This window comes from Ambystoma mexicanum, chromosome 12 (assembly GCF_040938575.1).
Source record: "Ambystoma mexicanum isolate Mex_15411 chromosome 12, UKY_AmexF1_1, whole genome shotgun sequence".
Classification (NCBI taxonomy): domain Eukaryota; kingdom Metazoa; phylum Chordata; class Amphibia; order Caudata; family Ambystomatidae; genus Ambystoma; species Ambystoma mexicanum.
In genome coordinates, this window is record NC_090936.1 from 917342109 (window position 1) to 917486287 (window position 144179).

The window sequence follows — 144179 nt, forward strand, 5'->3', positions numbered from 1 at the left end:
GTACAGGAGTGCCCCACCCGACCTGCTGAGGCAGCGGAACCGTGCCTTCAAAAGGCCAAAGGTCTGCTAGATCACCACACGGGTACGGGTATGTGCACAATTGTAGTCCTCTTCATGGCTGTTCTGCTGGTTCCGGACAAGGGTAAGTAGCCACCTCTTCAAGGGATAGCCAGCATCACCTGCATGGGTGCAACATTGGCTAAGTGTAAGTGCTTTCATTAAATGGAACCTGTACCTATCACACACAAGCCTGCAGTGATTTATTGCTCACATCCACACATCCCTGCATGAATGGAGATATTCAAAGTAACCACAATGTGTGAAGTCACATGATCCACAGGTGTGCGTAGCATAATCTAGTTGATGCAGTGGTGTCCTATTCCTTGCTAGTGTTCATGCACTGTGGTTGCCTACGGCAGTTGTTGCCATGATCTAGGTGATGTGTAGTTAATCGTATGCTTTCATCCGGTCACCGTTGGAACCAGACTCTTAATGATATGCCATTCCATGCTTGATGTCCTCATGCTAAATGATCAAGGATAGGCGTCCCCAGATTCCGTGAACTCAGGGGAGTAACAGAACAAGCAACAAGGAAGAAGAAATGGGGTCACGGGAACCGTCCCACTAGAAGGACGAAGCAGGGTAGATTGCTCTCAATCTAGGAGCTCAATGAGGGGATAGGCTAGGTCAAGGATAATATAAAAACAATCAATCTTTATTGTTCACATATCAAATTACATATAGATAGTGCTGAATCCATGGTAAAACAGCATAAAAACAACCAAACAATGTTAGATGTCTACAATTAAAGTGCATAGTTATCTACTGATCATCCTGCAATGCGCGATAAACATAAAGTGCATAGTGCAACTGCAATTTAGAAACATAATGCACAAAGAAGAAATCCAATTTTCAAAAAATAATATCACACAATTCCAACCAAAAAATATATAGAAAAAAGGGAAAAAGGGAAAAGGGGAAAAACAAAATACACTGAGTGTGAAAACAGGAAGTAATATCCCCTGTGATCTTCTAATATTGTCCCCAATTCCAAATAGTATTTAAAATGATCTGACAAGTTGAAAATGCAATGGCTGTAAACAGATTTGCACTACTTGTCACCATTCCGACCTAAACAGTCAACGACCAGTACATGGTGCAGCTACCATCAATCTCGTGTGCTGCACTGGTATCTAAGGGTAGGTAGTTTCGACGACCTGTAAAACTTGTCTAAGGCGTCTATCTCTTCAACTGAAAAGAGAGAGAAGGCTTGACAGTCGTCTTCCTCAGGACAGGGCAGAAATGGTTATAATTTATCAGGAACGCAAAACAATTTTAAACAGACAATAGATGGACATCTTGATGTTGTTCCATGTGTCCTTTCATAGCCTGGTTCTTCCTCTATATATATAGGTGGTTAATGCGTTCCAGCTTAATCCGATTCAAAACTAATTCTATTTATGGGCACCTGTTGAGCTCTAATATCCATAATACCTATTGACGTGTTGAGACAGATGCTTTTGCCCTTATTGACGGACTAGATTTTTTCAATTGTTTATCTACGGTTCCCTTTTCTCTCCTTTTTCTTTATTGCTGTGTTTTGCAGCGCCACACGCTGCGCAGGCGGGACTCACACCGAGTCCATCAACATGTCAATCTGGACGCTATCAAGACATTACTGACCCAAAATAGAGGGGTTTTCTCGTGTCTTCATTTCTTCCTTCGTGATTTCACCCAGGAAGAGTGATCTTCTTCAATTTTGAAGGTACGGATCTTTTGTTTGTTGAATGTTGAGCTGTGAAGGTGAGCTGTTCTGTAGGTTAGTCATTATGCCACTGGGATTGTAGTGAAATACCTGAATAATTCAGGCCCTCCTCTCCCCATTACCCGCCTTGTCAGATTCATTTAATTGTAGATCCACGGCCAGGGTTCAGGGATGTTATGTTTTTTACGTCCCCTGACTTAATTAGGTTTCCACATGATGACTTTTGATTGAGCTTTATGTGAAAGGTTTTTGAATTATTGTCAAGAACTATATTACAATTGCTTGCATGTAGTTACTGTGGGGTTGCTAGGCTGGGTCAAGGATTTTTATCTATGTGTTTTTAATTCTATTGTGCGTTTTTTTCTTTCTTTTTTCCTTTTTCTTTTATTTTTCTGATTTAGTTTTGAATTGGATTAAGGTGGAACGCATTAACCATCTATATATATAGAGGAAGAACCAGGCTATGAAAGGACACATGGAACAACATCAAGATGTCCATCTATTGTCTATTTAAAACTGTTTTGAGTTCCTGATAAATTATAACCATGTCTGCTCTGTCCTGAGGAAGACGACTGTCAAGCCTTCTCTCTCTTTTCAGTTGAAGAGATAGACGCTTTAGACAAGTTTTACAGGTCGTCGAAACTACCTACCCTTAGATACCAGTGCAGCACACGAGATTGATGGTAGCTGCACCAGGTACTGGTCGTTGACTGTTTAGGTCGGAATGGTGACAAGTAGTGCAAATCTGTTTACAACCATTGCATTTTCAACTTGTCAGATCATTTTAAATACTATTTGGAATTGGGGACAATATTAGAAGATCACAGGGGATAACTTCCTGTTTTCACACTCAGTGTATTTTGTTTTTCCCCTTTTCCCTTTTTCCCTTTTTTCTATTTATTTTTTGGTTGGAATTGTGTGATATTATTTTTTGAAAATTTGTTTTCTTCTTTGTGCATTATGTTTCTAAATTGCAATTGCACTATGCACTTTATGTTTATCCCGCATTGCAGGATGATCAGTAGATAACTATGCCCTTTAATTGTAGACATCTAACATTGTTTGGTTGTTTTTATGCTGTTTTACCATGGATTCAGCACTATGTATATGTAATTTGATATGTGAACAATAAAGATTGATTGATTTTATACTATCCTTGACCTGGCCTATCCCCTCATTGAGCTCCTAGATTGAGAGCAATCTACCCTGCTTGATCCTTCTAGTGGGACGGTTCCCGTGACCCCATTTCTTCTTCCTTGTTGCTTGATGTCCTCATGCTGGCATGCTGCTCTTCTGTGGTGGTGTGCCAGTGACATTCTGTATATTGGCTTCGTGTGATTCCTTTGTACGCACTCATGGACGCATGTCCGGTGTGATGCTGTTCAGCGGTCATTTGCATTGGGCATACTGACAGCATTGTGTTGCAAAGGGTACGGTCTGATGAGGTGCATTGTACATGTCGATGGATATGGTATGGTTGCAGTACTGGCTTGTTGTCATTGTCGTGCAGCTTACGTCTTGCATATCGGTTTCAGGTGTCAGGTTCAGTCTGGGCTGCTTTGGGGCACAGTGTATTACAGTATGGGCATTGTTCAGTCTCTCAACTACTACCACCCAGGTGAAGTATGCCTCTCTCCCCCATAATCTCACCCAGGTGAAGTATGCATCTCCCCCTCCCTCAATCTCACCCAGGTGAAGTATGCCTCTCCCCCCATCACACTGCCATGTACTTGCCATGCAACTCACCAAGTAGCCAGGAACATTGTCCGGCATGTCGCTCCATGTAGCGTGGTATCGTGGAGTTCCACAGGACCATTGAATCATGGGTTAATCCAGGAAATCGGGCACAACAATGTGTGATGATCATGTTTGAGTCACATACCATTTGCACGTTGATGGAGTGGTATAGCTTACGGTTGCGGTACACTACCTCCATGGCATGTGGGACCCCCAATTCCACATGGGTGCAGTCGAGGGCACCGATGCAATTTGGGATGCCTGCCAGTGCATGGAAGCCAATTTTGGTGTTGGAGATCTCCTGGGCAGTCCTTGTTGGGGATATGTGGTCACTTGTGTGCTTCAGAAGGGCATCGAACATTTGGTTCAGGGTGCATGAGAATAATGGTTGTGATATGCCATGCATCTGCCCTACCGTGTGCTGGTAGGTGCCTGTGGCCAGGAAGTGGAGCACAGACACCACCTTCAGTAGAGGGGGGATGGCGGTACGGATGTCTGAGTCTGGCGATGTCGTTGTGTATCATGTCCACAATGGTGGTGATGGTGTCCCGGTCTAGACAGTATAGGGTGTGGATCTGCTCAGGGGTTAGGTTGAATGGAGTGGCTCTGATGCGAGGGATTGGGGGCTCCCTATGTGGTACAACTGCCTGCACTGGTGGGACATGCTGTGCCTGTCTCACCCTCCTTCTCCTCCTGCGTCTCCTCTGTGCTGCATGTTGTTGTTGTTGTTGTTGCTGGTGTAGCAATGTAAGCAGGTCCTCCAGCCCCAGTATTGCTACTAGTATTGGAATCATTTTGGTGTGGGAAGGGGTGCGGGAAGGGGTGTGGTGTGCTCCTTTTGTGCTGGCCCAGTCTACATTGCCTCCACCTGTGCTGATTGTGTGCACCTGTGGCAGTTGAGAACACTGCACATGGCAGTTTACGGGTGGTTCGCGATGCCGGTATTGCCGGCATGCTGGTATCCACTTTTAGTGCCTTCTTCATGCCGGTACTTGCATGTCTGTCTGACTTGTGATGTCCTCCTGTTTACGGCATGCTGGTATTGCTGCCATGAAGGGTCGCGTGTCCGCGCCCATGCCGCTATTAGAGGCACCGTTATTTACGGTGCCGCTAATAGACGGTTGGCAGGTCGGAATAGCCCCAAGCGGTAAGCGATGCCGTTAATCCTTTACTGCCATCGTTTTTACCTTACCTCCAACCTCGTAATGAAGCCCTTTGTGTTTATTTGGACATTGTGCTTTCTGTTCCAATCGATATTGGCTACACAATTTTGGAATGATAACATTTAGATTGTATGTCAAGACAGCATGTTTTAACAATGGAAAAACTTATGATTGTGTTGGGGATTTGCATTTGTGTTGAATGTTGACACATCACTGTTGGTTTTCTGTAAAAACTGCAGATATCTTATGTTTATGAACGACTTGAGGCTGTTACGTTTTGTTCATTAACTGATTCATTTTGAAGTCTTCATTTAAAGTCTGTTACTAATTATTTAACAGCCCTTTGGCTGTCTAAGCTTGGATTGTGTTGAATGTATTGCTCTAAATCTACATACCAAATATAAAATTCTTTGACAGGGCGTAGGCCCGTTGAGAGTGCAAGAAGGTTTCCCTGTTAGCAAGAACAGGCATTTGTGTTTTGTAATTCTCGTTGCTGGTCTCTGGTGGCCTAGAGACCTTCTCCTTCCTGCACCTAAAACATTATTTATACATCATACCAATAAGGACCATTACTGATTAAGGGTTATTTAAAGAAGGCTGCTAGTACTCTAGCATTGACCAGGTAGTGCCCCTCTTCCCTCTCTTTCTTAGTCATTGGTCTGGTTGCCAGTGATGGGGATGAGGATTTGCGTATCGTCAGCAAAGTTGGTGTAGGTGATGTCAAGTGCATCAAGGATGTCAAAGAGAGGCTTAGTATGCATGTTTTACAGAATGGGAGACACAAGTGGGTTTTTTGGTGTTGATTTTGTTCAGAGTAGTATAATTTTCTTAGCAAGTGCATCTTGAATGACAGTTCACTATTCTTTATCAGCTCTGGGGTGTGAATTGGGGGTAACAGGGTTCTCTGGTTCTCGTAAAATGGAGGAGAGTTCTTTGGAGTCGGAACTGGCATTAGAGATTCTAGTGTTGCAGGAGTTAGCCTTGTGGGAGAACACAGCTGTCTTGTAAGTATTGGCAGCAGTGGCAAGATGGTTTTGGTTGGATTAGGAGGGTTTTTTGGTATAGGTGTTCTAGCAATCTCCTGGTTCTGCGGAGGGAAACTAGTTCATCCGAAAACCAGGGTTAGTGTGCTTGTGGGGATTTTGGACATGAGAGGAGCATGTTGGTCAAGCATAAGTAGGAGAGACTAGTGAAGATGATGATGAGACCAGGAAACAGGGGAAATAGAGGCGATTTCCACAGTCGTGTTGTTAGTCAGGATACATTTGAGGATGTGTCCCTTGCAGTGGTTGGGGGAGTGACTCTTTGGGTGAAGTTCATTCCAGACATAGATTGGCAGAGCAAGGCGGCTTTAGTATCGAATGGATCATTAAATCCCAGATTGATATTGTGGCAATAAGACCCAAGGCGGCGGGCCAATACCACCCCAGGTAATGCCCCCGGGGCCATAGTCACAGGCCCGAGTGTAGCGAGGGCTTTAACAAAGCCCCAGGGGCATTACCCATGGGCAGTACCTCTACCATTAGACTGGGGTACTAATGGCATTTTTTTCTGTTCCGAATCGCGGTTCGAAACATTAAAAAAAAAAAAAAAAAAATGGTGGTCGGGAAAGGGAAAACGTAGTCGGTTTTCCCTTTCCATGGCGGCCATGGGGAGCAGACGCGCTGGGAACAGAAGTGTTTCCAGCGCATTCGCTCCCAAGACAAGAAGAAAAAAGAAGGTAAGTGGGGTTCGGAGGGCAGAAGGGAGGGGAAGGAAAAAAAAAAGAAAAAGAAACGTAATGCGGTCTTCCGGCGGGGGGACGATGAAAGCCTCCAGCCATGTGGAGGCTCGCTCTGAGTGTCCACACGGCTGAAGGCATCCATCGTCCCCTGCCGGAGACCAAAGGATAGAGGGTGTAAGTGGTTTCAACCCAGCACTTCAACTAAGTCAATGCCTAGCGTGAGATGCCCAGCTGGAACCCTTAATTTATATATTTTTATGTCAAATGTTCTTTTATTTCTGGATGATGTACCCTTATATAATGCCCCTCTCTTGAATCCCCCCCCCCGGTCTCACTAAACCAAGAAGTAGGTTGTTTTGCAAAGTTAAAAGATTTATTTGATGAATTAAACAATATATATATATCACACTTTTATAAATATGAGCAATATCTAGATATCAAACTCGTTAATATTTATACACGCGTCAGCAATGGGTGATATCACAACAATCAACAATATCTTTAATCAATAGGAGTATGGGTGAGAAGAATAATGTAGCAGAGAATAACTTTGTGTGGGTTCAATGACATGCAATGATATGAAATTAATGCAGCACAGAAATAAAACTTGATATGAATTCAATCAAAGACAATGTAATCACTCTTTCCCCCTGTTACTACTCAATCCCCCCTAATATGCAATATGAAGAGTTGGAATGAGGGCACACAGGTTTCAGGAATGTACAACCAACAAATGCAAGTTCAATCCCCAATTCTCCCAGCAAGCTTAGAGAACAGGAATGATTTAAACAGGTCAAATGCTTTTGAAAGTGATTTGAAATGAATGGGAAAAATGCTGAAATGGCTTTAATACGCTAAAAGGGATTCAAAACTAGAGGGAGTTGCTTTGGATAGGTTCAGGTAGACACTAGCAACGATGTTTGAATGACTGGCATATAGGAAATTGAATTCAGAGATTAGATGCAAGAAATAGCAATTTTATATGGAATGAAATTGAGCTAAATGCAGAATTGCAGCAAACTTTTCAGCCTGCAAGAAATGCGATTACAGACAAGGTTTGTTTGGAAGCTGAGGATGCTAGCTTCAATTTGACATTTAAACTTTGTTCCTAGCATGTACGGTTCAAAAGTTACAGAGGTTTTAGTAAAGTTCGATTTTTCAGAAAAAGAGTCAAGATTTACAAATGAAAGATGCGCGTTTGGAGATTAGAAACAATGATTTCTTAACACTAGGGGGTCTATGGAGCCACAAGCTACACAATAGCACAGCAACCGATCCAGGGGCGCCCCCGGATGGTTTCTATCTGCCGAGACGCTTGCCTTTCTCCAGCAAATATATATTAGCGCAAAGATGATTATCACTACAATTATCACAGAATTATGTGGATGAGAGAAGGAGACAGGATAGACAAAAGAGATTCTACAATCTGGGTTGGATAGGATTACTTAAAACTAAGATTGGCTATGGACAGTTCTATGCTAAATACTCACAACTATGGTTTTGGAATGGAATAGGCCCGTCAGGATCTGGTGAAGGGTTTTGGACTGGAATCTGCTAGCCACCGGACAGGATTCAGGCGCTTGGTTCTACTCTCAGCAAGGCACTCTGGTCTGCACGGCCTCCTGGACTGGATCTGACGGGTTGGTTCTGGGTACAGCTCTGCTCTACTGGTTTGGATCTCTGGGTTCTAGCAAGGGTTCTTTGCAAGAAGCAGCCAAACCAGCACAGCCACGCTGTTGGATTTGTGATGCCCCTTGGAAGTTTGGGGTTCAAATCAGGTTGTAAGATTTTAAAGGCCAGCTGAGAAGGGTTCAGCTTTTTGGATTGGGCCTTTTGCTTCAGGGTTCTGGAGTCTGGATAGTTCTGGAGTCTGGATAGTTCTGGATCTGGATTCTCCTTCAGAGCGCTTTGGCAGTAGATCAGTGATGGGTGAATGTGTGTGTATCACTGTGCCCTCAACAGTCCCTATTTATGTATTTCTCAAGGGGGTGGGTAGGCTGATTATACTATGCCCAACCCTCTAAGAATCCGATAGGTCAGAGAATCTCCTCTCCCCTGATTTGAGAAGCAACAGTGTGTCATGATGTGTCATCATGTGTCATGTTTATGGTCCAGGGAGAAAATCCTCCCATTTGTTCCTGTACAGTATATCTTATTTTTCACAAAAAGCATATTTATAATATCACTAATTTACTAATACTACATATTTACATCCCAAATTAAATAAGGCACGCATCCGTCAAAGTCCCATCTTCTGGAGAACTTTGGTTCACAAATGACAGTTTTTCGCGTTTTTGGTCGGTTACCCAGTGTCAGTTCTGTACCCATTTGTTCACATGCATGCACATACCATCTGGGCATATTCCTGTAAAGTTTAATATTTTTGACATTATCACAACTGCTACAAAGTCCACATTTTGATAATTCTGTCTCTGAATATCGCACAAGTTCCAGAGTAGTTTCTACTTGTGAGCAACATTTTCATTTGAATAACCTCTAAATTCCATATTTTTACCAGTTTGGCACAATTTTCTATAAGTCTTTTTCAAAAAGATATTGTCTGTGCTTTCTGAATAAACAAAACTGCTTGTCTCCGCCTCCAAGGTCTTGGCTGGGCTAGAGAGCAGTCCCAGACCTCTCTGACTTTGGCATCTAGTTTCAGCCTACACCCGAATTAGCATTTCCTTTGAGTCAAAGGGAGTCTTTTGTCTCCTAGCAGAGCAACAGGCCAAAGTGCTCTTCCCTTTTCCTTTCGCACCTCCCTGCCAGTTCCTTAGCAGAGAGCAGGGGAAAAGATTCCTTTGTTTGGGAGAAGGTGTGGAATGTCTTTGAAGCCCAGTGTAGCTGGCTTTAACTTTTAACACAATGTTTAAAATAGTCTTATCCTAAAATACAAATTACATTTTTAACAAATATATCCACCAATCTCTTAATTCAAGCCTCTTTAAATATAGTATTGAATTGTATCCACCTCTATTGCTTCTGTTAGCAAGTCTTTCCTTTTCATACTATGATTTCAATGTAACAGTTTAAATTGACAGGTTAAGTAATCGCCAGCTTCTGACACAGGCGAGTAGTGGTACTGCGCCCATTTTTGACATATTTTTCCAAGCAAGCATCTTTAAATGTGGATTTTCTTCTGATCAAATATGTTTCTGCTGACATTGTGCTTCGTTGAATTTTTTATATACAATGATTTTTAACACCCAACAGGGATGTAGGATCTTTTGTGAACAAAGATTTTTTGTACTTTTCACAGCCAAGGAAAAACTGATTTTTAAACAGGTCTGTGTTTCTCTTGCAATGCAGGACTGTTTTTTCAAATAGTTTCATTTCCCTCTGTGGGCAGCCAAATGATGGGTTTTGGCAGTGGTCTCCTGTGTTACCCTGGACATAGGCAAAAGTGGATTGGCGGCCTATTTTTCGGGTTTTCCTGCGCACTTCTGGGTGATTTTAGTGCGCATAATGCTTTCCAGCAGCCATTCTGAGGTTTCTGATGCAAGCAGTGCACAGTAATGTTGCAGGGTATGGACTAGTGGGTTAAAACATCCCACAAGCCCCCCCTCTTGCGATTTGACATTGATCATCCATCAATGGGAAATCGCAAGACTGGGATGTCAAACTCATCTCATTTGGTTCCAAAAATGGCAAAGTTCATCATCCTTTCCTCCATGATGGGTGGATCGACCGGTTCTCCTCGCCCAGTCCTGATGTGGGTATTGCACGATACTCTGGGGCCCTTGGATCTTTGCTCCCTGTCCCTGGGTAGTCCTCCTTGGTTTGATTCTCCATGGTTTCCAATCCTAGGTTGACAAAGCAAAAACATATTTGTAGACATTTCCCCACCACTGTTAATGTAGTGGGGCGAACACATACATTTTGATAAATCAGAACACTTTTTTTATTGTAAATTATGGACTATATATGGAATATTTTATAGTGGGGATTCTAAGGAGCTGGAGTGACACCCTCTGGGGTTCCAGAAGACTCCTGCAGTTGCTGCAGAGTGTGCCTAGGATGGCAGCACTTTAGTCGGTTAATGTGGACCCACTTATCTTCCCCCTCTGCCAAACTGCCTTTGGGGATACAGATTTTGTAGGCGACTGGTGAGATTTTGTCTACAATTTCAAAAGGACCCCTTCAGGTAGGCAAACATTTGCGCTGTTTGGCCTGGTTCCTTTGGAAATTGTATTAGTAGACCCGGTCTCCTACATTCTATTCTTTTCTGGCAGTCTTTAAGTCATATTGGGTCTTCATGCTGTCTGCAAATCTCTCTAGATTTCGCTGAGCATAGGCAAAAGCATGTTGAAGGTGTTTTCTTAGATTTTCAACATACTCATGAGTTGTGTAGGCATTGATCAATGTCTGCTCTTGGGTTCTGTAGAGCAGATGCTGGGGAAGCACCATCCTGCGTCCAGTCATCAGCTCAAACGGTGACATTTTAGTTGCAGATGAAGGGGTAGATCTGATGGCCATTAGGACAAGAGGTAATCGAATATCCCAACTTGGCCCAGAATCTGCCACACACTTTTTTAATATGCTCACAATTGTTTTGTTGTATCTCTCTACTACACCAGTAGAGGACGCCGGTAAGCAATGTGTAGCTTCCTTTATACCCCAAGTATCTCCCACATCTTTGTCATTACTTCGGTGGTGAAATGGCTACCTCGGTCTGACTCGATCCTTTGGGGTAGTCCAAAATGCGAAAAGATGTGGTTGATCATCAGGGCAGCTGCTGTTTCTGCCTTGCAATTTGGGGCCGGGAGACATTCCACCCATTTAGTAAACAAGCATGTCACGGTCAACATGTACTTATTTCCCCTAGAGGAGCGAATCACGGGCCCGATGAAATCAACTTGTAAATCTGACCATTGGCAGTGTCATCCCCCTCTTTTGGAGAGGCGCACGGTGTGTGAGGGATGTTGGCTGGAATTGTGCACACACAAGACACCCCTTGAAGTATTGGTCGAGGTCCTGCCCCATGTGTGGCCATTATGCAACCTCTCTTAAAATTTCAAGTGTTGTTTGAAACCCCCTATGACCGGCTGTGGCCGCATCATGGGTGTGACTTAACATCAGGCTTCGGAATGAGGTAGGGACCACCCACTGATCATGGGCAGCTAGGGATCGCCTGACCAACAAACCGTCTTGGATTTGGAACATTTTTGGACATTTCATCAACACTCTGAGGTCCTCTTTCCCAATGTAATCGGTATCCGTCAGGGGAAAGTTCTCAGGGTCCTCAATGTGTTGATAAAACTTACCAATTATTGGATCCCCTTTTTGAGCCGTAATCAAATCAGCATCGGGGGTCTCCTTACTCCATTGTGCAGTTGAGAGTTCATTGTGAGCATTTGTCTGGGACCTAGTGATAGCAGTGACCTGGATTTCCCCCCAACAGGGGCTCGATCTACAGTAGATCCCCTTAGATGGCTCCGATTTTGGCAGCTGATCAGCTAAGTCATTTCCAGTTTTATCTGGTCCATCTACTTTAGAATGACCCTTGATCTTTTTCCAGTAGATGGTCATCCCAATCGAGGTGACCAGATCATCAATGTTTTGAATTAATTTCCCATGTTTCAATGGTTTATTATTAGCACATAACATGCCTCTGGTTTTCCAGTTGACCAGGTGCTCCACGAACCCGTTCCGTACATAATCCGAATCTGTGATTATGACTAGTTTGCAGATTTGATGTTGAACAGCAGTGAGGATGGCTTGATGTACAGCCATCAACTCTGCCACTTGACTACTTCGAGGACCAATCTTGTACCCAGGGGAGAGTTCTGGGGTCTCATTCACCCATGCATTCCATACGCCGGCCACAAATTCTTTTTCCCCGTTGTTGTCAACATGGTAGGAGCATCCATCCACATAGACAGTGGGCATTCCCTCACACTTATCATCTTCAAAGACTTTGTGTGGGGAATTGAGGTATGCCTCCATGTTGTCCTTGATTTTTAGACTCTCGTCCTTGAGGCAGTTTTCTCTGGCACAATCTTGCAAGTCAGCCAGACTTTGCGCGAGGGGACTCTTCTTGTTTTGGCCATATCTGACCTCCACAGGAAAGCCTTGCATTGACAGAATCCAGGAAGTAATTCGGGAATTTCCGGGCAAGATTCTGTCACTTTGGAATTATTGCAGAGGCTGGTGTGGAGTCTCCACTATGATGTGTTCCCACTGGATAAACAGGGGTAATTCTTCAATGCCCACACCGTTGCCAGGAGTGCCTTCTCACAATCGTTGAATTTTTCCTCCACAGAGGATAAAGTTTTACTTGCATAGGAGATTACTTTATTGACCTTGTCATGCTTTTGGTATAATACTGCAGTCAAACATGTATTAGAGAACCCTGTCTCCAAGAAGAACTCCTTGTTTCTGACAGGGTAAGCCAGGCAAGGTGCTTGTGAGAAGCTCCTTTTTGAGTTGTCTTACTGCCTCGGCTTGTTCTGGACCCCATTCCCACTTGAACCCCCTTCAAAAGATGAATCAGGGGTCATGTGATCTCTGCGTAATCCTCAATGAACTTCCTACTGTAATTAGTCAGTCCCAGGAGGCTCCTTAGTACCTGCAGAGTTGTGGGGTCTTTCAATTTCTGGAGTGCTTCCACTTTCTTTTCCTGGGGACAGAGACCCTGAGGAGTAATCTCATGCCCCAAGAAATTGACACAGGTTCTACACCACTGTGCCTTTTGAAAGGAAAGTTTTGCCCCGGCTGCCCTCAACTGCGTCAGAACATAACGGATCTCCGCTATGTGTTCCTCCACAGTTGAGCTTTTTATGAGAACATCATCTACATAGGCAAGGTTACCCCTCTCACCCAGGTCGGGCATGACCTTATGTAGAAAAATGTTGAATTCATTGCTGGAGTTGATGTATCTGAAGGGCGTCCGGGTCCATGTGTACTGCTGCCCCCCAAAGGTAAAGGCCAGCTTGTATTGGTCCTCCCTACTGATAGGTACAGTCCAGTTTCCATTGGTCAGTTCTATTGCAGTGAATACCTGTGACCCCTGGATCTGGGCCAGCCCTTGGTCAATGTAGGGAAGAGGTCATCGGGAAGTATGGACCCATTTGTTGAGCTCCCTAAGGTCGGCGCAGAGTCTCCACTGGCCGTTTGGCTTCAATATCCCCAGCACCGGATTATTGAAGGTGCTGTGGACTGGACAGATTATCCCACGGGACTCAAGGTTCTTAATTATTTCAGTAAGGGACTACATTGATGCGAGAGGCAAGCAATATTACTTCACAAACACTGGAGTCATGCCAGGGTCCGTGGGAATTGTTGTTGTGTGGATGTCGGTGCGACCAGTCATGAGTCCTCCGCAAAGAGATCTTGAAAATCCAAGAAAACTTGTTTCAATGTTTTCCTTTGCTCCAGAGTCTCACAGGCATCAGCTAGGTTGACTCTCTCTTCAACCATCTGCATGAAGCCTGGAAAGACTTCTGGTGTTGCTTTCTCAGTGGCCTCCTCCAGCTGGGTGGAGAAGTCCCTGGTCAGAGTGCTGATTTGGACTGGTGGCTTCAGGTGGGAAAGGCAGTCCTCGTGGACTTGGAAAATCACCTCATCCCTCCTGAAGTCACAGGTCACATCTTTCTTACCATAAGGGCAGGAAGTGTACACCAGGAAGTTCCCCCCATGCCGGGTAAAGGTCCTGTCTGGTGTTGTGTTGTCATCACTATCACTGTCAAAACAGTCCTTGGGGATTGGTCCTAAAAGTTCATTACCTAAATCTATGGAAAAATGTCGGTCATCAACCACCATTCCAATAATGGTGGCTGCGGCTAGAGTGATACTCTTTAAGTTGCTGTTATCCACCTCTATTGGAATGTTGTCATGTTCTATATTGACTAGAGGTGTTGGGTTTACCCCCAACCCTTGCTGTTGGAGAGAAGCATTTAAATGAATATAGGCATCAGGGTTTTTTTTTTTTTTTAATCAAACAAATGATTTTTACAAAACTTTTTCTTTTGTCGATGTGTCAAGTTGTCTTCTATGTTTTAAAATTTAAAAGTTTTTGTTCGAATTCACTAGAATCTTCAGCCAACTAGTGTCCCTTTGAGTTTGCCGTCTTATGCTGAGTTGGTTTCTAGTTTACTCAGAGCATACTGAAGTATTTTGGTAGTCGCAGTTAGCCAGGTTGATCTATCTCCACTAATCATCCTTGACCACCAGCATAGTTCAGATTCAAGCGTAAGTTCAGACGCAAAATGTTGCATGTAGCTAGACCTAACTTTCCCAGTTTCTGTGCAGTTGAGGAGAAGGTGCCTTACTGTTTCCTTTTCTCTTGGCTTTTTACAAAGTCTACAGTCGCTGGTAACTGATAAGCCTCTGATAAATTTGATCTCGTTTGTTGGAAGCAGATTTAACCTAGCTCTTAGAAGGCAGTTTCTTGCTTGCCTGTTCGGGAATTGTTTTACGTAACCCTGGAGGTCATTCAATTTTTTTATATTTGGAGGCAGATGAAGCGTTCATTTATTTTCTGAGGCTTTGTCCAATGTCTGAATCCAGTCAAGATCTTTCAGTTTTCTTAGAATCCTCGATGGGTTTGACCGCAATTCCTCTTTGTCACTCTCGATTGATTTAAGTAGTGTCAGCATCCTTTCTTTCCAAAACTGTAGCGATTTATTGGTGCCCAAGTCCAGTTCCATCTTTATTAGTTTAAACAAGGTGGGACTCGTTGGTATCATGCATTTTCTGTACAGTTTTAGAGAGCTACAGTTTACTGACCCTTACATGGACAGCAAGCTCAGCTCCCTGCGGATTGAGGCAACAGGCGTAGAGGAGGGCAATCCCAGGACGGTTCTCCAGTAGTAGGCTTCGAGTTTGTGCCAGATAATGGTAGGAAGTTGTAACATAGCCTCCGCTCCGTATGTTACAGAAGGCACTACTTTAGATTTATAAAAGTTCAAAGCTGGAATCATCGAGAATCGTCCAAATTTTCTATCGATTGCTTTGCCTTTTGTAGCTAGTTTCCTCATTTTTGAATGAAGCGCTTCCTGCATGGCTACTTCTTTTTTTGTACTGTCCAATATCACGCCTAGATATTTGAAGCTCTGAACTTTTTCAATCGGAGACGAGCGGTAGTACCATTTGTTGTTATCTGATTTCTTCATTGTTCTTTCAAAAACAAGGATTTTTGTCTTTTCCTTGTTTACTTCCAGGTTATTTGCTGTCACATAGGAGTCGAGGTTATCCAACTGGCGTTGCAAGCCCACTTGAGTCTGATCTATCAGGATTAAATCATCCGCATATAGGAGTCTACTTATTTTTTGAGCCCCCAATTTTGGTGGAAAAGATCTTACCGAAGATTCTGTTAGCTGATACTCTCCAATATATGCCAGAAAAATTGAAGGCGCCAGGGAGCATCCTTGTTTAACTCCTCTGTTTGTCGCGATAGCTGTAGAGAGGGATCCTTTACAATTTAATCGAATTCTGACCGTGGGGTTTGTATGGAGGGCTTTAATGGGGTCCAAGATTTCTTTTGGACATGCCCATGCTTCAAGTTTTTTCCATAGAAGTAATCTATCGACTCTGTCAAAAGCTTGAGTAAAATCGATAAACACCAGATATAGCCCAGGACCTCCTTCCATCGTTCTACTTTTGAGAAGGCTCAACGACAAGATGTTGACTGTGGCTCCCGTGTTCTTCTTGAATCCAGATTGAAAGTGGTCATTACACAGAGCCTCGTTGGCCCAAGTTTGAAATCGTTTCAGAAGTAGAGAACCGTAAACCTTTCCAATTGGGTCTAATAAGGCTATTGGCCGATAGTTTACGGGATTGTTTGGGTCTCCTTTTTTGTAGATGGGCACTATGATAGCCGACGTCCACGAAGCAGGTATCGTTCTGGAATCCGAGCATCTTGCGAAGACTTCACTGAGAAATGTTGTCCAAGCAGCCGGGTGAGCTTTCAGGTCAATGTTGGTAATGCTCTCCGGCCCTGGGGCTCTCAAATTTTTTAACGACGTTATTAGTTTGAGAATTTTATCTTTGTCATCCAATCTATCCCACATGTGAACACTTTCCATAGAGTTAGTTGGTTGTCAATCAAGAGGAGATTTGAAGGTTTTTTCTATATGTTTTCTCCATGCACTTTCTCCTATTGTATTTTGGATACTTCTGGAAGACGTCGATGATGTAGCATTTAACAGGGACCAGAATTCTTTTGAGTTCTTTGAACAGATAGATTTGATAATTGCCTCAGCGTCTTGTTGATGCATGTTCAGTCGGTGAGTTCGCAGCCATGAACGGTAAGCGATTTTTGCATCACGCTTTAGCATCAGGGTTTTTCAATTTCTGTCCTCTTTTAACTCTCACTTTCAGGGAGAATTGTCAGGTCCTTTCTGGGATGGTGTCTTCCTCTCCAATCTGAATTTCAACTGCATAAGGCAGCAGTTGAGCTGACCTAAATGCTTTCTCTGGGTCATCAAAGCACATGGGATTATCCGCTAATCGGGAAAAAGCTTTGAAGTTTATTAGGTCCAAACTAATGGCAAAGCGATTGAGAATATCACAGCCTAAGTAAAAGGCGGCAGTGACGTCTTGCACGACCCAACAATTATGGACTATGCTCTTGTTGCCTATGGAGATTTTGAGCATACACCTGCTTGGCAGGAGATGTTTGGAATTGGGCGTTTCCAGATCATTTCCCATTTGTCTATCAGTTTGAATGTGGCAATGGCTGGATCTTTTGGGAGTTGGCGGAACATGGCTTTGCTGATGAAGCTCTTACCGTTGTTCACACACACTCGGGCGAGAACAGAGTCTTTCCCTTCATTTAACTGAACAGGGATGAACAACTGCTCTCCAATTTGCTGAATATCAGCCAGGCTCTGAGCTGATTTCTCATCTTTCTGGACTATAGGAGTGGGAATGTCTGATTGTGTATTGGTAAAGAATTTCAAAGTGTTTCCTTCCAGTGTGGAATGCCACCTTAAACTGCAAGGAAGGTTGATTTTCAGAAATAGAGAGGACCCTGCATCACTAGTTTGTTTTCCTACTGCTATTACTGTCAAGTCTGGGATTTGGTTGTTCTGGAAATGAAATTCTACTTGGTCAGATTTTGGTTCAGCCATGTGGCAGGTGCTGTTTGAACTAACATGGTTGACACTCTGTTTTAATTTTATCGGTCGGCTAGTCTGGGTCCAGAGGACCTTGTTTACACAGTCTATTAGGAGTGACAACCTTCGCAGGAGGTCATTCCCTGGTAAACAAGGTGTGCCCTCTGGAGTTACAACTATGACCGGGTACTTCACCTTGTGCAGCCCAATTTTAATGTCCTTATCCGCAGTCCCCTCAATGGGAAATTCCTTCCCATCAAAGTTCGGAAGTTGTCCAGGAAGAAGGGTGAGAGGAATTTGGTAATTCTCCCCCCTTCCTGAATTCAGTTTATCAAAGGCCTTTTTGGACAGAAGGGTAGCTTGGGATCCAGTGTCCACCAGTGCCAAAATTGTACCCTGCCCCTGTATTTGTACCGGGCCATAGAATCTTCCCTCCTTCTCCGCAAGGGGGAACAGATAATGTACATTTTTGGACAACTGGTGGGTTAGTTTTCTCATTTTGGACACTGATAGAGAAGAGATTTGGGAAGAATTCTGTTCGGAGTCTAGGGAATCTGAAAAGAAAAGGTGGCAACTGGGGCTGGGAGAAGTTTTGGGTTCCCCTGGTTCTGGTGCTGGGCTGCCCCCCCATTTTTGGAGGCAGTCACAAGAATCGGCGGCACTAGCTCAGTCCCCACATCTACCCAGTCTGGATTTGAATCCTTTGAGACCCATTTTTCTTTCCAATTGGGTCTAATAAGGAGAAGATTCTTTTCCCAGGATCCTCTGAGGATCCCTCTCCTTCAATTTGGAAGATGTGTACCTCCTCCACAAAATCGGTCTGTTCGGGTTCTTTGTTTCTCCTACCCCCCACCCCCTCTGCTCCTTGGGTGGCAGACTTTCAGGGGCAGGAGATCTTGGTTCCGGTTCCTGGGTGTCCAGGGGCTTTTTACAATTGGGGAAGGAAGCTTCCTCCAAGGCCTTACACCCCCCTTCCCCTTGTGCCTCCTCCCTGGGAACCGGTGGCTTGTCGGGTTCTGCCCCCGTCATTGCTCTGGAGCACTAGGTCCAGAGTTTGGGGCATTCTGTGCCGGCATGCTCATCTGAGGGTTTTGTTGAGCCCTCAGCATGCGACCCAGATCCTGTGCCATGTTTTGGACCTGGCGCTCTAGTTGTGACACCCGCTCAGGCTGATAAGGGGTTATCATTTCTCCCCTGGGCTGATCCCGAGAAGGGTAGCTATCCCTTCTCTGAAAATACCCCGGGTTCGGAAAATGGGGTTACCCTTCCACCCTTGGCCTACCCTCTCCCGGATTAGGTTGTCTGGGCTCAGGAAAGTGGGGAAAGAAGCATGGAATGTTCTGGGGTTGAACTTTTTGTGGGTATCTGGGGAAAAAGTCCTTTCCAGGATTTGGGGAATTTCTGCCCTCCTGGGGGAAGTGAGGAGGGAAGTACCCTGGGTTAGGTGCTGCTTGGTTGGGTCCCCCCCCCTTGGGCTGGACAATTCCACACATAACCCAGGATGGGTCTGTTCCCCTTGTAGCGGGGACTAATATAGTCAGGGGAGTGAGGGATCCCAATTGTGGGACTACCTCCTTGACTCCCTGTCTGTGATTGGCCCGAGGGCCTTCTGGGCTTGGGATTGTTCGGATTTTGTGCAGATGGGTTTTTAGGCCCCCCCTTCTCCAAATCTAAAATGGGGGCAACCTTCACCTCTGCCACCTTAGCAGCAGCAGGGGTGTTGGTAGTATTATTCTTGTTTTCTATGGGCTTTTGCACCTCATAGATCTGTATGGCCTGTTCAATGACCCAGTCTAGTGATCTTTTCTCATGAAAATCTCTCACTAGCTGGGTCATGATGTACTTTGGTAGAGCGTGGAAAAAAGTATTGACAAATTATTTTCTGTCCGTGCGCACCCTTCTGGTAATCTGCGCAAAAGGCACGTTTTAATTCCTGCACAAATTCTTGTGGTGGCTGATCCTCCCCACATTGCAAGTTGTAGGCTACCTTGCGAGCCTCCTGCGGATTTCTATGCACAGAAAAATGCTTCAAGATGACCGTCCTATAGGTGGACTAACCCACTGGAATGATTTTGGTCCTCCAGCCCTGCAAAGTAGCTGGAGTATTCTGGTGAGAAGGTCCATTTCACATACTGAATGCAGCTACTGCTGTCTTTCAAATGTAAAGATTCCATCACCTGCTCAAAGAGCTCTAAGTGCTCCCAAACAGAATATTTGGCATTCTTATGATAAGGCGTGATGAAGCTCCTTATTGCCTTGATTTGTTTTAAGGGGTCCTTAAGCAAGGCCCTTTTTGCCTTATTTGCCTTCTTGGTTCAGGTAACCCTGGTCCAGTCCTCCTCTGACTCAAAGGCACTGCTCCCAGAGGTGCCCGTCTGGTGTTCTAGGTTCTCCCCGATTCTGCGAGCCTGGGAATGGCTGGCAGAATGTGGGGACCTAGTGTCCTGTGTCCAGGGGCGCTCAGAGGAGTCTTCTGATTCCTCCTTGCTCCCAGGATTTGATCGGTACCCCCCCAACTGTTCTAGCTGGGCAGAGGTTTTCAGGATGCCCTTAGTGGGCCTACTCTTCTGGAGTTCCCCACTAAATCTTACAGTACTTGGGAACCCATACCCAGATGCCCGCCCGTCCATTCCTGGGAGGTGCTGGTCTATGAGCCCCATACTTCTGATTTGGTTAAAATCTGCCATCCCCGTGGCCCTGGGCTCATGTGCGCCAGTGGACATGGGGGTGGCAGACTGGGAGAGATGGTACTAGGATTCCTGAGGTCATGCTCAGGGGTTTCCCTTTCCCAGCGAACCTCATCTCTATCAGCCCCTGCTCCCTGTCTCCATGCAAGAACCTGAGATTTCTGTTCCTCAATCAAGGCCTTACTAGCCTCTATCAGTCTCTCTTGCATGGCTACCTGCCTGTGGAGCCTGTCATTGTTCTCACAAAGAGCCTCATTTTCTCTCTGTGCTTCCCGGGTTGTTTTGAGTACTGGGCCAGTCTTTGCTGCAGGAGGGTTACCTCCTGAGTCCTGTCTATACTGGCCTGGTCCTTTCTTGCCAGAGCCACTTCCATCCTCCTGGTGTGCTCTAACAATCTTTCATGCTCTTTGTGAAGGTCACCAAGTCCCTGAAGGGCCAGGTGATTTTCTTCTACTTTCTCTTTTAAGTGAGAGACTTCCTGGCCTAAGGTGTCCCTTTCCCGAGCAAGAGCCTGCCTCTGTGCCACCAGGTCTTCCCTCTGTCTTTGAAACGCACCAGCTTTCTGGCACTCTTCATCAAACTCAGCCTGGGTACCCAGGTCTTTCAAAATTAATGTATTGCTTTCCTCTTTCTCTCTATCTAGTTGGCTTTGCAGGGTGACTTCCTGCTCTGCGCATGCCCTGTTAAAGTGTATTTGTTGCTCCAGCTTTTCCTGTCTCTGCAGTAAGGAGTCCAAACTTTCTTGGTACTCCTTCTGCAAGGCCAGAATTCTGGTATCCTGTTCTGCCTTTTCCTGCTGCAGGATACCAGTGTCCTCTTTTATTTTGACTACATACTGCCTGCTTTCATTTTCTGACTCCTAGCTCCTCTGCAGCCTCTGCTCAGAAGAGTCCAGATCAATTTGGGTCCTTTCTAATGCCTGCAACTGCTTACTTGCCAGATCTTGGCCTTCAGCATATTTCTCCTGTATGGCTCCAATAGATAAATATAGATATGCTGCTATGTTGGCAATCTTGTTTTGTTCTTCCTTGGCCTTAGGGGCCATATATAGTTCGCTCAGGGCCACATGTAAGGGACCCTGGTCTTTCCATGTATCTAACCCTGTTAAAGTGATCTGTTGTGTGATTGCCTGCAACCACACATTCTGATCCTGCTCTGTCCATTCACCTCTCACAAATAACTTATGCAAAAGGTGTTCTCTAGCCATATTGATGTCTACCAATGTTGCCATTCTGGAAATATTAATTTCCTTCCTGACTGACAGAAGTTTTATTTTATTTTTGCAAAACAGACCGTTTCCTAAGAGCGTTCCCTTTTGAGTGGTGCTTTTACAGTGTAACACAGCGTGGTAGCCCAAACAGGATTTATGTATCCTATTAGTTAGCACACTGTGTTAAACTGTCATAAGTGGTATATCTAATCCAGAAATCCCGCGACGAGCCCCCAATCTGTAAGTGGTTTCAACCCAGCACTCCAACTAAGTCAATGCCTAGCGTGAGATACCCAGCTGGAACACTTAATTTATATATTTTTATGTCAAAAGTTATTTTATTTCTGGATGATGTACCCTTATATAATGCTCCTCTCTTTGAATTCCCTCCCCCCGGTCTCCCTGAACCAAGAAGTAGGTTGTTTTGCTAAATTAAAAGATTTATTTGATGAATTAAACAATATATATATATCACACTTTTATAAATATGAACAATATCTAGATATCACACTCACTAATATTTATACACTGATCAGCACTGGGTGATATCACAACAATCAACAATCTCTTTAATCAATAGGAGTATGGGTGAGAAGAATAATGTAGCAGAGAATAACTTTGTGTGGGTTCAATGAAATGCAATGATATGAAATTAATGCAGTACAGAAATAAAACTTGATATGAATTCAATCAAAGACAATGTAATCACTCTTTCCCCCTGTTACTACTCAATCCCCCCCTAATATGCAATATCAAGAGATGGAATGGGGGCACACAGGTTTCAGGAATGTACAACCAACAAATGCAAGTTCAATCCCCAATTCCCCCAGCAAGCTTAGAGAACAGGAATGATTTAAACAGGTCAAATGTTTTTGAATGTGATTTGAAATGAATGGGAAAAATGCTGAAATTACTTTAATTCACTAAGAGGGATTCAAAACTAATGGGAGTCGCTTTGGATAGGTTCAGGTAGACACTAGCAATGATGTTTGAATGATTGGCAGATAGGAAATTGAATTCAGAGATTGGATGCAAGAAATAGAAATTTTATATGGAATGAAATTGAGCCAAATGCAGAATCGCTGCAAACTTTTCAGCACGCGGGAAATGCGTTTAGAGAGAAAGTATAAGGAGTTAATTGGAGTTTGAAAGCTGTGGATGTTGGCTGCAATTTGACATTTAAATTTCGGTCCTAGCATGTACGGTTCAAGAGTTACAGAGGTTTTAGTAAAGGTCGATTTTTCAGAAAAAGAGTCAAGATTTACAAATGAAAGATGCACTTTTGGAGATTAGAAACAATGATTTCTTAACAGTAGGGAGTCTATGGAGCCACAAGCTACAAGACTGCACAGCCACTAATCCAGGGGTGCCCCCGGATGGTTTCTATCTGCCGAGACACTTGCCTTCTCCAGCAAATATATATTAGCGAGAAGATGATTATCACTACAATCATCACAGGATTATGTGGATGAGAGAAGGAGTCAGGATAGACAAAAGAGATTCTACAATGCAGTTCTGGATATGTTGGAATGGGTTGGATAGGATTACTTAAAACTAAGATTGGCTATTGACAGTTCTATGCTAAATACTCACAACTATGGCTTTGGAATGGAATAGGCCCGTCAGGATCTGGTCAAGGGTTTTGGACTGGAATCTGCTCGCCACCGGACAGGATTCAGGCACTCGGTTCTGCTCTAAGCAAGGCACTCTGGTCTGCACGGCCTCCTGGACTGGATCTGACAGGTTGCTTCTTTGTACAGCTCTGCTCTACTGGTTTGGATCTCTGGGATCTAGCAAGGGTTCTTGGCAAGAAGCAGCCAAAACAGCACAGCCAGGCTGTTGGATTTGTGATGCCCCTTGGAAGTTTGGGGTTCAAATCAGGTTGCAAGATTTTAAAGGCCAGCTGAGAAGGGTTCAGCTTTTTGGATTGGGCCTTTTGCTTCAGGGTTCTGGAGTCTGGATAGTTCTGGATCTGGATTCTCCTTCATAGCGCTTCACCAGTAGATCAGTGATGGGTGAATGTGTGTGTGTCTCTGTACCCTCAACAGTCCCTATTTATGTATTTCTCAAGTGGGTGGGTAGGCTGATTATACTATGCCCAACCCTCTAAGAAGCCAATAAGTCAGAGAATAGGTCCTCTGCCCTGATTTGATATGGGAATGGGGAAGGCGGTAATTACGGTACCGCAAATTGCGGTACCGTAATTACCTCCACGGTCCCTTTGTGGGTCCCGTCCTTAACGGCTGGTAAAACCAGCGGTTAAGGTATGGACCCGCGAAGGGACCTCGTAGTAAGGCAGTAAGGGATTACCGGTACCGGTACCCTTACCGGTACCGGTAATCCCTTACCGCCATCCGTGTAATGAGGCCCATTGTCTGTGCTTTCTGAATAAACAAAACTGCTTGTCTCCACTTCCAAGGTCTTGGCTGGGCTTTAACTTTTAACACAATGTTTAAAATAGTCTTATCCTAAAATATAAGGAAAAAAGTGGGAGTCAGACATGTGATGTCATCAGTGATGTCATCAATGACATTTGTGATGTCATCTTTGATGTCCTGAGTGTTCGGCTTAGCAGTGCACGGTGGTGGCGCGAGTTATGGTTGCTTAGCTTACCATAACTGGTGAATTTTAAGGGTTTTTCGGTTTTACTTGGAACCATAACGTCCCTTTAACAAAGTTTTTTCTCTGAATTTGAAAGGTTTTTAGCAGCGCAACTTAACCATAACGCCCCATTAACAAAGTTTTTTCACTGAATCCCATATGTTTTTAGCAGCGCAACTTAACCATAACGTCCCTTTAACAAGGTTTTTTCACTGAGTTTCTTAGGTTTTTAGTAGTGCAACTTAACCATAACGTCCCTTTAACAAAGTTTTTTCCACTGAATTTCATAGGTTTTTAGTAGCGCAACTTAACAATAATGACTTTGACTTTATATACATGTCATATGGAACTGACTGAATCTCTTCTACTGTACTTGATGTCGGCGAACTCATTTAATGTTCGTGGACAAAGAACAGTACCACTACCTAAAAACTCTGGGGGGGTATGTTTGATTGTTATATCATAACACAGGAACATTTAACAAATTCAAAAAGGAGCACACAAACACATTATATGTACTAATACATGAGAAATGTAACCCATGTATACAACACACTAACCATTCATTTAAATGCACTATGTTCTAAAATGGAATATACCACAAGAAGATAAATTGGCTTCCAACATAATTACCTCACAAACACGACAGAACTGAGAACAAGAGCAGACCCACTGAGTACATAGGACATATCTTACCTGAAATAGTAAGTGTACTTAATTTTATTCATATATTTATAAACTTTCTGTATTAGATAAAAAAATATAGTATCTTTTTTTTTTTCTCATAGAAATGTTTAGTACTCTGGAATGGCTAGAGGAACATTTCGCACATGAAGAAATGTCACAAGATAGTGTCCTGAAATGTTTGTACGTAAACGAAAATGGAGGTGTCCTGAAGAACACTATACCTGTTTGTAGTGTTCGCTAGCAAGATGAAACTATTCAAAGAACACACGCGGTGTCCTGAAATGTTCGTCAAAAAAAATAATTAAAGTGTCCTAAAGAACACTATATCTGCCCGTAGTGTTCGCTATCAAGTTTAAACTGTTCTAAGAACACAATTGGTGTCCTGAAATGTTCCTACGTAAACGAAAATGGAGGTGTCCTGAAGAACACTATACCTGTTCGTAGTGTTCACTAGCAAGTTCAAACTGTTCTAAGAACACACGCGGTGTCTTGAATTGTTCGTAATTAAACGAAAATGGAGGTGTCTTAAAGAACACTATACCTGTCCGTACTGTTCGCTAGCAAGTTGAAACTATTCTAAGAACACAATTGGTGTCCTGAAATGTTCGTACATAAACAAAATTGGACGTGTCCTGAAGAACACTATATCTGTCTTTACTGTTCGCTAGCAAGTTTAAACTGTTCTAAGAACACACGCAGTGTCCTGAAATGTTCGTTTCACGTGTGATGCATTTTTAATTACTTCAGGACCCGAACAGTGTCCGCAGAACATCAACGCGCATGCGCTAACCAATCTCCATGCATTTGGTGTCCTGCGGAAATGCGCTTCCTTCGCGGACTTGTTCGCAAACGGATCATATGACCGCGCCCACGCTGATCGCGTGTTCTGAATGCGGACACTGTTCATGTCCCCGAACAATTTAAAAGTACATTTTAAATTGATCCATAATATTTTTCAATAAAATCTCACCATGGCACAAGTCCCACATAGTAATCCTCAGTTTCTACAAACCTTTTGAAACTTTTCAAACTTTTTTTTGTGTTCGATCTGTCCGCGGACAGCGCGCATGTACGCGGACCGCGCACAGCGCGCATGTCCGCGGACCGCGCACAATCACCCCTATAAAAGACCACGCCCTAGAGCTTATTCTCATTGTGTTTCTGGCTATCCTTCAGAACACAGCGATTTTTGCTGCCACCTCAGATTACACCATCATCGAGATGGCATCCATGGCTGAACTACTGCCACCTGGTGCTGCACCTGCTTCAGCAACACCCCCACCCCCTCCACCAACACCACCTCCCCAAGGGCCTGAAGAGGGGAACAGGAGTGAGGATGCAGAGGAGGAAGAAGAGGATGATGAGAATGAGGTAGAGGAAATCCCTACTACCCGCACTAGGCGTGAGTCTTGGGTGTGGCGGTTATTTACCATTCATGGGAATGGTCCTAAGGCTCGTGTGAACCGTGTTACCTGCAATTAGTGCAAAATGATACTCAGCCGCGGGAAGCACGGTAAGTACAGCTTTGGGACCACTACTATGAAGCGACACCTGAGGTCATTTCACTCTGGGGCTATTCGCAGGGTTGTACCTTGTGAAAAACGTAGCAGGTTGATTTCCTCTACTTCATCCTCTGTTTCTGATCCTGTCACCATAAGGACCACCTCTGTGGGACAGCGTCTTCCTCAAGCTGCCTCACAGGCCATACAGAATGCTGATGACCCTTACCTTTCGAGGGTCACAGTTGTATGTATGTACTGTGACACAGTACTCTGTAGGGGGGAGCGACTTCGTAGTGCTTTTGAGACTATCATCTCAGAGCACGAGGAGATCTGCTCACTACCCAAATAAAACCCACTCTACATCTTCCTCTCTTAGCTCGTCCTTTCTTATCCCTGTTGATGGTTTCCCCCCCTTTACCTTCCTTTCCTCTCCTCTCCTTGTGTGTCGTGTATAAAAAAAAAAATCTGATTGCCACCATAAGTAAGATGGACTCCATCTCTGCAAAAAATGTTTGTACTACGAAACAGAATATTTTCATTGTGAAAAGAAGACATGCCAAAATCGTTTATAAAGGCACAAACAGCTTTTTTAACATTGTGCCTTGCTTTTTCCATTTGTGGACCAAATGAAGAAGAACGAAGCCACATTTGTCTCTGTGCAATCCGTGAAAATATCACTTGAGAATTAGGAAACATGTCCATAACCTTCCCAAGTCCTTCTTTCATATCAAATTGCAAAAAAATTCCAGTCACATGTCCTAAACTGTTCCCTCCACAATGAATTACAATTATGTCTGGATGTTGCTCTGTCTCCAAAGTAGCACAGAGAGGTAGCAAGTCCAACCACTTTATTCCACATACTCCATGCCAGTGTACTTCCACATGTGGGAATCCAAGATCTACAGCTACTCCACAGCTTTCTGCATGCACCTTCAACCAATATATCCATGAATCTTCCAAAATCCATACAATCTTTTTCCTAAAACACACAGACATAGCTATCTGTTGTTCTCTGAGAAAAAAACAGTATATGAGAAACTCTCTTCTGGCACAACACACCCACTAAACTTTCCTGACCAATCCCTTTCAGTACTCATTCTCATTTGCATGACTTCTGAACCCAAAAATCCCCGGATGTAACTCCCGATGTCTGCGAACTACCGCCATGTCCGCGGACATATCGACAGCCCTTCTACCATTTCCGCTTCACTCTCTCTGCCATTCCCTCATTGGATGTAGCTAAGAAGTCACATGACCATGCACCAATCACATTGAAGACCTCTACATCTAACTGCATCATCATAGATCAGCACTGCAAATGTACTGTGAATCTCTCTGAGTACAAGTGTCATATCATTGGCAAGCACCATCTACCAGAAATACTGTACAAGTCTCCAAGATTTCTACTTGCAGCTCCATGAATATCCATATGCATGAACACAAACTTCAGGTATGCATATTTTCTGTACAGTAGATGAACACATTTTCAAACAGACTTTTATCTTGTGTAATCTGTAAAATTAATTTACTGTATTTTTTTCAATTTCCTAAAATCAACTATCACTTATAAACCTTTATACTATTTATTTTCTTTATGCACACACTCTCAAATCATGTTAAACTAACATTTTCTAAATGAAATATATAGACTACATATATCCAAACAAAATTGCATGTAAGCACAATCTATGTTTAAATCTTTAAAAAAATACTTATACAATTTCATATTTTTTAGTTTTTATTTATTTATTTACTTAATTACTTTAATTTAGACATGATATTGAGGCGCTATTACCTAGAACAGCATAGTTACAGAAATAGTGGTATTCACTGGTATATTATAAATTTCACAAGACATAGTAAAGATATTTTTTTTGCTACAGTTAGTCATTCAATACAATTTGTTCATTAACAACATATCATATGTACTGAACTGATGCAATGTATCTTATGTAAATAAATTAGTTTAATGGTTTTGAAGAAGGCGCTGAGGATTTCAATTAAAAAAATCAATATCTAAATTAAAAACAGCGCTATATACAAACAAAGTTACTAATTTGAATATTTTACAATTGCAGTGAAGACCAGTCTCCTGAAAAGAAGCAGCTGAATTCGAAGAACAAAGAAGAACTAAGAATTTGCCTGTTAATTTAAGAAAAAAAGTAAGTAGAATATCACCATAATATTTGTATTGTTACTCAAACATACTGTAAAGTTAATACAAGCTATTTCTGTGCCTAAAAATAGAGATTGTGTACCATTTTGTCCAAAAATCTCCATGTCTTAAACAGCGATTTACAGCCAGAATGGCCCACAAATTCCTATTTTTGGACACACAAATTACCCAACTGAACCGCCACAATGTTCATATTATAGAACAAACAACTGTTTTAATTGTATACATTAGATTTACTATTTGTACTTTTCCACACCAGTTTACTTTTTTTTGTCATCTGAACCCCAGTTTAGTAACACATAAATTCAAGAATATCTATCCCTACTGTTTGTGGTTCCCAATGCACAATCACACACCATTACATACATCTTTATCATCTTACTCAAACACTCATGCACACAGCACACATACATTGCAAAACACCCCAACCCATACCTTCTTTATTTTTTCAACAGACCCTATAGAATACCTACCAAAAGTCAAGTCCGTAGAAAGCAACACCGAAGTAGAGCAAATGAAAATAAAAGTGTCCAACATAAGCATTCATCTCTAGTAGAATTTGTAAAAAAAAGTTGAAACAAAACAGCTAATACAGTCATTTAGTGAAACACAAGAAGTTTCAAGTACAAAAACTTTACCTCCTCTATCAAAATGTAAAACAAACCACAAAACAATTAACAGAAAATCAGCTATCACTACAGATAAAACTACTTCTTTAAATTTTAATATAGTGCAAAGTAAGCATACCAAGAAAAGTATTTTAGCCAAAATGTACCGTCACAAAGTCCTTCAAAATCTTATAAAAACAGGAGAGAAATCAGGTTCAATGCTTAAAACCTATCGTAGGAAATCTTAGAAGCGTTGATGGACAGTGCAATTCTTCTCAAAAGAAAGTTATTTATTTTACTGTTAAACAAAATGAAACCACTAACAAAACTAATAACTAAATTACAAAAAAGACTTCTCAATAAGCGAAATGTCAACAGAAAGAACTTCTTAAGTATCTGCGGAGGTATGTCCACCAGACCAGAGGACTGAAAGGCGATCCGGAACATATGGGAACCCTCTGGTATCGCCACCGTGGGTGACCTGGTCGAGGACCATGGCATCCACACATTCCCTGAGCTGCATGAGTTGACAGGGGTCCCGCTGGGTCAGTTCCTATAACACGGGGCGGTGTTGGAAAAGCTCAAGAAGCGATGGCCAGATGCAGAATCCCTCTGCGCCGGGCACGAGGTCATCGAAAACTTGCTGAGCATTGCAGAAGGGGGGCACGAAACCTCGAGGCTCTATGAGATCCTAATTAACAACACCACACATAACAAACTCAAATGTAAAGGTAAATGGGAATCTGAACTAAACACGCAGTTTGGAGACATGGAATGGGAAACCATAACACATTACCACAAAAGAATTTCCAGGAATGCCCGATTCCAGCTTATTCAATTCTACATCATCCACAGAGCCTACCTTACCCCAGCTGTCATTTCAAGATTCAGCGGCACCGGTGTGGTGACGTGCCCCAAGTGCCAAGAACCCGCAGCCACACTGACCCACATGTTCTGGGCCTGCCCGGCCATACAGACCTTCTGGTCCCAGATTCAAGCTAGGGTAGCAGAAGAGGACATAACACTGGACGTGCAGTCCCCCAGGGCCTGCATTTTGGGCTCATACCCGAGAGGCAAAAAGAACAAGCCCCTTAACAGACTCAAGGATTTAATGTACATCCTGGCAAAAAGACGTATCGCCATGACCTGGAAGCGCCCCAGAGCCCCTAGCCTCACAACATGGTGGGAAGACCTCCGTAGATGGACTGTGGCCGAAACCGGGGCCTGGGAGCAGGCGCATCAGCAACAAAAAATTGGCGACTCCGAGGACCTTTTACAATGGATAGCCCTCACAGCAGCTCTGTTCTGCCCTAAAGAAGACAGCTCCTCAGGCGAGGACCTGGACAGCCCAGGCTCACCTTAGCGCAAACAGTAGACAACCCAACGTCCCGGTCTGGGTTTGCATTGGGGGGGAGGGAAGGGGGGGAGTTCCTATTGACACATAACTGATTACCATGTTGATGATGCTGGTTGTATTGTGCTTGGAAAAAACAATAAATATATTTTTTTTTTTAAAAAAAGTATCTGCGGAGGTGAATGGAATCACACTACGAGCACAGAACCATATTTTAATGAAGAAGCGTACAAACAAAAGCAAACAAATACAATTGCCATACATAGCAGTGGTCGAGGTTATGAAAAAGTGAATAATACCATAATGGAACAAGAAGTACTCCTTACAAAAATATGCCCTGAAAACTTAGAATTACCCCTCCATTCAACTGAATCAGAACGTCTAGTGTACAAATGGCCATGCACGTCAATGTGTAACATTCCCAAACAATGTTTCATATCATTTCGCCAATTCCTCAATAAATATGTAAAAAGCAAAGACAAAATCAAAATTAAACTACTGCAAAATATGGATACCTGTCCAGTGCGCAAGTACACAGAACTACAAGGACATTCATTGGCCTGCATTACAGGACCTACTTGTAAAACCACTTTCCATGATATCAAAAGGATATCAACACATAATTCAACTATAAGAAATCTAGTCTATAGACTGTACTATGCTAAAAGTCCTGCTTTAGCACTAGCAAATTTAAATAACATCCTTCTACATGGTACAGCAAAAGACCTACTTGAAAAATTGACTATATCCAGAAAAAATATTTTGGAAGTGAAAGCCATTTACAGAATGAAATAGCTTTAAACCAAGTAAGCAACAATTCTACTCATGGCAACCTTTTGCTAAACACAAACAAAAAAGAAATACTAAAATTTAAAAGTATATCGGCTGAAGTACCAAACCATGTATGTGTATGTTGCCGTAGAACTTTTTATAAAAGTAACACAAAAACTGTAGACCTATCATACAAAATAGAAGACAATGAAGATTCTAAATGGTTTGAATTAGCTCTCTACCTTGTAGCAGAAAACAAATACGAAATAACTGAGCCCTTAATACTTTGCAGTTACTGCACTACAAAACTTGACAACAACCAAACTCCTTCACGTGCTATCACAAATAATTTGGAATTATACCCAGTACCAAAACCCCTACAACAACTTAATTTATGTGAGAGCATCATAATTCAAACAGTACACCCATTTCAAGCAATAATACGCCTTCAACCAAAAACAGCAAAATTACCTCCCTCTGAATTGGTAAAAGGCATTTGTGGAAAAGTAGTTTATTTACCATTAGATCCAAAAGAAAATGTGCATACTCTAGGAGTGCAACGTCCAATGCAGCAATCTTTAATTATCTTAGTAAATGGAGTACCTACAAAAGACAAAAAAATATGGCAACAGCTGGTAGATTTACATAAAGTTAGACAAGCCTTCCAATATCTTAAAGAGAATAATGAATATTACAAAGAAATTAATATTGAAGAAAACTTGAAAGATACAACTGAAATAATTCAAGAAACACAGGAAGCTGGTCAATTTGAGCTACTAGATCCTGATACAATATCAAATACTTTAGACCATTATACAATTCATCCTTTGCACTCTAATGACACCATAGAAGATGTACTGGAAACGTACCAAATGCGTCAAACAAAAGGATCGCCAATCAGCATATGGGAAAAAAGTATAGAAGCACCTGCTTTTCCTCTACTCTTTCCTACTGGCAAAGGAGGAAGGTATGATGATAGACCTATTCAAATATCAGCTTCAGAATACCGCTCATTACGGATGTATTCTGAAGATCCCAGATTTAGACAAAATGTGGAATACATATTCCACCTACTCTTTGAAAGGGAACGAGCAACTTTATGTTACGGAGTTGCACACATATTAAAATCAGGATCACACTTTCAAAATATGACAGCTACACAATTATTAGAAAAAGTGCAACAAAAAGATGAGGTTTTACAATGAAATATTACAAATCTGTTAGCAAATATGCGTGGTACTAAAGAGTACTGGTTTCAACGTCATCGAGATGTACGTTGTATGATCAGAAACCTTAGCCCACCCACTTGGTTTGTTACATTAAGTTGTGCAGAATATGCATGGGAAGATTTACATGATTTCCTACGCATATCAAATAAAAACAAAACAAACATAGATATACTAACACCTGGAGAACTTTGCTCTTTGGATCCTGTTAATGTTTCAAGATATTTTCACCATCGCTTCATTGCTATGCTACATTCTATTTGTAATAAAACTGTTCATCCCCTTGGAGAAGTGCAACACTTCTTTTGGAGAAAAGAATACCAAGCCAGAGGAGCACCACATATCCACATGCTTTTATGGATTAAAGATGCTCCTAAATTTGGTCAAGACAGTGATGCCACTGTTTTACAGTTTATTGAAAGATATGTCAATTGTGAAATTCCATCAGAAGCCACAAATAGTGATCTTCATGCACAAATTGTACAATTTCAAAGACACAAATGTGGAAAATATTGTCATCGCAAATACAAAAACAAAGGGAAATACTACACCAAATGCCGATTTGGTTTCCCTAGACCAGTTACAAATACAGGTCAAGTGAACAACCTCATGTCTTCAGTTAGACATAGTGTTAAAGGTAAGTCACCTAAAAATACATATTACATAAAAAGAAAAGAAAAAAAATATATCAATGATTATAATGTAATCATTGCCCACTTGTGGAATGCAAATATAGATGTGCAGTACATTGCAAACAATTCTACTGCAGTTGCACGATATGTCACAGCATACTTAACTAAAGCAGAGAAGACAGAGCTCCAAGACCTCTGGAATGACCTGTCATCAGATAAAACAGTGTCTCAGAAATTATACAGCTTGGGCATAAAAATGCTCACCCATAGAGAATGTGGATCATATGAAGCAGCTGATCGTTTCACTGGTACTGCATTGTATGGTAAATCTGAAAATATAGTGTGGCTAAGTCTTGGTTCAGCTAAATCTAGAAAAATAATTCTAAAATCATATGAAGATATAGAAACAATAGCCAAACGTGATCCCAACAGCCAAGACATTTTAAAAAACAATTTATTGGACACATACTACCCAAACAGAAGTAATACTTTGGAAAACATGTGTCTATACCACATAGCCCAAAACTACATATACACAAATAATATGAAACCTGATGAAAAAAAAGGTAAATATAGAGTGACAAACTGTGAAGGCAGCTTAGTTAAACTCACTAAACCAAATTTAATTAATCATATCAAATTGTCATTAAAGACTCCTCAACATAAAGAAGTATATTACATGTCCCTGCTACAACTCTTCAAACCATGGAGAAAGGAAGAACAAATACTAGATAACTATGACTCATACGAGGATGCTTTCAAAGCAAATGAAAGCACTATAACTGATGTAAACTTTACACAGTACAAAACAATGTTGCACAATGAACAGCAACACGAAGAAGAACTCCAAGCCCAACTAGATGAGGACACTCCCGACAGTAGTCAACCTTCTGTAACAGGAAGCCAAGAACCACTGGGAGAACCACTAATAATAAATGAGGCAGAATTAGCTATGATAGAAGTAGAAAACACCATGTGTCAGTATGAAGATAAAGAAGACTTAACTATACTACAATCAAATCTAAACAATGAGCAACGTACCATTTTTCAAGAAGTAACAAAACAAATAGCACATGGTGGTGTAAAACATGAAAATAAAGAATGTTCCTGGCATAATTATAAACCTATACTACTGTACGTCAGTGGTGAAGCTGGATTCTGGCAAAACATTCCTAATCAAAATCATTAGTAAGTTCCTTCAACAATTGACAAACAACAAACTGTCAGCTGTTGTCACTGCCCCCACAGGCTTAACTGCCTACAACATAGGTGGTGTTACATTACACCGATTACTACTATTACCAGTGGAACACCAGAACAAATTAGACTATTACAAACTTTCTGCAGAAGCTGCAATGGAACTGCGCAGAGTATTGAAACAAATGAAAATGCTACTAATAGATGAAGTGAGCATGGTGTTCAACCTGATGTTAGCTTTAATTCACCTCAGATTACAAGAAGTACTCAAAACAGACTATGAAGAGCTCTTTGCAGGAAAACGCATTATTGTTTTTGGAGATCTGCTTCAATTAACACCAGTAAAAGGTGAGCCTATTTTTAAAACATTAGGACCAAACTCTGCCGTAAAACTGTTGGCAGCATTGGAAATGTCAACCGTGGCAACATTTCCAATACAGAGAATTAACATAAAACATGCGGCAATCTGCAGATATCACTTATGCCAACATTTTAAAAATTATCAGAGTTGGTATACTTTCTAAAGAAGCAGAAGCGATATTGAAAAGCCGGCACATTAATGCACTTCATGGCGATAATGCATGTGCTACAGATGTTATGGAACAATTAGCCCACAAAAATGTCAATTGTATGGCCTTAATGCCAACTCTTGCAAGCTGGTTCAAATTCAATGAAATCATGCTAAGTAAAGAAATGCAACCAATCATGCAAATTAGCGCCACAGACAAACTAGATGTACATGGTATGACACTACCCATGTGTGACCAAGCCACAGCAAGACTAAATAGTTTAGAAAAATCAATCTCAAACACAGCAGGCTTAGAAAAGATATTAAAATTATCCTTAAATTGCAGGGTAATGCTTAAACGTAATCTTGACGTGGACCAAGGACTAGTTAATGGAGCACTGGGTACAGTTGTTGGCTTTCAAACATACCCACGTGACAACAAAATTCAGTTTGTCAATATACTCTTTGAAAAACTTTGAGGTAAAAAGGATAGGACACTCAACAGCTAGATTCCTTCTCTTCAAAGATATGTATGTACGCAGAGAACAATTTTCTCTAACTCTTGCATACACAGTCACGATTCATAAATCACAAGGTCTTACCCTAGACAAAGCAATGTTAGATATTGGTAACACAGTCTTTAAAGAAGGCATGAGCTACGTAGCACTATCACGCTTACGTACACTTGACAGTCTATTTCTAATCAACTTTGATGCAAGTAAAATAAACGCTGATATTCCTTGCATTTTAGAATACAATAGACTTTGCTCACTATACACCCCCCACCTAAACACATATTCTGTTCCACAAAAAGTAAAACGTTATAAAAGAAAAATAAATCAAACAGAAATGCAACAGGATGTCACTGCAAATCCTCCAAAGAGAGTAAAAGAAACGAATACTTCATCAAGTACCACAAGCAAAAAGAATCAATTAGGGAAAGTAAACCAGGTACTTCTTTAAAGAAGGAAGACATACTCCAAAAAAAGCAGTTAGATACAGAACTACCTGGACCATTTAAATTCTCAAATATAGTTGGTGTAAGTTGCTACGCAAATGTAGCAATGAATATTCTAATTCAATAACCACCAATTGTTGACAACATTTACTTACACAGTACAGACCCATTGTGTTTGCAAATGTTAATACTTCACAGAAATAGAGCAAACAATCCTGACAACACGTATAGTGTTTATGGAATAAGACAACAATTGGACTACTGTGCTGGAATGGTGAAATTCACTATAAACTCACAGGAAGATCCACAAGAATTTCTAATGTACTTACTTCAAGTACTGGAAAACAAAAACATACCTATAAATGAAATATTTCAGATTTCGTACATGTGGAAACATGCATGCACTCTCTGCAACATTGTGACACAAGAAGAAATCCCCAATGAACGCTTCATATATATATCAATACCAAATTGTGAATCCATTCCATTTCAGTGACTTGTACAAAATGCAAACCATGGTAGATTATGCTCTACCTGCAATTCAGATAATCGTTCCACGTTAGTAATACAAACACATAGTAAATACATAATACTAATGCTTCTACGTTACAATGCAGATGGTACCAAAAACAACTGCAAGCTCACTGGATTCACACATGGTCAAATATCACTTGGTAAGAAAACCTTCACAACAATAGGTATAATATACCACGCAGGAGCCACAACCAATTCAGGGCACTACACTGCATATGTAAAAAAGAAATGTGGATGGTTTGAATGTAATGATAGTACCATTACTCTAAAGCAGAGATTACCAGCAAATCTTACAAACGCTTACTTGATGTTCTTAAAACCAAAATTTGATAACTAAACTGTATTTAACCCCTAAGTAAACTTGTGTTAAAACAATATAAACTGTTAGAATACTCCAAAAGCTATCTAACTTCTCAAAGATTCTACAACAATTAATCAGATAAATGAATACCACTAAATTAGACCAAAAAATACACAGTTAGAATATGCCAATTGGTATCTAACTGTCCCAAAATTTAACAATATCCAAATAGATAAATCAATACCACTAAAATATATCAAAAAAATAGACAGTTAGAATACGCCAATTGGTATCTAACTGCTCCAAATTTTATAATATACAAACAAATACATAATATGTTACTGCTCCAAAAAAATGCAACAAGCCAAAGCATAAAGCATTAGCCAGAAACAACAAGTGAACACTGAAAACAAACAAACAAATAAACTGTAGCATAACAGAAAAAGTTTTTTTTTTAATCCAACATGGATTTTTTTTTCTCCCACAGACCCAATGATTTTAGCAACAAATACAAAAACTGAGCAAATTGCACAGTACTCTGATTTGTAATCTACTAAATATGAGGGTCCAAAAAAAAAGTATATTGATTATACAATGTAATAAGTCATTACAAAATACTAATACTAACATGCTATTTTCTTTTATCACATAAATTAAAAAGAAATATATGTACTCCGGTTACTAGACCAAACAGTAAGTATACAATAATAAGGAGAACCATAGCAGCATATCACATCCATAGTATCTAATACCTTTGTTCCTTATACATTTGTTTTTCACCCAAAGTTATAAGCAAATATGAATGTGATATGCTGCGGTGGTTGTTGCTAGGGCATAGAGTCTTGGGTGCATGTCAAAATACATTTCGGAAAGATTTCCTTCTTCAGGGCCAGTCTGCACAGTTATAATTCAAAAGCAAAATATAACAACAGTAATATTGCCAGTACATGTGAATTGAAATGAAAAATAAATATAAATACAACATACCCATCGAGGGATAGCCCCATGGAGCACACGGAATATGAAGAAAAGAGAGATAAACAAGTAGGAATGAGTGAAAAGGAATATTAAAGCAGCAAACATGGACGTGTGAGAAAATAAGAAAATAATGGGCCTCATTACAACCCAGGCGGTAATTTCCCTACTTTACCACCATGGTGTAAACTCCGTTTAATTAATCAGATAAATGATTAATCAGATAAATGAATAAACCATGGTGGATGGCGGATTTACTGGCCCCATTCCAAGGTAAGTGGGGCGGTAAATCCCCATTCCCCATTTACCCTTCCCCATTCCCATTTTTGCCCCATAGGGCATAATGGGAGTGGGGAAGGCGCTAATTACGGCACCGTAAATTACGGTGCCATAATTAGCACCAAGGCGGGTTAGCGTCTTGCATTTTAGCGCCTGCTAAAAGCAGGCGTTAAAATGGTAATCAGGTGTTAATGGTTAACGGTGCCGACGGCGCCGTTAAACCCTTAACGCCTGGGTTGTAATGAGGCCCAATGTTACCTTAAAGGTGTTGCATGTATAAAAACAAAGGTTGCTCAGCCCACATGGAGCGGGGCGCAATGTGGTAGCGTGCATACAGCCGCTCAGATAAATGGGAGATCGCGTTAGCTACTGAAAAATATAAGGATAAGGTTAAGTGAAGTTCATAGTCTCTGAGGAAGTAGAAAACAATTAGATCCGACGCGAATGCGTCGCTTACCTCCGTTACACGGAGAAAGAGCATCTGCGTACAGAAGCCGGTTCCTGAAAGCGGGATGCCGAGTAAAGCGATCACCTAGGAAACCGCTCTTTGTTGGGACACGTGACCACCGCGGCGCCATAGCGCAGCCGGTGTACACGAAGCTGCAGAGCAGGGTAAAGCCTGCATAAATGCAAAAAATGAATCATTTGCGGGAATCTGCAAATCATCGGCTAACAAAAATTTAATTAGCCCAGATTTTTTTTTAAAAAGGGAAAAAATTGTATAGATATAGAAAAAATACTTGAGTGAGTGCAAGTGACAGGTGCTGTGGAGCACCAAGGTATCAACAAAGCCAAAGCTGGAAAAAAACAGAAAGAAGATAAGTTGAAAGGAAAAAAGGTAAGTAAATAAAAGTATAGAGAGCTAGCTCAAGCACATGGATGGCATTACGAAAGAGAACAATATAAACTAGTGGCATTACTCAAGTGGAGTCGATGATAACATATGGAATGTCAAGTACAAATGGACACATGTAATCAAAAAGGCAATTTGTGTTACATAACCACGCTGAGGGTGGTGTCGCCCCAAGGAACGACACCTTGGGTCCCAGACCAGGATCCGGGATGTCCAGCGAGGTTACTATCAAAGTCACATGGGAACAAGGTGGAAAAGGATAAAGGGTAAAGTCAGCATATCAGTACATACGTAATAGGAGAGAAACAGTGTAAACCAACAATACACCAGGCGTACATTGGCAGGACATGTGTTTAAATATAGCAGTGATAATTGATTTCCTCATTCAAACCATTGGGGACCAGACTGCAGAGTTTGGCAATCCAAAATGTTTCTCTGTGATTTAGGCGTAGACTCATATCTTCATGTGGATTGTTTCTTGTTAGCACTTCCAATACCAAAAACTTAATTTGGGACAGGTTTTGGTTGTTCATGGCCCAATGGCGGGCCACGGCTGAGTTTGGATTGGAGTTCTGAATGCAGGAACGGTGTTCATTCCACCTAATCTTGGCAGCTCTAGTGGATTGGCCCACGTAGTATTTTCCACAGGGACATCTTATGCCATAAATGATGTTTGTGCTGTCGCAGGTGCCAAATGTCTTGAGAATAATTTTTTTGCCTGTCCGTGGGTGGAAAACAACGTTACCTTTGACTACAGAATTGCAATTAATACAATGTAGACATGGGAATGTGCCAGTGTGTTGTGTGGACAATTTAGTGCAGGGCAGTCTTGTCTGTACTAGTTCAAGTTTAAGATTCCTGCTCCTTTGAAAGGCAAACACTGGTGGCTCATTGAAAAGGTCTTGTACCCTTATGTTGTTCTTAAAAATGTTCCAATGTTTCTTGATTGTTTTTTAGATTTTGCTTTGGGTGGAGAATTTTGACACATACACAGGTGATTTCAATTCTCTGACTGGTTTCTTAGAAGCGGAAAGTAAAGTGTCACGGTCAAGACTATTGATTCTGCTAGCAGCGAGGTCCAATTCTCCTTGATGGTAGCCTCGTTGGAGGAATTTCTCTTTCATCAGGAGTTGTGTGTTGCGGCAATCTTCCTCTCACTAAAAAATAAGAGTGACAGCTTTGTCTTCTTTTTGGATAAACTTCAATTTGAAAAAATCAACAGATGAATTTCTGCATCTATTTATTTTTGAGCACTGAATAACCTTTGGATACAAGAAAGTTTCTGAACTTGATAATTTGATGCCTGTCTGGGCCTTGTTTGAGAGCGGCTGTGTGGCCTAGTATTTTTACTCGGTCTCCTGCTGTTGTTGTGTATTATAGTCAGGGTGTCTCCAGATTTGTCGCAGCCAGCTCCTTTTGAACTTAAATAAGTACAATTGTATTTATGGACTTTGAATTGAAGAATATAATATAAAATACCCCTTTTTGTGTATTTGCGAACATTTCAGGACACCGCAAGTGTTCTTAGAACACATTCAAATTGACAGAAAACAATACGGACAGCGTCCTCAGGACACCCCCTACGAACATTCCCCAGACACTGCGAGTGTTCTTAGAAACGTCTTCAGAACACCCCCATTTTGTTTATTTGCGAACATTTCAGGACACCGCGAGTGTTCTTAGAACACATTTAACGTGACAGAGAACAATACGGACAGCGTCCTCAGAACACCCCCATTTTGTTTATTTGCGAACATTTCAGGACACCACGAGTGTTCTTAGAACACATTCAACGTGACAGAGAACAATACGGACAGCGTCCTCAGAACACCCCCATTGTGTTTATTTGTGAACATTTCAGCATACCGCAAGTGTTCTTAGAACACATTCAACTTGACAGAGAACAATACGGACAGCGTCCTCAGGGCACCCCCGTTTTGTTTATTTGCGAACATTTCAGGACACCGCGAGTGTTCTTAGAACAGTTTCAGCTTGCTTGCGACCAAAACTGACACATATTGAGTCCTCAGAACACCCCCCATTCAGTTTATTTAGAACATTTCAGAACACCCGTGATGTCCGCTGACAAATCGAACACAAAAAGAACGTATAACACATAAAAAAACACAACTTTCATCCTATCTCATACACTCCCACCCTTCCCAAACACTCCTACACACCAACACACTGTACTAAATACACATTTTGAAAAAGTTTCACCGCACTGTCTGCGGGCGCTACCAAAAATCTGACGCGCTTCACGCTCCACGCCGTCCAATCAGCGAACACGTTGCATGTCCGCGGACATCACGCAAGCCGATTGTTCACTGTCCGAGGAGCGAACAGGGAAGTGTGTCCGCGGACCGAACACAGATATCACACATTTTTTTTTACCTACTTTTTGGTCATTTTAAAAAAAACTATTGGACGAATTTTCACCAAATTTGCAAAAGCACGCTTTCGGGACCAAGGTTTGGGCTGTAGACGCGAGCAAAAAATGTTTCCTATTCAGTCTATGGGAAAAAAAAAGTTTTGGGACCCCCCCTATAACTTTGCCCACCCTGGACGAATCCTCACCAAACTTTGCAAAAAAATACAGAGTGACCCAAATACTTTTTGAGGATTCGTCCAGGGAGAGCGAAGTTATAAGCCGCCCAAAAAGTGCTCTTCCTATGGAAACACCAACTTAACCATAACTACATGGCCACTACCGTGGCCATGTAATAAGATTTTGATAGAGGGGGTATCCCACTCTCTGTCAAATAAAAAAAAGACTACTTGACTTATTCTCACCAAAATATCAAAAGTCACATATGCAATGCCTCTGCTGAAATAACTATGAAGCAAATCCATCCAGTGGTTTAGGCAGTGTGGATATCCAATGCATGTGCATTTTCATTATGAGAAGACCAGTGCAAAAAGTGAAACACACCCTTTTTTTCACTCTTTATAACTTTTCAGCCATTTACAAATTTGCAACAAATCTTCAGGTTTTGGGGGCCTGTGCTAAAAAACCCACGTTTGGAAAATGTCATACTGATACATCAGTTGAGGCAAAAGTTATTAGCAATAGATTTTTTACAAAGTTAATAGATCCTAGGTTTAAACTGAACTGAGAAAAGGAGGAAACCCAAAACTGGATCCAGAGAAAGGCAAGTGGAATTGAAGAGTAAGAACATTGCTCCAATATATCTTTATTGTAAATTAGAAACACCAACACCTGGTGATGTGGAACAATATATATGTATATAATGGGAGCCATGGGGGGCTTCGGGAGAGCAGCCATTATGTGCTTTCTTCTCTGTTTTTGTCGTGCCCCGTTCATGCTGCATGATCTGCAGCGCATTACGTGCAGAACCAAGCTGCAATGCAATGCGGCATGAAGGCGAAGCCCCAGCATGCAGCGAATCTTTACAACATGGAGGATGATAACAGTGTACAGTCCTGTGGTGGGGTAGAGGAAAAGGAGGCAAGTAGGGCAAGGATAGTAAGATGAGAAAAGGAAGTAACCCAAAGTAGACAAAAAGAATGGATGGGACGGAAGCAGACAAGCAACAGAACTGGGAGCTAACAACAGGGGAGAGGGAGGGCGGGCAACCAGGCGAGAAAACATTCGGGAGTAGAACACCGAGGAGGAGGATCTTGAGCTCCTTCCTGAACTGTAGAAGGGAAAGTGTGAGTCTGATGCTGAATGTACAGAGGTTCCAAAGTCATGGGGCATAGATAGAGAAGGCCTGTCTTCTGGTTCTTTCCATCCTTACCCCGGGTTGAGCTTCAGGTAAGCACTGGAACATTTTGAGGCAGGCCTTGAGCCTGTGGATATCATCAAAGGAGGATGAGGTAGAGATGTGTGTTGTCTGCATATTTTTTATTTTTTTTTTATTTTTTATTTCATTTAGTTTGTACAAAACTTTTTGAAAAGAGATTTCCCATGCCCCTCCCACAGTGTGTCGGAGAAGTTCCATGGTGTCAACAAGCCGCGAAGAGAAGCTGCTCTGTGGGGCTACTTAAAACCAGGTAGCAGCCGCTTCTGGACTCTCAGATCCCATTCGTTCGGCAATGTCCCAGGATGCTTTTTTATCCTATTTCGCCTCACAACTTCTCCGACACACCATCGTTTTAGGCTCCACTGTTTATCATCTTTCTTGTCCAGCTTTGAGTAGTATTTCCAGTTTTTGTAGAAAATTTGTTAACCCAAAGGTTTCTTTTTCCCTGGGGTTGTGGAATTTGCGCCATAAGTCCTCTCCACATAAAGTGTCATACTGTAGTACCAAGCTTCCTAAGTGAACAGATCTGAGATCTTTCAGACTTTCACAGTACAGTGTGAGGTGTTTGAGAGTCTCATTTTGTTTCTCGCAAAAGCGACATTTAAGCATTGCTGTTACTTTTCGTGCTCTTGTCGCTTGGCTCACTCTTGTGTTGAATAAGTTTAAACGAAATTTCATGTAGGTCATTCTGTGTCGAGCATTGGGTGTCTTTATCAGGTATTGCAGCATCTGTTTACGGTCTGTGGCTTCAATGGGTGCATCATCAAAGAGCTTATGACGATTTTGCGCGTCCACTGTTAGACACCAGTCCTGGTCCCATAGTTTTTTCTTAACGTGGGTTGGGTTATTTTGCAGTGTAAATTGGTCCGTGCCAAGTTGCGTTAGCTGATTTTTGCAACCAGCTGCCCATCTGCACAGCACGGTTTCAGAGTTGCCTTTGAGCGCTTCCTGTAAGATCTTAAACTGAGGAGTACAGTCGTCTGTGATTATTTTCCGATAGATGGATAGCATGTTCCATAGCACTCGTGCCTGCAGGGAGATAAGGTTTAATGCATATCTGACGCACGCACTCGAGATTCCTTTCTGTATGTGCAGGACTCGTCTCCAGTATTGGTTTTCCAACTGTGCCCACAGGGTTGCAGGGGCTCCTAGGGCGCTTTCTGCGCCATAAATGAGCGTTGGAGTGGCTTTTTGGTTATAGTGAGCTAACACTGGTAGCAAGGAAAATATTCCGAACTTTTTGTTTATGATGACCCCTTGGCATGCTAGTTGTTTGCATTTTTGTATGATGTTCTCCGTCCAGGGTGCATCATTTATGTTGCTGTTGAACCAGACTCCTAAATACTTGGCCTTTTTCACATATCTCAAGTTGTCATTACACAGCCTCCATTTCGGTGCACTTTTGAGTTTCCGTTTATTATTTCTTGTGAGATCTTGGAGGATTATTATTTCCGACTTTGCAGGATTGATTTTCAATTTGTTTTCTTTTACGTAACCTTCTAGTGCAGCAAGCTTCCTAGATAGTCCGATTGGGGTTTGGTCCAGTATTGCAATGTCATCTGCATATAACAACCAGCTTACGGTCATCCCATTGATTTTTGGGGGAAATGATGTGACAGCTTCAAGGCTTTCTCCAATATCAGACAGGAATAGGCCGAACAGTGTGGCTGCCAACGGGCAGCCTTGTTTCACACCTTGATTTGTTTTTATGGGCTGACTCAGTGTTCCACCAGAGTCCAGCCTTACTTTGAATTCTGTGTTAGAGTGCAGTTCTTTTATGGGTTGGAGTAAGTTCTCCGGGCAATGCCATTTTTTCAACTTTGTCCATAGCATCTCTCGATCGATGGTGTCGAAGGCGCTAGACAGATCAATGAATGCAACATATATCTTCCTGTTTTGACGAATGGCTTCCATCTTCAGTAAGTTCAGGATGGTCAAGTTCAGCCCACAGCCGACTCCTTTTACAAATCCTGTTTGACGGGGATCATATCTTTTGGAGTCTTTAATTCATTTGAGTAGTTGGATTTGGAGCTGCGCCGCAAAGATTTTCCCAATAACGTCGAGCAGGGCTATCGGCCTATAGTTCTTAGGGTCTGTTCGGTCGCCCTTTTTAAAGATCGGTACCGCAATGGCACTCCTCCAAGACGTAGGTATCGTTCGCGACTGTAGTATTGATCTGAACAGGGAGTGACAAAATTCTGCCCATAAGTCTGGATATTGTTTCAAATGTTGATTGGTTAGGCCGTCTGGGCCAGGTGCTCCTGAGGTACTCAGTCGGGCGATGTTCTTGTATATGTCTTCTTTCTTTATTACAACTGACCATTCCTGCTCTTGACATGGGGCTGTTATGGTCTTTGTTGAATTGTTGTTAAGGGCCCCTGCGTAGTGGCTTACCCATATGTCTTCTGGGATCATGGATTTTGTAATTGCACCCTGAGGGGTTGAGATGTTATTTAAGTAACTCCAGAAGTCGCTTGTGTTCCTGTTTGCAAGCGCTTTCATCATGTGTTCAGCATCTCTTTGCACCATTATGTGTTTATGACTGATTAGCCAGTTCTTGTAAGTCTGTTTCAGTTGTTTTGCCTTGTCTTGATTACTGAAGACTCCATTATTTTTGAGCAGTCTTAAGGATTTTAGCAGATTTTTTTTCTTTAGATTAAGCTCTGCATCCCATACATGTACCTGCTTGAAGTCTGCTTTAGCATTGCCGGATCTTTTTTCTCTATAGGTCTCTAGTAGAGTTGTGTATTCAGTTTGTTCTTTCTCTGTTTTTTCTCCCAGTGCTTTGCACAGTAAGTTCACTTTGTTCGCATTGAGTCTCAGCCGATTACGACCCGGTCCAACTTCAAGAGGATATTTTGGCAAGACGGTTTCACGTCCACTTTTATGTGACTTCAGGTACAGTTTTAGTATGCAGTGATCGCTGAACTCCATTTCAATAATAGTTAGATGGGATACTTCACATCTCAACGAATCGTCGGCAAACATATAGTCAATTATCGATCTGGAGTGGTTTCTTCGCCAAGTTGGTTGGGCGGGAATGTCTCCTATTGTTTGCCCGTTCAGCATGTGGAGATTCCACGCCTTCATTTCCGACAGCCAGCGCCTAGCGGCTAGTAGGGCATTTATTTCTTTCTTGTCATAGGCAGTATGGTTTTTGTCAATCATACAATTTATGTTGAGATCTCCACATATAATGATGTGCGTTTCTTTATCATTTCTTTTGCTGTTACAAATGAGTTCTGAGATGGTTTCTAGGAATCGATCAAGATCTATAGCTAAGTGTTGCCAATATATGTTTACCAACATAAGTAGATTTACTTTCTTCGTTGGGCTCGCAGGCAATTGAATTTTGCATACCTGTAGGTACGCAGACACATTGGCTGCAGACAGTATGCAAACTCTGCTTTCAATTTTTGCAAAAATTGCCATTCCTGACATGGGGCGTCCTTTGGTTCCTTTAATGGCTGTGTTGAAGGCGATCTCAAAACCGTCTGCGATGGGAGGATGCATTAGCCATGTCTCCTGAAGACACAGTAGATCTATGTCTTTCAGGTCGTTTGGGATTTCTTCAAACAAATGCGTATGCCCGCGTGTGTTCCATGACGCTATGCATAAGTTGCCATACGCATTTGACTTTTGGCGTTAACTGTTTTTTGGATTGTTTATGGTTTTGGCGACCCAAGACCAGTCAAGATCTTCATATCGTGAATTGGGTTTCCTCCCGCTTGTGGAGTTGAGAGGCCCCATCATTGTTGTAATTGATTCGTCCGGTGTCTTTAGGGTAGCATCATCAGGTAGTCTCCTTAAGATGACAGGTTTAATCTCTGTACTACATTCTTCTGCTCGTAATGCAGGATTGCTGCTTGATGTGGTTTTGCCTCCTGATGGCAGTTGTTTATCCGGCAGATGTTCCGACTCTTTGGGAGTCTGAATCTCGTTTATGTCGAACCCCATCGAATTCATTGTGGCACCGGTGTTCAGAAGTGAATCACAAATGATTTTAGACGCTATGTGTAGAATCACACAGTCGTTATTTTTTTCATCTTCAAATTCCACAATTTGAATGTCGTCGGAGGTGACGGTTCGCAGTTGCGAAATGTGATGTAATAATCTCATCATGTTTTTCCTGTTTAGGAGGAGACCATCTTGTTCTCTCACTATTCTTTCCAATCGCAGTATGTATTTCCCCATTTTCTTGTTACTTCGCAATTGATTACCATGAGCTTTCCCACCAGCGACATTGAGTCTTGCGATGGACCGTGTGTTTTCAGTCGCGAATGAGCCCATATCATGGAGGCTCTTTTTGGGTGGTGATGGGTCTTTCAACAATCGTTGGACAAAGAGATTGTTGTTTTTCTGGATTTCAGTTCCGGGTTTACTCCTGGTAGATAGGCAGATTTCAGATATATCAGCATCCATTGAGGCCATTTTAGCCTCCAGGGCTATGAGGTTTTGCTCGTATTTTAGGAAGTCCATGTTATGAGAGGTGCGAGGCATGTCAAGCGGTTCACATTTCTTTAGGGCTATAATTGAGGCTCTTCTTGCTTCTAGCGTGATGCACTCTGAGACTCTATTTTCTGGACAAATTGGACTGCTTCCAACTTGTCTCAGCATGTCCATTGTGACACATCTAGGTTGGTTTATTGATTTCTTCACAGCTATGCAGCAGGATTTTGGGGCTAATTTGCTTATAAGGTGATCAGGCTGATAGTGTTTTGTGGATGGCAATTTCTCTTTACTCGGTATTGAACTGAGGTCAATGTTTATGGCAGCACCTGGTGGTGCACAGTCTTTATTCCGTGCCACCTCGGACACAACGTTCTCGTCTTCTGGATCATCCTTGCATTCCTCGTACGTTGAGAGGTCAAGGAGATCCTCTGAGGAACTCTGAGTTTCAGTGGGTAGGGATCCGACTGGGTCCTTTGTGGTTCCCAAACCTTCAGTTTGTTGTGCTTTGGTTGCTTCCTGGCTGTTCAGTTTGTCAGTTATTGAGGGAGTCTTCGCATTGCCAGAGATGGACTTTACTGGGACGCCGACATTTTGCTTGGCAGGTATTGTTGTACAAAAGCCTTTTATGTTCCTTAGAAAGAAGCGCACACTTGATCTTGTTTGGGTTTTTCTTTTCTTCATGTTTTTCGGTTTTTTACCCATTGTGGGCTCTCTCGCTTTGTTAGTTGCATTGGAGTCTAATGATTTTGAAAAGATGGAAAACGTTTCTTTTGAGATGACAGCCACATTGTTCATTGGTTCACTTCCAGAGCCACTCTCATCCTTCTCATTTGGTGGATTCACTGAACTTTGATTCTGGGCGGCCATACTAAGAACCTCTTGGGAAGCAGGTGTGACAGAACTGGTGCCAGCGCATATGAAGGGCTCAGGTATAGGACGGTTGGCAGGCCCATGATGCTCGTCATGCAGTTGAGATGGGTTCGTTTCCATGTCACCTTCTGGGTTTCGAGAAGCACAGTCTGATGAGGCAATTCTCTCATTCAACTGATCTTCACCGCTTTTACTTTTAGCTTTGTCTTTCAGGGAGGTGACGTTGTTTAGTCATTTTAGATTTTGTTTGCATTTCATGGGTGCATTTTTTTCGCCACCCTCTTCACTCCTTGTCTCTTTCAGGTTACTCTGTCCGACATTCCCTGTGTCTGGAGATGTGTAACAAGTGTCTAGGTTGGGTGCGTTTACAACCTGTATCACCTCCTCAGGCGCTACACAGGAGTCTTTGTTCTCTTTTGGAGCTAGCCACTTACAGGAAGTGTGTGACTTCTGTAGTTTTAGTAATCCAACGGCTTCACGAGCTACTTCTGCGAATAGTCGTTTGTCAGTCGCACTGTTCTTAGTGTGCTCCGTTATTATCCTTACATTTGCTTCAGTTCTTAAATGTTCATCTAACTTCACTTGTTTCATTAAATTTAGTTCTTGTTCCACGTTTATCATTTTCGAATTTAGCATAGCCAGGAGCGTGGATTGGTCCTTGATGTTCTCATTCAGTTGTTCATATAGTTTCACATATGGCAGCATCGATATGGTGTGTGCGGCCATTATCAGAGTGTTTAACTCTCTTGTGATTTCCCTCGATAGGCGCTCCGCCAAATACTGTGTTGAAGCACTAGCCTTTTCTTTAGTGCTTGCCTTTGATTTATCAGCTTTGTGTTTCCTCCTCTGTAGTTTGCATTTCTTTGAACGCGAACCAACTGGGGGGGGAACCAGCTAGGGCTAAAGAAGGGGTACCGTCATGTGTGGCTATGATCTGGAGAGCTGAGTCGCTTACATCCGCATGTCTTTTTTGTGAAACTGACAGCTGATCGCTGTCATCGTCATTCATGGAGTCGGTTCTTTTCCTTTTCATCAGTGGGTTCGTCCACAGGATGCTTTTTTGATTTTTTCCTCGTGTTGTGGTGGGGAGGGAGAAAACGTTCACCTTCACGGGATTAGGTGCACAGCTCTCCTGTTCATTTAGTTTTAAGGACTCATGAATTTCAGACGATGGAGGTTCAGCTGTGTTCTCAAAGCTCTGTTGGCTTCCCAATCTAATGTTAATTTCAATAAGGTCTTTTAGGACCTTATCCACAACGGCGATCGAGCTCCGCCGGTTAGGACTTGTCCCAGGGCTAGAGACTTGGTTCAAAAGGCTAGCCAAGCTGGGCCGGTCCGTTCTGTTTATGGTGCCGGATTCTACTTGCAAGTTCCTTAATAGGTTCGCACTGTCGAGACCGGTTCCACGTTGTGAATACAACAGTGCTTTGGTTCCATTACGGTCATGCGCGATTGTGTCATTTTCGTTGGCATCCGCAGGGCTTGCCGTGGGACTGAGCCAGGCAGCGGGCCAAGCTTGCACTCCCACGGTGTAGTCATCTAAGATCACACGCCCCTCCACTATGTTGTGGCCCCCTGCTAGACCCCTCTTGTTATTTACCACTGCTAGAGCTGCCAGGGCTTGTAAGGTCTTAACACATGGGGGCTCGCCTACGCCTACGCCCTCGCGACTTTGAACTGTGGATGTTTGTTGCACATTTATTTATTTATTTATTTATTCGGAAGGAAGATGGTTACAAAGCAATTTTCATTACAGGAAGCATTTCGTGTCGAACACTTTTCGTATCAGATGTGTGCGAGCTGACGTGGGTGAAGGGAAGGTGGAGTTAGATGAATAGCGTGGTTTTGAGGGATTTGCGAAAGAGATACAGAGATGGTTCTGCTCTGAGCGAGTTGGGGAGGGCATTCTAGAGCTTAGGTGCTATGTGAGGGAAGCCAATGCCGCCGGCTTTGGCTCTTTTTACAGTGGGTACTTGGAGTTGGTTGGCGTGATGACTTCTTCTGGGGCGGATGGAGGAGTTCTTGGTTATAGTTTCAGATAGGTAGGGGGGTGCTGTGTGGTTGATGCATTTGTGTGTGAGGATTTTAAAGTTGATCCTTTCCTTGACTGGGAGCCAGTGGACGCGTCTTCTGGCCTGTGAGATATGGTCAATTTTGGGAATGTGTAGTGCAGCACGGAGGGCATTGTTTTGCACTATTTGGAGCCTGTTTAGGTTTTTTGACGAGGTGCCTGCCAGGAGGGCGTTACAGTAGTCCAATATGGCTCCTATAGTAGCTCTGGCTATGGAGAGGCAGTTGGGCGTGGTGAGGTAGGGTTTTATGGCGTAGATGAGTTTGGTAGTCAGAGCAGAATCTGAGGCAATGGCGCTGGTTTGTCTTGTCATTGAGAGTGTCGCGTCAATGTAGACTCCTAAGGTCTTGACGGCAGAGGAGACAGGAATGCTAATACTGTCGATGGTCATGTGCAAATAATCGGGGCTAAGTTTGGTTAGAGTTTCGTTAGGGGCTAGGATGATGATTTCGGTTTTGTCTCCGTTTAGGCAGAGACCATTGATAGCCATCCATGTTTGAATAGTCGAGTAGATTTTGAGGAGGGCTTCTGAGTCAAGGTCGTAGTCTCCAGAGAGGGGGAGGAGGACCTGCGTGTCATCAGCAAAGTTGGTGTACGCTATGTTGAGGGAGTCCAGTAAGTCAAAGAGGGGTTTGGTGAATAGGTTGTAGAGGGTCGGTGCGGTGCAGGACCCTTGTGGGACTCCACAATTGATAGTGGTGGGGGGGCGCTATCCTGGCCAGAGTATACTTTCATGGCCCTGCCTTCAAGGAAGGATGTGATCCACGTGGTAGCCTTGTGAGAGAAGTGTGCAGCATTGGAGAGGTGCGATGTGAGAATGCTGTGGTCGACCAGATCGAATGCTGCAGAAAGGTCGAGTAGGAGGAGGAGGGCAGGTTTGCCTGTGTCCATTATTTTAGTAATTTGATTTTTTAAATCTAGAAGAGCAGATTCAGTCCCATGGCCTTTGCGGAAACCTGACTGTCTTTTGCCTAGGATGGTGTTGGTTTCCAGGTAGTGTTGGATTTGATTGTGTGCGGCTTTGTCTAGGATTTTAAGGAGAAAGGGGACGGTGGTGATGGGGCGATAGTTGTTAGGGGAGGAAGGATCGAGAGAGGGTTTTTTTAGGAGCGGGCGGACCCAGGCTTCTTTTAGGCATTGTGGTACACTTCCAGATGCGAAAGAGGCATTGATAAAAGCCGTGATGATGGGGGTGAGGTATTCTGCGCACTATTTGATTACGGAGGGTGGGCAGATATCCCCTTTGCATGTGGAGGGTTTGATTTTTTTAAGGAGGTCCTTGACTTCCGTCTCGGAGACTTCTCTGAAGGCAAAAAGGGGTGTTTGTGAAGGAGAGTTGTAGGTGAGAGGTATGGGCGGGCAGGTGGGGGTGTTGAGAGCTTTGCATTGGGAGGCTATTTTGTCTTGGAGTAATTTAACTTTGTTGAGGAGAGCAGCCTGGATGCCTGTACACCATGCTTCATCCTTGATGATTTCGTCTGGGCTGGAGGCTGGTGTGGTGAGTTCTTTGAATATGGAGAAAATTTCTCTTGATTTGGAACTGGCATTATTGCCAGTTCCAAATCGATTGTTGTACAATCGTCTGCCAGCTTCAACATCAGTCTCACCTTCTGAAAAGACGTCTGGTACTGTGTACCTATAGTGATCACACACCGGGATCAGGCCATTAGCTGCATGCCTTTGCAATAGTGAAGGTGCATTCATTACAATTTTTGGGGAATTTGTTGTGCAGCAGTCAAAGAAGGGTTCAGAGCTTATTGATGATATGGAAGGAGTGGAGGCGCTTACCCTTTTGCGGTGTTTGCCGTTGCTTGCCATAGGGGGCGCCCGTGGCTCAGTGGTCCCTCCTCCACCGGCTGCCAGGAAGCGCCTCTGTTGTCTTGTAAGCGGGTGAGCTACGTCGCCTCCTCCTTGAAGGATCGCAACTTCTTCCATGATCAACCCAGAAGGGCCGGGCTCCAGCGTGGTCATAAGGTTTTCCAATTCCGACTGCAGTGAGGGTATGCCCGTGCACCCCGTGCACCCCTGGCAACACTGCCAACACTCTGCTTCACTCCGCGTCGCTCCGCGACTGGAGCAGTGTATTTGAAGCTGAAAAAGGACTTCCTTGAAAAACGAAGCAGATGGGTCCCAAAAGCAGCGTCTCCCACACTGCCAACACTCTGCTTCACTCTGCGTCGCTCCGCGACCGGAGCAGTGTATTTGAAGCTGAAAAAGGACTGCCTTGAAAAACGAAGCAGATGGGTCCCAAAAGCAGCGTCTCCCACACTGCCAACACTCTGCTTCACTCCGCGTCGCTCCGCGACCGGAGCAGTGTATTTGAAGCTGAAAAAGGACTTCCTTGAAAAACGAAGCAGATGTGTCCCAAAAGCAGCGTCTCCCACACTGCCAACACTCTGCTTCACTCCGCGTCGCTCCGCGACCGGAGCAGTGTATTTGAAGCTGAAAAAGGACTTCCTTGAAAAACGAAGCAGATGGGTCCCAAAAGCAGCGTCTCCCACACTGCCAACACTCTGCTTCACTCCGCGTCGCTCCGCGACTGGAGCAGTGTATTTGAAGCTGAAAAAGGACTTCCTTGAAAAACGAAGCAGATGGGTCCCAAAAGCAGCGTCTCCCACACTGCCAACACTCTGCTTCACTCCGTGTCGCTCCACGACCGGAGCAGTGTATTTGAAGCTGAAAAAGGACTTCCTTGAAAAACGAAGCAGATGGGTCCCAAAAGCAGCGTCTCCCACACTGCCAACACTCTGCTTCACTCTGTTGTCTGCATATTTTGGATGTAGATGTTTTGTAGAGCGAGGAGGGTTCTGAGTGGCTCCATGTAAAGCCTTAGGATCAAGGGAAGAGGTTGGATCCTTGCAGAACTCGACAGGTAATGGGTACAGTTGGTGATTTGGAGGAATCTATTTGCACAAACTAGTAGCAATTAGCAAATCAGGATTTGAACCAACTGAGGCCAACCTTGCTGATTGCGATGCAGTGATGTAGATTGATGTTGAGTATCTGGTGTTCTACTGATGGAGGCTGAATAAGGCAGTGATGATGTGGTTGAGGATATTACATTCCTGTGAGTTGGGTCTTTTGTGTGCTTTGTGAGGTTCAGAGTGTCGAGTTGGCAGTGGAGTCCTTCCTTCATTGATTTGATTGCTGGGTTGAAGTCACTGAGGAAGATGTTGGCATGTGTGAGACCTTCTGTTGTCCAACTCATTGAAGTCTTCACAGATGGAGGTGTTGGACTTCGATGGTCTGTAGATGAGATGAAAAGTAGAGCAGGAAGTGTCACAAAAGGTTTTCAAAAGAGAAAATGGTGGCAACGTCCAGTTGGGTGCTTGAGCATGATGTCTTGCAAATGATGGCAAGGCATCTGCCGATCTTGTTTGGATGGCCTCTTTGCAGAATTCTGCAGCTGTTTTCCAAATGAGGACACCTATGATTTGGGTGCTGGTAGATGTCATCAATGTCTCAGTAATGAAGATGGCATCCAAGTTGTTTGTTATGATGAGGTCAGCGATGTCTGCGACATGGTTGATTGCTGAGCGGACATTAGTGAGCACTCGTTTTCGGTATAGTGATGGGTGTTGGAATGTTAATGGAGTCTATGGTGATGTGGGAGTGAGGTTGCTGTGATGCAGTGTCCATGAAGTTGATAGCGAGTGATGTGGTTGATGATGGCTGGTGATGGGAGTCTAGGCTTTTGGGAGAGAGGGGTGAAACACATATTCAAGGGAGCTTACCTGATGTTAGAGAAGCAGAGGTTCAAACAGGAATTGTCCTTTTCTTTGTCTGCCCTTCACTTAGGACTCCTGGGGGACACCCTTGATCTAAGAGTTAATAAAAGAAAGGAAGGGCAGGGCTTAGAAGGGGGGTGGGTCTTAGGTCACATGAACCAGAGCCACTTGCACCTGCTCACTAACTGCAAAGAAAAAGAGGCTGCAAGGTTGCTTAAGTAGGGAAAAAGTAGGCAAACAAGGTAGGGAAAAGAAGGAGGCAAACCAAGAAGGCGCAAAAAGATTAGCAACAGGTGGTTGGGGCATAGGTTATGTGACCCAGAACCACTTGCAGCTGCTCACACACTGAAAAGGAAAAGGGGCTGGCATTACACGCACCCATATACACACACAGTTGCTTTAATGTCGCCACCTTTATTTTCCCCGGCAAGAACTAACTGAAAACAACAACCTTTGCACAACCGCTGCAGTCCGGGATCTATCTTGAAGGAATCAAACAAGTCAGGCCCCAAAAAAGGAAAACATCATTCGATGCCATCATGTATTGTGCTGCAGTCAGCTAATATGGAATAAATGATTATGCAGAACATGTTTTTTATTGTGTATTTTTTCATGCCATTGATGTTTTCATTTAAAGTCTAGTCTGCATCATCATATTGTATGGCTAACTTACATATTTATTTGTTTACACAGTCTCCATTCATGTATGTTTGCTTGGATAGTCCCCTTTTAAAATGAATCATATTGTTTCAGGGTTGTTTTCACTAGGCCTTGTGCTTTAGATCTCAGGGATCAACTTGGTTCGTAAGAAGTTATATGTTCCTTTAAGTATGGGGTGGAGCGGAACCATATAGGCAAAGATGGACTATTGAGACTGATTTAAAGGTTATGCAATCCGCCACAGCTAGCCAGTGGATTGATTTCCTATCTTCAGTGATGTGGTCCCTCCTTGGTTTCCTTGTGATTACTCTCACTGCATCATTTTGTATGACTTGGCATTGGGCTATGCTGCCTTTGTTAGCTCCAAGTAGTAAGGCGTTACCATAGTCTAGCCTTGAGATAATGGTGGCTCTGGCGATGGTGGTGCATTTCCTTTCATAAGGACAGGTCTTTTGTGCCTTAAAAGTCTTTGATAGTACCTGCAGGTTTTTTTCAGGTATGGTACATGGTAGTCGGCCCTGAGGGATGACTCTAGGTGCACCCCTAACGTTTTCACATGATTGGAGACTGGTGCGTCCAAGTTTTTTATGTTAAATGAAGCATAATCTGAGCTGAGCTTAGCCCTAGATTGTGGAGAGCCGAATATCATGAGCTCTGTTTTACTATCGTTCAAACAGAGCCAGTTCGATTTCATCCAGGCCTCAATTACATTATAGATAATTGAGATCTTAGTGCTGTCTGAGCTGTGGTACCCGAAGTTAGGGAGAATTCTCCAGAATGGCTAATTTCCCTTACCTACTGGGTCCCTCAGCAGCATTGTTGGATTTCTAGGATTTATTTTTTCACTTGGTAAGAGTGTGAGTTTTTTTCTCCCACTCTTACATGTGTTTTGCTGTGTGTTTTTAAAATGTTTGTGTTCATAGGCTGTGGAGCCTCACCTACTCCACAGGCATCATCTTTTTACTGTGTGTTACACAGCACCTTCAGTGCTGTGACACAGGGTTGTCTTTTAGACATCCAAAAGCTGATAGCCAAAATGCCTAGAGCACTCCTATTTCTAGGGAAGTCTTACAATTTTAAGGTAATTGATGAGGTGCAGGGGAGAAAAAACAAACCCTGACACTGGGTTGTATCTAACAATGTAAAAGCAACAGATGTCCACACACTTGTGGAACACTCCCGTCCCCTGCACACCACTTCGAGAAAAACACATTTCTCACTATTATTTCATCAAAGTGTTTCTTTATAAGAAAAAATATATTAAACTGTGTATATGCATACAATTGGTAATCAATTTAGACCAAACTATTATAGGTTCATCATAGTTTAATTAATACATTGTAATTCCATCAATCTTAAAGCTTCAGGTAGACATTAGCACAATCTAAAACACCACTGTTTCACAAATCCATATGCAACCTGATGTAACATCCTTCCAAGTTATACATATTATTCATGGTGTCCTTTAATGCTTAGCACTTGACGCGTTTCGGGGCATAGTCTTCCCCTTCTTCAGAAGTTGTCTACCAGATCCCTTTAGTAGTGTATCTGTAATATACAATAAATGGGAATTTTTAAATTAACATTACATTAAGTCATATTGTTCATCTAGTCCTGTCATGACCTGTTAATTCATATACTATAATCACCTGGATTTGTTAATAAGTAATATTGTTCCTTAATAGTGTAATACCAAGTAGCTGCATAACTAAAGTATCACCACATGTTAGTTAATTCTTACCCTGTGGTCGCTGAGTGGTGAGGTCCCCCTCTATTTCTTTGTCCTCATGGGATTCAAGCCCCATCTAAATGTAAATATAGAGGGAGTCTGTTATTCACCTATCTGTGATTCTAAAGGTATCTGCATAATGCAAGGAGGTTTGTCACAAATCCGAATATCTGGCCTCAATATATTTGGAGGATTAAAGCTGACCTGCCTGGAAATCAGTCAGTTTGTATAGTTTTTCACGGAATCGCGGAAAACATCAAAAACAAAATGGCCATCTATTATGAGAACGGCGTGATGATGTCATCATGCAACAGCGTGATGACGTCGCATGGTTTATGTTTTTGTTTTTAGAGCGCAATACGTTCGTAAAGATGTTAATAATAGAACGTGAGGATGTATTCAAAGCAGTGGTGCTCATAACCAATCTGCTATATCACATTAGAGTGGTTAGTGTAATGTTGGTAATGAGCAAGGTGGAAATGACTTCTAGGCGGTAATAATATATCAAAATTCAAAGTGAAAAGGAGATAGGGGTGAATTCGGATAACATCACTAAGCTTAAGCTTATAAATTGACCAGTTCCTGACAGAAGTCTAAATAAAATCTGGAACAAACTGGAGTCCAGTCAGAATATTTAGATAGATCTAGATTAGGTGGAGTGAATATATTATTTTATAGTGAACACTTCAATGTAGATGTCAAGTGAGAATAAGGTAGGATCATATGGCTAAAATAATTAACACAATCCAGGGATTCTGAGTATCATAGTCATGCTCCCAATCTACTGGATACCATGGTTATTCGTAGTTTGTGGTGAGATAGCACCTAAACATAATGTCAATAGCACAGTGTACAACATATAATTCATCACATACCATCATAGACAATACTGTCTGTCACATATATATCAGAGTGGGTTGGTTTATGTTTCATAGGAATGAGCTGAGGTTGTATTCTTCATTCATCCCATTGGGAGATAAGCTGTTCTGTTTGTCTACCCCATAGATTTCTCGTTGATTCATTTGTCTAGCATGATGTCCACCTCTAAGTGATTTTCTCACCACCTCCAAAATAATTACTTTAAGTTGTGCTACACTGTGTTTATTTTGGGCAAAATGTCGTGCCACTGGTGATCTTATATTGTTGATGCATATATTGCTCTTATGTTCGTTCCACCGTTCCTTGGCTTTTCTGTTAGTCTGCCCTACGTAAAAGATGCCGCAAGGGCAGCTTAGTCCGTATATAACAGACTTTGTATCGCATGTTGTATAGTCATTTAATTTGATCTTATATCCATTGTTTGGGTGTCTCACATAGTTCCCTCTCCTGACATTGTTGCAATTGCAACAATTGAGGCACGGAAATGTGCCGATTATTTTTCTTTTTCAATGTCTGTTGTTAGTCTCTTTGTGGTCTTTCTGCTTTAACAAGATGGTCCTTGAAGTTGCGTCCCCTCTTGTATGCGATGATCAGCGGTTTGGGGAACAATCTGTTTAATTGTGTGTCCATTTTGATGATGCGCCAATTCTTCTTAATGATCCTGCTGATGTGATGACTTTGTGCTGAATATAACAGTGCGTAGAGAAAGGGGATGTCTTTCTGCTTATTTTTGTTTGTAAAGAGATCCCTCCTATTAAGTTTATCGGCTTTTTCTTTAGCTTTCTCAATGATTTCATCAGGATATCCTCTCTTCTTGTATTTGTCTGTCATCAATTGGTTCTCTTCTTGTAGTTTCTCTGTACATGATGTTATCCTTTTTAACTGTAGAAATTGACTGTATGGCAAGTTGTTCCGTAAATGTTCAGGGTGATGGCTTAAGAAGTGTAGAGAATTATTAACATCTGTGGGTTTATGGTAAATATTAGTAATAATTGAACCTAATGGTCCAATCTGTAGTTCCACGTCCAAAAAGTGTAACTTTGGTGATCCCACTTCCATCGTGAAGTTGATCCGATTGTGTATGCCGTAAATATATTCCAGGAAGGTCTCGAGATCAGATCTTGTCTTCCATGTCACAAGATTATTCTGCCACTTGGTTTCATTTAGGATTTTGTTGCTCTCTAGATAAAACATAAAGTGGATGGTGTATGCAGGGGCCATGGATGACCCCATGGAGGTACCTGAGGCCTGTAAATAAAATTGTGTTTAATCCTGAAATAGTTATTAACCAAAATGATTTTGCTTTATTCCAGGATGAATGTTTTATTAGCTTCACAATTGTTTCTCAGGAGAGTCCATTCAAGTGCTTCCAATCCATCTTGATGAGGAATCGATGTATATAAACTCTGTACATCAAATGAGACGAGTATGTTGTCTGTCTTGATATTGTTTAGTGAATTGAGATGATTCAGGAAATCTGTAGTGTCTTTAAGGTAGGTGTGCGTGCTCTGTACAATTGGTTGCAAGGCTTTATCCACATATGTAGCTATAGGATTGAATACACTATTGGTGCCAGCAACTATGGGTCTCAAGGGGGTGTAATGCAGTCCTTGTGAATTTTTGGAAGCCCATAGAATAAAGGTGGATCTGGATATTCATTTGTTAGAAAGCGTCTCGTTTTTTCAGAAATCCAGTTATTTTCCAAGGCTGTGTCCAATATGTTCTTAAGCATTTCTGTGATTGCTTTGGTTGGATCATGATCGATTTTGATATACATGTTTGTATCCTCGAGTAATTCATTGATCTTCATATCATAATATGTTGTATCCATTATGACAATTGCTCCACCTTTGTCTGCAGGTTTCAAGGTAAGACTCCGATCATCTGCTAGGTCCTTCATAATCTCGCTCTGTCTTCTTCTGATGTTGTAGTGCTGGGTTTTGGTGAAGTTAACCCTTTTTAAATCTATAATCATTTGTTCCTCAAATATCTTAATGGTTAGATTGTTAACATGTGGGTCAAACTGACTCTTGGGTTTAATTTCCAAGTATTTGTGTTCCTTGGTTGTGTGTTCTACTTCCATTTGTGTATCAAAGAATGTTTTTAATCTCATTTTACGTGCAAGTCTATGGAGATACATTTTTTCTTCCAGGAGATTGGAATGCTGTGTTGGTATAAATGATAGTCCTAAATTTAGTGTATCGATCTGATCCCTTGTAAGGTGTTTCTTGGAAATGTTTACCACTAGCTGTTCGGTTTGTTCCTTGGTCGTAGGTTTCTTGATGCCTCGTCTCTTTTTCTTATTTCTAAAAAAGGAGTTGGTTGTTCTCTGGATGTCGTAGCCTCTTGAGAGGTATGTATTATTGTAGACTTCGGTCTGTTACTCCCAGTACTGAGCCTCTCCTCTCCACTGGTAGGTACCTCACTGCTGGGATCACTGGCATCTTGTCCTGGTGTTTTTGGGTTGTGGGGTTGTCTTTTATTGGGACCTGGTCTGTTTTGTGCGTAATGTTCTTGCTAGGTATATACAATGTCCTGTAGATAATTTAGCCTGTCCCGTCTGAATTTCCGCACTTTACGTTGTTCAATGTCTTTTTTATAATTTTCCAAAGTCTGGTTAACTTCTTCAATGATGCTAGTTAGTTCCTCCTTAGTTTTAAAAGTTGACAATTGTTCTGTTAATTCCTCTATTTCTTTGTCGATTTTGTTAACTGATTTGGCCAATTCTTCGATTGTCAAGAGTATTAAGTCCAATGAGCATTTGTTTAAAATATGCACCCACTTCTTCACAAAATCAGGGTTATCCTTGCAGAGTGTTGGTCTTAAGTATACTCTTAAGCCCCTAGGGATGCGTTGGGCTCGATAATATTGTGCCAACGTGGTGGCGTGCAATTTTTGTGATATTTCACGCCTAATGACTCTAACAGGGATATTAACTTTTCTGGACTAGTAGTAACTGGTGTACTGCTTTCTATCTCCTTAATGAGACCTAGTATACGGTTTGCCTCTTCTTCATCGAATGCAAATGTAGTTGCATGTTTTTTCGGTCAGTGTATTGATTTTTGAAAATGACATTACTGTCAACTAGCTCGGGATGGGTGCTACTATGGCCTTTGTGTCACACTGTACAAGTAGAGGATACGTCCAAAAGCTGATAGCCAAAATGCCTAGAGCACTCCTATTTCTAGGGAAGTCTTACAATTTTAAGGTAATTGGTCGGGTGCAGGGGAGAAAAAACAAACCCTGACACTGGGTTGTATCTAACAATGTAAAAGCAACAGATGTCCACACACTTGTGGAACACTCCCGTCCCCTGCACACCCTATTTCTGTTGTAAATACAGCCAAACAGTTACAAATGTATTTATGAAACAATTCCAAGTAATAAACTTCGAGAAAAACACATTTCTCACTATTATTTCATCAGAGTGTTTCTTTATAAGAAGAAATATATTAAACTGTGTATATACATACAATTGGTAATCAATTTAGAACAAACTATTATAGGTTCATCATAGTTTAATTAATACATCGTAATTCCATCAATCCTAAAGCTTCAGGTAGACATTAGCACAATCTAAAACACCACTGTTTCACAAATTCATATGCAACCTGATGTAACATCCTTCCAAGTTATACATATTATTCATGGTGTCCTTTAATGCTTAGCACTTGACGCGTTTCTTTTAGACATCCCACTCAGACTTTATTTTCTGGGACTGACTTCTGTCTCCCAGAACATGTAAAGTTGCCATTGACTTTATTAGTCTTTTTAAATCCACAGACCCAGTACAAACTATCTTACATGTAGTACTGGAAAGGGTTAATACTTATCCCTTTTTGTCTGTTTCTCTTGGAGCATTGTTTTGCTCCCCTTTCATCAAGACTTGGCTGGTGGCAGTCGTAACTACCCTATTTTTCATGCCGCGTTTATCTTAAATAACCTTGGTATTGTTTTAGGCTACATTGGTAGCCTCGAACTTAAACCCGCTAGACCATATAGGTTTTTATACGGTTACGGATGGGCTTATTTGTCATTTCTTTTTTAAAAGGTCTTTCTCATGTTTTTCTCTGCGCACCAGACTAGGTTTGGTTCCTTTGTTCACCGTCTCTTCGCAGGCTTTTACACAGAAGCCCTCCTTACGCGCCTGAAAGTCGGGGTAGGCAGGATGTGAGGGAGGGGTTTTAGAACCCCTGCCAGGGGTTCCCTTGGTAACCCAAGTGGTAAACCAGACTGTTGTGGAAGGAGTAGTTTATTTTCGTCCACGTTATGTTTGGAGCTGTTTGTCCGCTGCCTTATCTAGAATCTTTAATAGAAAATTACAGTTTATAATTGGGCGCAGGTTTATTGGATCTTTTTGACCTAAACCTGTTTTTTTTCCAATGGTGTTACGGTCACCCGTTTCATGGCTGCTGGACATTTTTGTCTCTAAAAGAGGCGTTGACCATTCTGCGAAATAGCGGGGCAAAAGTGTCAATATTACCCAGGATAATTTTCAGGGGGAGAATGTTTTCTGAACATGTAGTCTACTTAATAGAAGAAAGAAGTTTCGTCGTATCTTCGAGGGAAAGAGGTTTAAACTTGAATTGTCTTCTCTGAAGATGGTGGGATGTATTTCTTTCACGTGGGACTGTGCCTGTGCTAACACTTGGCATAGGCTGATGGTTTTGCAAGCTTTTTGAATTCTTTCCTGGACTTTTTCACAGTCTGCTTGTATGGGTTGAAAGGGAAGGGAAATGGATGGTGGTTTTTCGACTGATTTAAGGATTTGGAATAAGTTCCCGTGGAGTTGGTAGCTGAGGAAATGTGATCGTTATAAAAATGTTTCTTTACTTAGGTCAATTTTTCCTTGTATTTTCTATCTAGCTCTTTCCAATTCCGCTGGTTTTCCTCCAAAGTGTCTTTGAGCCATTGTCTTTCTAGACTCCTTTTCGCTTTTTTCAATTATTTAGTTTCTTCGTAAACCATTTATGATAGTTTATGTTTGGTCTGACCTGTTTTTGCTTCATAGGAGCAAGAGAGTCTACAATTTGTTGGAATTTAGTGTTGTACATAGGGCAACCTCCTCACATGAATCTTCGTCTGTGGTTAAAGTCATGATGTTACTGATGGTTTCTTCTAGTATCTCTGGAGTGAGATTTTTTAAATTTCTGCTCAGGACTTTTTTTGGTTTATTATCGGGTTTCTTGGTGTCGCTTTTAAGTGTCATTTTTAGCTCAATTTTATAATGGTCAGACCATTTGCAAGGAGTTGTTTTTTGGAGCAAGATAAAACAGAACCTGTATACAGCCCCTCAAGGGGTTGTGAGAGAACGGTGAATTGGAAAGGCACTGGCAATGGTATTTAGATTTATTGCCAGTCTCCCCCAGGATTGAGGTAAGATCAGGTTCTCCTGGAGCAAGCAGTGGGTTTGCTCCGATTTCCAAAATATTCCTGGGCTGGGTTTCTGAACCCTTCACATACAGCAACGTATTTCAAGGTCTGCACTTCAGCTGTCAGAACGCTTTAGTCAATTGCATTTTCCAAAACTTTCCTTGGGCCTGCACACCTGAGGACTTTAAGCACAATGCAGTATTTTGGGCCAGGGTGACCCTTCTGGGGCTGAGTGGCCTGTTTGTCATGTCCAGTCTTTTTCTTCCCTATTTGTACTTAGTGTATTTTTAGTCTATAGTCATTATAGCCAAGGCCACTCTCTCCTGAGCTCACCTAATCACTGGTATAGAGCTCTTGCCAGTCTTCTCCTTTGGAATGAATCTCATAGAACAATGCACTGCTCGCTGTCATTCTCCATTGCACTCTCCAAATGTCTCTGAAGTGTCACACTTTAACTAAATTCCATCCACCATGTTTGCCCTTGGCTTATGAGTAATGCTGGAGATAATTGTTTAAAATGGGACACCGGTGAAAGCTGATTGCTAGCGGTCAAGAATAGTTTCTCATGCGCATCCCCGTCCCCATGCCACAGCTTGTCTTTCAGTGGTGAATGGGTGGCCCCTGGCTTTGTGGTCTATCACAAAAAATCATTGATTCTCCATCTTGGAAGCCTTTTCATTGCAAATACATAATTCTGCCATGGCTCCAATCATGTCATGAGTTTGTGATCTGAGCCACTTTTGCTGTGTCTGTGCCACATTGTCAAGAGGAAGTTTGCAGTCTGCACAAAGAACCATGAAGTCACACATGTTACCTCTTTTTATTTCTGTGTCCTGCTTGTGAACCAAAATCCTGAACCATGGTCAAGCTTTCCCGGCATCAACATATAAACAATGGGGTTTTTGCCCTTTTTGGGTTCCCGGTATGCAGGCTAAAACAGAGGTCAGTTACCTGACGAGGACCTGTGGGGTTCACCCAACTGAGTTCCCTCTTAGCCCAACTATCCAAAGCCCACATGCCTCAGTCAGTCACACAAAGTTCTAAACTACAGCACATTAAAGAAAACTAAACCGGCAAATGTCGCCAATGAGATGATAACTCACTATCTGCTACAATGGAAGTCATTCATGTTTCCTCTTAAAATATCAAAGCTTTTACAACTGAGGCTAGCCAAAAGAAAAAGTGTCACTTGAACAGCAGCATGACTGTTAATCAACCATCGGCCCTGAACTGTACCCTCACCCCACCCCCTTTCCATGCCGGTTTAATTTTCATTGGAGAACACTTGCCTACTATGATGACTGGAGGCAGTATTGGGCCGGCCTCACTGAGAATCAAGAGTAATTGCTTCTCCTTCGCTTATCCACTGATCCAGGTGAAAGGACAAGACTCTTATCAAATCAACCCACTTTTTGGATGAGTGGTTTGAGTTCAGCCAAGCAGAGTCCAGTGGTTGTTGCAGAGCACTGAGACTTGTTGAGGAGAGAATGACGATGAATAGAAAAGAATGGAATAGGAATGGAGAAGGCACAAGGGAAGTTGAGTTAGGGTAGAGGAGTGAGGGATATGGGAAGTGGTAGCATGTATGGGGAGTGATGGATGAGGGAGGAGGTGTGAGAAATGAGGAAGTAGGAGAAGGAGTAAGGGATGAGAGGTAAGGACAAACAGTGAGAAAGGAATAATGAGTCATGTCAAATAGGGAGAAAGAGGAGGAAGAAATGTGAGGTAGGAGAATGAGGAGGGGGAGCGAGAAGTGAGGATTGAGTAGGTATAAGGAGTGAGGGGCGGTGACTGAGAAGGGAGGAAAATGACTCACAAATGAAGAACATAAATGGTAATGCTATAAAGAGGCAAATATGATTTGTGATGAGAAGATGTGGTGAATATAAGTGAGGCAGCAGGAACAGGTATGACATGTGTATAGGCGTGTTATAAATGCCATATATCATATCATACCATACCATACCATATCATATCATAAGAATAAAGAATGGGGGAGCTGACAGCTGGGAAGAGGCAGTGTACAGTGAGAAGGATTGAGGAAAAGGAATGACAGTGTCCTAAATGGTTACGGCATAAGCTAACAGCAAGCAAGAGTTGGGCTCACGTATATGAACAGATCATTTTACCGTAGATGCTGTATAATGTATAATGCTTTTACACATAATTCATTATTCCACCATTAACATCGACTTGCCGACATGCTGTGAATAACTTACTCTGCATTCATTCATTCATTCTATGTGCAATCCTTTTAACACCCATTCACTTGTATCTAGATTTGTATTAGAATACAACACTTAGGCCCTGATCCATAACATTTCTTGCGTGCTGAAAAGTGAATTCACATTTACTGTGAATCAGGTCCTTCACGATTAAAAGCTGACCGCAGGGACATACATTGAGCTCTCATGACTGGTCAAAATGTGCATTTCTGGCAATTATTTTACTTGACAAAAATCTACTGTAAGAAATGCTAATTGTAACCATGTTGCTCTTTATTGATCATTGATTTTGTTTTGAAGTAAATGGTTCTAAACATTGATTGCTGTCATTAAGCAATTGTATCTGAATTAAAAAGTCTACAAATCTATCTCTATTAACAGAATAAGGTGGGTACAATATCGAAAGTCATTTTATGTTTATTAGCTTGCAGCCAATCAATATTTGTGAAATATTCTGTCATGAGCATTCGATGCATGTGCAAGGACATCTGTAGGTCATTCGCACCACAGGCTGATCTACTGGTACTCTCCTATATCGTTCGCTGTTCAGTCTGTAATGTTATTGCCTGCTTACATGTACTGTTTCATTTCTATTTAGATGGATGCTTGTGAATGCTAAGCAGAAAGGTCAGCACACAGAATGTGTTAGGTAAAATTAGTATCGGAGTCCCTGAAGCATTTTATCATCTAGAGGTTATCCAAAGAAACAGTGTAAGAGCAAATTAACAGAACATTGCAAAACAGAAACAATAGAGCTACAAAAAAGGGCTTTAGTTCTCCCAAATCTAAATGAATAATAATGTACAATGGACCCCTTCACTGCAGTATATCCTCCTGACAAAGAGAGTAATGTACCGTGGGCCCGGTAAGAACGAACTTGAATCAGGAACCAGACTGACCCAGGTAGTATGAAAATAGAAATGCTTCCGTATTCTTGGTTACAATTACAGGTATGAAAGAGGAGCACAGGACATAAGCGTCCTCTCTGATTCCTTCTCAAGCTATGACACTCCTGGAACTCAGAGCATGGCCTGGGTTCCACATACATCATTCCATTCCTTTCCTTCAGGCCTTTCCGCTCATGCACACAGCCAACATAGATACCTAACCACAACAGAGAGTTACTACAATGTTGCTGAATCTTAACGTTGTTTGGTGATGAAAATATTCATTCACACCCGGGCAGAGTGAGCCAACCAATCAGGTGGCTCGAACAACAGGTGAGAATGCACAATGGATGCCTGCTGTTCCAGCCACCCGAGGCCCTTCCCCGGGTGGTGCTTTTATTTTCCTTTTTTTTATGTGGGGAGGCAACAGGGAGCTTCTCCCTGTTGCCTCCTCACGCCCCCCCAAATCACCTGATTCCCCTTTCCACCCACCACTTACCTGCGGGACCAGACCCTTGTGCTTCGGTTCCTAAACTCCTCCTATCTGTCTGCCGCCATTGAAACAGAAAAGGGACTAGGTCCCTTTTCAGATGACAGAGGCCATTTTGGATAATGTTTTCCAATATTGTTTTTCTGACGGGAGATTGGCTCGTTCCGGTAAATTCCGGATGCAAATAGCTTTCACGTTTCGGCGGGAGGGCAGACCTGGGCTTTAACGGCCTGCAGCCTGAGCTGAGGCCATCGCTTTGCTCAGATCTACGACTGCTCGGGATAGCAGGCTGTTAAAAAAGCCTATGTCCGCCCCCTCTCCCCCCGCTCCTCGCCGAGGCGTGAAATCTCTCTTAAATTCTGAGGAATAGACCAGCACATTGTTAGCAGAAACCTTAGACATACTAGATCCATAATAAAGTAGAACTATCTCTCACAAGAGCACAGATGTCAAACATTCAATGGGATGGCTCTATCAGTGGTAATGCAATAATTTGTTCTGATACTTGAAACATTTATTAACTGGGCAACACTGAATCATTGTCATTGAAAAAATAAACCCAAGAAAGAATTACACACATAGTTAATGGGCTAATTAATGATATATACACCTCTATATCCAAATTATTGTATTACTTTGCTTTGTGATTGTAAGGTATATACTAAATGATATAAACCCCCATGTATACTGTGCAGAAAAAGAATAAACCTTAAATTGCGTACTTTAAAATTGCCCAAATATTCTTTCTGTTATATAGTCCTATTTATTGTTCTCATTACTTAACCTTGATTAGCAATATAAGCATCGCCTCTAGTGAAGACCCAATGTGATGTTGAATCCCACTTGAGTTGCACAAGACAGCTTTGAAAAAAGTTACTTTTAAAAGGACAAACATTGCACGTATATTGTAATGTCATTAGTGAATACTGACTTTTGCAAGTAGCAAGTAGAAAAGATATTGTTCCATTTATCTATGACAGTCACCCTTTCTCAACTCTCATTCTGGACGTCCTTTACATGTTGTACTCATGGGGGCCCTGAATCATGCTGTTCCCATGTTCATCTTGTATCCAGACTTGCAACATTATGTGTTACTACTGACTTCTACTGACTACTACTGACTTCTGCAATTGTATTCCCTCTCCCCTCTCGCTTCTCCACTCTTTTTGACTGCTTACTCTCTATTCTATACCCCCTCTCCCTTTTCCTATCTCCTCCCCTCCTCCCCTTACTTTATCTATGTACTTACTATTTCAGAATTGTCCCTGGACCTAGTATGATAGCAACCTCGTCTGTCACTCCCCCATCCCCTTGCTGCCCCCACCCTCCCTCCAGCACTATCTGAAACGTTGTCAGGCCTCGTACGATAGTCGCTTGTTTTGTTCCTCCCCTACCTTTCTGCACCCCTCTCCCTCACCTTTTGTTTTCCTCCGGTTCTACCTGAAATGTTGTCAGGTCTAGCATGGTAGTCGCCTGTCTGTTTCCATTTCCTTTCCAGTCTGCACTATCTGAAATGTCATCAGGCCGAGTACGATATTTAACTTCACATCCTTACTGTTCATGGCCTGTAAGAATGTCGCTGTATTTTCCCTTGTTCCCTCCCTTGCCTTGAAGCGCTTTGAAACACATTGTGTATAGGCGCTATATAAATAAACTATCATATCACATCATTATCACGACATGGAACAATATGAATGCATAGTGCATGTGAGAAAATGTATGTTTAAATATTTAAATATCCATGGCTCTGAATGGGTGACAGGCACATGTAACCAAGCCTCTTACTTTTTACTACAAGAGGCATCTGACCAAGTCCCCTATCTTGCTGGGAGGTTTCGGGATGGGGTGTTCAAGGGGTTTGGCTACAAACATCGCCTACATGATGCAGGGCCTGGGCTCTGCATGGAGAAGGTCACTTTGAACTTGGAACCTTTCCCCAGGAGCTTGGTAAGGAATGGTGACACTGTCTAATGATTTTAGGGAGCCCTGTCAGTGAAAAGAGTTCCAGACCAAAGAAAGAAACAAACAATCAATTATTCCTTATGTTACTGAAGACAACACTTCTTTTACTCCTACAGAATAATTCAGTTTATTGAAAGAACAGGAAAATCACATTACCGTCACAGATAAAATGACTATGTGCAGTATGAAGTACAAAAAACACAGTACACACATATAATTACAATTCAAAACAATACATTCCTAAAAAGATCACAAAGTATCAAAATGAGCAAGGGCAATGCAAAATACAGTACCTGTGCAAAGAATGCAAAAGAATGCAGAACACATCAAAACAGCACAAAAGACCTTGATTTTAGAATGATGAAAACCGGGCCCAAAAAGATGTTACATATTAGTGTTCAGATTCATAGACCCTTATCTACACACTACATGTTTCGATCCCAGGAAACAATTAACATGATCTTCTTCGGGAGCAACAACATTTGTTTGGTGTTTAATTCTATTCCTTGAATGATTTCTTTTAGGTGCTAAATTGGGAACTGAATTCATGTCCACCAAATATCTATTATTAAAATACAGTGTAAATATCAAATAGTGGTCTTACCAATCTCTCAAAGTGAGAAATGCCATTAAAGATTATTCAATACACTGTCCAACAAATTCAGGCCCACTGAAAGCACCTCAATTGTAGGTCATATACCTAAATATAGAACACAGAGAGAAAAGGGGAACAAGCACCAACGTTTTTAGTTAGATTCCATGTAAGCATATGTAAGAAAATAAAATAATTACCCAAGAAGTCTATTAATAGAATACCAAAGCCACAATCACTGAAACATGTTATTGGATGGGCCCATCAGAGTTTAAGACTTCACCTCTTGTGGGACCACAGTAATGGGAAAACACAAAAGTAACTCTGTACCGCATTCATACATCCCCAAAATTACACTTACTTGACTCTGTGCGTGCACGGCATGTCCCGAGAGTCCAGTTTACTCCACCAATAGCCGAAGAAACCGCTATGGTCAGATCGGTATTGATTATTTCCTGGGAACCTCACTTAGTAAAACAACATGGAAGGAAACATGGAGCTTTGCTAGATACCAATATGAAAGTGGTCCCCATATTGGAAGGACTATTAAAAGGATAGAGTGTTACCAGAGTAGCATCAAAATGCAGTTGCAATATTGGAGGAACTCAAACATTTTAAAGTGGATTCAAGAATAGGACACCAAACACCTACGCTAATAACATTACTAGATGATAATGTGAGGGGATGTTTGTCTCTTTGTGTCCCATGGTTCCGAAATGATTCCCCAATGAAGCTGATGTGTTGTTATTCTTTACCCAGCTCCTGTGTTCACAGATCCTGGTCTTCACCTACCTCATTAACATACTAAGGTATAACACTTTACACGGACATATAATTACATATATCACTCTACTGGTATTACAATTAGTGAGTTATTGTTCTTTCCACGGTGCATGTGAGCCCAGGTCAACTTCAGTGCTACATTTGGTCTGTGCACACACTGAACATTTGCCACAAAAGACATGGCCAATTGGTCGTGGTTACCCACACATTTGCACGAGAGTTAGAGTTGGTTGGGTAGGACGATGTTTCAAATACGTGTGGATTACTGATCTTTTAAATTAAGACTATGCTTAAAACCAAACATGTGTTGAGCCACATTTGAGTGACCCTTTACTAAAATGCTCCAGTGTTTCAGGGTCATCATCTTGTTTTTCCAGGAAAGTTGTTATAGGTGTTAACACAGACCAAATGATCAGCATTTCTATTCTGATTCTTAGATGAGTATTCCAAGATTTGTGCTGGAGGCTCTCTTCTTACATTTTGTTCCAGTGTTCTAGGATAACCCCGTTGTAGAAATGTGTTTGCTAAAAGAGTGGCATGTTGCTCATAAATTGACATTTCAGTGCTATTACGGTGGAGCTGTAGAAATTGCCTCAATCAATCAGGATATTTATAGTGCACACTATCGCCAAAGGAATCATGGCGCAGAATATGGCAAATTGTTCCTTCGGACAGCATGGATGGAAGCTATTGTAACTCAACTATGAATTCCTGGATGTGGGTTTCATGAAGAGGACCACTTTGGCCACCTGATTTTCCGTGTGTTTTCTGATGTCCAAAAACATGACTGATAGTGTGCTCATTTCACTAGTGAATTTTAAGGCTGAATTATTGGTGTTCAACTATGTCAGAGATTCAACAACTCTAGGGTCTGAGCCTTCTCAAGCAGTAAAGACATCATCAATATAGCGTTTCCACATTTGAATTTTATTGGCAAAGGGGTTCACACCTATGAACAAAAAGGATAGTTCAAATTCGGGCCACAGTAGCACCCATAGTGGTGCCTCTTATCTTTTTAAAGAGTTTATTTTTGAATTGGAAAACAATTTGTTACATGGTCACAGCAGTCCACCATAAGATGAATGCCCGGTTCTCGTTGTCTAGTCCTGAATGATAATGATCAAAGGGTTTTCGGACAAGTTGTAATGCCTCACCTTGAACAATACATGTGTACAGAGATTCAATGTCACATGTGATCAATAAATTGTTCTGATCATCAAATGAAAATCCCTCAAGCAAATTAATGACCAAACCAAATCTCATGAACAAACAGGTAGTATTTTTATTTTTTATTTTTATTTTATTGTGCATATTAGCCAAAACAAATTTCAACTTTTTACACAGTGCATAAAGAAAATAAATAGAAAACATAAATGAGCATATCAGCATAGGCTATATTATTTAAAACATACAGGTCATATACCCACAATGATAACAATTTCAATTTGTTTAACCACAAGATAAAAAGAAAAAGATAAAAACAAAAGATATAGACAGAAATAATTAATTAAAGAAACCTATATCATAAAATACACAATACCCAATCAAAAAACCAGGGGAGAAAGCAACTTTCCAATGGATAAATTCACCTCTTACATATCAACATTGTCTCACTTCACAAAGTTAGATAATGGCATGATCAACCAGTTTTAGATCATTAAGCAGTTTAACTACTTCCATTGAGAGAAATACTTTGTTACCAGAAATAATTCTCTCCCAAAGATCATCAGAGTCTGGCCATTTCTCCCTGTCAAAAAACCTCTGCAATCTCCCCTGAATTAATTCCCTTGTACCAGAGCAGGATAACACAAGATGTGTCATAGTCTGTTTGATATTCCCATCACACTCCTGGCATATGTTAGAAGGAAAAGCAAAATTATCACAAATATGTAGGATTTCTAAGGCTGGTAAAATGTTTAGTTTGAATTAAAGAAAATTCATCCTAACCGTAGGGTCCGGAAATTTTTGTAGAAAAGTTGGAAGGACAGTTCTAGGTTTATCATAGAGAGAGAAGTTTGTGGATAATTTATCTAAACATACCCTATCAATAGTCCTTATCCACTCTCTTCTCTTAATAAACTCCTTAGATCTTAAGGGGTTGGAGCTCATAGTATCAACATCCAAGTCAGCTGAGGCAAGAATATCTAAACATTTAGATTTAAGCATTTCCAAAAAGATGTTGTCCCCCTTTATCATTTGACAGCGAACATCCTCATATTTTATTTATTTATTTATTTTATTTATTTAAATTTGTATAGCGCGCAAGCAGCCCAGGGGCATTGAGGCGCTGTTACTTGCATGAGCTTAGTTACAGGCATGGTATCAGTAAGAGGCATATTACAGATAGGAACAAGCAAGGTTATCATTACAGCTTATGCGGTTGGTCAATACAACTTAAGCAGTGGGTCCTATGGTTGGTATTCATGCTGCTGTGAGGGACCTTATGAGAAGATGGTGGTTTTCAATGCTTTGTGGAAGGCTAGGAGGGAGGGCTCACTGCGGATGGTGGGAAGTAGGGTATTCCAGTGAGTGGGTGCGAGATAAGGGAAGCTGTATCCACCTGCTCTGGATCTTTTTACTAGTGGCACAGAGAGCATGTTGGTGTAGGGTGATCTTGTTGGTCTTGTAGAGGCGACGGAGTGGATTCTTTGTGAGAGGTAGTCGGGGGCAGTGAGATGGATGCATTTGTGTGTCAGTGTGAGCGCTTTGAAAATTATTCTCTGCTTTATTGGGAGCCAGTGGGCTAGTTTTCTGGCTTCCGAGATGTGGTCCCTTTTGACAATACCTTGGGCTGCTCGGAGAGCACTATTCTGGATGACTTGTAGCCTCTCCAAGTTTCTTTTTGAGGTACCTAGGAAGAGTATGTTGCAGTAGTCTAGCCTGGAGCCGGTGATGGCTCTGGCTATGTTTGTGCAGTTCTCTTTGGAGAGGAAAGGCCTGACTGCGTTGATCAGTTTAGCATGATATGCGGCTGAGGAGGCAATGGCGTTGACTTGTCTGTCCATGGAAAGGTTAGAGTCTAGATAGACTCCAAGAGTTTTGACTGAGTCTGAAACAGGTATTTTGATGGTGTCGATGGTGAAGTGACTGAATTGGGAGTCAAGTTTTTTTAGCGTTTCGGGGGAACCTACCAGTAGGAGTTCTGTCTTGTCAGAGTTGAGGCATAGTCCATTGTCTGGCATCCAGGCTTGGATGGTGTTGTATAGGTTGTTAAGGGTCATGGAGTCAGTGTCGTAGTTGCCTGTGAGGGTAAGGAGGATCTGGGTATCGTCCGCGTAGTTAGTGTAGGTTATACCCATAGCGTCGAGGATGAGGAAGAGGGGTCGTGTGAAGATGTTGTAGAGTGTGGGGGAGAGGCATGAGCCTTGGGGCACGCCAAAGAGTATGATAGTGGGTGAGGCAGAGGCTAGGTCAGAGAATACTTGCATGGTTCTGTCTTGTAGGAAGGATGTGATCCATGCTGTGGCGTCAGGGGAGAACTTGGCAGTGGAGGAGAGATGATGGCAAAGGACGTCATGATCTACGAGATCGAACGCTGCAGATAAGTCAAGGAGTAGGAGAAGAGCTGGTTTGCCCATGTCTCTGGCATCGTCCATTTGGTTTTTCAGGTCAAGTAGGGCGGTTTCAGTCCCATGTCTAGGGCGGAAGCCAGATTGGCGGAGTCCCAGGAGTTTGTTTTCTTCGATGAAGTGCTGAACCTGCAGATAGGCTGCTTTGTCCAGTATTTTGAGGAGGAAAGGGACAGTGGTGATGGGTCTATAGTTGTTGGGGGAGGTGGGATCGAGAGTTGGTTTTTTTAAGAGGGGGCGGACCCATGCTTCCTTGAGGGAGGTGGGGACTTTCCCTGTTGCGAAGGAGGCATTAACAAATGCTGTCAGGAAGGGAGCAAGCGCTTCAGTGCAGTCGTTGATGAGATCTGCTGGGCAGGCATCACCTTTACAGTTGGATGCTTTGATGTTCTTCATTATGTTAATGATGTCCTTTTCCTGTATGGATTTGAAGGAGAAGGGTTGGGGAGGGTCTTGGGCTGGTGGTGGGACAGGGATATGAGTATTGGGCAGGGCTTGTTTGGTAGCTAGTATTTTGCTTTGGAGGCGGCTCAGTTTTGTTAGCATTGCCGTTTGAATTTTGTCGCACCAGACTTTGTCTTTGGTGAAGTTCTGGGGGGTGGGAGTAGGAGTCTCTAGCTCCCTAAAAATTGCAAAGATTTCTTTTGTGCTGGATTGGGCTTCCGAAATTCTGGATTCAAAAGATTTGGATTTTGCCCGGGTGATAGCTTTTTTGTACTCCGTAGAGCAGGCTTTAAAGATCAGCTTGTCTTTGTCAGTGTGGGACGTTTGCCACTGAGTAAGTGCTGCCCTTTTCTCGTTTCGGAGTGCGAGCAAGTCTGGGGTGAACCAGGAGGGTTGGTGGGTTTGTATTTACGGGGTTTTAGTGGGGCAATGGAGTTGATAGCTGCTTTAATGGCAGCATCGTAGGTTGATGCAAGAGTTTCTGGGTCTGTGGAAAAAGGTGGTCTGAAGGCTGGGTCTTGGAGGAAGGGCAGTAGTCTTTCCTTAGTGAGCTGGCGGGAGCTTCTTGTGAGGCAAGGTGGTAGGGGTTGGGGTGGCGGGGTAGAGGAGCTGGTGGTGAGGATGCTAAATGTGATGATATGGTGGTCAGACCATGGGGTAGGAGTGTTTGATGAGTGGGCAGTTGTGCTGAGCAATCCAGTCGAGTGTTCTGCCCTGAGTGTGCGTTGGGCTAAAGATAGTGTTCTTATAGCCTAGTGTTGTTAGGGCTGAGTCAAAGGATTTGGCTGCTGGGTCCTTTTTATCCTGGAGGCCTAGGTTGACGTCCCCAAGGAGAATGGCTTTCGAATGTTTTTTGAGGTTGTCAGATAGAAGATGGATGAGAGAGGCTTGGAAGTCTTCTATTGGGCCAGGAGGGCGATAGACAATATGAGCGGTAATGGTACAGTTGGGGGAGAGGATAATTCTGACTTGGAGGTAGTCGTTGTTGCTGTATAGGGATTTTTCTACCTTTCTAATACTATAGCAGTCCTTAGCGATGATTGCGACACCTCCACCTTTAGAGGGGCGATCTTGTCTGGTGATGGAGTAGCCAGAAGGGCGTGCCAGGGAGAGCGCAGGGCCAGAGGCCTCGTGTAGCCAGGTTTCTGATATCATGAGCAGGTCAAGGTCATGGGTGGTTATGAGGTCGTGGATGTCTAGAGCGTGGGCGCTGATGGATCTAGCATTGATCATGGCGCATTTGAGGTGGGGTTCTGTGACGACTAGGGAGGGGTCTGTGGGAGGAGAGGGTGAGGTGATGGGCATGGTCGGTGTGGAGCTGGGGGCTCCAGTGGTGTTGTGGTGGGGGGCAGTAGAGGAATTGCATATAATACATTTAGCACTGGGGGGCGCAGTTTTAGAAGTGGTGGGCACAGGTGAGATCACATTTGGCACAATATCATTCACAATGGGGTTAGAGAAATTGCATAGTACACATTTTGCACTGTGGGGCGCAGTTTCAATGGTGGTGGGCACAGGTGGGATCATATTTGGCACAATAGCATTCACAATGGGGGTGGAAGAATTGCATATCACACATTTTTCACTGGGGGGTGCAGTTTTAGTGGTGGTGGGCACAGGTGAGATCATATTTGGCACAATAGCATTCACAATGGGGGTAGAAGAATTGCATATCACACATTTTGCACTGGGGGGTGCAGTTTCAGTGGTGGTGGGCACAGGTGAGATCACATTTGGCACAATAGCATTCACAATGGGGGTAGAAGAATTGCATATCACACATTTTGCACTGGGGGGCGCAGTTTCAGTGGTGGTGGGCACAGGTGAGATCACATTTGGCACAATAGCAGTCACAATGGGGGTAGAAGAATTGCATATCACACATTTTGCACTGGGGGCGCAGTTTCAGTGGTGGTGGGCACAGGTGAGATCACATTTGGCACAATAGCAGTCACAATGGGGGTAGAAGAATTGCATATCACACATTTAGCACTGGGGGGAGCAGTTTCAGTGGTGGTGGGCACGGCTGGGGAGAAATTGCGGGTAGAGGTGGTACAATTAGGTGTGGGGTGGAGTGTATCATTTGCTAGTGTATAGGGGGTAATTGAGAAGGCTTTAGGCTTTGTGGTTAACCGTCTGAGTATGGCCATGTAGGTGGGTGGGGTGGGTTGCGAGATACGGGAGCATAGCCGCGCATTGCGGATGTTAGTGGGAAGGGGATTGGAGCTGATGGTGGGCTCTATAGAGGGTGTCACGTTGAGGGTCATTAATCAATCTAAACAATGAAACCCATCTCAGTTCCATCGAAAGTAAGAGAGAAAGAAGACCCAACTCGTAACAAATAAATGCCATGGGGATAGAATTTGGAAGATTAAGAACTCTTTTCCATATCCTTGCCTCAATATGTTCCCAGTTAATTGCAAACCCTTGAATACTGCACTCCAATCCAAACAGCAAGGTTGGTATGATCTTCCCCACATAGTACTTTATCAAAGGAGTAAGTGTGAATTTACAATATTTTAGATGGATCTTAACCGTATGGGAACCCAACCTTGCTGCTTGAATTCTAAGGTGCCATTCAGGTCCGATTTAGTGGGACAGGGAGTGATCTTCGAGCCAAGATAGATAAGATCCCCCACCAACGGGACAACAGAGCCATCACTTCTCCAAGATAATGGCTTTGTTTTTGTCAGTGGGCATTTAAAGATCATCACTCCTGATTTGTCTGGGTTGATTTTCAAATCATTAACTGACGCATAATCTCCCAGCGCCGTCATTAGCCTTTGTAGGCCAATTTGCGTGTAATCCAGGAGTATGATATCGTCCTCATAGACTAAGAATGACAGTCTACTCTCTCCAATCTTGGTACTAGCCAGCTGAAGGGTCAGGAAGCAGTCTAATATGTCTGACAGATAAAGATTAAATAAGAAGGGGGCCACCAGGCAACCCTGTTGGACCCTGGATTTGGATCATCTGCGATAAGTCTCCTGCAGTGGATAACTTAACTCTTAAGGTAGAATTATGATGTAATTCAATGAGGATAGCCAGTAAGGGTTCAGGAATTCCCCAACTCTTCATTTTCCACCACAGGCACTCCCTAGGGTAGTATAAGAGTAGGTGCCCAGACAATTCCTCAAAAGGTTACAGGAAAGATCTGTGAGATGACAACACTGAACAAGTCATCGATAACCACACAAAGTCATCTAATGGATAGATCAGAGAACAAGATGAACCCCCAAGTGTACAAAACATTTTTAATATAAGTGATCAATAGTTAGAAATCAAGGTAGAAAAGAACATATCAACACATTCAGGAGTCATTCAGTGGCATAACAGTGATCTACACAAAAAAGAATTGTGACAACACATGCACACTAATGCACATTAATTACATTGAAGATATACAAGCCGATATCACAAATGAAAGTTCAGCCCATACACATAATGTCTCTTTATGATGTAACACTTCATGTGATAATGCAAACATGTGTCCTTTTCAAATTGAGAGGTACTTCTTGGGTATGATGGCTCTCATGTTGTATTTTACCACCTTCATGTCTATTCAGAAAAAGACATGCTTCATTCCAAAGGGAGTTTACAGGAACTTCATTAGGGGTCAAGTAATATGGTGAATGGACTGTAACGGATAGACAGGGAAAGGTATTATGAATAGTATAGGGGTCTCTGATGGAGTAAACAAAAGTAGGGCTGGGTTTTCATCCTACCTGTCAGGCAATTAGTCCTGAGCAAAGGTTCAGTCAGGATGAATACATTCCTCTTATAATTCAGGTATATGGACATTGGTCTCGGGGGCATCAATATATATATCTAAGAGGAGCTCCACCTAAGTACACCAATGGATGGCAGAGTATGAATATACAGAAGTGTATTTCTAGAAACATTATACACGCTAATCGTTTCTATATATACATAGAATGAAAAGTGAATTGGAGTGTAAAGGATGCTAACCTCCAAAGGTCCCAGCAGGGATATTAAATTATCAGACATGTTCTGGTGAGGGAGTGTATTCCCAAGGATTAATCAATTGAAATTCTGGAGAGAATAGAAAAGAGAAGACATATTTTCTATGATGTACTGTGAGACATGGATTGAGTCACAGTTAAAGGACAGAGCAACAAAATGTCATACATCGTGTTACAGTTATAGACGACCCAAATACATCCAGATACAGGAATCAAGTGATCTCTAAGTATGATCCCGTTATGGTATGGTGACTGACAAAAGCACAGAATTATTAAAGCCATCCCAATCTGATATACAAGTGCCAGCTCTGCGATCACTGCCATTCTATGTAAGGGTAATGTTTATTCATGTCGGCCTGGCCATCCACACTGCTCACAGTAAAACAAAAAGCAGGATTCTGGCCTCCTTTGGGGGGATTTCCAGAAGGAAGGGTAACGCATCCCCTAAGGACACAGGTGCTGACACCAAGAGATTTCCTGGGAACTGTGCTTCAAATGGTCACTCTTAAAACAAAGGCCTGCCTCAAGCCAAGATCCTTTGAAGTTGCAGTCAAGGGAAGATGCAGAGTTAGAGTAACCAGAGAGGACAAACTCGACCTGAGAAAGGGGTCCACCTTCATGATTTTCTGTGGGGCTTTCTCATCTTCCTGCCACATAATTTCCTGCAGAACAAGGCACTCTCGGTATGATGCAAGAATGCAAGAGTCACTTTTGACAGCAACAGGGATTGTACCCCCTACAGCAGGCTTGCTTCGGTCCAAATTCCTGTGACCTGTTACCGTTATAAGGAGGGGTTTATCCACTCTTTCTTTGAATCATCTTTGGACCATCAATAGGAGAAGGATACACCTTTGGACATCTGTTGGGAATAAGGTCCATTTCAAAGTTCTCTGTCATGGAGGTGAAGAGAAAAGTCATCCAAGACAGAAGAGAGCTCTGTTCCCTAACCATCACCATGGAACAACAGGGGGTGGATGCACTTTGCCAAGGCCTCACTGATGGCTGCACTGGAGCCATGGCCATGTTCACTGGAGGTGAAAGATCTCCTATTTGTTCCAGTCAAGCTCCCTGGAGTTGGAGTGCAACCAAAGGAGTTACCTTTTCGCGAGAGACCTTAGATTGGGCCTCCCAGAACTCGGCATATTCCCAATGAACTATGGGACATCAAGGTGTGACTAAGACTCACGATGATGTCCTTTGTAGCTTCTTTTGCCTTGGGATCCACAAAGTTAAACAGTTCTGTGGGAGATTCCAAACCTGCAGATGTTTTTTTTTTTACACTTCAGGATGGACATTATACAATTCCTCAGTCCTTCCAGAGCTGGAATTTGCTAATCTTTTCATTGTGTTTTTCACCATTCAAGAGCCCGAAGAATGTCTGCAACAATAATACAAGACAATGGCCCACATTAAGAGTTTGCCGGTCTGGAATTAACGGTGCTGGTAAAACCGTACCGGCACCGTTTTCCAGACTGACAAACTATGAGTACTGCCGGCGGGTGGCGTTCCGCCCGCCAGGTCTGACCTGGCGGGCGGAACAGCACCCGCCCACGGACATACGTGGAAACCCGGCACCATTACGACATGGTGCCAGTGTTTCTGCAGTCCCACGGGAATGGGGAGTAACAGAACTGCTGGCGCCGGATTTACTGGACCACCGGGGTTGTAATTCCCTGGTAAATCCAGCACCAGTAATTCTGTCTGGGTCCGGCAGCAGCCTGCCGGTTTTACAGGCACGGCCACTGCCGGACTCGTAATGAGGGCCAATGTCTAAAACATTTCGGGGGTAATTCATAGAATTCAGCGCACAAGTGGTGCACGCGGCTGGCGCACAGTGTGCGCGTGTGAATCCCTGCACAAGCCGCGTGCGCCAAAATACATTTCCGCGCACAGCGTATTCATGGATTCCAGCCACCAAAACCAGCCGTGGTGCACAGTGGCGCAGCGACCCTGCAGCAGCGCCAGTTACGCCCCCAAGAACGCCCCTTGCGCAGGGAAAAGCCATCAAAATCCCCAATCCAGCGCAAAGGGCTGCGCTAACCCTGTACCAGCACGGCAAGCGGGGTACGTGTATCATTGGGGTGCGCGGGAAGTTCCTCATGTTATTTCAGCTGGGCACGTGTATTTCAGGGGTGCGCGGGATGTTCCACACACGATTCCATCAGGGTACATGTACATCAGGGGTGCGCGCGAAGTTTCACACGTGAATTCAGCAGGGTACGTGTATTTCAGGGGTGCGCGGGAAGTTCCACACGCGAATCCATCAGGGTACGTGTATATCAGAGGTGCGCTTGAAGTTCCACACGCGAATATCCTGGGTACGTGTATTTCGCGGTGCGCGGAAAGTTACACACGTGAATTCAGCAGGGTACATGTATTACTGGGGTGCGCGGGAAGTTTCACACGCGATTGGCCCTGTGCGAGCGTGGTATGTGTATTTCAGGGGTGCGCGGGACGTTTCACACGCGATTTCAGCTGGGTACGTGTATATCAGGGGTGAGCTGGAAGTTCTACACGCGAATGTCCTGGGTACGTGTATTTCGGGGTGCGCGGGAAGTTACACATGTGAATTCAGCAGGGAACGTGAATTTCAGGGGTGTGCGGAAAGTTCTACACGCGATTCCATCAGGGTACGTGTATATCAGGGTTGCGCTGGAAGTTACACACGTGAATTCAGCAGGGTACGTGTATTTCAGGGGTGCGCTGGAAGTTCCACACGCGAATGTCCTTGGTACGTGTATTTTGGGGTGCGCGGGAAGTTTCACACGCGATATCAGCAGGGTACGTGTATTTCAGGGGTGCGCAGAAAGTTCTACACGCGATTCCATCAGGGTACGTGTATATCAGGGGTGCGCTGGAAGTTACACACGCAATATCAGCAGGGTACGTGTATTTCAGAGGTTCCGTGGAGTACTACACGTGAATTGGCCATGTGGGTCCTCCCAGGTTTTCACTCCACAACCTCCACGGCCCCTGCAGGCAGCCCACACCACGGGGGACTACCCTGCACCCCCACTCATGTCCCCCAGCACCCCCACCCCCCAGCACTGTGGGGCACCCTCCACCAGGCCCCAACTCATGTCCCCCTGCACCCCCACCCCCCAGCACTGTGGGGCACCCTCCACCAGGCCCCAACTCATGTCCCCCAGCACCCCCACCCCCCAGCACTGTGGGGCACCCTCCACCAGGCCCCAACTCATGTCCCCCTGCACCCCCACCCCCCAGCACTGTGGGGCACCCTCCACCAGGCCCCAACTCATGTCCCCCTGCACCCCCACCCCCCAGCACTGTGGGGCACCTGCCAGCAGGCCCCCACTCATGTCCAACTCATGTCCCCCTGCACCCCCGCCCCCCAGCACTGTGGGGCACCTGCCAGCAGGCCCCCAACTCATGTCCCCCTGCACCCCCACCCCCCAGCAGTGCAGGGCACCCTCCACCAGGCCCCCACACATGTCCCCCTGCACCCGCACCCCCCAGCACTGTGGGGCACCCTCCACCAGGCCCCAACTCATGTCCCCCTGCACCCCCAACCCCCAGCACTGTGGGGCACCCTCCACCAGGCCCCAACTCATGTCCCCCTGGACCCCCACCCCCCAGCAGTGCAGGGCACCCTCCACCAGGCCCCCACACATGTCCCCCTGCACCCGCACCCCCCAGCACTGTGGGGCACCTGCCATCAGGCCCCCACTCATGTCCAACTCATGTCCCCCTGCACCCCCACCCCCAGCACTGTGGGGCACCCTCCACCAGGCCCCAACTCATGTCCCCCTGCACCCCCACCCCCCAGCACTGTGGGGCACCCTCCACCAGGCCCCAACTCATGTCCCCCTGCACCCCCACCCCCCAGCACTGTCGGGCACCTGCCAGCAGGCCCCCACTCATGTCCAACTCATGTCCCCCTGCACCCCCACCCCCCAGCACTGTGGGGCACCTGCCAGCAGGCCCCCAATTCATGTCCCCCTGCACCCCCAACCCCCAGCAGTGCAGGGCACCCTCCACCAGGCCCCCACACATGCCCCCCTGCACCAGCACCCCCCAGCACTGTGGGGCACCTGCCAGCAGGCCCCCACTCATGTCCAACTCATGTTCCCATGCACACCCACCCCCCAGCACTGTGGGGCACCCTCCACCAGGCCCCAACTAATGTCCCCCTGCACCCCCACCCCCCAGCACTGTGGGGCACCCTCCACCAGGCCCCAACTCATGTCCCCCTGCACCCCCACCCCCCAGCACTGTGGGGCACCTGCCAGCAGGCCCCCACTCATGTCCAACTCATGTCCCCCTGCACCCCGACCCCCCAGCACTGTGGGGCACCTGCCAGCATGCCCCCACTCATGTCCCCCAGCCAACATGTCATCACAATCTAGATCCCTGGCCCCTATGGTCAGCCTCCAAATGCCAAACACCCACCCGAGTATTGCATCCACCCACTTAGAAATGGCAATAACATGATAGAACCCCAATTGCAAGTTTGGAAATGAACACATGTCCCTCACATACACCCAATGGGTGTCAGTGAATCTCAAAACCCATATCATGATATGCATGAAACCAATGAGATAATACTACACATTGAAGTTTGAACAAAAAATATGTATTAAAAGAAACATAAATTGAATCAAAAATAAACAAACAAAAATGGGAATTTCAAAAAATAAAAAGCAGCATGTCCGTGAAATAATGCAAAACCACAAATCATAATCCAAAGGAAAGGTGTCCAAAGTCACAGTCCACAAAAGTAAATCCAATGGAAAATTAAAATTGAAAGCCATTGCTCCATGGGTAAATTGTAAAAAAAATGAAAATCCAACTGTCAACTATATACAGATAAACAATGCAGGGTCCATGATCCCAACAGAAGAAATGAAACCTATCTAATAACACTACCTAATAAAAAAAAACTATATACAAAAATGTGGCCCATTGTCCAAAAGGTCCAAAAAAATGCAAAACCAAAGGAAACCTAACACTAACTACAGAACTATTTACAAGGGCAGCGGGCTAGTCCGACGGCTCACTTTTGGATGTCCTGGGCCAGGGCATCATCGAACTCTTGCTCAATGTCCCGGAGGCGGTCCTCCTCCATGGCCCCGAGGGTCCGCAGGGCCGTCGACGTGTCCACCTCCAACCCCCTGCGGATTGCCTCGAGGCACTCGGCCCACCTCAGGGCCCTCCGCATGGAGTTCTCCGCCCTGACCATCGTGAGCCGTGCCTCTTCCACCCGCTGTCGCTCCGCATCTATGGCATGGCCCAACCGCTGCCACACAGAAGACACTTCCCGTCCTGGGTCCTCCTGCCATCCGGCCGATGCCTGCCCCTCCGATGTCGAATGCCCCGAGCCATCATGGCTCCCACCACGTTGCTGCTGCTGTGTCTCTGCCCGTGCACTGCCTCCTGCTGCCTGCACATCCTCCGCTGGCTGGGGTGCAGTCGTTGATGTGGCCACCCCTGCTGGACATCCGACTCCCGACTGTGGCAGGGATGCCTCCTCCACCAGCCTGGCCGCACCGTCAGAGGCAGCTCCACAGGGCACCCAGGTGACTGATGGGTGGGAAGATGGCACGGAGGACGACTGGCGCATAGGGGGTTCAGTTGAGGAGGGGGTCGTAGCAGGCCCCATCAAACGGAGGAATCCGGCCTGGGTGACCTGTCCCAGTAGGCCGACGCGGTCAATGAGCCATTCGAGATGACGTACAGTCTCCTCATGAAAAGACTGCAGGTCACCTTGCATGGCCCGTTGACGCAACGCCACACCAGTCAGGACAGGCTCAACCCGGACCCGGATAGCCACGTCCGCAGGCAGAGGAAGGCCAGTTGTCGTGAGCTCATCCCCTGCCTGAAAACGGATCTGGACGTAGGCATCCCTGCTGGTGCAAGATGATGCAGGGACAGGATCAGGGACAGGATTGCACATAGGCAACTCTGCGGCGGCCTGTGCTGCCTCCTGTCCCTGGTCCTGCACTGCACCACTAGCACCAGTGGAATCCCCACCTCCAGACCCCGTCTCTGTTGCTTGCACGGCCTCCTCCTCCACCAAACCCCCCACCAACCTGGATGACTCCGTGCCATATTCCCCCGTTGGGCCCTGTGGGGTCCCAGCTGCCCCTTCTGCTGCCGAGGAGTCCAACTCCAACCTCCGCCTCTTGAACCTCCCCCTGGCAGCTGCGGCCTGGGACGCAGCACCGGACTCCTCACTCCCCGACGAGATCACAACCTGGGAGGGGAGCCGGGCCTTGCGTCTCCGGCTGGCGGTGGGATCCCTGCCGCTGTGCTCCACAGCACCTTCTCCACCCTCTTCATCAGTTGACGCTGCAGACAGGGAGAAATAAAACACAGGCATCAGGGCACTGTACAATGGACACATACACACATGACAGTTGTACATGAGTGGCATTGGCAAACCTCAGACATGCCATCACAATCCCCAACACACATGTCATTTCAACTTGCACACATGAGCCATAACACAGCCATATCGCAACTGCCAGCACCATCCATGCACATACAACAGCATGAGCAGGCAATGGTGAGCCAGACATCACATGCAACAAAGGGAGTGCACTACACATGTACACACACCACCACACTTGCATGCATGTGTACAACTCTGCCAAGTGTCGCAGTGTTCAGATGGGCATCCATGTCACATCTGGCAATCAGGCTTCCACATCCCGCTGTCACATGCATCCATGTTGCATCACTGTTGCACCCTTGTCAAATACACACACATGCACATGTACACAGTGCTGATACATGCAGCTGAAAACAACATACATGCGTGACATCACGAACATGTCTACTTACATACACATTAATCCAAACATGTGTGCCCACACAACTGCATTTGGCATGCAAGCCTACACACACAAGCACCATCCATGTCTCACACATGACAGCCCTCGCATGTGTTAGCCTCACGGCCCTGTACACCCCCACCCATACTCAACCCCATACAAACAGATGTGCAACCTGCACACTACTGAAACATCACCATACGCACAGCTTACAATCAGGATGCATGTACACTTACCGCTCGACTCCAGACGGGTCTGCCTCTCAAGGACCTGGACGTGGAGCGCTGGGGATATGCGTTCCAGGACCCTCATCTGTTCTTCCGACAAGTGGCCCCGGCGCCCCTTAGCATCCGCTGCCTTCAAGAGGCGCCGGGCCTTGTTCAGGGTCCTGGACCTGAAGTCCTCCCAGCGCTTCTTGACATGTTGGAAGTCGCGGACTGCCACCCCCTCCGCGTTGATGGCAGTCACGATGTCCGTCCAGATCCGTGTCCGTCCTTCCTTGTTGGTGCGGAAACTTCCGAAGAGGGCATCATACTGCCCCAGGACTTGCTCCACCAGGACACCAACTTCCCTGGCACTGAAGCTGGTGCCCCTCTGCCTCTCTGGCCGGGGGTTGTCAGTGGTGCCAGATGTTGCAGTGCCCGACATGACAACCCCAGAGGCAGGAGTGGGTGGGCAACTGGGTCCTGGGGCTGTGCTGTGGAGTGATGGAATCCCAGTCGGGAGTCTTCGGTTCCAGCAGGGGTGGTCACAGCAACAGCACCCCTGGCTGATGTGCAGGCAGCAAATGGCAGGGCACATGGGCAGAAGGCAGTCAGGCAGCAGCAGATGGCAGGTGGGAGCGTGCTCGGGGCTCTGGGGGGCAGTAATTCGGCCTTCTGGGCAGGAGCGTGGTCTTCCGTGTGCTTACGCGTGGCCAGCTTGATACGGAGTGATTTGGCACGTGAAAATTCTGCACGTCAGTGTGTAATTCGAGGAAAGGCCCTTAGCGCGTAAGCGCGTCTGCACGCATACGCAATTTCATTGGACAGAAGGCCCTTCAAGCGCAACTGCCCCTGTGACGTGACACGCGCAGGCGTGCATGGGCGTTTCAGCGCACGTGAAAAACTGCACGTCCGCGTGTAATCCGAGGAAAGGGCCCATGCGCGTAAAGTGACGTGACGCACGCGGGCGTTTCCCTCAGCAAGGGTTAAAGGTGAGCGGGGCCAGCAGTTCGCTGTACGTGCCTTTCATGGAGACCGACGTGTGTTGCTGCTTCCTGTTGTTTCGCGCGCCATCACAACTTCACAGCTATCAAGGACGTATCTCTTGTTTTGGCGGGGGTATTGGCTATGCGTGTTTTTCTGCATCGTGCTAGTCAGACGGTGAGTCGCACACGCTCTTTTTCCCACTGCGGGTGCCCCTGTGTATCGCACCCATTTTCGATGTCATAGTAGCCTGCGTGTCCCACGCGTACGCGTTATTCGTGTTACTGGGTGCCACCGCGTACTGCGGGAGGTTGAATCCACGCACGTAGGCTGCAGGGTTGCGTGCACGGTTTTACTGCAGTTTTGGGGTGCCTGAGCGTTGCGTGACCCGTCACTACATCACCGAGGTCATATACAGCCTTGCAGGTGCAGGGGGGCTGTTAACATTTTGCTTCCCACCCCCTTCACCCAGGTCAATTGTGGTGTACACCTCCCATTGGCACTACTCCATCTGTGCCGGCACTACTACATCTGTGCCATGGTTGGGAGGACACCAAAGGTGAGGGGCGCCTCAGCTGGGCGTACTCCTCGTGGTGGGCGTGGTCAGGGACGTGGCCGTGGTGACCAGGGAGTAGGGGGACTCCAGGGTGTCCAGGGCGGCCACAGAGGGGGAAGAGGCAGGGGTGTGCCACTTGAGCACAATGTTGTGCCATGTGTCGGTGCATTCATGCCACCACCCCCTGTGGTTCCGGGGAATGCAGCTTCTGCATCTGGCACTGGCGCCCGTGTGACCCGGCAGTCCGTTCCATCGACTGCCACGGGCCCAAGGGTAGTGGTAGCTGCAGGTGCAGCTGTGGACACCGTCACCCAGGCTCAGGGTCTGCCAGCGCAGGCTGCGTTGGCACTTGAGGAGCCCTTGGTAGATTTCCAACAGGCCAGGAGGGAAACCATAGGGGCAGGCCGGGCTGCTCAGACCAAGACACGTGTCCCTGGGGCAGTTATGTTATCTGCTGCCCCGAACAGCTGGGTGTTGGCAAGTGCAGGGGCAGATGCACCCAACAACACCCTGGTTGTGAGTCTGCCAACCAGGACCGTTGCGGTCAATGTCCCTGCCACAGCTGATGTTGCTGCGCAGGGTCCATTAGAGGGCACCCAGCTGCCACTGACACAAGTCAGGCCATTGGTCGTCCCTCCAACTGCCACTCCCTTGGCTCAATCCACCGAACCCACTGGCCATACTGGTCAGGGCAGCATTAGCCAGCCAGGGTCTGCGCCACAGTCCAAGAGGAGGAAGGTTGCACCCGCAGCACAGGCTGGGACCCCACACACAGCCACGACCTCCTGCACGTCGAGGAAGAAGCCTTTCTGCAAGCAGGAACTGGACTTCCTCGTGGGCTACGTGCGGGCCACAGCCGCGACATGCTAGTGGGTGCCAATAGTCAGACTACGGCTGCCCAACATGGCACCCACTGGAAGCATGTTGCGGAACATGTCAGTTCATTCGGCCATGAGGTGCGCACGGCGCAAGAGTGCAAAAAGCGTTGGAATGACATCAAACGCAGCACTAAGGCTAAGCGTGCCTCTAATTACAACTTGACTCTGGTGACTGGCGGTGGGCCTGCACCAGAGGAGGAAGAGCTCACTCCGCATGAGGCACTTGTTGCGGAGTTCATACCACCTGAATTGGTCGAAGGAGTGGGAGAGATGCTGGACTTTGATGCCCAGTCCAGTGAGTGGTGATGCGTGTTTGTTGAGGACGTGTGTGTTTCACTTGTGGGATGTGTTGTGCATGATTGCCACTACATGTGACGTTTACATGGTTCTGATGTGTAAGTAATGCAATGCTTCCATGATGCATGTCTCCTCTGCCTGCATGCGGGGACTCCATGTAGGCATGCTCCCTTGCCCCTCCTCTGGCACTCTGCACCCCAGTTCCACCTTTGCACTGGTTTGCTTCAATCTTGCCAATGTGTACTTTCCTGTTCATGCGTCCTGTGTAGATGCTAACTTCCAGCATAGAATCTGCCAGAAATATGCCATGTGGTACAGTCTTAGTACTTGATGCAGGGTATCTCATTTGTACTGTGCATAGGTCAGATGTCCCGCAGGGACATGAGTGCCCATTCATGCTCCATGTGCATTGCACGCATGCCCCTATGTGTCCTTGACTGGATGATCACTGTAATACAAGTCCTTGGTTACATACATTGCATGGCATCTCATCAGCCTTCCCATGTCAACTGTGGCTCAATACTGTGTTGCACACATGTTTAGGGTCTGACAATCTGTGTGGCTCACAGGCCTCAGCATGTTCAATGGCCAATGACTCTGTCCAACTGTTGTTGTGTCTTCTTCACACGTGGGCGGCCTCCAGAGTTTTCATCATGTGTCCTGCTTACTGTCCCATCATCATTTGCAGTGTTGTCACTTGAATCACATTAAGCTGTTGTTGCCAGTCAACACTGCCTGTCAATACACAGACACCATGGAGTCCTTGTACATGTAGGTAGTGAGTGGCGTACACATTTTCTGCACTGCATAGACCCACTTCCATGGAAACTGCCACCTTTCAACAGGTCTGATCACAGAAGCAATTCAAAGTTGACCCAGCATGCATGCCAGGTTAAATGTTGTGTGTCACATGTCTGCCTGATGCGTTTGTTGTCGGTGTGTGTGTGTGTTGTGTGCTTCTGACATGTGTAGTGACCTTTTTTCTCTCTATTTTTCAGGTGATGACGCAATGGAGGCGGAGGATGGTGTTGTCATGCCAGACACAGGGTTGTTACCACTACATCAACCCGGCACAAGTGGGGGTCGTGGGGTGGTAGGCCACGAAAACCCCCAAGTGCTACAGTCCATCTTGTCTCTGGCTGCCTATGAGCCCAGTCTTGATGACGACTCTGACGTCCATGTTGAGTTGGATGAGCATCAAGTCCATGTGTCAGGGGCGAGTGATTCTGATGTGGACACTCCTCTGTCTGCGACACCTGCACTGAGGGATCAGACAGTCTTGGTTCCTCTGCCCGTGGTGGATTGGGACACAGGGTCACCCTCCACACAGAGTCACTGATGTGACTGGGACATCACGTTGACAGGGGCATGTAGTCGTGCCGCCGCGGGCGGTGCCAACACAGCGAGGACACCCGGTCCTTGTGTCCCGCAGGGGTCAAGCCCGGCAACGCGGTTGCCGCGCACAACCACAGTATACTGAGTGGGAGCAAGACATGACTGCCAATTCAGAACGGCAGGGGGCAGCAATGGAGAACATCGCTGAGAGCATGGAGTGTGTGGCCCGATCTGTGCTCCCCCCTGCTAGACAGGTGCTTCTCCAGCAGCAGGCGGCACGGTCCACGGCCCGCTCGCTCAGGCTGGGCATGGCGGCCTCAGACAGGGCACGCCAGGCTGAAATGTCGTCTCTGTGTCAAGCAATTGCTGCTCATGCAGAGGCGCACATGGATGCCCTGAGGGAGGAGTATGCTTCCCTCAAATCTACTCTGGGTGTCCTTATGATGTCCCAGAGGCAGTGGGCAGAGGAGAGGTTTGCACAGCTTGAACGTACCATCTCGGCTGAGCTACAGGCTTGCCAGGAGGTGCAGCGGTTGTCCAGCCAGGCCTTGCAGGAGGAACTCCGTGTTACACGTGCTACCTTACAAGAGGAAGCACGTGTATCACGTGTGGTTCTGCATGCAGACCTACGTCACATCGCCACACAGAACCAGGCTCACCCGTCCGGCAGACTTGCTGCCGAGGAGGGGCAAGCTGCGGCTAGGCGTGGCCAGGCTACTGTTCCACGTCCTCCTTTCCAGGATGAGCCAGACTCGGACGACCATCTATCTCCCACATAGGTCGGGCTGTGCAGGCGTTGAGCCCATGGAGGTTTTTTTTTGGCTCAGCATCATCGCATGTGGGTGTTGAGCAGCACCCTGTACCTCCCCCCTCCTGGGTGCCTCCCCTCCCCCTCGGGTCGTATGTGGCCATTTTTTATTGTTCTTTTAGTTTAGTTAGTTAAGTTTCTGTTTGATAGTTAGTTTAATTAGGTAATGTAGGTTTTCCATAGTTAGTATAATTAGTTAATATAGTTTAAAATTGCTTGTCTATTGTGCTTTCATGTGACGGTGCAGTGCTTTGTGGCTTTTGAAGGCATCCACTGTCTGTTGCAGCTGGGCCCTTCAGGCTTGTCTTGTGTATGTGTTTGCTGCTTGGGGTCCTTGACTCACATATGCCACTCCTGCCTCCCTTATCCATGGGCTCGCAAGGATGGTTCGGTGTGACAACCTATTACACAAGGGCTTTGGACTGTCATATCTGTGGCATGTCTGGTGCTGTGTGACTTGTGTTGACACCCCTAGTGGGGATGATTTCGGTGTTATTGTCCACTGTTCAGCTTTTGCTAGATGGGGTGTTTCATGATTAATGTGTACATTCATTGCTATGCATTGTGTAGTATGTTTCTTATCTTTACTGTACATGTGCTTGTTGCAATTCATGCCGTAGATAGTGTGTTCCACACTTTGGATGTGAAAGACGGACTGATGGTGTGATTTCTGATGTAAGTCTCTGACATGGAGAAAGTAATGAGATGCATGAAGAGACACACACAGATGACTTTAAAGCATTAATCATGTGTTTCATGCCCTTTCTGCAGGGGGATGAGCCTCCAGAGCACCTTTGCCAGCAGACATGGCCCATTGGACGTCTGAATTCTGGACACGTTTGTTGGTGCCCACATGCACATGTGTGCACAAGCAGAGGCACAGGGATTGCAGACCTACATCCTAGAACTGCTGACGTGTTCCAAGGAACTCCAGGCAAGGTGAGCAGCACAGGGGGGCCACAACACAGCAAAGCTTGCACCAGGCGAGTAGCACATGTAGGCTTAGTCACAGCACTGAGGGTGAGCTTGGACGAATATTGGAGTTGAAGCACACAATGCAGCTCAGATGTGTTGGTGGACTGATGGCTGTTGATTGTAAGGTTGTCTGGGACACCTGCAGGGGCAGTGGCATATACCCTCCGGTACACCAAGGTCCATTGAGGCACTTGTATCAACCATGTAGCCTTCCGAGACATGGAAAGGGGCAGCTCACAGGGACATACTACAAGGGACATACTCGGGTGCCGTGCATTTCATTTCCATGTACATTTTGATACATGCACTGCCAACTTTGTTTCGGTCATGGTGGAACACAACTTGTTCTGAAGTCATGCCTTGCTATATGGGTCTGTCTGCTTACCCAGGGAACATTGCATGTTGTGTGAATTGTGACACATTGGTGTTCCATTTGCCACGCACCCACCGGCGGCTGACTTACTGCATTGACTGTGTATGACCCATCACAGGGGTAATGTTATATATGGGTACGAAGCATCTACACCAGATTGTCTGTTTGTAGAGTAGTTTGTTGCTATGGGGCATGTTTGGTGGTGTGTTTTTGTGTAATGGGCACATACAGGTTATTGACTGTGTCTCTCTTTGCAGCATTGCAGTGCTCCTGTAACCGGACCTGAGAGTGCGCAGGCAGGAGGCCAGCACTCAAAACCAGAGCTAAGTGTCTTGTTGTTTTTCTTTCAAACTGCTGTGCATAGGCTTGCTGGGGGGTGCACTAATGCATGGATGAATGTGTAATTCAATTTGGTATGTTTTGTTTCCCCTAATCACCCGGAGTTCTATCCAATTTTAAACCCTGTACCCTCTACCCGGTGTTCCTGCTTCCCGTACCTACCCAAGCAACGTTCCCTAACCTTCTTTCCCCGCTGGGGTTGCGGATGCCTGTGTAAGCCCCAAACTTGAAGGCGCCAAAACCCTAGAGGGGGTGGTTGGTTCGTGCCACTCCTAAGCCTGGACTACAGAAGGCCATGACAATGATGTCCAAGTTTGTTTGGATTGTGTATGTGTTCATGCAGGTAGTACATTTTCGTGCATTCCCTACTTTCATGTGTCATTCCTCCTCCCCTCTCCTGCCACTCATTCCAGTTATCCAGTGTGCCAACACCTGTCCCGACTGCATATCCCTGACCCTCCTTCCCCACCAGGGTCTCAGAGGCCTGTGTGAGTTTGACCTTGCAGGCACCCGGGACACGGTGGGGGTGGTTGTTTCGTGACACTCCTGCGCCTGTACACGGGACCTGTGACAGTACACATCCGTTCATGGTGCATCATTCTATGTTATGTACCACACGTCCTGTTGTGACACTGTTTTACTGTGCTACCTTGGTTGTTACATCATTGTGGTAGTACTTGGCCTTTGTGAGGTACTGCTACGTCAAGTCATCTACTGGAGGGTGTTCTGGTTCGTTTTTCTGGCTTGGATTTTGTGATTTTGCAAATGAGGGTGGACTCTGAGGGTGCAGGCACCTTTTTACACACAAGGTAGGAGATGGTGACGAAGGGGAAAGGTGATCCTGTGGACAGGTGGAATTGAGGATTGAAGGCTCCATGACCCAGGTGCAGTTGTTCAGTGGGTCATGGTCATTTGTGAGGGAGGGGGGGGGTTGTTGTTGATAGTTGCCTTGCCCTGCAGTGTGATGGGAACCCTGACATTGTAATGGTGGTATCCTATGTACATGTTGTGTTCTGCTGATCAATGCCTGTTCATGTGTTGTGTTTACCTTTCAGGTGTGAGGGGATAGTTGTGGTTTGATATGCTGGGGTGTACACATGGTGAATGTTCACATGTGATGTGTAGAGGACACTGATGGTCACTTGATTGCACATGCATATGTTGAGTGCATGTCCTTACTGACCCACACACTTGCACTCTGATGCACTACATGTACAACCACCCTTGCATATCCACGTGTACACTGTTTGCCTTCTGGTGCCCACTGTGTCCCTGCAGGACATGTTCTGTGACCAATTATGGATCCTCTACATGCCTAATTTGCTTTTTGATGTGGTCTGTCGCTTAGATGTGATGCTCAGGGTGTGCATCACACACAATGGCTGTTCACTGTGCTGTGCGCTGAGCAGTGTGTTGCAGGAGTTGGACACAGCACACAGAAGCTGCAGTGTTGATTTTGCAATGCACAATGTGCATGTAGACAGGCATTCATTGTTATGTTACGTCTACAACTCTTGTAATGCATTTGGAAATGACTTATTTTGGGTGGGAGGTTGTTGGTCAGTCATTTCATCTGATTCCATGTCAGGCATCATTGTCTGATGCCACTGTACATTTTTGACATGGCAATGTGTACCTTATTGTTACCGTGTTGGTGTATGGGTATTGCTTGCCATGTCATGTTGTGGTTTGGGAGGGTTTGAGTGACATAACAGTGATGGCCATGGCCTGTTTTGCAGGTGTGTGTGATTCACACCTTGCATGTCAGGGTCATCCGCTTCTCAAAGCAACTAGCTGGGGGTAGATCTCTCTCCGCGTCAGGGGCCTCCCTCTGGAACAGCCTTCCTGCCTCACTGGAACTTGAGGAGAACCATCTCTGGTTCCGGAAGCACCTCAAGACCTTCCTCTTTGCTTCTGCTTTCTCTGTGCCTCTCCCTTGCAAAATTCTTCACTGGAACTGCACTGGATCTGCAACTGGGCCACTCTCACCGACCTCTGTCCCTGGCCCAGCCACTCTCCACTTGCACTGCCTCCCTGGCAACCCCTGCACTGCGGGACTGTCTCTCTATCTCTACAGCCCCCCCTTCCCAGCACTTGTCTGCACTTACCTTTGCAGTTGCAACCAGCTGGCCTATTTATTTGTTTTTTAGTCTACTTACCCTGTACTGCACTCCCCCCCTCCCCTTCCCCTTGCACTTTTCCCTTCCCCCTACCCCTGCACTTGCACAATCTAAATGACACCTGGCCTAGTAGTATCGTTGTCTGTCTTCCCTTGTTCCCCCCTCCCTGCCTCATCGCACCTTGAAATACTTGTTTATAGGCCATATCATGTCATGTCATATGTGTGCCTTTTGGTCACACAGGATAGCTTGTGTTTAAGTAGCTAGGGATGCAGACAATGTGGCAATTCCATGGCAACTATCTCAGGGTGGTAGGGTTGTGACAGTTGACTGTCTCTTTGTCATCATCGATTGTCACCTGGTATGTGCCAGGCCTGTGTGCACTCCGCAGGGGTGGGAGTTTAGGTGAAAAATGTGGCCACAAGCTGGGTCCGGGCTTCCTCGCCATGTGCCCTGTCCCCTCCCATGGGCAGCGCCTGTGCCTGTGGTTGGGGATGTGGGGGCACCACCATGTCCACCGGTACGCCCTGCCGTGTTGCAACATTGTGCAGGACACATGCTGCCACAATGATCCTGCACACTACTGGGGGTGCATAGAGTAGCTGCCCGCCAGAGCGGTCAAGGGAGCGGAAACGTGACTTGAGCACTCCGAATATGCGCTCCACTATGGCCCTGGTTGCAATATGGGCGGCGTTGTATCTTACCTGGGGTGGTGTGGTGGGGTTCCGGATTGGCGTCATCATGTGGTTGCTCAGAGGGTAGGCACTGTCCCCTGGGGAGGTGTAAATGGTTGTGATTATTGAGGTTTGTGTATTTGTGTGTGTGTGACATGCATGCATGTGCAAGGGCATTTGTACTCACCTAGGAGCCAGGTGTCGCCATGCTGCCCAGCTTCCAGGGCCCGGCTCAGGGCAGACATTCTGTATATGAAACTGTCATGGGTGGAGCCAGGGTAGTTTGCATAGACAGAGGTGATGATTCCCTTTGTATCGCATACCACCTGTACATTGATGGAATGCCAGTGCTTGCGGTTTCGGTAGATATGCTCAGTGGCCCTAGTTGGACGTAGGGCCACATGGGTGCAATCTATGGCACCGAGCACTTTGGGCAAGTGTGCCACCCTGAAAAAATCCAGGACAACGGCCTGCCTTTCTACGGGTGTTCTGGGCATGTATATGTGCCTGCGAACTGAGGGGCGCGCTGTCATGATTGCCAGTACCTGGTGTAGGCAGCGTGACTGCGTGGCCTGTGAGACCCCCCCCACTATGGCAGTAGTCCACTGAAATGACCCAGTGGGCAAAAAATGCAGGACATTGAGCACCTTCTCCAAGGAGCAAAGGGTGGGGGATGTAAGGTCATCTTCCCACTCCCTGACCAGGTCTAGGATGATATGGGGTGGAAACCTATACCTGCCGTAGACCTGGTCATCAGGCATCCCAAAAAGGCTTGTCCGTGGTGCGAAAAATGCGTGCCCTGGCTATTCTCCTCCTCCTGCGGTGTCCCACGATCAGTGCTGCGACAAATGGGGCATTCATCGTAGCTGTATATACGTGTTTGTTGTTTGCGCGCACTTTTATACTGTGCACGGGGACACTTCCACCTGCCTTCGTGTGGCGGACGCGTTGACGCCTGTGTGCATCTTTTGCCGTGCGCGGGTTTCCCGTATTCAAATCCATGAATACGGGTTGTTGGCGTGCGTGTGGGCGTTCTGTGTAGTTCCCTGCAGTACTTCCCCAGTTACGCCTTCTTTTTCACGCGTTATTCCCCATTCCGCTTGTTACGCCCACTGTTCCGCACACTTTGGTTGTGTGCGTCGTGCTATGTGCGCTTTTGCTGTGCGCGTAGCGCACGCCGTGTGTGCCCGCGTGCGCCATGGCAGAATTGGGCGCACGGACAGCGGGAAACACGTGCAGCGTCTTCCTTGAATCGCACGCGTGCGCTGCGTTTCTCACGCTTGCGCCACCTTGCGCCTGCTTGCGCTGGGAGTTTCGGCGCACGTTTGCTTCATGAATCGACCCCTTCATGTCTTGTTTCTCACAGGTAGGCTTTCTTCAAAAGAGGCCTAATGATTAGGGGCCAGTTTTATTTCTAAACCCCCAACTGAGTTGAATACCTATATTTATAGCCCCCATACCTCTGTATACAGCCCCCACACAAATGGATTAGTTTAATCATACATTGAAGACCCTACTCTTGTAACTGGTCAGCAAAGATGGCAGGAAATGGAATGACAGCTTTCTTTGGCTCCTGTTCACCATTCAAAAGATGCTGCAGGCTTTCACACGTTTTTCTCAGTCTGAACTGGTTTATGGAAGTGTAACACCTAAGAATTTCTGACAGAGGAGTGCAAGAAACAGGGAGAAAAGGGGCAGACGAATGCTCAATTGGTGCAGACGACCCAACAAGTCGACCTTCAGAAGATATTGCAAATGCACCATGTCAGTTACCTCAGAGATAGGAAAGACCCACTGAATTGAGCTTAACAGCCAGTGCAGAGATCTATCCTGATATCAACTTGAATAACGGTATTCTCAAAATGATTGGACATACATTGAAGCCAATTCAAGAATATGGCGTTGGGCACTACCTGACACCCTTCACATATGTCTTTGTGTACCAGCCAGAAAGAGTGAACAGGTTCATACCTCCGTTTGAAACACTACCCAGAAAATCAGTAGGTGTCCAAACCTACTGCTTGTCAGAAGGCAGGTCTCACACCTGTTTATGTTTTTGTTAGATGATACCATGGGAACAACACATTGGGTTGGCTTTATGCAAACTGAAGAGCAGCACCATCTGCTCGGGAAGTCAGATATTATATTACCGCCTGTTTTGGTATGTCCTCCATGGCTCGTGGTATCACAGATTTCATTTTTAATTAAACATAGTAATGTATCAAATAAAGACACTGTTGCTTTTTTATCATGTCTAGTGCAAAATAATATGCTCCATTTACTCCAATTTCAATCAAAGCTACTGTGCATTCTGAAAAATGCATATTATCCATGATATCAAACTGCAGAAAACATTTTATAATTTTGCTACAGCTTCAGGTTTAATTAGACTAATTATGTTGGTCACAAAACACTGAACACGATCTCAATACTCCCGCCGGAATGAGAATTAGGATGTTGTCACTCTAGCACGCTCCCCTCTGCATGAATTCAGTGCTGTGCTGTTCATATCCATTTGCACATAAAATTAGGTTTTCCCACTGTCGTATGCCACTTTCCTACCTCTGCATATGAGTGTGTAAATTGAACCTTGTCCACTTGACGGCTGAAAAGCCCTTCTCTCACACTAGCATAACTAGGCGTATATGTGTTCTGCATTTGCAAAAAGAATGTGGTCATAACACTGCAGACATTGGACATTAGTTGTGTTTTATGGAATGTGTGCAAGCAATCACCTTTCTTTGTACTTAAAGATATCTGACAAAATGAAGTTTCCATTTGAAAACATCCATTAGGAGCTTCTTAATTCGGACATATGATGCAACATATATTAAAAATAAGTGGAATCGAAAAGATCAGATCCATGCTCCTGCATTCCATATCTGTGTTTGTAAATGCAACAGTTCTGGTGATTTAAAAAAGGCCCCAATCTGATAGTACGCAACAGCGATTGTCTAACTGTATCCATTATCTTATTTAAGACTCATTAAAGGTCTGGCGGTAACCCTGCCGGTGCTGCCGGCGGGTTGCCGCCAGGTTTCCAATAATTACAGGTGCCTGGCTTGCCGCAATCACCGGGGGATTAGGACCCCAGTGTTCTGGGAAGTCAGGCGTGCCGGTAAATGTTAAACCCCATTCCCATAGGACTTAAAGGGAATGGGGACCACGGAAACACTGGCAACGTTAATAACGGTGCCGGTGCTTCTGTGAAACACTGCGGGCAGATGCCGTTCCACCCACCAGGTCTGACCCTGGCGGGCGGGACGGGACCCCCACCCACAAACTCGTATTGTGCCGGTCCGGTAACAACAACAACAAATGAGGCCATGAATTATTACATTTCTTGACAAGCATGTTACTTCAAAAGGCAATCAACAGAATGTATTTCTATTTAATAAGAAACATATATTGTATATAATACACAAATAAACAACAAAGGCTCAACAACGAGTTTGGCAGCAAAACTGGTCGTAACTCCACCAGACGGATTTATATTTCCTGCTGACCTGATTAGCCGAATTAGCACCATATTCAGAGGTCATGGCCTTGCACCTATCGGCCTGGCTGTAACAGTAAGCTCCTCTAGTGAAATTAACAACAAAAATCCCTACTGAGTGCTACAATATTAGAATCACCAAAGAGTTGTTCCATCAAAAAATAAAAGAATTACTCCCAGAGGAAATAGCATCACAAGGCAAACTGGAAGCTGTGTGCAGCCATCTTTGAACATTCAATCCATTTTAAACCACATTTTTGGAAGTGCCATCTGCTGTTGATAGATTGGCAAAACATGTCAGGCAGCAAATACAAAGGCAAGGATCCAGAAATGTGGCTTTGAAAGTCCAAATTCAGGAGGCAGAGCCCACTGTGTTTGTAGATCAGGTTGCGGGCCCTATGCAGATGAGATCTATGGGTCACAGACCTGGAAGACCATGCACCAGAGGAAAAATCCCACATGCGTGACAGGTTGGCAGCCATCTGGACATTGCCCCAAGACTTCAAGGACCTAAGAAAAAGGTAGAATGACCTGAAACTTAGGGTCTGCAGCCCCGTAGCCTGTCACCAGAAGGAGACAGTTGCTACCGGTAGAAGGGGGCAGCGGATCCTCTACAAATAAGATATTGGCAGGCAAATGTGAGCAGCATGCTACACATGGTGAGCCTGGACGGTGAAGGAGCGGCAGAGGTCAGAGCGGGCAGCTAGGAATCCCCCAGTATTTGGATGCTTGGCACAATAGTCCCAAAGGCAATGCCTCAATCCCAGATGAATGCCATCCTACACACTTGCAGATTCTGAGACCTACAATACACAAGCTCAATGAACACATCCAATCCCACTGGACTGAAGAAGGAGCCATGGCCAGTGAATACCCACAAGAATGCACTTTAATAGATTGCACTATGTCAATACAGGTCAAGGCATGAGTGTATACAATAGAATACACAGACAGCATGGACGCACCATTCTAGTTTAGGATGAACGTTCACCGGAAAAATGCAAAATCAATACATCTAACACATCTATTCTCCTTCTGTTGTGTCGTATGGTGCTGACATAAGAGTTGACATAATGTTAGCCTCCTTCGGGACAAGTAAAGGTCAGAGAAGTGAACAAAATGCACATCTTAAAACAGGGAAAATGCACATTGCTATACATTCAAAAAGGACGAAAGATAGATCTAGTGACATGGTTGCTGCCATCAAACCTACAACACCTATTCATGGATACGCACAGACCGAAGACTGTCCTCATGCGTGTACGTCTTGGGTGTAGTGGTAAGTTGCTGACAGAAGAGTCCCCATCACAGGAGTCTTTTTCCGGAAAAGAAATGAACAGATAATTAAACAAATGGGAAATAAAACCACAGTAGAATTGTTTGGTGCTGCACATTCTAGTAAGACTAGTGACAGGGTGACTTCTCACCTTGGATGCCTGTTACCATGGGAGCAATATTCACAGAAAAAAACCTGTTCCACTTGTGGGATGTCTTATCTTATGCACGGGTCAGAAAGGTTAGCACAACAGTCGCCTCCTGACGGACACACATTTAACAGAGAGATGATGCAAACAACAAATATTCACTGAAGGAAAGAAATACTTGAATCTGTGTCCAGTGACTCCACATGCATTCATGGCATGCATAACCTGTTAAAGTAAAACCCACACAAAGCAGAATGCATACCCACATGGTATCCCGGTGCACCATGGGCCAAGTCTGATGGACCGGATAATAGCTCAGACATCAAGGTATATCATCCTTTTGAAATGCAAGGACGATGGACACGACAAGAATGACAGATTCATTACACAAGCAACAATGAATGGCCAATACCTTATAATTTAGCAAAAAACACTATGTTGATGTAAGACATTCAAGCATGCGCTTTGCTGCACAGAGACAAACAATTGCACTAATCAATATAGCAACTGCCTTTGAAGTAAACGTCTATTTACAGGTGTCATCCCTAAGGGAAAATCCGGTGAAAGAGCACATCTTTTTCTGCAGGATATGGGACAAAATGAGACATTTGTGAACGCATATTGTGCAAGTCTCTGGGATGTACAAATACAATGAACATGGTCCCCAAAAGTTAAAGGCAGAAATGTATGACATTGTAGGTCACAGTTATGTTTGCATATATATATATCCTCACATAAGACACAAAACAATACAGGGTGTCATACCTGTGCAACCAGATCTGTTTGCTAGATGCTGTGAAATATAAAAACATACAGCTCATCCCCTGTATCATAGACATTAAACATGCCAAGAATAAAATACACATTTTTCAATTGCGCCAATTTGAGAGTGTAATATTTTCAAATGTGAGGTTGTATTCATTTGGCATCACTCGATTTCAAAACAAGTTAAAGTAGAGTGCAAGCCACCTTAGTCAGACCTACATGTGTATGTATAAAATAATCGGTGGGTGGCAAATCATTGAATAGGACATAGAGAATACAATGAGATGACATGATGTGGCATTTATAACGCACCTGTACAAGTGTTTCTAGGCACGACAAGACAAGGAGGGGGAAACAAAGGGAGGACAAAATAATGATCTTACTAGGCCTTCTGTTATTCAGATCGTGCAAGTGCAGGGAAGAGGGAAGGGGAGAAGTGCCAGGCTGGAGGTGAAGGGGGAAGTGCAGTTGACTCACCAGTGCAGCCATGGACTGTAGGGTTGCAGATACAGACCCGTAAATGCTGGGGAACCCGGAGGCAGTGTGAGGGCAACTGGACATGCAGGAGCCTGGGCCTGAGCTCAAAGGGTGACAGACCAGTGCACAGAGCAGTCAGGTGCATCAGCAGGGGAGAGGAAGAGAGAAAGCGTAAGCGAATAGGAAGGTCTTGAGTTTCTTCCGGAACCAGTGGTGGTTCTGCTCAAGTTTGAGAGAGGCAGAGAAGCTGTTCCAGAGGGAGTCCCCAGTTGACGAGATAGATCTGCCCCCAACTCTCTGCTCGGAGAAGTGTCTGACCCTCAGAGAGTTGGCAGTAGATGAGCGGAGAGCTCCGAAATTAAGATGTTTTGGAAGAGAAAGTTGAAAGTAGGGTGGCCCCAGATCCCAGAAAGCCTTTTGGATGATGCAGAGGGTCTTGAAGTTGATCCTTGTAGCCACGGGGAGCCAGTGAAGTGATTTCCAAGCTGGAGAGATACGATCCCTGTGCTTGAGGCCATGGACAAGTCTTGCACACTTGATCTGGATAAGCTGCAAAGGTCGAAGAGTAGAGGCAGGAATATTTAGAAATAGGCTGTTGCAATAGCCCATCCTAGAGAGGACCCGAGCTCTTGAGACAGTGAGCCTCTGGGGGAAAGTGAGAAAAGGAAGAATACCTCTGAGGAGTTACAGCTAATAGTTTGACTTCTTAGAGACATCAGAGATGTGAGGAGAGAAGGAGAGGGTGGAGTCGAAGATGACACCAAGGTTCTTAGCCTCACAGGGTGGGCGGCCAGAGAGAGGGAGAGGAAACGAGGCAGTGGCTGTGCCTATGAGGAGGATCTTTACTGGCACTAAGGCACCCTTCTTCAGTCTGGTATGAGAGAAGAAGCAGAGGTGTCTGAGGGGTACCTGAAAGAGAGCTGAGTGTCATCCACATAACATTGAAAATTGAAGCAGAAAGCAGCGATGCGGTGGGCAAGAGGTGCTAGGTAGTGGTTGAAGAGCCAGGGAGAGAGGTGAGACCCCTGGGGAACACCATAAGTAGAGAGAGAGATAGAAGAGAGGAAGGACGCCAGTTGGACCTAAGATGGTTAGTCAGTGAGAAAGGAGGTCAACAAGGCCAGTGCCTGATCAGTAATACCAAGGCTGTTGCAGAGACCATTGAGCGGGATGGCATGGGTGACAGTGTTAAAAGCAGAGGATAGATTGAAGAGAATGAGGACTGAAGGGAGATTACAGTCAACATTGGAGAGCACGTCTTCACAGGTGTTCAGGAGAGCAGTTTCTGTGCGTCTGCCAGCTCTGAAGCCAGCCTGGTGGTCATGGAGGCAACCAACACATTCAGTATGTAGATTAAGCTGAGAGATGGCCAGCTTTTCCAAGAGTTTGCCCAGGAAGCGAGTGATGGAGATCGGGCGATAGTTATCCAGAAAGAAAGAATTGGCAAGGGCTTCTTTAGAAAGTGGTGCACAAGAGAGTGCTTAAGGGGGAGGGGACAGTTCCAGTGGCAAAGGATTGATTGCAGAAATCGGCCAAGGCTGGAGCATGGGTGTCGATGTGAGCCTTGATTGTTCTGGATGAGCAGGGGAGAACCTGCTTTGGTGAGACTTTCATATATCAGATTTGTCTAGAAATCTCGTCGGGGTGAACGAGGGAAAATGGGGGAGAAAGAAGGGGGAGAGATGGCCTCAGATGGGCTAGGAGTGGTAGAGGAGGAGGAAGAAGAGGTAGAGGAAGAGAGGGTGGACAGGATGTATTGAGTTTTAGTAGTGAAATTAGAGGCCAAGGTCGTGCAGAGGGCCTGAGAGGGAACAGGAGAGGCAGAGACTGCAGCAGGATTGGCCAACTCCTTGCAGATTTTGAAAGTTTAGGCCGAGTTGTTTGATATCAAAGAGACGCGAGCTTGGATGTAGGCCCTCTTCTTAGAGAGGACATAGAGTCTGTACTGCCTTTGGAGCAGGCTGCAGGCCAGCTTGTCAGCGGGTGCCCCCGATTCCCTCCACTTCCTCTCCGCTGCCCTACATTTGCGATTAAGGGCGGCGAAGTCGGAATCGTACCACTTGGATTTGGGCTTCAGGCAGATCCTCAAGACAAGGCCAAGGACATCCACAGTGTTAGAGATAGAGAGATGAAGGTTAGAGAGCGCTGTGTCAGAGTGTGAGTCAGCCAAAGGTGCAGGAGGAGGAGATAAAGTAGTGGTGAAAGCATCAACTGACAAACGCTTTATGGGTCGGATGACTGAGAAGGTTGGTGGCAGTGCTGGAGTCGGCTTGACCTGCAGGGAAGAGAGAGGTGGGAAGAACAGAGAAAGTGATCACTCCAAAAGAGGGAAGTGGTGAGTAGGTTAGAGAAGGGCAAGTCTGAGGAGATCAGAACATCCAGAGTGTGCCCTGCAGAGTGAGTTGGGCCAGAGGGAAGAATAGAGAAAGGGAGAGAGAGAGATAGAGAGAGGGAGAGAGAGAGAGAGAAAGAGAGAGAGAGAGAGAGAATCGCAGAGGTTGTGAAGGAATCCTGAAGAAGGGCTGGTAGCATCATGGTGGATGTTCAAGTCTCCGAGGAGGAGAAGTTGAAAGGTAGAGGCAAGGAGCAAGGAGGAGAGGTGATCCCACTTAGAGAAGAAGAGGGCAACCTGGTGAGGCGGCCTGTAGATAGTGCCCACAGTGAGAGAGAGGCCAGGAGAGGTAGAGAGCCTGCAGACCAGGCATTCAAAGGTGTAGTGTGCATTGGAATGATAAAAGCAGGGATCCACTCTGGGAAAATCAAGGCAACACACCCACCGGGATGGTCAGTTCTGGGTTCGGAGAGGATCTTGTAGCCATCGGGAAGGAGGGTGTTGAGCCTCGTGACAGAGCTGGCCGTGAACCAATAGACGGCAGATGTCAGAGGAGTGATTGACAGCTGAACGAGATTTGAGAGTAGCGATGTGGAGCAAGTTGTCACATTTGAAGGACTTCCAGAAAGGGGTGCAGGGCAGAGATAAACCCTGCGGAAGTGTTGGAGGTGAGGAGGATGGGCATAGGAGGAAGGAAGAAAAGGCGGGGTAGTCAGAGAGGGAGAAGAGAGTGCCACAGGGTTGGCAGAGGAGGGAGGCAACAGGGTGGCCAGAGAAGTAGCAGGGGGTGCTGAAGAGGTGACAGAGGAAGGAGGAGACAGATGATCAGATAGGGGTAAGAAGGGATATCAGGAGAGTAAAGGAAGTTGATAAGGCAATGGAAGCATCTATCAAAGAGGAGGAGATTGGTCTGAGGGCCCTGGACCAAGACGGTGCCATTTAAGTAGACATTAATGATGGTCTTAGAGGAGTGCAAGGGGGCCAGGAGGGCCTGCCACCTGGTTCCACCATTAAAGGGAGAAGAGGAAAAAGGAGAGAGAACAGAGACCATGTGGGGGGTCCATGGGCCTGGAGAGGGAACGACAAAGAGTATGTGAGTAAGGGTCTGTCTGGAGGAAGCACTGGTATAGGTATCAGCGACATGGAGGCCTGGGTTGGGATAGGATAGTCGATAGAAAAGCAGTTCGAAAAGATAGGTGAGACAGAGAGCCCCATAAGGGACGCAGGGAGGAAAGAGGGATGTAGGGAGAGAGGAGCCCAAGCAGGGAAGTGGCGAGAGGGAGGTTGCGTGGGGGGGCACACTGGAGGGAAACACAGCGGGGACACAAAAGGCAGGGGGGCACAACAAAGAACAAGAACAACAGACCTACAATTCAGATGCAGTACAGAACCATCAGAAAGAAAAGAGCACAACAGGGAACCTAGAAGTAGAGAATGCAGATGTAGTACAGAATCAAGGCAAAGCACAAAACAGAACAGGGAACCTTGAAGTAAAGAAAGCAGATGCGTACAGGACCAAAAGCAAAACAACGAGGTCAGCAGGGAACCTAGAAGTGAAGAATGCAAGCAATTGCAATGTGATGCCAAAAACCGTGGATAGCAACACAATATCAAGAACCGTAGAAATCAAACACAAAGTCATTACAGTCAACAAGGCACAGAACACAGCAGGAACATAGAAGAAGAATGCAGGCAATGCAACGTAATGCCAGAAAAACAGTGGAGCACGAGACAGTGTCCGATTAGTACGCAATAGTTGGAAGAGGGAAAGGGCTGAGATGCAAGAGGAATGAAGGGAATTGCAGGAGGGTGGGGAAGTGACAGAATGCAGGGATCTACTATGCAAGGGAGCGCACGCGGATAGAGAAGCAAGGGAGCGCACATGGCCAAGTTGTGCCCGACAAGTTGTGGCCTAAGTATTTGAGCACAGCACAATACAACACATACAGGTTTGACTTTCCCAAAATGGGGGAAAAGGCTAAGTGTTCGAGAACAGTACAATACAAAACACCCAGATTCGACTTTCGTACTAGCGAAAGGCTACGTTTTCGAGCAAGGCACAATACAACACACCCAGAATTGACTTTACCAAAAGGGGGAAAAAACCTTACGTTTTTGAGCACTGCACAATACAACACACCTGGTCAGTTGCAGCAGTTTGACGGCTGCAGGCTAGGTGCTACCACGGCACACACTGGCAGACACCACTAGAGCTGTCCTTAGCCTCTGGTCCTTGGCCGACGGGCCTTTTCACGGCAGGGGGTGCCTTGGGTGAGAGATTTAAAGGGGCCACCAACCAATGAGAGCATGGTGGGAGGGATGAAGGGGGCAGGGCTGACAGACAAGGAAGCAATCGAGATGAAGGGAGGGGGGCGGGCACACACCTTTTACAAATGCACAACTTACTATGCCACAGAACACCTGTACTAACCCCAGCACCGGGGAAGTTGATGTTGGCGTTGCCTGATGATAGTGGGCATGGCCTGTGGGAACAGAGGGGGAAAACACATGTTGGTGCATGCTTGCCTGCTGTCTGAGCAGGGGTTCGGGTCCTGGGTCGTCCTGGTCGGATCAGGTCCAAAGAGGAATTCCCCTTTTCTTCGTCTGCCCTTCGCTTTGGACACCCAATGCAGCGACCTCGCTGACATCAGCCTCAAGTCCATCAGCACCACCTCACTGACCACAACACAGAAGTTGATGATCGCTAATGTCCACTCAGCTATTACCCATGCAGCAGACATTGCCAACCTCATCACTACACATGGCCTTGATGTCATCTTCATCACTGAGGACCTGACTGACACAAACCTCCACCCATATACTAGGCGTCCTTGTCCCCGACGGCTACAGCATCCAACAGAGAAACTGGCCAAAAAAGACATGGAGAGGCCTCCCAATCATCCATAAGACCTTGTGACCCTGCACCAGACTTGACGTCACCAGCATTGGCTCCTTCAAAGTGCACTCCTTCCACTTCCCACTCTCCCCAACAGACACAGTCACCTTCCATCTCATTTACAAACCACCCAAACCCAACACTACCTTCAACAAAGACATCACCAACATGGTCAACACCATGTCCCTCACGCACGCCAACAACATCTTCCTAGGCGATCCAACCTACCAGGCAACAAGGTCACCAAACCGTTGAAGCAAGCTTACCCCTTCCTTCTCGACATCCTCAGCCTCACACAGCACCCGAAAGTCGCAATTCACAGGAAAGGTAACATGCTTGACCTAACCATCACCACATTGCCTTCCCTTCTCTACAGCTCTTCTCTCCCGCTTGACTGGTCTGACCACCTGGCCGTGTCTCCAGCACACCATCCGAGTCAAGTACTCCCAGCAGAAATGCAACAGACAAACATCCAGGTCCTTCCATGAGGGCTTCCACCGGGAATTTCTTGAAGACCTTGCCAACTTCCAACTCAAATGGACCAAACATCCCTAACTAAACTGCGACTCTCTACTGGAAGCACTCAACGCCACCCTCTCAGTCTCCATCGACCGACACGTGACTCTGAAACAACGCACCTGAAAACAAAACGGTCATCACCCTGGTACATGCAAGAATTCAGCCTTAGCAACCGAGTCATGAGGAAACAAGAGAAAACCTGGCAACACTCCAGGACTACATCCAATCTGGCACTCCTCAAGGAACTCTGAGCAACTGGCTGCCAACTAATCAACACAGCCAAGGCCTACTACTATCAGAACACCATAGCAGAAGCCGAACACAAAATCTGAGACATCTTCAAAGTGGTCAAGCACTGCATCAACCCACTACCTGACCCTGCCATACCACACTCCATTGAGAAATCCACTGCCCTCAACACCTTCTTCATCGACAAATTCAGCAAGATTCACCAGCACATAGACACCAGCTCTGCATCCACATTCACACATCACGTCCCTCCTCGTGAAATATCCACAAGCTGGACAACATTCAAGACACTCTCTACAGAGGATCTGGTAGAAACCCTGGCCGCTGTCAAAGCTACATCGTATATAGACGACATCCTCCCAGCATCCATCCTCAAAACCCTCCCTGTAGAATCTCTCCTTCCCTATTTGGAGATCACCAACAGCTCCCTAACTCAAGGGTACAATGTCCTTTCGTCACAGGATGTTTTTTTGTGTTTTTTTACAGCTGAATTTGTAACAACCAAAAACGAATCGAGATTTTTAGGGGGGTTTGAAAAATATATATTTGGGGTGTGGGTGTTTACGGGAATATATAAACAAATTAAAGGGGATGGGGATTCGGGGGGGGAGTTAAAATCATCGAGAAAGCTGGAGCTATGCAACTGCAGCAATGCATCAGCACCTGCAATTTCCTCCAAACCTACCAATCTGGATTCAGACCCAGATGCAGCACGGGGATGGCAACCATACAGGTGGATGACGACGCCCTCAACAGCCTTGACGACAGCCACAACTGTCTCCTGGTTCTACTCGACCTCTGGGCTGCTTTTGATACAAGCGAAGACCATCAGGCGCTCATGGACACCCTAAATTGGCGCATGGGGATCAGTGACCTGTTCTATGCTGTTTCAAGTTCTACCTCATCAATCACCAGCAGTTTGTTCAGATGGACTCCTCGAGTTGGCCAACTCTACCTGTCACCTGTGGAACCCTGCAGGGTTCCATCCTCTCCCCAGTGATATTCAATCTATACATGGAGCCGCTGGGAGCCCTCCGAACAATCAGACATACAGACATTTCTATTAACCCATAACCCTAAGGGCTTCACACCCAAGCTCGCGTTCTGCGCCAAGTACGTTGGGTTCCACATCGGCAAATACCTCTCCTTCAAGACACATAGCTAAGAAAACACAGACAACTTGGTATCAGCTCTCCCTTCTGTGGAATGTCAATCCCTTCCTCCCTAAGGACAACTTTCGATCCACCGTTCAAGCACTGGTCTTATACCACCTGGATGGGAGCAATGCCGTCATCGAAGTCCTTCCATCGTCCTCCCTTGTGCCCCTGAGAAATGACCTACACATGGCACATGCTTCATTAAGGGTCTACGCAGAAATGCCCACATCATCCAGCCCACTGCATGAACAAATCACCTTCAAGTCTTGCTGCATCATCTATAAGGCAGTCACAATCAAATCACCCTGGTGACTCGCGGAGAAGCTCAGCATCTCCGTCAGACAGCACATCACCAGAAGTCAGGACACGTGCAGACTTAAAATCCGGGGCTGCAAAAAGGAAAGGACCAAAAACATGCCTTCCCTGTGTACGCCCCAAGACTATGGAACCTCCTCCCCATCAGTATCACACTTGTCCCCACTCTCCTACCATTCCAAAAAGAACTCAAGATCGACCTCTTCAAGGAGTCTCTCCTCCTCAACACCTAGGCCATCATGACGCCCCCGCGCCACTCTCCTCCCCGCCACCCTGTACAGCTGTGCCCCTCTGTACCCTACCTCTGCTGTATATATTTTCTGTTGTGACCTCTGAAAAGTGGTCCGTTATGCATCTGTACTGTTGTATACCTCTGTAAAGCGTTTCTTTGTGTATCTGTATTGTTGTATAACTCTGTAAAGCTAAGGCACTCTGCTGCCTCTCGAAGCTAGATCTGTGCTCAATAAATATCATAATAATAATAATAATAATAATAATAATAATAATAATAATAATAATAATAATAATAATAATAATTCTCTGTGTCAGTGTTCTCCTCCAGGCTTGGCCTTGACTCCATTTCTTCATTATGTGTATGCAGGTATATACATGAACCCATGAAAACACATGTGGGATTGTGTCATTAGGTGTATGGTATTTAAACATTTCTATATGTGTATGTTTTCAGGTGTTGCACTGAATGTTGTACCAACTGTAAAGATTTAAGAATCTCATATCTTCTATCTTTGCTCTGAATTATGTGTATGAGGGGAACATATGTTCTATAAATATTGTTGTTGTCCTGATGAAGGTCTGGTTTTGAAACAAACAGGAACATTTAAAGGTGACAGTGTCCTCTGGCAAGTGGCCGAAACACGATGTGTCAACAATTTTGTATGCTTGGAAGAAACCAGTTTGTACTGGTGACCGAGTCTATAATTGACCCAAAAAAAAACACGAAGAGCGTGTCACCTGCAGTTTTATCTTTAGTGATGTTAAAATATAGTAAAGAGGGTGCACCAGATTGATTTATGAAATTACTTAATAGAGGGCAATCTTTTTCATATTAGTACTTGTGTTCAACAAATTCGAAGAACATAAATATGCCCTTGGAAGAATGTTAATTGATTTGGCACTTCAGCACATTGCACTTTACAAATCTCCTGTGCACTTTTATTGTATGTCTTCTTAAATATTGTATATCTTTTCTTATATAGGTTTTTAAAATATTTCTTCATATATGTTATGATACATTTTTGAGATAATTATATTTTTTTTTAATAATCTCACTGCCCAGTGTTTTTTTAATTTACCAAGTGGTTCCTCGTGGTGCTATTTGTTTGCTTGTACATTACCAGAGTGTGAGGCTACACAGTGCTGTTCGGGTCTCCTTTTGTTTTTGCACATCAGACATTGGAACAATGAAATGCCTTTTAAAAGGACTCGGTAATTTTTTACTTTTCATTTAGATCAAATCTATAACCACTATGTTTGTAAATGAATTCTGGACAAACTCAATACCTGATGGATAGAGGTATGTTCATCTCTAGGTGGCAATATTCAAATGTTGCATGAGTTAAACTCCCAAATGTCTTATGTGTAAGCTACAAAACAAAAAAAGCATGGCTGCTACTCACATCAAATGATCAAATGATTCAACCATATCAACCATATCAATTAACTTCTAAATGACAAGGACAGTTTCCCAGTGGAATACAATTCAAAGCATACCCTGAGCTTGACACTGCACAAAAGGGGATGCCATTCAACGGATTTCAATGAATACTAACGAATACAGCTACATACTGTGTGCAGTGGTGCTGTGTGTTGTGTGCTGGGAGCAAACTGGAGCATAGTGGTGAATAGACATTTACGCAGGTCACTTTCCACTTTCACCTCAACCCTTCCAAAACCGAGGTTTTCTTCTTTCCTGCTCCTTCCATTCCTCCTCCCTTCCTCCTCATTCCCTTTCCGTCCCCCCTCTTATCTTCTGTTCTCTTCATCTGCCTGTAACCCGGGTGTCATCTGTGACCCCTCTCTCTCTTTTTCCCCTTCACATTTCGAACACTGTCCATTCCTCCCATTATTCTTTACTTAATATTCACAGTGCCCGTCCATGCCTTTCTTTTCACGTTACTACATTTCTCATTACCTCACATATCTTTTCTCGTATAGACTACTGCTCGACCTGCCTCCTTGGTCTCCCTGCGTTTCACATTGTTCCCCTCCATTCTGTCTATAACTCATCAATTTGTCTTCTCCTTTCTCTCACCCTCACTCCTCGATCTCTTCTTCCCTGATTTATATGTCTCTTCTTCCTTTTGATTCTTGAATTATTTTCCATTTCCTCACTGTTGGCTTTAAATGGATCCATGGTCTGGACTCTCTATCTTTCCTCACTTATATTACTTACTTTCTACTTTATGTCCCTATACCCCCTTGTTCCTCCTCATGTTTCCTTTTGTTTGCTTTACTTGCTCTTAAGCACTGGCCCTCTCTTCCTCTCTCCATCTGTTCTTCCCCACCTCTCTGCATTTTTCAAGCATACCCTAAAACCACCTACTATCTGCTCTCTCTAACAACTGATTTCATTTGGTCTACTGCCTGCTGATTACCTCCAAATCTATTAGGAACTGTAATTGTATTATTGGTTGCTAAAATTGTGCAGCGCTAATAAAATTAAATAAAATACAGATAAATGCAGGTTTTGCACCCCCCCATACAAATACCTTCAGAACACTGGACCAATCGTACTTCAGGTTCAAATCAGCAGAGATATTGCATATTGATATCTAAGATTAGTTAACAACTTTCTTCTTTCACAGCCCAGTACCCCAATCAGCCTATCACCCTAGTATTTAGTACTTTAAATACTGTATTTTCAAAACAGTCTACTTCATAAGGGAGAACTATTATCCTTAAATTCCACTAGAAGCTGAATCCAATCTTAACAACATATTTTGAACTCTTATAGCTATCAGGCTTGCCCTTTGCCCATCATAAAATGTGCAACTCTAACCACTTCCATTTTAATTCCTACTTTTCCTTGACACCTACTCTCATCCTCCATTCTCTCTGCTTTCCTGAAATACAAAATGGGGCATTTATACCTCGAGGGCCAGATCCGCCGATATCCCTGTCCCACTATATCTGACCTGCTGAAGCGTATTCAAACTGTGTTCACCACATGCAAACGAGAGGCACACGCCAGTGCTGATTTTGGAACTTCATCAAACCTTAGAACATCCCCGCTTTGCATCAACAAAACAGGCTCTCTGGTGGATTATGCCAAGCAGAGCATGTTACCTGTTTGGCTCAAATAACCTGCTCACTGCTGCGGAACAACTGAAACTGCTGCATATTCGAATACTGCTTCAGATCACCAAGTACATTGCATTAAACAGACAGACTTTGACTGTAACTACTGGAGCGTTGCTTCACTCGTTGACCCAAGACGCACAACTTGCTGCTCCGAACCTGGTTTAATCCGCATGACTGTACAGATAGAAGCTTAGTTAGTTTGCTGCTTTAGAAGCACCGAACATTGGATTAAGCTACTTTGAACTGACCATGTCCCCATAACCCACCTTTCGGGGGGCCTAGAGACTGGCTAAGTCCCTGTTGTGCCTTTCTACAAAGAAGGACACATCCTTTTTGAATTCCTGTTGCATTTCTTGCCTATTTTCCTCCCTTATGAAATACTGTGCCATTACATTCTGCATTTCCCTGTACTTCCTTTAGATGGGTGGGTTGTTATACTTTTTTATTGTTTTATATGTACATTAGTGTATTGAATTAAAGTATATATATATATTTATAGAACCTTGTTTGGATGTTCCTTTTATTTTGCACTCTTGTGTGTTGCTGTGTGTGATAATACTGGATCCCATTCACACCCTTCTGAGAGTATAGCCTTCCCACAGCCCACGTTACCACAAAAGGTGAAGGAGGTATATTGATTGGCTGTGTCTGTTTTACCTTTATGATTTGGATTACTGTTGGTTGGTTGAAGTGTTGGGGCTGAGTATACAAGTTATTTGATCACACCGGTGTCAGTGGCTGGGATTTGAGACAGGCTGGGCCTACAACTTGATCATCCAAAATACATGTGTGTGCGGTTAATGTTAGAAGCACTGCCAGGCATTTTTGCTACCATGGATACTGACACCGAAAACCTTTAAGCAGGTAAACTGTGTGAGTTATGTCATGATAGGTTATTCCCTCATGTTAGTAAGGTTAGGACAGCTGAACTGCTCAAGAGCCTCAAAGCTCTTGAGGAAGCAAAGGAGGTGGAGGATTTCCAGAAGGACACTAGCAAGTTGGAACCCCTCCCTGAGCTACCTCATCCACTGAGGGTGTGTTACCGGATGAGGAGAATGATAGTGGTAGTGCTCCCCAACATTCCCCCAGAAGAAGGGCAGTGTGGTATCCCAACGATCCCAAGTGTCTGGCAGGTCACATGCATCCATTAAATCCTATGCTCATGCACACTCGCAAGTTTCCATTCAGTCCAGGGTGAGTTTCAGATTGATGATGATGTATCTGATAGAAAGTACCTGCTAGACAATCTGAGGGTGGCTTTAGCTAATAAAGAAGCAGAGAGAAGGTGCTGTTCTGGAAGAGCGAAAACCGAAGCTACTTTGTGATGCTGCACACGATGGAATTTATTGCCCAAAAGGAAACCAACAAGTGGTGAAGGGAAGTATCAACAGTGGTGGTTCCCACAGAAATCCTAGGCACTCCCTCCCCAAGGACCTAGTCCAACCATACGAGAAGAGGAAACATATTTTCGATTGGTTAACAAAGCTGGAGTTAGCTTTCCAACTTCCAGGATGTGGAAGAGGAGTTGTGGGGTGCAACGCTCATGGGCCATCTACCAATGGTTTGCACTGATGTGATAATTCTATTGAATCCCAGTAAAAGGTTCATTAATACCAAAACCAAAACCCCAGAGCAATATCCCAAGGGTTTTAGAGAGCTCACCAAGAAGGGGAGTCAAACCATTGAGGAATTGGTACATTTGTCTTTGACATATTTGAGTGGATGGGTCACAGAAATCAAAGTTGAGATGTTTGAGGGCATATATAAATTCGGTTAATATGAGAATGTGCTTCAAAACTTTGAGATGGCATTACAACAGCATTTACTGGACAAGGGTATTACAGACCCTACAGAGTTTGCAAAGGCGTCCAACCGGTATGTGAGCACTCAAGTTCAAAATAAGGCTCAGGCCCCTAAATACAAACCAGATGACAAGCACACTTTATTTGTTATTTATTTATTGCATTTCTATAGCACATGCAAGCCCTGAGGCAATAGGGCGCTGTAGATAACAGGTTACATGAGGCCAATTAGGCACAGAAGGCGGTTACAGGTTACATTGATACAGTGGTTACATTGTTGCAAATATTCATAAAAAGTATAAACAGTGCCTACATATTTCTGCAAGGGTCCGGAAAAGGTGGGAGGCCAAAGTCATTTGAGTTAATTGAAGAGCCGGGTTTTGAGGGCTTTACGGAAAGCCCAGTATGAGCCTTCTGATCTGAGATTAAGTGGGAGGGAGTTCCAATGCTTAGCTGCAATAACTAGGAAACTTGAGCCACCTGCTTTGGCATGCTTGAAGGTGGGGTGAACTCATCTTTGTGCATAGGGTTTTCTTACAGTCCTGGTTGATTGCGGTTTTGAGAATCTTTGAGACAAGTAGGCCAGCGCTGATTTGGAGATGCATCTGTGGGTAATATTTAGGGTCTTGAAGATAATTCTTTCCCGGATAAGGAGCCAGTGTACATTCCTGCAGGCAGCTGATGTGTATTCAGTTCTGGGGAGGTTGAGGGCAGGATTTAAAGCATTATTTTGTATGACATGCAGTTTTCTTTCGATTGTGGGGTGAGGTGCTGGCAAATAGAGCATTACAATAGTCTATTCTAGTGCCCACCATGGCACAGGTGAACATCAGGCAGCAGTCTGGAGATAGGAAGGGACATGAGGCATCAAGGAGTTTTGTGGTGTATGCAGCTGAAGAGGCGATGGCATTAACTTGACTAGTCAGTATTACCAAAACATCTAGATAGACTCCCAGGGTTTTTACTAAAGGTGAGACTGGGATTGAGATGCCATCAATAATGAAGGTCAGGTATTCAGGGTTCAATTTGTTTAAAGATGTTGGGTGTCCTATTACAAGGACTTCTGTTTTGTCATTGTTCAAGCAGAGGGTGTGGGAGGTCTAGTAGCAGCAAGAGGGCAAGTTTACTCTTATCCCTGATGTCATCCATTTTCAGCACAGTCTTTGATCAGGGGGGCTGGGCATATGTCACCTTTGCATTTTGATGGCTTGAGGCTTTTCAGGATGTTTAGGGTGTCTTGGTCAGAAATGGTATTGAATTTGAATAGTGGTGGGGTGTTGGATGGGTCAGCGTGGATGTCCTCGGGGCCGGTGTTGGTCAAGGTGGGTTGTTTGTTCACTAGCAAAACAAATGAGAATAAGGACAAGCTATGAATCATCCTAATAAATGTCTGCAAATATTTGAGGGTAGATTCTAACCAGATGCATCTTCTGCTCTTACAGAATGGAAGAGTGAGGGCACCCTTAGCACCGGGGTGCCCACATTGCCAGCCCCACAGGGCTGCCTTGTGCGTGGAGACTGGTAACATAGGAAGGGAGATACTTCCTGCAAGGTTAGGCCCACGCCAGCTGTCATTAGGTTTATTCTCGTGGAGGAGAGATAGACAGTCTGGGTATGATGAATTACCACTAGGCCAGTTGCTGGTGGAATGCACCCTAGTATCTCTAAGTGGGGAAGATACTGGGTCTCCAAAAGAGGCTGCATTTCCAGCAAAAACTGAGATATTATGTGATCATGTATTCATAAATGGGAACAAATCCCCCAACACTTTGTGATACTGCTGCAAGTATCACTGCTGCACAACGACAGTGGGTCCAGGAGGACCATATCATCCCTGGTCTTGACAAGCTATTTAGGGGGTTTGATGGCCTTACCTGATGCCCACTGGCTATTATGGAGTTTATTTTTATTGTATACAAATCTTGGTTCAGCGCTGACCCTACCCAAAGGGTCTCAGAACACCTTACAAGGTTCAAATGTTAAAAAGGTGGGAGGTGAAACAGAAGTTACAAAATATTTTCAGGATAGGATGGAAATATTAGGATAGACAACTGGCAGCAAGTGAGCACAGTTGGAGAGCTGAGAATTATCTGTTCTTTGTGGCTGTTATACAATTCTGGTTGACTGTCTGCTAGGGAATGACCAGCCCAATGAAGAAATAATTGCTGCACTCACTAGGTCTAGGGCTACGGAAGCAGCATGGGAAGCAGCACTTATGGCCATGTGCCGTGGGGCACTTCTAGCTGGAGGTGGTGAAAGACTGGCACTGTGGTACTGTCCAGCCCAGATCAAGAGCCCACAGCAGTGCATACTCCAGTCAATTGAGCCTAGTCACCACAGAGGTGGCAACTGTGATTTTAGGATTGCCTACTGGTGTAGTACCTCACCTTGGGATGGAGGGCACAGTGGTTTCAGATCCGAGGGCCTACCAAACAGAGTGATTTGACCTCCTACAGAGGTCTCAGTGTGATAGATTGCCATTTGGTGAGGGTGTGAAAGCCCTGGCCTTTTTTATTTTATTAATTAATACAATGATGTGGGTAATTCCATCCCTGAAAGGGCAATCTGCTGATCAGATTCCCCTTTCAGAAGCTCCATGCCAAAAGAATAGTCTGCCTCTGTGTCCTTCTGCATCAGTATCCTGATTTGCAGCGCCTGCTCTACCATTGGCACAGAGGAGATTCACAGGTCGCAGCTGCCCATTTGACAGCTGCAGCAGCAGACAAGTCTCTGCCGTCCTGGCTACATTTACGGTATTACCCCCTGTGCAGAAACTATGATGATCGTAAGTAACCCATGCAGGTGGCAGTGTAAACTCTAAATAAAGCTTTGCCTGAGATTAAGCCTGGTATATGGTACTACTTATGATCATGCCCATCACAACCCATTTTCAGCTCTTGTGAGTTAGCTCTGCTGTGGAAGGTGATGTGTATTCTGTTCAGCCAGGTGGGGAATGCCAAATGGCAGGACAGGAATATGGAGGAACGGGCACCTTCTTTGATCTCTTTGTGAGGGCAGGTAACAGCCTCCGCCAGTGACAGATGCACATCAGGCACCTGTCCTGGGTTCGGGCATCAAAAGAGCACACCCATTTAAAAGGAGCAGCCTCACACACAGTGCTGCATCCCTAATGGCCTTTGTTCTTAGGGAGAAGGGAAGGGGACGGGATTACAGCAGGCAGGAGTGCTCTGGTCAAGGGAAGGAGATCTCCACCATCTTGTTTCTCTCTGTCACTGTCCCCTCCACTTCCTCTGGACCAAAGCACATTGTGAGTGGCATCAGAAAGGCATGGTCCACTCTATTCAAGAGCAAGGATTTGCCCACTAAAGCTGGCTAGCTTTAGTGCAACTATGTGGGGACTTTTGCCTTTAAAAGAAGGGATCTGCCTCCCCTTCTTTAGATTCTCTCTGATCCTCTCAGATCCTCTGAAGAACTTTAGATACACTCGGAAAGAACTCACTGGACCTCCTCTTGGAAGGTTGTACTTTCCAAAGCTCCAGCCTCAGTGAAGAAGGAGTCATTTAAAGCAGAAGGAAGATCTTTCGCCTTCACGCTCCCAGAGTACATCTAGAGTGACCTTTTGCTGTGGGCCAGGACCTACCAATCTGCACCAGAATCTCCTTAAGCTGGGAGAGCAGACCCTGAACTGAATCATTCTGTCCCCCTGAGTGGTCCTCACAGCACCCATAGGGCTAGACCTGCACTGAACAGGTCGCTCCATGTTCATCACACCTTGAAGGAGAGGGCAGGTGCTGGCACTGGCTTTTGCATTCCTCCACCAATTTGAACTATTGCTTGCACTTTGAACTAGCTAGACACTACATTGTGGCCCCGCTAAGCCCATCACTTACTAAGCCTGAATCGACTGCTCAATGCCAGGATGCAATCTGCATCACTGGTGAGTCACATGCCGATTCTTACCAGGAGATACAAACACGCCTTGACCCCGCTAGCCCTTGAATGGCTATCTCATTAACCTGCACATCAATGCCCCCAAGATCACCACTTTGATGACCATAGCCCGTCCACTTGAACCCCTGTAGTGTCACTCATTGATCCCTCCCTGCAGCTAAAAGCTGATTCAGCCTGCACCAACTGCAAAGAGATCCTGAGATTTCTCCAACCTGCATCGATGAGAGCCTCCCTTCGACCACACAAAGTGTCTGCATTTGCCCCTGCTAGACGCCTGCTTGTCGTTTGGGCCCACACAATCCAACTTGCCTGAACTCCGCTTGATCCACTTGCATCAACGTTCGACATCGGATCTGATGTCAACCCACCAAGAACTGAATCCAGGTACTGTTGACCCTGAACTGTGCTCCGTTTAGGCCCTAGAGATTGGTAAGGTCACAATCGAACCTGTTTTCAACAACAACATATCCTTTTTGTGGCTATCAACCTACCTACCACCCATAGAACCACGATTAGAGTGCTACTTTCCTCAGTCTGTCACATATAATCTGTTCTACTTTTGGGGTGGGGTTTTGTATAGTATTTTCTATTTGTTTTGTTTCAGAGGGTGTGTTTAATTAAAGTTTATTTATTTTTATATAACCTTGATTGGACATTCAATTTATTTTGGTCACCTTCACACACCTCTTAAGAGCATAGCCTTCCCTTTGCGAATGTTACCACAAAAGGCAAAGGAAGTATAACTCTTAACAGTCCCGGTTTTACCTTTATGATTGTTTTGGGTTTTGGTTTGTAGAAGTGTGAAGGCTGAGTGGGCCATTTCATCCCTACTGATCCTTATACTCCTGCAGAGCAGAATAACATTTGTCACACCCAGTACAGCTGACTTTTTACAAGCATAGTGTGACTTGCCCACACATGCAGATCAGCATGAACAGGAGGCAAGCATGATCACCGTGAAACAATTGGGATGTTCAGATTGTACCGGGAGAATGGTCTCATATTCAGTGAGCCCAAGAATTCTGAGACAGAGGCCAACCGGAGGTTAATTGTGCCCCAATTACACAGGAGCTTTCTACTCGACTTGGCTCATGACATTCCATTTGCGGATCATCTAGGAATGACCAATACAGCTGACATGCTGTCTTCCAAATGTTCCTAGCCCCAGATGGGAGTGAAAATAAAAGAATTTGTCTGGTCATGTCACACTTACCAAGCATCAGGTTTGCTTGACAGAGCCACAAACGCCCCCTTAATTCCACTAACAGTGTTTGGGAGGACGTTTCAGAGAATAGACATGGACATTGTTGGTCCCCTGGATGCTCAGACCTCCTCAGGGAGCCGGGACATTTTGGTAGTAGTAGACCATGTCACCCCATGCTCAGATGCTGTACATTTGAGGAGCATCAAAGACCCTGTAGTGGCCAAGGCCCTCATAGGGAATTTCTCTTGTGTGGGATTCCCTAAAGAAGTTGTTTCAGACAACAGATCTAACTTCATATCTACATACATGAGTTCTGAGAGGCCGCCTATAGTCAAAATTGCGTATGTGGGGCTGGCCGTGGGACCTGGTAGAGGCAATAGAAGCTTTATACAGTGACACTTCGGTAAGAATTAGGCTGTCCTCTAGAGGAAACCTCTCTGAAAAGATCTTCACTTTTCGAGGGTTGAAGCAGGGATGCTCTCTCGCGTCGCTGCTATTTTGCTTATATATAGCGGATATGGCATCTTCTCAGATGAGGATCCGCGCCTTTCCTCCGAAATTAAATGGTGTGGAGGTGCCATGGGTTCTGTTTGCAGATGACTTGTTTTTTTTGGATTTAACTCATGTAGGACTTCAGTGTCGACTGGAGTCCTTTGAATTCTACCTGAAGGAAAATGGGATGAGGTTGAATGCAAGAAAATGCAAAATCCTCCCAATGAAAAGTGCGGGAAAGAAAAAAATAGAGAGATTCACATGGAGGGTGGATGGAGCCCCGCACAAAAGGGTGGAAACTATAGTCTACCTGGAAGTCGCACTAAATAAAAATGGCAATGATGCGGCCCATTTAGACTACCTACTGTTCAGATTAAAATCATTGATTAACCAAGGTCGAGCATTCCAACGCAGATATGGCCGATTTACCATGGTGCCAATCCTGTCCTTCTATAAGCAGAAGGTGGCACACATTTTAATTTATGGAGCAGAGTCTACCCTCCGCCTTTCTTGGCAACTGTGTGTAAAATTGGAGGCCCTCTTTTGGAGATCGGTCCTGAAATTGCCACCTTCACTTCCCCCTTGTGCAATTAGGTGGGAACTTAGGCTCAAATCTCTAGAGTCCATGGCAATCTGGAAATCTATTTCCCTTTACAGAAAGTGTGCACTGGAGGAAGTGAAACGGCCGTTTGAAATCTTGGCCTTCAATAAAACCCTATTAGAGGGACCACTGATGCTGTGGAAAGGGAAGATCGAGATATTCCTACAGGAAAAAGACATTGCAGTGGAAATGTTAATGCAGAACCCTGACATGGCTAAAAAGAAATGAATCACTAGGGACTGGATCACTACGGTGGACTAGTCCTTGAACTTGAAATCTCTGCAAATCCTAACCTTGGAGTGTGGGAAGGTAAATGCCCTCCCTACATTTTTTTTGAAATTCCCTTCTCCGAAATATAGAGGCCTTCTACTTAGATGTAGGCTAAACATTCTGCACACCCGAGAAGTTTTGTTTATGAGGAAGACCCCTGGGGTTGAAAATGCTGTGTGTCGTTTCTGTACATCTGAGAGGTCGATTGAAATGCCAGAGCATCTAGTGATGAATTGTTGGGGTCTTTGTGAAATAAGAAGTTTCTTTTTGGATGAATTCAAAATGTTGGTTGCTACCCTTTCTCGGAAGGATTAGTGGAATTGGATGTTAATGGGAGATCAAACCAAATTCGTAATTGCCGTAATGAAGATGCTGTTACCTTTTTCGTATTTTTGGAAGGAACTTGGGGTTGGTCATCCTAAGTTACCTGGGGGCAACCAGACGTGGACTCCATGCTCACTGTGCTCAGAGAGGCACAGCTTCCCCTCACTGATGAGGCCCAACAAGGCTGAAACACGTGTATGGGGTTGCTGTTGGTACTCTTGTTCAGAAGGGAATTGTCATAGCATTTCGGTGCTGGACTGCCCATTTGAGCGGGACAAAGACCGATATGCAAATGAATATTTCCCATCTGTGAAAGGTATAGTGAGCAAAAAGCAGATGGCTGTGAACTCTCTAAGTGGTTATAAACCACTGAACAGGTTATCATGCCGTGTTCTTTCGAGAGAGGGGCACCTGCTACCTTTTTCGTATTTTTGGAAGGAACTTGGGTTGGTCATCCTAAGTTACCTGGGGGCAAACAGACGCGGACTCCCTGCTCACTGTGCTGAGAGAGGCACAGCTTCACCTCACTGATGAGGCCCAACAAGGCTGAAACACCTGTATGGGGTTGCTGTTGGTACTCTTGTTCAGAAGGGAATTGTCATAGCATTTCAGTGCTGGGCTGCCCATGTGGGCGGGACAAAGACTGATATGCAAATGAATATTTCCCATCTGTGGAAGGTACAGTGAGCAAAAAGCAGATGGCTACAAACTCTCAAAGTGGTTAAAAACCACTAAACAGGTTATCATGCCATGTTCTTTCGAGAGAGGGGCGCCTGCTACTTTGCATATAGATGCTAGAAGTTGTCCTACGATAATCTAGTAAAAAGTGATAGCTATTTGGAATTTGGAAATTTGGGATCTTATGTATGGAAGATGTAATAATGTTAAAGGTTTATTTTGTGTATGTTGGAACCAATAAAACATTTTAATAAAAAAATAAATATGTAAAGGCCATGTGGTAAGAATGTGGCATAACTTACAGGTTCTCTGCTGCCTCTCACCCTCAAACAGATGGGCTTGTTGAGAACATGATTGGTGGCTTGAAAGAGCCCCTGAGGAGAGAGTTGCATATTGTTTTGGCATTATTTTTTTCTCCTACTGGGTAGTTGTGAGAGACAGGTGGGCGAACCCTCTTTTTTGTGTGAGGGCGTGACTCGGGAGGGTAATAGGTACAGTAAAACAAGAATTGAGACACAGAGGTTTGCAGTGGAGCTAGGTAGCTGCTAGCTCAAATAGACAAAAACACCTGAAGAGGTGTGATAGTAACAAAAACAAGGATTTTTATTTTACACTAACAAAGAAAACGAAACCAACATTTTTACAGACTGCGCCGTGGCGCTGAAGTTATGCATATTTGTGGGTTAGTGTGCAAGGTGAAACAAACACAGTTTTTTACATATGTTGTTTTAAATGATAAGACATTTAGCCTTGTCGACACACTATTTTGTGTTTCTGGTTCGGTGTGAATGACTGGTGGCTGTGGCTGAAGAGATGGAACAGCGTGGATACACCAGGTACCGAACGGTCTTCAGGACAGTTTGATCAAGTCAGGTAAGTAGTGAGGTCCGTCGGCCTGTTGGGTCACAGGGGACTGGTTAGTGCAATGAAAGAGGTGTCTGGAAGATTTAAGAACTGCAAAGGAAGGTGACCTACCATGTACAAGTGGTGCCTTGATCAAGTGCTTTTGAGTCCAGCAAATTGGACTGTAAGGCTGTCTGCAGATGTCAGAGGCCTGGAGCTAAGTGGGTAAAAGAAATACATCTTTAGCATCTTGATATAGATGTGGACAGTGACGTCGAGATCGGACACAGTGCTGTTAAGAGGTGAAAACTTGCTAAGGTGAGGGAGTGTCTGTCCGTTTTAAGCTGTGACGGTCTGCGGACCAGAGGGTATTTAAACTGGATCAGTTGTGAAATGCTAAATACTAAGTGAAAAACACAGATCTTAGAAGACGTGTGGGCAGCCCAGTGGATTTTAATGCAAAATACACAGTGAAGCGCAGTGGAATTGTTAGCCGACACCTAGACACGCAAAACGATGCAAGTACTTGATTGCAAGGATAATGAATGGTTTAGAAAAATACTCGGCAGTGGATTTCAAACAGCCGTGCAATTGGTAAAAACGGCTGATGTGTTTAGATCACTAGGAGGTCATGGTTTTACCAGTTAAAGCCTCATAATAAGGCTTGGTGCCTGTTGAAGGAGGAAGGGTGGATTACCTGCGTCCCAGGGTACGATGCGGCGTGCAGCGGCGGAAAGCTCTTTACCAGAATGAGCTGTGTCACTGTGAAAGGCTGGTGCACATGTGCGGTAGATAAGTGCTTAGCTACTCTTGCATTTCGCGCCTGTCACGGGGCTGTCTGTTCTGCGCATGTCAGAAAAAGTGGATAGCATCTATCGTCAAGGTGGTCGAGTCACGTAATTTCAGGAAAAGTAAACACGCACTGTTACTGTAGAACAGAACGGTCTCTAGAATTAACATGTTAGGCATTACTTCCTTGCTGATTAACTAGCAGCAATGAAAGTGAAATGAAAACACAATACATTAGGATAGTGCTATAGTTTGTGTAACTCATATAGCGTGGTTGTGGTAGCAATTACATAGCTTTCAGGAAACCAGAAAAACAAATGGGCAAAACATTCTTTTTGAGCACATTAATGGATCATTATAATTATACTTGCAATAGGTAATGTGCATCAGAAACCGAAACAACATCAGGGAAACACTTATGGTCTGTGTCATTAGTTTAGTGTTACATGCCTGAAAACATTCTAGTTACATATGACACATCAAAAACAGAAAACAGGGTGACCATTCTGTTAAGGTGGAACATCGTAACATTGGAAAAAGCACTTGAATCAAGAAATAGTGAACATACTAATTGAAAAAAGGACTTCACAAAAAATTACTTCACAAAAGAGCCAAGGAGCAAAAATGTCACTGTGGTTGGGGACGGGTCTAGGCTCGGATGTTAGGAGTTAAAGGTTGGTGGAAAGTCTCTGAAGCAGGCTTTTTTAGCTACGAACCTGAAAAATATATTTCCTTTAGTTTGACAGAGCGTTATCTATTGAAGAAAAGGTTCCATTCTATTGAAACGTTTAGGCCTTGTCTTACAGAATCCAGGTGACAGATTCATTTTTGTTCAAGCTTTCGTAGGGCTAGGTCTCTGTCTCCTCCGCGAAAAGGGTTGCTCACTGTTTGTAATATCGCCCAGAAGATGTCTTTGTGGGTGTGATTTTTGCCTTTGAAATGTGCCACCATTGGTTTGTCTTCGACTTGGTTCCACACGCAGGACCGGTGTTCACAAATGCGTTGCCTTATTTCTCGTTTGGACTTGCCCACATAGAGGAGATCACATGGGCATTTGATTATATAGACAGGCCATTTGGTTCTGCAATTTGTGAAGGAATTAAGGGTCCATGGATTTCCTTTAAGTTCAATGGTCAGGGGACAGACCGAACAGGAACCACATTTGAAATGTCCTTTGACTGCTGGGAGTTGCCATAGCATGGCTTGTTGATGGCTTGGTGTGTCAAGTTCAGTATGTATGCACTAGATGATCTTTCAAGTTTCGGCTGCATGTGAACGCGAAACAGGGTTTCTCTGGATTGAAGGTATCGGTTTGAAGTTTGTCCCAGTTTTTTAGGATCACTTTTCTGATGGAGTTACTCATTGGAGTAAAAGTGGTTACACACGTCATCTTGGTTGTTGATTGATCTTTTTTGCTAGGTGTTAAGTTAAGCATGATTCTTGATTGGTGTTTTTTACTCGCTTGCGGGCTTGGCGAATAATGTGTTTGGGGTAACCTCTTTCCTTGAGCCGGATCGCTAGTTCTTTGCTTTTGGACTCATTTCGCATAATGTTGAACAGTTGCGCCTTATCCTAAGAAATTGGCCGTAAGGAAAGTTTATCTTAAGTCCTGAAGGGTGAAAGCTTGAGTACTCTAGGAGGGTGTTTTTTGATGTTGGCTTGCGGTAGAGAGTTGTGCCTAAAGAGTTATCTAGATTTGTGTAGATTTGCAGGTCGAGGAAAGGAATGTGGCTCTTGCTGTGGTCAATGGTAAAATTGATACAGTTGTTTTGTGAATTGAGCCATAGTAAAAAAGTGAGTAAATCTTATTCTGTCCCTTTCCAAATCATCACACATCGTCTATGTATCTTAACCAGTTTCCAATCGATTGTTTAAAGGGATTGACGTTTTTGTATATTAAATCTTTTTCAAAAGTGTCCATGAATAGGTTGGCCACGTCGGGGGCAAAAGTTGCCCCCATGCTGGTTCTGTGAATTTGTTGGTAAAATGTCTGTTTGTAGACAAAATAATTTTCCATGAGGGCTATTCTAGTGCATTCAAGGAGAAATTCAGTGGGTGGTTCTATTTTAGTTCTTTTGTCGAGGTAGGTTTTGAGGACTTGTAAACATTCCATCTGGGGAATACTCGTGTAAATGGATTCCACGTCTAGTGTCACTAGTAGATCATTTTGTGTGACTTGTATGGTGTCCAACTTTTTAATCATGGCCATTGTGTCTTGGATGTATGAAGGCATCTTGCTGATGAAAGGTCTTAAAAAATGGTCAATGTAAATAGATAGTGGTTCCAGCAATGATCCAAAACCTGCCACAATGGGTCTGCCAGGTGGGTTTGTTTGGTTCTTGTGGATCTTAGGAAGCAAATAGAATGCTGGAATGATGGGATGTTGGTTGACCAAGAATGCTTTCTCATCTTCATCTATCCATCCCTCATCGTAGGCGTGGCTCATGAGACTTGTGATTTCAGCCAGTATTCTTGGGGTTGGATTGATTGGTAGCTGTTTGTAGAATCTATTGTTGTAAAGTTGGCTTGTCACTTCTTTATCATAAAGGGTCTGACTCCAGAGAACAATAGCGCCTCCCTTGTCAGCTGGTTTGTTGAGGAAGGTTTTGTTTTTTTCTAGTGCCTGTAATGCAAGTCTTTGTGCAGCTGAAAGATTGTTTTTGTATCGTATCTTTTTGTCAAAGGTTTTGTGTAGGTCCAGAATGATGCGGTTTTCAAAAGACAGTATTTCAGGACATACCATTGAGGCAAGAGGGGTGAAGTTGGATGGGGGTTTAAGACCCGTGGATTTTGGCGGCTCTTTTTCAGCGCTGTTTCAGAAAAAATATTGTAGGCGGATTGTGCAAAAGAATTTTCTGAGTTCTACCTCTGTGGTGAACAGATCGGCATTTGTACTTGGTATGAAGCTGAGACCTTTTGTTAAGACATCTATTTCGTTCCGTTACATGTCACTTCTGTTTGATATTTCTTGCCCACAAAATATAACAATGACATCCCTTGTGAATTTCCAGAGTACATCCTCTGTTTCCATCTTGCTATCAGTTGCCATGTGATAATCTACTTACGGGTCATCGCTCTGGGCTGACAATATCTGGCGTCCACCTCCTCAGGTAAGGGGCGTAGGGCCACCACCTCCCTATGCAGTTCCGGTGAGGAATAAGGCTCCATTGTTTTAACCGGTACTGAACGGTCTGGTCCAAAGATGGCAGCTGGGAGTCCTTACAGAAGTGACATGTATTACAAGGGGCCTGACCATTAGGAAATATAAGTGGCAGGCCAACTGAAGGTGGGTGGAGTTGGCTTGGTTTGTGGGCTTGTGGCAATCCTATCCATTTAAATCTGTAAGAAATGGAATACCAATTTGTCTATTCTCGATATTATTCCTTAATATTCTTATTTTTTTACCTCAATAACATTTATTGAAAATATCTTCTATATCGTTTAATGAAATTTACATCGAGGTGAGCATGTGCATTTGTGCTTTCAAATCATAACCATATAAAGCGTTGATACTTGTTTATTAAAAGGGATGGTTTATGATTGTCTTTTGTGTTTAGGACAACCCATGAATTCTCCTTTAGTGATCATCACACGTCCTTTGTGTACCCTTAGTTTCAAAACATCGTTATCATGTTATTTGATGATAAAGTGCTTGATGACTTGCTTACAAATACCACCATTGTGAACTGTTGTCCCTCACCAAAGTTACGATACAAAATTATCTTTGTACTAAATTCAATATGCTGAAGACTTGGTTTCAATTTCTAATTGAAAGTGCCTTTCTCTTTCCTGATAATCACGAGTGAGGTATCCCATAAAAGAAAGCTCATTGAAAAACAGATACAAAATCACAGGGCACAGGGTAGGTAAGCATTCAAATGAAAAATACAGCCATGTGGAATTATGGAGTTATGGTAATCGACAACGTGAGACTGCCTTTGAAGATGCTCTTGGTCACCCTTCCTCAATACCCTACCCACTTATCCACCCCTTCACCATCAACCTTGTGCAAGAGCAATAAAAAGCAAAGTAAATATTAGATTTATTTGTGGCTCAGTTGCTGGAAATGATTGTGGGAGGAAATTCAAGCTCAAATTCCTCGTCATGTGGAAGCAGCGGGTGTACTGATGTGAAGTCGCTGCGTGCAGGGATGTGGCAGAATCAGTGCAGTCATTAATGTTCCCACACAGTGCAACATTGGCAGAAGCCTTGCAGGGTTCCTTCAGTCCTCAATGCCACTCTGCAAAGTCATAGGCATGCAGTCTATTTTAAAAGACACAACGAATCAGGGATGCCAACCGGATCCAACCTATCGTTTTCATTTTCATATTGAGTAAATCCAGCAGTAGTCTGCTGAGACAGTTAATTAGGGCTATGTTGTCCTATGTTATATTAAGCTTTGTTAAAATATGCTGTGTGTATTTTGCTTTACATTGTTGAGCAGTGCTGAGCTGTGTTGTGTTATTTCATGTTATTATACATCATTCAACAATCTAATGAATTTGAACAAATCCTATAATACATATTCAAAGTAGAAACAAAGACTCCATTGATAAATAGATTAGAATGGAATCACATGTGGCAATTATAATTTATATTGTTATCTAAAGTCAGAACGCGTTTTATTCAAATTCATCTTCTCTTTCTGAGCTTCATAGTTACTTGTTCCAGCAGTGCCAATGTACCCATTTCATGTCATCACTACTCAACTTCGTTTTCAGCCTGCTTCTAGTGCTTCAACATAATATTTAGTTTCCCAAGGCCACGGCATTCATTATCCAGAGAGTGTCACTCAGCGCGTCATATGGCCAGAGGAGATGTGCAGTAAGTACATAACTCCCCTCCTAATGGGACAATTGCAACTTTCTTTGTGTCACCTAACTTCACTGGAGAAACCACCTATCTAAGTTCAGTGAGGCAATCGGCAGAACAAGTGAGGCAACATAAAGGAGGGTGCAGCATCGTTCCACCCTCCCAGAGCCATGAGAGCACAAAGATTTGTCACTGTTCTGTTTTCAGATCCTCATCAAAGACATTGTACAGATGAGGGGCACATTGTGCCTGCACTCTGTTCCTGCAGCTGGCATTAAAGATGTCTTTACAAGAAGAGTTTAGCATTGTGTTGATCTTCTCCCATGGCCATGCTTGAAGTGAAGTTACCTGTGGGAGAAGATTTCGGTGACCATTCCCTCTTCTCCCCCACGTTAGCCAGAAACAGAAGAATAGCTTGGCGTCGTGGAAAGGCAGGAGTGATAGGAACGGTCATAGTCCTGGGCGCTTTTCTTGCAGGAGTATACAATGAAAATGTTACAGTATATGGTTACACTAAATTACATATCTACATGAGAGTGTAATGCAAGACATGGTTATATACAGTTCAAAAGATATAACAGTGTGAATTTACAGTCAATCGTTAAAGGGGGCGCATAGCTAATTCTCTTGAGCGGAGAGCCATGCTTTAGCCTTTGGTTCAGATCTTAACGTTAAGGGAAGGGAGTTCCATTTCTTAGCTGCTAGAGTGGGGAAGCTGCTGCCTCCAGCCTTCTGGAGTTTGAATCTTGGTATCTTAAAACAGTGTGATTGAGCAGATCTGGAGGGGCGATCTGATGAGTTGCGAGTGAAGTTATTAGTCAGGTAACTCAGGGCTTGGTTCGCTAGGCACTTGTGGGTGAGGGATAAAGTTTTAAAGTCAATTATTTGATTGACCTATAGACAGTTCAGGATGCGTCTATGTTGGGATATGTGCTGTGTTCTGGGGATGTTTAGTGCCAATATAATGGTGTTGTTTTGTATTACTTGCATCTTTTTTTAAATGATGTTGCCAGGTATAGAGCATTGCAGTAATCAAGTTTAGATAATACTAAAGCTCTGGCTAAGGTTATACAGTTGGGTGTCATGAGGAATGGTCTGCAAGCTGTGATTAATTTGCAGGTATAGGCTGTGGATGAGGCTAATGAATTGGTTTGTCTAACTAGGTTCAATGTCGAGTCAATATAAATGTCTAAACTTTTCCCTTCTTTTGAGACCTTGATGTTGTTACCGTCAATGCTACATTTTTCATCCTGATTGTTGAGTTTGGATTAGGAGCCTATGAGGAGTAGTTCCGTCTTATCGTTGTTTAGGCAAAGACTGTGCTTAGCCATCCAGGCCTGGATAATAGTGTATGTGTCATTCAATGCATTAGTGTCAGTAATATAGTCTCCAGTCAGTGGGATGAGTATTAAGGTGTCGTTAGCATAATCAGTACAGGTGACACCCAAACAGTCAAAATCGTCAAACATTGGTTTTGTGAACACATTGTAGACGCAGGAACCTTGTGGGATGCCACATGAGATTGGCGCTGGTTCAGTGCTGGCGGAAGGTGTAAATACTCTCATTGATCATTTGTTAAAGAAGGATTGGATCCATTCGTTAGTCCTGTCCGAGAAGTAAGCTGCTGAGGTTAGATGACGTCAAATGCAGCTGACATGTCTAATTGCAGGAGGAGGGCAAGTTTGCCTTTCTCCTTTAGATTTTCCAATTGTGTCTTGAGGTCAATCAGGGCAGTTTCAGAGCCATGATTGGGTGTGAACCCGGATTGTCTGAGTCCCAGGAGGTTATTTGCTTCTAAGTGTTCTTGGATCTGCAGGTAGGCTGTTCCATCCATGATTTTCAATAGAAATGGCACCGTAGTAATGGGTCTATAGTTCATAGGGATATTTGGGTAAATGATCGTTTTTTTTAGGAGTGGGAGAACAAGGCGTCTTTTAGGTTGTTCGGGACTGAACTAGTTTCAAAAGACACATTAATAAAGGACGTGATGAATGGGCCAATTCTAGGGCTGCTTCTTTAATGATCGGCGTAGCGCATATGTCACCCTGGCATTTTGAAGTTTTTTGTTTCACGATTATATTCTCAACCTCTTTAATGGAGAGGGAGGAGAAGTTGAAGATTTTGATGTTCTTTATAGATGACACCGATGGGGTCTAATGGGCGTTATGAATGGGCATTGTGATTTTCCCTAGTAAGGCATTTGGCATACTGGCACACCAAGTAGCATCTTTAGTACATTAGTCAGGTGGTGGGGCAGGGGATTCTAACTCTAAGTATTTTAAAGAGTTCTTTTGTTCTAGATTTGGCATTTACAATAAGGTTGTTGTGTCTTTCTTTTGCCTGCAGGATAGACTCTTTGTAGTTGAGGGATGCTAGAAATAGGTTGTCTTTGTTGGTGGCTGATGGTAGACTCTTCCTGAGAGCTTGTGCGCTTCTTTTAATCTTGCATAAGGATTTGAGGTGTGGAGTGAACCACTAGTTCAGGTCTGCCGTGGGTTTGGCTTTACGCAGTTTAAGTGGATCTTAGGTGTTGATGGCTTTGAGTAGGGTGTGATTGTAGATGTCTACTAAGACACTGGGGTCAGAGTAGGTTGTGTGGGTGTTGAGAATGGGCTATAACAGAGGGAGCAGTTTCTCTGACGTTATATAATGATTATTTCTTATGTGTAGAGCTGGGGTTGGGTTCTGAGGGATGGGTTGGTTACTTTCATTTATAGTAAATGTGATGAAGTGCTGGTTCGACCATGCACAGGGCGTGTAGTCGAGAATATTTATGTCACCGTTGATATCAACTAGCCAGTCTAATGTTCTGCCTTTGATATGTGTTGGTTCAATGATGCTGTGTTTGAAGCCTAATTCTGTGATTGAGTTAGCGAGATGTAGCGCGTTGCAATCTTTAAGATCTTGGACGCCCAGATTTAGGTCCCTCAACAGGATAATTCGAGATCCTGGCTTTGCGTTTGAAGTAAGGAGAAGCGTGACATCCTCTTTGAATGTAATGATGGGTCCTGGGGTTCTATAAACGAGGTGAAGTATAATCGTGCGAGACGCTGAGATAGGTAGTTTAATGGACAATAGTTCTGCTGACTTGATGAGGTGACCTGATATTTGCCTAATGACTAGAGTGGTTTTGGCGATAAATGCAGTGCCTTACCCTTTGTTTTGATTGTGGTCTCTGTCCATACGGATGATGGAGTAACCATCTGGGATTGTAAGGGTGAGAGAGGGCCAGATGCCACGTGGAGCCAGGTCTCGGTAATTGCCAGGAAGTCAAGTTCGTTTGTGGTTATACAGTCGGCAATATCTAGGGCCTGGGCTGGCAGGGATCTTGCATTGATTAGTGTGCCCTTAATACTGGAGGTAGTGTTGTTGGGATTATGTTTTTTATGAGTGGAATTTACTCTGGGTAGAGTAGAGATAAAATTCGCTGAGTGAATGAGTAGATGTTGGTAAGCTATAGCGAATGTTTCTGTATGTTTGATTAAATCATTTGCAGTGTGTAGTGTACATGTGTATTTAGTACAAAAAAGAAGGTGGGTGAGGCGCGCACTCCCGGTCCTGGTCAATTGAACCTGTTGCAAAAAATAAGTAGCTGGGTCAAATCCCAAAATGGACAAATATTCACAGGGTTAGATCCCTTCTGCTGCAAATCAGGTACTCAGTATTAACAGGGTTAGATCCCTTGCTGCAAATCAGGTACTCAGTAATAACAGGGTTAGATCCCTCAGCTGCAGTTCTGTGGTCTGTAGTTGTTCTCCTCCTAGCGCTTTCTTATCTCAAATAATCATCAGGGAGGCTGTTGAGCAGGTGTGTCTAATTAGACTCAAAGGATTCTGGTAGCTGTAGTGAAAACGTTTTTTTCTGTTCAGGTGACCAGCAACCGACACCCCTCCAAAGCACAAGTCCTTCCCAAATTTGGGGGAGGGGAGAGAACCATCTTTATGATTCTCCAAAGTGGGGCACAGTCACCCCGTGGCGCTGCCTCTGGAGCCCGGGTCTCCCATAGCATTCAGTACAAAAAAGAAGGTGGGTGAGGCGCGCACTCCCGGTCCTGGTCAATTGAACCTGTTGCAAAAAATAAGTAGCTGGGTCACATCCCAAAATGGACAAATATTCACAGGGTTAGATCCCTTCTGCTGCAAATCAGGTACTCAGTATTAACAGGGTTAAATCCCTTGCTGCAAATCAGGTACTCAGTAATAACAGGGTTAGATCCCTCAGCTGCAGTTCTGTGGTCTGTAGTTGTTCTCCTCCTAGGGCTTTCTTATCTCAAATAATCATCAGGGAGGCTGTTGAGCAGGTGTGTCTAATTAGACTCAAAGGATTCTGGTAGCTGTAGTGAAAACATTTTTTTCTGTTCAGGTGACCAGCAACCGACACCCCTCCAAAGCACAAGTCCTTCCCAAATTTGGGGGAGGGGAGAGAACCATCTTTATGATTCTCCAAAGTGGGGCACAGTCACCCCGTGGCGCTGCCTCTGGAGCCCGGGACTCCCATAGCATTCAGTACAAAAAAGAAGGCGGGTGAGGCGCGCACTCCCGGTCCTGGTCAATTGAACCTGTTGCAAAAAATAAGTAGCTGGGTCACATCCCAAAATGGACAAATATTCACAGGGTTAGATCCCTTCTGCTGCAAATCAGGTACTCAGTATTAACAGGGTTAGATCCCTTGCTGCAAATCAGGTACTCAGTAATAACAGGGTTAGATCCCTCAGCTGCAGTTCTGTGGTCTGTAGTTGTTCTCCTCCTAGCGCTTTCTTATCTCAAATAATCATCAGGGAGGCTGTTGAGCAGGTGTGTCTAATTAGACTCAAAGGATTCTGGTAGCTGTAGTGAAAACGTTTTTTTCTGTTCAGGTGACCAGCAACCGACACCCCTCCAAAGCACAAGTCCTTCCCAAATTTGGGGGAGGGGAGAGAACCATCTTTATGATTCTCCAAAGTGGGGCACAGTCACCCCGTGGCGCTGCCTCTGGAGCCCAGGACTCCCATAGCATTCAGTACAAAAAAGAAGGTGGGTGAGGCGCGCACTCCCGGTCCTGGTCAATTGAACCTGTTGCAAAAAATAAGTAGCTGGGTCACATCCCAAAATGGACAAATATTCACAGGGTTAGATCCCTTCTGCTGCAAATCAGGTACTCAGTATTAACAGGGTTATATCCCTTGCTGCAAATCAGGTACTCAGTAATAACAGGGTTAGATCCCTCAGCTGCAGTTCTGTGGTCTGTAGTTGTTCTCCTCCTAGCGCTTTCTTATCTCAAATAATCATCAGGGAGGCTGTTGAGCAAGTGTGTCTAATTAGACTCAAAGGATTCTGGTAGCTGTAGTGAAAACGTTTTTTTCTGTTCAGGTGACCAGCAACCGACACCCCTCCAAAGCACAAGTCCTTCCCAAATTTGGGGGAGGGGAGAGAACCATCTTTATGATTCTCCAAAGTGGGGCACAGTCACCCCGTGGCGCTGCCTCTGGAGCCCGGGACTCCCATAGCATTCAGTACAAAAAAGAAGGTGGTTGAGGCGCGCACTCCCGGTCCTGGTCAATTGAACCTGTTGCAAAAAATAAGTAGCTGGGTCACATCCCAAAATGGACAAATATTCACAGGGTTAGATCCCTTCTGCTGCAAATCAGGTACTCAGTATTAACAGGGTTAGATCCCTTGCTGCAAATCAGGTACTCAGTAATAACAGGGTTAGATCCCTCAGCTGCAGTTCTGTGGTCTGTAGTTGTTCTCCTCCTAGCGCTTTCTTATCTCAAATAATCATCAGGGAGGCTGTTGAGCAGGTGTGTCTAATTAGACTCAAAGGATTCTGGTAGCTGTAGTGAAAACGTTTTTTTCTGTTCAGGTGACCAGCAACCGACACCCCTCCAAAGCACAAGTCCTTCCCAAATTAGGGGGAGGGGAGAGAACCATCTTTATGATTCTCCAAAGTGGGGCAAAGTCACCCCGTGGCGCTGCCTCTGGAGCCCGGGACTCCCATAGCATTCAGTACAAAAAAGAAGGTGGGTGAGGCGCGCACTCCCGGTCCTGGTCAATCGAACCTGTTGCAAAAAATGAGTAGCTGGGTCACATCCCAAAATGGACAAATATTCACAGGGTTAGATCCCTTCTGCTGCAAATCAGGTACTTAGTATTAACAGGGTTAGATCCCTTGCTGCAAATCAGGTACTCAGTAATAACAGGGTTGGATCCCTCAGCTGCAGTTCTGTGGTCTGTAGTTGTTCTCCTCCTAGCGCTTTCTTATCTCAAATAATCATCAGGGAGGCTGTTGAGCAGGTGTGTCTAATTAGACTCAAAGGATTCTGGTAGCTGTAGTGAAAACGTTTTTTTCTGTTCAGGTGACCAGCAACCGACACCCCTCCAAAGCACAAGTCCTTCCCAAATTTGGGGGAGGGGAGAGAACCATCTTTATGATTCTCCAAAGTGGGGCACAGTCACCCCGTGGCGCTGCCTCTGGAGCCCGGGACTCCCATAGCATTCAGTACAAAAAAGAAGGTGGGTGAGGCGCGCACTCCCGGTCCTGGTCAATTGAACCTGTTGCAAAAAATAAGTAGCTGGGTCACATCCCAAAATGGACAAATATTCACAGGGTTAGATCCCTTCTGCTGCAAATCAGGTACTCAGTATTAACAGGGTTAGATCCCTTGCTGCAAATCACGTACTCAGTAATAACAGGGTTAGATCCCTCAGCTGCAGTTCTGTGGTCTGTAGTTGTTCTCCTCCTAGCGCTTTCTTATCTCAAATAATCATCAGGGAGGCTGTTGAGCAGGTGTGTCTAATTAGACTCAAAGGATTCTGGTAGCTGTAGTGAAAACGTTTTTTTCTGTTCAGGTGACCAGCAACCGACACCCCTCCAAAGCACAAGTCCTTCCCAAATTTGGGGGAGGGGAGAGAACCATCTTTATGATTCTCCAAAGTGGGGCACAGTCACCCCGTGGCGCTGCCTCTGGAGCCCGGGACTCCGATAGCATTAAGTACAAAAAATAAGGTGGGTGAGGCGCGCACTCCCGGTCATGGTCAATTGAACCTGTTGCAAAAAATAAGTAGCTGGGTCACATCCCAAAATGGACAAATATTCACAGGGTTAGATCCCTTCTGCTGCAAATCAGGTACTCAGTATTAACAGGGTTAGAGATCCTTTGCTGCAAATCAGGTACTCAGTAATAACAGGGTTAGATCCCTCAGCTGCAGTTCTGTGGTCTGTAGTTGTTCTCCTCCTAGCGCTTTCTTATCTCAAATAATCATCAGGGAGGCTGTTGAGCAGGTGTGTCTAATTAGACTCAAAGGATTCTGGTAGCTGTAGTGAAAACGTTTTTTTCTGTTCAGGTGACCAGCAACCGACACCCCTCCAATAAAGATGGTTCTCTCCCCTCCCCCAAATTTGGGAAGGACTTGTGCTTTGGAGGGGTGTCGGTTGCTGGTCACCTGAACAGAAAAAAACGTTTTCACTACAGCTACCAGAATCCTTTGAGTCTAATTAGACACACCTGCTCAACAGCCTCCCTGATGATTATTTGAGATAAGAAAGCGCTAGGAGGAGAACAACTACAGACCACAGAAGTGCAGCTGAGGGATTTAACCCTGTTATTACTGAGTACCTGATTTGCAGCAAGGGATCTAACCCTGTTATTACTGAGTTCCTGATTTGCAGCAGAAGGGATCTAACCCTGTGAATATTTGTCCATTTTGGGATTTGACCCAGCTACTTATTATATTTTTTGCAACAGGTTCAATTGACCAGGACCGGGAGTGCGCGCCTCACCCACCTTCTTTTTTGTACTGAATGCTATGGGAGTCCCGGGCTCCAGAGGCAGCGCCACGGGGTGACTGTGCCCCACTTTGGAGAATCATAAAGATGGTTCTCTCCCCTCCCCCAAATTTGGGAAGGACTTGTGCTTTGGAGGGGTGTCGGTTGCTGGTCACCTGAACAGAAAAAAACGTTTTCACTACAGCTACCAGAATCCTTTGAGTCTAATTAGACACACCTGCTCAACAGCCTCCCTGATGATTATTTGAGATAAGAAAGCGCTAGGAGGAGAACAACTACAGACCACAGAACTGCAGCTGAGGGATTTAACCCTGTTATTACTGAGTACCTGATTTGCAGCAAGGGATCTAACCCTGTTATTACTGAGTACCTGATTTGCAGCAGAAGGGATCTAACCCTGTGAATATTTGTCCATTTTGGGATTTGACCCAGCTACTTATTATATTTTTTGCAACAGGTTCAATTAACCAGGACCGGGAGTGCGCGCCTCACCCACCTTCTTTTTTGTACTGAATGCTATGGGAGTCCCGGGCTCCAGAGGCAGCGCCACGGGGTGACTGTGCCCCACTTTGGAGAATCATAAAGATGGTTCTCTCCCCTCCCCCAAATTTGGGAAGGACTTGTGCTTTGGAGGGGTGTCGGTTGCTGGTCACCTGAACAGAAAAAAACGTTTTCACTACAGCTACCAGAATCCTTTGAGTCTAATTAGACACACCTGCTCAACAGCCTCCCTGATGATTATTTGAGATAAGAAAGCGCTAGGAGGAGAACAACTACAGACCACAGAACTGCAGCTGAGGGATTTAACCCTGTTATTACTGAGTACCTGATTTGCAGCAAGGGATCTAACCCTGTTATTACTGAGTACCTGATTTGCAGCAGAAGGGATCTAACCCTGTGAATATTTGTCCATTTTGGGATTTGACCCAGCTACTTATTATATTTTTTGCAACAGGTTCAATTGACCAGGACCGGGAGTGAGCGCCTCACCCACCTTCTTTTTTGTACTGAATGCTATGGGAGTCCCGGGCTCCAGAGGCAGCGCCACGGTGGTGACTGTGCCCCACTTTGGAGAATCATAAAGATGGTTCTCTCCCCTCCCCCAAATTTGGGAAGGACTTGTGCTTTGGAGGGGTGTCGGTTGCTGGTCACCTGAACAGAAAAAAACGTTTTCACTACAGCTACCAGAATCCTTTGAGTCTAATTAGACACACCTGCTCAACAGCCTCCCTGATGATTATTTGAGATAAGAAAGCGCTAGGAGGAGAACAACTACAGACCACAGAACTGCAGCTGAGGGATTTAACCCTGTTATTACTGAGTACCTGATTTGCAGCAAGGGATCTAACCCTGTTATTACTGAGTACCTGATTTGCAGCAGAAGGGATCTAACCCTGTGAATATTTGTCCATTTTGGGATTTGACCCAGCTACTTATTATGTTTTTTGCAACAGGTTCAATTGACCAGGACCGGGAGTGCGCGCCTCACCCACCTTCTTTTTTGCACTGAATGCTATGGGAGTCCCGGGCTCCAGAGGCAGCGCCACGGGGTGACTGTGCCCCACTTTGGAGAATCATAAAGATGGTTCTCTCCCCTCCCCCAAATTTGGGAAGGACTTGTGCTTTGGAGGGGTGTCGGTTGCTGGTCACCTGAACAGAAAAAAACGTTTTCACTACAGCTACCAGAATCCTTTGAGTCTAATTAGACACACCTACTCAACAGCCTCCCTGATGATTATTTGAGATAAGAAAGCGCTATGAGGAGAACAACTACAGACCACAGAACTGCAGCTGAGGGATTTAACCCTGTTATTAGTGAGTACCTGATTTGCAGCAAGGGATCTAACCCTGTTATTACTGAGTACCTGATTTGCAGCAGAAGGGATCTAACCCTGTGAATATTTGTCCATTTTGGGATTTGACCCAGCTACTTATTATATTTTTTGCAACAGGTTCAATTGACCAGGACCGGGAGTGCGCGCCTCACCCACCTTATTTTTTGTACTGAATGCTATGGGAGTCCCGGGCTCCAGAGGCAGCGCCACGGGGTGACTGTGCCCCACTTTGGAGAATCATAAAGATGGTTCTCTCCCCTCACCCAAATTTGGGAAGGACTTGTGCTTTGGAGGGGTGTCGGTTGCTGGTCACCTGAACAGAAAAAAACGTTTTCACTACAGCTACCAGAATCCTTTGAGTCTAATTAGACACACCTGCTCAACAGCCTCCCTGATGATTATTTGAGATAAGAAAGCGCTAGGAGGAGAACAACTACAGACCACAGAACTGCAGCTGAGGGATTTAACCCTGTTATTACTGAGTACCTGATTTGCAGCAAGGGATCTAACCCTGTTATTACTGAGTACCTGATTTGCAGCAGAAGGGATCTAACCCTGTGAATATTTGTCCATTTTGGGATTTGACCCAGCTACTTATTATATTTTTTGCAACAGGTTCAATTGACCAGGACCGGGAGTGCGCGCCTCACCCACCTTCTTTTTTGTACTGAATACATGTGTATTTAGTAATTACTGGCAACTGTGCAAGTTCCTAAGCTGTAGATAAAAAAATGATTGGTTATGGGGCAATTTATGGACATTGTATGCCCATGTTAAGCAATTGAGCAGGTGCCTGGGATTCTGATGGCAATCACTGGGTACAGTGCAAGTACCTTGTGGTGTAAGTAAACTGTCAGCTTTGCCAGTGCTTGTATGATTTTCAGGACATGTACTCTAGACGTGAACTCATAAGAACATGAGATGCCTAGGTGTTTAACTGATATATGCATATACTTGATTTGGGTTAAGAGAGATATTGTCATAAAAGATGCACACTCACATAGCATGTCACATTTGTGAGCTTATGTTGTGCTACATTTACAAATATGTGACATTGGCAGGAGTGTATTTCATTTTAATATACATTTTAATAGTATTTGCATGAACAGCAAGGATGTAGCCAAGAAAAATTTAACATAATAGTCCAGGGTTCTGAAAACGTCGCCTCCCCAAATTTAGTCAAATGTATCTGCATGTTCCTCTTCTTTGCAAGCCATTGTGTAAATAGAAGTATTACGTGCCTTTGTTATTGATTTTCCCATTCCCTTCTTTGTATTCAATTCTTTGTTTAGTAGTAACTTACAATCAGCAACTTGCCCAGAATAAGGTCACATATAGCCCACCCCCTTGCATACATGCCATGCCTTGTCCTTCCAGGTCATTTAACACAAAAAAAGCAAACACTGGGCCCCAGTGAGGACTCTACACTTAACTATAGCCAAGAGATGATTCCCTCCTACAATCTGGGCACACCAGGGCAATTCACTAAAATGTTAGAGTAACCAGAGTCAAATGAGAGACATCTAGCCAGGTAGAGTCACTCTTGAGGCCCATCAGTGCATCTTGAAAGCAGTGCAGTACAGCTTAGGGACATAGCATCGATGAGGTTCCGGGCTCATTCTATTAGGGGAGAACCAATCCTCCATAATTAGCATTAGAATCTCTGTTCCTAGTCAACAATGCTTTTGTTACATTTGAGAGCCAGAACATCAGACAGACATGTTGGAAATCCTTACCAAAGTAAAATCTTCTTTCCTGATGTTTTTGAATCTGAAATACTCTCAGTACATGGCAAGTATCTGTGCCAAGAGTTCATACAGAACCAGATTCAGACATTGGTATATAACAGTTGGATACCTATGCAGGTCAGATACTTCCTACAGGCATTGGAGCAGACCCAGGTGGCCATCCTCCTACCTGCCTTCTTCCTTCAGAATTCCAAAATTAATTCATTTAGCCCCAAATAAGACTGCCGTTTATACTAAAGCCGAAAATGAGACATATATTTTCACAATCATGCTGAATCACAGCCAAGAGTCGAGAGATGCCTAAACACAGATTTGACTGATTTGACTCTTTCTTGAAACAGCTCCTTTGCCTCTAGCACTGAGCACAAAGCACAAGGAATATCATTCAACAAATGATTGCTTCACCTTCACCCATTTGAAAGATTCCTCACCATCGTGATGAGATGATGAATAGTCACTAGTTTGGTATGAATCCTTTATGGTATTACTCATGATCTGGATTTCAAAATTCTCCTCTCCTCTAAGAGGCTTTCCGTCTCTTTCTTCAAAGATAAAACTGGTTTCCACCAAACCACACATGACTCTTTTTTACCAGATGAAAAGTTGACAAGAATAGTTTATAAGATATTTCTTCAATAAGTACAGGCATGTTGGTAAAATGACTATTTTAATCACTCTGATTTGAGGCAATAATGTGAGTCACAGTTTCAGTCCACCTGTGTGAAAATCAGATAACATCTTGGGTAGATTAAGGAATACCAAATTGGACAGATTGGAGGTGAAGAGATCTGCCAATTATCTCACCTGGTGAATAGCCCACTACATTTTCCACTACCTAAAGTGTTTTTTGAGTGCCCCTTCAGGATAGGCATTTCAATTGCCTTTGACCTAAAGAGAAGAAACCCTGGTTGAGAAAACCAGCAATCCGGTTTAAAAGGTACATGAAAAAGACTCCTTCCTTTGCACTGCTCGGAGGTAAAACCAGCCCAGTTTAGACATGCTAAGGTAGAGAGTGTGAATCAGCATTGGACATGTAGGCAACAGTGCCAGTCTTAGAGGAAGTATTCAAACATTAAAGCACAGGAAAATAAAAACCCAGTCAATCCAATAAATGGTAAGAGTGAGAGAGACAGTGTGTAGCGATGTGCTGGTTTTTATTTGGCGCAAACTTACCTGTGAATCAATATGGTGTTGTACAACCAGAGCATGCATAAATAGGGAACAATAGTAAGGATCCCATCAGTGGCTAGATGGGCATCAATATCTCAATCTGTGGTTCAAAGGCACCATAAATTAATGAAGTGTCTGACATGCTGATGATGAAATGCTAAGCACTAGATGTGCCATGGGTGAAATCTCTGAACTTTAAATACTGTTGGGGCTCTATAACAAGATCCCTAAATATACCAAAAGGTCTGGGAGTCCCTCTACCGGCACGACCACGGCCCATTGACCAGCTGATGATACTCTTGTTCAAAGGAGGATTGCCTAGCATTTCGGTGCTGGACTGATCAAGTGGACAAGACAAAGACTGATATGCAAATGGATATTCCTCCTTTGTGAAAGGTACAGTGAACTAAAATGGGGCTGAAGACTGTTGAGTGGGCACCTTCCCATAGAACAGGTCATTAAGCCATGTTTGTTCTCACAAAGGGGCGCCTGTACCTCTTTTTCTAAGGTCCCTAAAAAGATTGGGCTCTTTTATGCGTTTTCCGTACCAGTGAATTATGCAAAGCTACCTACAGAAAAACTGTCTCCATTCAGGGAACTTTGGCCTAGTCAAAGGGTCGATAATGGAGGCAAACTATTCCCACTGGTATATCATCTTAATCCCAGGATCTCTATGGGAAGGGACTTTGACCAGTCAACAACTCCAACAAGAATCAACACAGTAGTGTGTGACCACTCCATGTGTAGTAGCATAATATGAGCATGTGAATGGTGCAGCATTCAAAAGCCCACTAAGGACAATTTATAAACAAGTGTCCACCATTTTCACTGAAGTTCCCAGAATCTGCTGCCCACTGACAGCCAGGTCAGAGCAAGGAAAGGCATGAAGTGAGTTATCCAAACTGTGGGCATCAATATTTCCATAATCAAAGGTCTCTGCCTGCCTTCACTTCACTCATGTCCTTCCTCCAGGAGAACAAGGAATCTCTTTCAGTTACTACTTTTCCTATGCCTGCCTAACCCAGCTATTATACTCCTATTGAGATGTTTATGATTCAGCACAACCTTTAGAAACTAGCCCTTCACATGTGGGTGACGTGGTAAAGGCCCAGGAAAGGATTTCCTGAAGGAATTCAACTATATGCTTATCAGATAATGAAAAATAAGTTGTGTGCTCATGAGCTAACTCTAACTTTTCTTTCAGTTTGTTAAGTGGTCTTTGATAAACATATGTGATTAGAAAACTACTCTCCCAAAAATGTTAATTTTTTATTATTTATTGTCATGGAACATTTCAAACCCAAATCTCAGTGTTTCTATCATTGTTACATCCAATAATTAACCCTATTGTCTGCTGACACGTGTTTCAACCAAAAGGTCTTCATCAAGGCATAAGTTCTAAATCAGAAATGTATGATAAAAAAATATAAAATAAAATCATAATGTTCACACATCAATATATGTGTAAACCGGTACATAAAGGAAAATAAACAATTATGAAAATCAACAATAATCCAAACTGAGACAAAATAAAAGCATCTATTGTCATACATAAAAATACACTATAGCCATGGAAAAAGTGTGAGAGAGGAGAGAGAAAGATCAAAGGCATTATTAGTAAATGTACATTATTGTCAAAGTACTCCTGAGTGATTATGAATGTATAGATATTACCCCAGAACACCTAAGAAGCAAACAATTAATACATACTTTATCTATTGCCGACTCATAATAATTTTGTTATTGTCTTAATTATAGGGTGATAAAATCACAGGATATTCATAAATATGTAATCGAAAACATACATTAATAATCATGAACTGATTCTAAAGACATCTCTATTGAGCATTGGCTGATTTCTATATCATCTTGGTCTAAATGACTCTCCCTATGATGTTGCTTTCCTAATGGAAATAGTCACACTCTCGTGTTCATATCAAACCGAATGTAGAAATTACTAAAGGAAAATAAAATGTACATGTTTTATGGGCTACTAATCTAATGCTAGCTAAATATTTGTTACTCATTGTACCTTGTTCTTAACGGAAAGTATGTGTTATGCTCACCTGGCTCCCACAGGGGCGTCGATCGGACCCGGACAGCTGCGACCTCCTCCAACGTGAAGCATAGTGCAGAGATGACAGACTGGACTGGACCGCCCAATCTCGTCTGCTTGACCTGTAGAAATATTCTCCTGCAAGTGGAGAAAGGGATTCTGCCACCCGTGGATTTTAGTAATGGCACCCCACTGTTCTCCCCACTAATCACCACCGATATTCACTTTCTGTAAGTTCACCTTATGTTTGTAAATGATGAGCTCTCCATCCTGCGTGGAATGCAGGGGCGCGTAGATACCAGTTACTTCACTGGTTTGAGGGCGTTGGAAGAGTTCCGGATCAATATTGACTCTGAGGTTCCAGGCGAGAACCCGTAAGTATAAAGTTCAAAGAGTTCAATATGTCCGATGTTCACTCTTGTACATTCCTTTCTTGTGTTGAAGCTGGGTCCAAGGGAAGATTGTCTTGTGGCAGCTGATGGTGTTGAGGTAAGAGTCTTTATTACCCAACACTGTCCGGCAAAAGATGCGTGTTTAAATTGCTGGTTTCTCTCTCCTTACAGGTGCGGCGTAAGAAGTTGCGGTTTGTTACAGAATAATGCCTCCGGTTGTTAATCAGGTAAGTCTATGGTGGAGCGGTTGTATTTGTTCGCTCTCTCGGCTCACCTTATGTTTCTTTTGTCCCCTAGATGGGGGAATTCGGCGGAGGAAATGATGGAGGCTGCGCCGGATCGAAAAATGCTGTGAGGACTGGTGAGTATGGCGCGGCGCTGCAGCTGGCGATGCGACGCGTGTAGAAAAATGTCCTTTTCAAGTTTGAAGACGTGATGGATCCGGAATTCAGGTAAGGATTGAAATAATATCTGTTTTCTAACCTTTCCTTCTTTCTTCTATTGCTAGGAGCTCTGGATTTGAGACGGGCGTGGCTGAAGACTGGATGCTGACTGCAGGCACGGTGAGCGTTACGGTGCTGGATGCAGAATAACACGAAGCATGTGCTGCTGTTCGGGCGTGGTTTAAATAGCCTCCAAAGTAGTTCCAGGTAAGAAGTCCCTAGAACCACACCCGAGTAAAAAATAGTCCCTGTAGAAAAATAGTCCCATCCAGGCCTCACGTTGGCTTGGATTCATTTGCAGCATGGTCTGCATGAGGTAAGTAAAGTCTATGAGCCTGGCGCCTATGGCCCCAGGACTGAGTTCTATTATGAGCCTGGCGCCTAGGGCGCCAGGACTGAACCCAGACAGCCCCCAGCCGGGGCTGCTGGGGTTTTATTAAATACCTGGATGCCTGCTCCTGGGGCTGATGGGCTTCATCCGGATGCCCGGGGGTAGGCATCATGACAGCACTCCCTCCCAAGGCCCCTCCTAAAGTTGCTCTTCCCCTTGGTGCTGGTTTGTCTGGGAAGTTCCGATGGAATTTCTTCATCAACTGAGGTGCATGAACGTAGTCACTAGGTTCCAAAACCTTTCTTGTGGTCCGTAACCCTTCCAGTCGATTAAATAAAAAAGTCTTGATTTAACCATCTTAGAGTCCAGGATATTCTTTACCTCGAATTCAGGTTCTCCATCTATTAGGATGGGGTCAGGTGGTTTGGTTAATCTTGTCCCAGGTTGATCTGGTTTTAGAAATGAAACATGAAAGACAGGATGAATCCGCAAATTAGAGGGTAATTCCAATTTGACGGCCACCGGGTTGATAATGGCCTTAATGGTATAAGGTCCCAAATATCTAGGATTGAAAGTTCGAGTTCCCTTTAGAGGTATGTGTTTTGTAGCTAGCCAAACTTGATCTCCAATCAGGTATTGTGGAGTTTCACTTCTATGTCGATCAGCATTTTTCTTGTATTTCTCCTTTGCTTGTTTCAAGTGTTCTATTGCTTCCTTAAAGACTTGTGTAATAGTAGAGTGCAGATGAGTCACTGCAGGCATTTCTAAGTGTTGAGGCGAATCGAGTTCTGAGGTTCGAGGATGATGTCCATATATGGTATAAAAGGGGCTTTGTCCGGTTCCTGAATGTACGGAGTTATTGTATGCGTATTCGGAAATCCATAAAATATCTTTCCATTGCTTTCAGTTTGGTGTAGCATACAACGTAGGTATTGTTCAAGAGTCTGGTTGGTCCTCTCCGTCCGACCATCAGTTTGGGGGTGGTGACTAGTTGATAGCCTTACGTCGATTTGCAGCAATTGACAGCATTTCTTCCAAAATTGAGAAATGAATTGACTACCACGGTCAGAGACCAATACGGAAGGAAATCCATGGATTCGAACAATGTTTTCGAGAAATTCCTTGGGCAAAATCGAAGCGGAAGGTAATCCTTTTAAAGGAATAAAGTGGGCCATTTTGCAAAAAAGATCCACAATAACTAGAATGGTGTTAAATCCATTACATGGAGGTATATCTGTAATGAAGTCTAAAGACAAGGTGTGCCATGGTGTAGGTGGAATATCCAAAGGTTGTAAAAGGCCAGCTGGTTTTTTCTTCTGACTTTTGTTTTGGGCGCAGATACCACAAGACATCACAAATGACTTTACGTCCTTTCGCCAGGTGGGCCACCAGAATTGTCTTTTAATTTTAGCTTCAGTTTTTGCGATACCTGGGTGTCCTTCCATAAGGGCGTCATGATAATTGGAGATGACTAGTTCTTGTAGTTCCTTGTGTGGTAGAAATAGACGTCCTTGATAGTAAGGCAGGTCATTGATGACTGAATAATCTTGGCCTTTCTTTACCAAGTCCTGCAGGGCTGCTGGATCGAAATGTTGTTGGATTTTTAAATAAAAGTCTTCTAGAGTCTGTAGAGTAGTTATGCCAAGAATTATTTGTTCTGAAATTATAGGCACCGGTTCCAGGTTTGAATATACTTCTCCCATCCCTATTCGGGACAGGGCACCTGCCTTGCCGTTTTTACAACCTGGTCGATAAGTGATCACGAAATCGAATTCGGCAAAGAATAATGCCCACCGAAGTTGATGCGATGATTGGGCCTTGGCTGTTTTCAAATACTGCAGATTCCTGTGATCGGTGATTACAGTGATGGAATTCCTGGCACCGAGAAGATAATGCCGCCAAGCCTTGAAGGCAGACTTGATGGCTAATAACTCCTTATCAGTAACCGCATAGTTTAATTCGGGTGCTGAGAACTTTCTTGACCAGAATGCTACTGGATGAAGTTGACCGGTTTCGGGATCCTTCTGGGACAGGACAGTTCCCATGGCTAAACTGGATGCATCGATTTCAGCTATCTATGGAAGCTCAGGGCGTGGATGCTTTAAGACAGGTGCAGACGTGAATTTTGATTTTAGCTCTTGGAAGGCTCTACAGCCTCTACAGTCCACAAAAAACATTTGTTTTTTCGCAAAAGTGCTGTGATGGGGTGTACAATATGTGAGAATTCACGAATAAATCTGCGATATAAATTAGCAAATCCAAGCATGCTTTGTACCCCTTTAACAGAACTAGGTGATGGCCACTTGAGGATTGCGTCCACCTTTCGAGAGTCCATTCAAACTCCTTTTAGAGTCAGGATAAATCCCAGGAACTCAACTTCTGTAGAATGAAAAACACATTTCTCCAATTTTGCGTATAACTTGTGCTGGCGTAGTTTCTCTAGGACTGCACGAACGTG